Source organism: Argiope bruennichi, chromosome 8, assembly GCF_947563725.1.
Source record: "Argiope bruennichi chromosome 8, qqArgBrue1.1, whole genome shotgun sequence".
Classification (NCBI taxonomy): Eukaryota; Metazoa; Arthropoda; class Arachnida; order Araneae; family Araneidae; genus Argiope; species Argiope bruennichi.
Window position 1 is genome coordinate 26,355,837 of NC_079158.1, and position 144,179 is coordinate 26,500,015.

At 28.5% G+C, this 144,179-nt stretch overlaps 2 protein-coding genes across 2 annotated transcripts; both read left to right on the forward strand.

Moving 5' to 3' along the window:
* The first annotated feature begins 32,187 nt into the window (after positions 1–32,187).
* Positions 32,188–41,667, forward strand: LOC129980600 (zinc metalloproteinase nas-13-like). The gene is made up of 5 exons (XM_056090981.1): positions 32,188–32,200; positions 33,143–33,246; positions 38,158–38,233; positions 39,856–39,976; positions 41,604–41,667. Exons 1-5 carry the CDS (start codon positions 32,188–32,190, stop codon positions 41,665–41,667), a joined length of 378 nt encoding a protein of 125 aa, XP_055946956.1.
* Positions 41,668–42,314: 647 nt separating this feature from the next.
* On the forward strand, positions 42,315–108,243 carry LOC129981378 (uncharacterized). Its single transcript, XM_056092205.1, has 13 exons — positions 42,315–42,481; positions 45,161–45,382; positions 49,340–50,125; positions 54,178–54,695; positions 56,528–56,644; positions 67,321–67,354; positions 67,964–70,023; positions 87,032–87,107; positions 89,128–89,251; positions 91,447–91,622; positions 93,952–94,179; positions 98,875–99,057; positions 107,961–108,243. Exons 1-13 carry the CDS (start codon positions 42,337–42,339, stop codon positions 107,969–107,971), a joined length of 4,680 nt encoding a protein of 1,559 aa, XP_055948180.1. The 5' UTR covers positions 42,315–42,336; the 3' UTR covers positions 107,972–108,243.
* Positions 108,244–144,179: the final 35,936 nt, after the last annotated feature.

Sequence of the window (144,179 nt, forward strand, 5' to 3'; positions counted from 1 at the left end):
CTACATTACTTAAGTCACCCTTTGGCCTTTAATATTCTCGAACTGCACGAACATCTTACATATCAAGGATTCTCTATTCTCTTTTGCTGGGTTCCCTCACATGTCGGAATAGCTGGCAATGAACTAGCTGACAATTTAGCAAAATCTGCCACTTCTATTTTAAACTGCCCTGTCCCTTTCAATGATATAAAAAAATATGTAAAAATCAAGCTCCACTCAAAATGGCAAAGTGTATGGGACCTCAAGAATACAAATAAACTCCATTCAATTAAACACATTATTGATCACTGGCCCAATCTACCTAACAGAAAGAATGATACAACTCTCACTCGTTTAAGAATAGGTCACACTCTACTCACGCACAAGCATTTGTTGCTGGGAGAACCCGCCCCTCAGTGTACAGAATGCCAATGCCAATTGTCAGTTCAATATATTCTAATTGATTGCCCACAATTCATTTCACAACGCACCCGTTGCTTTCAGTCTTCCTCTATCATTTTGAAAGACATTCTTCATAAAATTAATCATCCAAATCTTTTCACTTTCTTAAAAATGATCGGTTTTTACCATTTGATCTAATTACAAATGGTTCAATTATAAGTTTTTTTTATACATAAACATTGACAAATCATGAAAAATACTAAGTAGTTTATGATTATATATTATTATTATGATTATCTTATGATTATATTTCAGTTTATAAACAATGTTTTAATCAATACCATACGTTTGGCGCAGCATAATCAAAAATGGTTTTTGTGCCATAAAACTCCCCTAAATCAAATCAAATCATAGGATGAATCCTTATTTTTGAGCTCAGCCAAATTTTGATGCATTCGGGTGAAGCTTGGAGAATGTTTGTATTTTCTTAAATTATTTTTTCCATTATCTGAAATTCACAATCTTATGAAAATAAGTAGCTAAAAATAATGCAATTAGTTGCCCCACCGAAATCTGTTCCACATAGGCCTGTAATATTTATTTTTTTCCCATGGTTATTTTTAATGTTTTGTACAGCACTGATGATCTACTGAAAAACTATATACGTTAGTTTAAGAAAAATAATAATTTTATTATTATTAACTATGTTAAAACTATGACATAATTTAAGGGATAAATGTAAAGCAATTTCTTTTAATTAATCATTTTTTAAATTCCATTTTCCCCATTAATTTATTAAATTTAGTCTATTTATAATTATTTACGAAAAGTTTTATGTAGATTTTAATTGTTTCTTTTATTTTATTCAAATTTAATTCAACTATCCTATAAATTGGACAGTGGTTCAATATAGATTAAACAGTATACGTCTCCCCGTTGATCGTCTATAGTTCAATATGAATTCACTTTGATTGAAGGTGTTATTCTCCACTTCCTCATAAAATTACGGATCACTGGTAAGACCGCGAAAGCTATAGATGCTCTAATTTTTATTTTCAATGTTTTATGCTTCGTAGTAAAGAAAGATGAATATGCACATTGGACGTCTTTTTTATGACAGAATGGAGATAAAATTTGATACAGAATTGCAGTTTAGAAATAAAATTGTAGTCACAAGACCTCACACAAAATTACATTTATTTAAGACGTTCCGTCTATTAATTACTGCGTTTGCCTGTGGCATAACATCCACAAGGAAAAATTAGCTTTAAGCTTAAGTCTAGCCTCCACCCGATCCGACATGGGTATGTCACGCAATATCAAACAAACAAAAATATATTTAGAAATCATTAAAAATAACTACAAAAATTTTTTATAGCACACATTCAGGAATATTTAGACCTTTAAAAAGGTAAAAATATGATATGTTCATAGACAAAACAATTCACTAAAAGAAACGCTGTTTTAAAAAAAATATGCTAATAAGTCATTGTACCGACTGTTCCACATTTGTTTATCAACTCTGTATAATCTGATATGAAAAAAAAAAAAATCAGTTTGCTTTATAATATTTTTTTGTAAACTATATTGGCTGCCTTTTTTTGGGCATAATGAGTTTTGAATCGCTGTTTAAAATCAGACGTAAACATAGAATTATATCGCATACCACAGCTCTTGCTATATACACATGCGCAATTTAAGGTTTTCGCACATGCGCGGATAAGCGTAAAGCACATATACTGCTGTTTTATGCATGCGCGAATCGTAGTAGAAAAATAATTAAAATCGCAATTATAAAATTCCTTTTTTGATTTTGATACAACTTTAATATACTAAAACCTTTCTCAATAAATGCCCTACAAAATGGTACAAATATTTCCAATATCAGTTAAGTAATTCTTGAGTTTTTCTCTTTCAAATATAGACGCTTTCAGGAGATTTCATTTTATACTATGCATAGATTTGCAATAACAGTTGATTTATTTTTTAATTTGAGTTTTTGTCAATGTGATGGCAACGTATTGATTAAAGTTAATTTTTCCCCCATAAAGGTGCAACGTGTTTGTGCAGCTTACATTTTATTTTTATTTTGTGCGAAATAAATTGTTAAAAAATATAATTTAATTATTTTTTAAAAATTAATAAAAAATAGAAATTTTATCTGTTGGTTAGAATGTTAGTATCATTAAAAAGATTATTTCTTAAATTTTAATTTGATGTAAAAATCAATTTTGGGCTGTAATTTTTTCGAAAGTTATAGCGGGAAAACGCCAAAAAAATTCTAATTAAAAGTTTGAAAAAATCGCTCCAAGGTGCACATTCCCGATTTCCAAGGTATACACTAGCCAAATTTGGTAATACACACACACACACACACACACACACACACACACACACACACACACACACACACACACACACACACACACACACACACACACACACACACACACACACACACACACACACACACACACACACACACACACACACACACACACACACACACACACACACACACACACACCACAGAGCTTTATTATTAGTACAGATAAATACGAATCGATCGTGTTGATTATTAACACGATATAACGAGAAAGCAACTCTCTCCCTCTCTTTTTTTTACTATTAACAAATTGAGATTTATTTAATATATGGTCCCCTGAGTGTTGGCTCTTTTTGTGCGGAAGTTTTGAGCCCATAAAATTAAGTATATCTCCAGAAATATTGCGGATTTAAGAACGAAATTTGATACACATACATAAAAAGGCCTGTTTGGCCGAGTAATTGAAAAAATCTCGAAATCATAGTTAAGTAACTCTGTTAATCAGTTTGCCCACTGGGACACATTTTTCCTTTTGAATCATTTGCATTGACTCCAGATTTGTGAAAATATAATAGTAAATAACAAAGTTACAGAGGTGTTCCATTTTTTTTTTGTTGAGAACTTTACTAGGCTTTAATAAAAAATGCCACATTTATCAATTTTTTAAAAATAATTTTTTGTTCGAAATTTTTTATTCATTATATATTTCTGAAATTGCTTAACATAAAAATCAATTTAAAAAACGTTGCGTAAAAGACCATTTTATGGAGAACCAACAGAAAGTCTTTAGTACTGCAATATCATAAAAATAAAATAATAAATTAAAAGATTGTCATCCATTATGAATTTCATGTTTTATCTATTTCCTCCTATATGCTGAAATTAAAATAACTAATAATATCTGCACATTGCAAATAAACTAATTCAAAATCTTTAAGAATAATATCATTGTAGAAACTATAGGATAAAAGATTTATTAATTCGAAAGATAAGCATGGCTTAATGGTTTGAAACCAAAATTTTTATGGAATTTTTATTAAGGGCGAAAAGCGGATAACAATATCTGTTTAACTGTTGTCGAACTACATGTTATACTTTTGCTTATAATGTATAAAATATCATTACTAACGGATGGATTGCTGGATGTTTTGATACTTTAAATCTGCTCTCAGTTTGATTCGGGCTCTTAAATCTTTTTAATTATCACGTGTTTTAAATTTCATGAATGGGTATTCTTAGAAATTTAATGGAAATAATTCTTTAAGTGTGTTAAAATGTGGCATTGTGTAGTTTATTCTTATCAGCTGAAAATAACTGGAAACAACTTTATTTTTGATATGCTTTTAAATATTATATCGGGTATTTAACTGATAACTTAAAAAAAAATCCTTTCTGTTTATGAATAAGAATGATAAAATACTTTTTATAAACAGTGAGAAAGAGGAGAATAAGTATTTCTCTTGCATTACACTTCAATGTTTACGAATTTCTTAAAATCTTATAAGAAATGTCAAGAAAATAATTAAAAATTTAAACATGGATAACTTTGAAAGGTTTTTGTTTTAAAACGTGTTTAATAGGAATGGATAATGACATATTTATTTCATTTGTAGCATAGTGGCTGTACTTATGTAATGAAAAATTAAGCTATTAAGGACTAAAAAAAATTGACGCAATTGCATTCAAATTGCACACATGAGCCTCTTAGATTAAAGATGAGAAGGAAATGACTATTAATTTTTTCTTGTACTAAGTATAAATTATTTTTTAATTATTTTATGTAAAAGATGATGTGAAGAGGAGAAAATGAAAATCTTGAAATATCGTCAAAAGTTGTGAAAAAGTTATGATAAGTCGTTACTTCTTTGGACTCAATGACTATGAAATGTTAGGAATTGTGGTTTGAGGATTTTCAGTTTCAACATAAGTATCAGAACAAAACAAAGGTAAAAAAAAAGTATTGCATGATGTAATAGAAGCAAGGTGTATAAAAAATTTAGCTAGCTTGATTTAAGAGTTCAAAAATTGCTTGAATTTTTGCTTTCTCTTATACTAAGAGAAAGAATTGTAATCGTGTAAAAAAAAAAAAAATCGAACTAAAGATTTTGATAAATTTTCCCATTTCATAATCTTAGAAAACCTGTTTTTGGAATTGCGTCTGGGTATTTGTATGTGAACTCTATAACTCATAAACAATGTAAGTGAGACAGATGAAATTTGGTACGTGGTCTTTCCACCAAATTTATAGATTTACTTTCTCAAATTTTAAATGAAATTCTCTCAAAAAAAGTTTGGCTGGCTGGCTGTCCGAGTAAATATGAATATAATGCCAACAAAGTTCAAAAATCCAGATGGATAAAATTTGGTGTACAGTTTTACAAGTAATTAAATGATGGATTCGAATGATGTTTCTAAAATCGTTCAATGCATAGAACGTCTATTGGTTTGTAATATTCATACATGTAAATGCGATAGCTCATAAATACAACAAGTTGGAGATATAAAATTTACTACATAGTTTTAGCGTCTAAAGCGAAAAGACACATTCATATTTTGAATAAAAAATCATAAAAGATTCATATTTTGAATCAAAACTATCAAAGTGTTGATTTTCTGTTGGTTTGGGAAATGTATGTAAACTTGATAATTTGCAAACGTAATGAGAGAGAGAGAGAGAGAGAGAGAGAGAGAGAGAGAGAGAGAGAGAGAGAGAGAGAGAGAGAGAGGAGTTCTCTAACTTTATTCTGCTGCCAATCATTGTACATAAGAATTAAAAATACCATTTTAAAGCTAGTAACATACACCGAAAGATGATATGCCTAAAATGTTCACTGGAAACTTTTTACTTATTTAAAATTGTATACATTTTGAAATTTCTTATGGAAACACCCTTTTTATGTCATGAACAAATTTTCCATGCTGATATTATACAGAGCACAAACTTCGATTAATATGCCATAATTACATCTGATGATGTCTGACATTTTTTGTTAAAGGGTCGTTTATATGTATAGATGTGTAAGATTTAGTTATTATCTGAATATAAGTAATAGTATTTTTTTTGTAGCACTTCAAAAGTAATCGTGAAATTATAATCTACACGTTAGAATTGATTCTTATTGATGGATGTCAAAATATTTATAATGAGAATTTCTGTAAAAAGTCTCTTTCACGAAAAAAAAATCAAGAGCATTGAAAGTTTTGCTTAATGTCTCATCATTATTATGAAAATATCAAAATAGAAAGTTTTGTTGTACGAGTGAAAGAAATGAAAGTGATTTTTTTTATTGTTTAAAAAATATTAATTTTAGTGTTAATATTTTGCCGATACTAGGAGAGAGAAAAAATTAACTCTTTTTTTTATTCTTCTTTTTATTTCTGCATTTCCTTATTAGTATATACTATTCTTATCATTGTTGCTTACTACGCATGAATAAACATGAAATGGTAAAGCACTTTATTTTTTGAGCGCATAAAAAAGTAGTACATTTTATTCATTGATAAATGTAAACTGGATTTGTACCATGCTTTACCAGCAGTTTAGTTATATTAATGTCCCGTTTTAAAGTAACACTAGTGCTATTTGGGGATGAACCTCGTAATCTTGAACCGAGGTCAGATGATGAAGATGACACTTGAGTTAGTACCCCCTCCAAATTTCCACACCACAACAGCGGGAGGACGTTTGCCTAGATGGATTTAACGTGCACCAGACCCATTTACACAATGTTCTTCGGTGGAATTTGGTGTCGCCTAAAGCTCTTTGGTGCCGAAGACGAGACTTTACCACCAGGCTACTTGCTTTATCAGCAATTTAGAGTTCTAAGCAAGTGCTTTTTGATTACGAAAGAATTCATCATATGAAGACAAGTATGCAGGATATATGCTTGTTATAGACGTGAAACACAAATCGCAGGTTATCATTCTGAATGTTCGTCGATTTATTATACATATCTTTAACTGTCGCCATTGTTGCATTTTTTAAGCAATTTTTTATTACATATTTTGCTGCTTCTGATATGAATAGAAATTTTAAAACATATATAACTTTAAGAATATTTATTATACAGTACATTCTCGAGTATCCGGCTTAATGTGGAGAAAGGCCAGATGTATTACAAAAAAGTCAGATACACCGGAGTTCTATAAGCTCATTTCTTTGCCCACCAATACCAAAAGACAAGGGTTTTATACCAAAATGCACTATCATATTACGTATTTCCCCACTTCTTATTGAGTATTAATTCCTAGATTTATCTCCAGCCACGTAGAACGTGAATTTACGAATAATGTACGTACTGTGCTATTATAATCAGGAACAGCGAAAACAACTAAGGTCCGTTACACACTAACGAAACGATGAACAATGAACATAACGCTGTTATTTTCCAGTCACAACTTGTATTTTGCGCACGACGTGTAAGAGGATCATAGCAGACGCCGGCTTCCAATGCCTTGGTAGTATTAACAATGCAACGCCTTGCCTTCTTCACTTAAATGCGATAAAAGAAAACAAGGCAGGATAGTACGGAAGCCAGATAGTCGCGAACCGCATACTCGTACTGTATTTATATAATTATGAGAGTAATTATTTTATAAGGATGTCTTTAAGAAGTATTATCTACTTTAATAATCGCAAATTAATATTAGAATCTTTAGTTTTTGCATTCGTTTTCAAAATTTTAAAATTCTTTTCAAAATGATGGAAGGCTAACATAAAAGGCTTTTCCACCCCTTCCGAAGGTATTCAGATGAATATGAATGACTGGATATTGATGGGAACTATGTTTGAGTTCTGAAGACTATCACAGGCCACAGTATAAAGCTTCCAATAAGAAGCATGTCCCACCAACTTTAGGGAGTACCCAACTGGCAATGATCTGACAATGATACTGGCAAAAATCCCCATGTCGCAATCTACTCAAATCCATTTTTGAGGTGTCTGCCTGTGAGATGATTAAAAGAATATAAGAATTGATAGAATTCTTTGACAAATCACGTTTGTTCATACAGCTGAATTCAAATTTAAAAAAATACTGCAAATATTTTATACAAAATTATTTATAATTTCTTGCCTTCTTTGTATGTATCAAAACTTTCAAAATAGCATTTACTTAAAAATAAATTTCATTCAAAATTTTGTGCAATTTTTTGTTATAAAATATTTTTGCTTATCAAGAGAAATTTTTACAAAACATTTTTTTCCAAGGAGTTTCTTCATTTCGAGTAATTTAACTAAATTAAAATGTATTGTTTTAAAATTTTAGTTGATCTTCTTCTGTCTTTCATTTAAATACTAAGAAATAATTGCGTAATTTTATAATTATAAAAACAGTGGTAAACTAAAATGTCAATCGATACTAATATCAACCGCGAATCATCAAATTCTTTTGAAATTCTTCATTTGCGCATGTGTAGGGAATTGAAGAAAGATAAAATTTAGTTAAAAAATCGTCATTAAAGGCGTTATTTAATAATGTTTTTATACCTGAAATTTTTTATTCCATTTTTAGGAATAAAGAAATGAGCGTCTATTTGAATTTCCATCCAATTTGAAGATAGGTAAAAGTTGATTTTTTTAATATCTAATTTTACTGCACTTATGAAATAAAATCCTTTGCTGAAAGTAAACTGACAAATTATAAATCATGCAAATAAATGAAAACATGAACCTTACGCAAAGGGAAAGCATGGCAAACAAAAATGACATTTTATTTTATCTGTAATGATTATATAATTAATTTTGGATTTAAACAGAAATATTTATTTACACAAAGGCTTTATAATATGATTCTTTATGTAATGTTTCTAATTTGAGGACTGCTAATTTAAAGCACGTGACTTTATTCTGTAATATTTTTTGTAACAAATTCTTTACATTATTATTATTAATAATAATAATAAAAAAGAAATCGATCACAATTGTAAAATAAAAAAAAAATCATCGTCTTATCTGTAGTTTTTTTGGAAATTTCGCAACTTGGATCAATCATTTGATAATAAATTCATGAGCGGATTTAATTGCCTTTCTGTTTGACTTTTCTAAATTAGACAAGTAGCTTCGAATTAACTAACATGTATTTGCAAGTCAAATGACAGAATAAATATTCAAATCAGTTCATGCTTGGTGAATAGAAGAAACATTAATTAAATTAGAAAATAACGAAGGAAAATTTTCCAATAATTGCAGAAAAACAAACAAACTAAGTTTTGATTAAAAAAATAAAACAAATATTTGCCAAAGCTGAGAATTGTTGAAGAAAATTTAGTTTTTCTTTTTAGTGTAACTTATAAACAAAACTCTATTATTATTATTATTATTTATCGAAATGCGATTTTCCTTTCCAACGAGAGAGAATGGTTTTCCAAAACTTTCTTGAATACTCTCTAATAAGGTAAGACATATTCTCTAATAAAAATACTGTACGCTTTGCATGGCAATGGCGCACAATAGTTAAGAAACGTTAATTTTTTGGTGAGAATTTAATGTTTTTATGGAATCTATCGCGTAATCTTTGGTGAGTTTTTTGGCATTCGGTTAATAGTATCCAAAAATCAGATTTGTATTTTAGTTTTTTTTTCCCCAACCAACTGAAACCAAAATTGGACACAAAATACAATTGTAGGCATAAATTCACGTACCAAATTTGATATATTTGAGTCATTGCATTTTGAATTATCGCATTTATATGCTTTTGAAACGCACGGACAGACAGACTGTCAACCGTTCTCGGATTTGGCACACAGTTTGATGTAAATTGTTAAATCTATACACCAAATTTTATCTATCAAATTTTTTTCGCTTTGTGGTTATCGATTTCCCTTACGTTCGAATTGCGGGACAGGTAGATTTCTTCTGAAAGAATTTTGTTCAAAATTGGATAGAAATCTATAAATTCTGTGTAATGAATTCATTATTGCATCTATCTCAAAGCAATTATGAGTTATCTTTGCCACAGGCTGACAGGCATAATTCCAATAATGTGTTTTTCGAACTCAGAGAAATCTATCGATTGGAGGATGTGTCAGAGAATTCTTGAACTCAAGGTTCTTAACCTCAGGACTGAATAGATGATATGAATAATAACACAGCATTGAGATTACTTAGTAGCTGCGCTAAGTTAAGTGAAAGCTTTTCGTAGAAAAGTAAACTAATTATAACTTATGTTTAGGAAATATTTTAAAGTGTTTTTTCGGAAAAATCGGTCCAGAGTCAAGTGGGTGTGTTAAAGCTATGATGAAAGTTTAGACATGAAGGAGATGGCGAGTTAGTTCTCTTGGCATTTGTAAGTTTCAATTTCTTTGATGGCGACTTTTAGCTGTTTCCTCGAAGCCACTATTTCTTTTTATCTGTTTTCTTGAAGAATCTTGTTGATAATTTTTTCTAGAATTTTTTGCAATGTTGCAATGCAAAGATCTTTACGGAGGCCATTATTACTTATTAGATGAGGGAAATCTGAAAAAATGGGATTACTCAAAATCTCGAATTCAAAAGTTTTTTAAAAATTACAATACTTTCTGCATACTTTGTATAAAGAAAGCAAAAAATGATAATTGAAATCTTTAAAAAATCTTTGCTTAAAATAATTTTTATTTATTATTAACGTTGGTCTCTAGAGGACGATTGTAAATATCCCTTAAAATAGTGATTAAGCGTAACGTTATGCCGCTTTTGAGATTAAAAAAAAATATTCTAATGATACGCTAAAATTCAAATAATTCAAAGTTATTCCAGATGAAGTTATTTGAAAGAGAGAAGTACATTGTAATAGTTATTTAAAGAATTTTTCCAAATATCGTTAAATATTTTTGAAAATATTTTATAGGTTATATCTGATTTTAATATTAATTACATGTAAAATTACACGTATTACATTAATTACATGTATCTGATTTTAATATTAATTACATGTAAAAGTAAAAAAAAAAAAAAATGTTTTAAACATCATTTAAAATATATATATATCTGTTAGTGTAGGTATCTAACTTAAGCGAGAAAAACTTTCCTACATTGGTATTTCAACATTCCATTCCTCTTCTATGAATGATACATTTTATTACATACAAAATGACTAGAGATTAAAACACTTAGGATTAAAGAAGCAATGCAACTTCTAATAATTTTGTGATAGGGTGATTCAAACTAGTTAAACAATATCAAATCAATCAATAAAAGCCTCTATTGCCTAATACCTCAGATTTCACTGATGAAATAATCTGGATTTTCTATTGGTAATAAAATTTAAGATAAAAACTGATATATTTTGTAACGAGTACGTAAAAAAAGGTTAATATTCTTTTTTTGTAGAAAAAGAATTACGAAAACTTATTGTAGATTAAAAAAGATGTCATTTTTGCATAAGAACGATTACAAAATAATAATAATTTAATTACAATTTGATAATTTTTGTAAAAAATAAAGTATTTTTCTAAACTTGCAAACAATAATACTTTCTGAAGCTTGAGAGAAGTAGCACTTTTAAGAACTTAAGAAATCGTCGTTAATTACATTAATTGCTCCTTTATGTTAAACAAAATATATGAAAACTAAGCATTGAACTATAAAAAATAACAAAAGTGTGATATATAATAGTGTTCATTAAAAAATACGATAAAAGCTCTATTAAATTTAGATCCCTTAATGTGTAAAGAGAAAGATATTTGCTCAATTGTACAAAATTGGTTATGATTCAAAAGATATCTTATCCTATTTGAAGATTATTAACAATTATGGATTATGGTTACATCAACTATCATACCACAACTAAAACATATTTTTATGTAACTTGTAAAAATTTCGGATTGTATCAATTCATAAAAAATAGGTTTTCCTAAATGTTTCATATTAGATAATACTATATAAAACTAAATCTTCATGGAAATATCAAACTACTAAGTAAACAAATTGTAATCAATTTTGTCAAAAACTCGTTATTTTTTTTTACGTGTACAATACATTTATTTTGTTTTCGTACGAAGAAATCTGAAACCTCTCTAGCTGATATCCACTGCATGATTTATGAGAGCGATTTGCTTTCACTATGGAATGCATAATAAATGAAATATGACGTTACGAATAGGAGAATGTTGGTTGTTACCATACTGAAAGAATAATGATGAGCGGAAAAACAGAATACTTAGGTAAGCTCTACGAAATTATCGGAAAAAAATGGAAATATATTTTGAAATAAAAATATATTATTTAACTTCAGAAGAAAGTTTTAAAAAAATGAAAAAGCCTCGGTTTGAGCTGAAAATGAAATTTTCTTCGAATAATACCAAATTTTCGAAATATTTTTTTTCATAAAATTTCAACAATTCTATTGCTATTTAATCTATTCAAGTTGGAGTTGCTTAAATTATTCATATCTTCCCTAAGCATTTATAAATAAATAAAAAATGAATAGAGTCACGGTTAAATCTACCACGTGCCATGGAAGAAATTTGATCACGTTTCTCTTTCAGACGATTATTTCAACTTGGAGCTTTTCAGCTTATTTACTTTAACTTCCACTACCGAAAAGCTTTTAACAGATTTTGAACTTCGAAAGGACAAAAGTTGTTCTACGCCGTAGGAAAAATAGAAAATGTTTTTATGCGGTTGAAAATATTTATGAATAGTTGATTTTGAGTTAAAAAAATATACCCATTTTGGATATTCGCATGCAAACAGTCTCAATTCAGAAACTGGAAAATGGAATCGAATGAAAAAAAAAATTATGGATAAAAAAAATGACTTTTATTATTTTTGAAGTATAAAAACAACGCTTTTCTCTTTTGTCGGCCTCTGAAAGAAAGAAAATAATGGAGTATTTTCTTCTGTTTTTATCATTTGTTTCCTTTAAACCTTTTTTCCCCTCACGAAATAAAAGAAGTATTGGCAACAAAAATATCTCAGTTACTTTGTTGATTTAAACTTTCCGGAAATTGACTTTTCGTTTACTACCTTTTTTTCTATAAGAGAATTTTATCTGTTTTTTTCCTTGTAGAAATTATTTAACTATCACTAAGCTTGTCAAATAAGTGAAGGCTAATAAAAAATTATTCCATTTTGGAATTATTTTATATAGTTCTTCCTTTCATTTGACTACTACTTCAATCATTTTAAAGCATTTTTATATGTTTATACATCTTTTTATTTAATTCATATGAATTAGAAACTTGAAATAATGAGTTCGGCAACAAAGACCATTATTTCTTATTTCTAAATATGCTATGTGTTCAAAATTATTTCGAGACATAATTTTTTCGAATTTCTCCAGAGGCCAGATGAACTGCAACTAAATTTTGACCATGTGAAGAATGAATTCAACACTTTTTAATGAAAATTCGAATACTAGGATGTTTAAGAAATTGTTAGAGGCAAGATTTTGCCTCATCCTATTTCAAAAGAAAATTTTATTAGTCCGGAACTTTCATCAATGGTTTTGTTAGTTGGGCGCAATATTTATATGAAATTTTGTAACAATAGTACGAAAAATCAAAAAATAAATAAATAATAATAAATTTTAAAAAAATCCAAAATTTTTCCTCATGTTTCTGCTTATAACACACATAATTTTCAATCAATTAATATAAAACTTACATAATACATGTTGATACATTCAAATAGCAATACATTAAAATTCCAAAGAAATATTTTGAATGTAAGAGGATAAATGAACATTTGCAGCAAATAATTTTTAATTGCAAATGTGCTAAATGTTACTTTTTTTTTGTCTTTCAGATATATAAAGCAACACAAAAGCACCAATTGGATAACATTAGGATTATGAAAGCTATTGTATTTCAACAAACTAAATTTTAATTATTCTTTAAGAGAAGCAAAACTATGTGGCATTTTCTGCATTTTGATATATATAAATTTTTTTCGAATTGAAAATTCAAATAATTATATTGTAAAAAGTATAAACGTTCAAAATAAGTTAAACATTCCTGTAGATTATTTAAAAATTAAGTACATGAGTTAAACTGTAGCAAATTAGGCATCAAATGTAATAGTAAAAATTATTACATTATTAACATAAATATTAGAATAAATAATATTGTGTAATTTAATGTACATTGCAGAATTAAAGATACCTGGATAGCGTTGATTATCCTGTAAATTCGTCAATGAATTTGAAGGACGACATTATTGCTGAAAAAGCAGCAATTCTCTGAAGAAGATTATTCACTAATTTTGGGGATATTACTATAGGAAATGTTCTCGATTCTTATTAAAGAAAATTGGAAAGCCTGTAACTGATATAGGCCCTTGTGATCTAAATCAAATTCTACCTTCCAATTAATCCCACAAGTATCGAAGAATTTGATTGGCTTTTTCAGAGTTCAGATTTCAATCCCAATTACACTTATAGAGTGAATTAGAATGTCAAATATAGAATGGATTATTGAATATACCAAATTTAGTTCGTATTAATTTTTGGATATACTTCTAGCTGAGAAAATTCTCAATATTTTTAAAAAATTTTAATCGGATTTTTAATTAAAATCAGTGGAAAATTTTACCCTTTTCCTCAAGAATTTATAAGTACATTATTGCTCAAAAACCATTTTGCACTCTTTTAAAATTTGTAAAATTAGCATTTTTAGTAATGCCAATTTTATTTCCTATAATTTTCATAAATATTTCAAAATTAGTTTTGATAACTACATTGTTACAATGTTTTTCTTTTATACAATTGCGTGCAACACAGTTTCAGGATTATGATTAATTAATATCAACATTCTCCTAACTTTTGTATGACCAAAAAATAAATATATAATTTTTTAATTAGTTACTAATTAATAATTTCACATGCTTTCAAAATATTGAATTTCCTTTTTAACAAGATGATGCTTTTAGGCTGGCATACATTATATAAATTGCGTGAAGTAAAAACAGTTGTGCACAGAATTGTAACGGCTATTGCAATCAAGTCAGATAAAAATAAAATAGAGAAAAACAAAAAAAAACAAAACTTAAATATTATCATGCTACGATGTTGCTCATCATAGGTTTTTTTTCTTAAATTTTCTCCAATTTATATGCGAAGTGGATTTCAAAATAATATTGCAATGATCTTTTTTATTAATATTACGAGAACAAGAAATGTTTCTAACGAAATTTGGAACTGAGATCCTATTTTATGTTAAGAGACAACGTAATTCAATTGCAGAAGATAATGAAATATTTGAATATGATTCCAAATTTGTCTTAAAAATGATAACACTTGAAAGACTAATAATAATAAGACAATTTGAGACTAATGCATTAGCATGACAACATAGAATTAAAAAAAATTCATGCATAAAACAGATTCAATTTATTTTTTATTTTTCAACGAAGTTTCATTCTTCTACTAGAACTATCCTTTAGAGCCATAAAATGATGCAAAGAAGAAATTCTGATATATTTGGTTTTTCACTGAAAAACTTTATACAATTCATATTCTAAAAAAAGAAAGAAAGGAAAGTAAAGAAATGCATGTATTCTTTAGCTCATGTGCAATAAAATTCTAAACTAGTGAATAGATTTTCTTCAAATTTTATTTACAAATGCCATGAAACATAAGAAATGTTTTAATGAAAATTACTTTGCATTTAAGCAAAGAATTTTCTTTTTTGTTCATTAAAAACTTTGTTTCCATTTATGAAAAAGTTTATTTCATTTATATGTTGCCTTTCCTATTGAACGTGAATATTGAAGTTATTTAAACGCATTGTGATTATATGCTTATAAGTTACTGCTCACATCGCTTAATTACATATTGAATAATTTTTTAAAAATTACTAATCACTAATGAAAAAATTATTTTTTGACAGTTTATGAAAAATAGTTTAATACAGGTTTATTAATTTATTTTGTATATAAGCTGCAAGATTAAAAAAAAAAAAATTCTTCGGTGTATATAATATATAATTGTAATAATTTTAACTTAAAAAAAGATGCAGATGATGCAAGTATTTTGAATAATGCATAAAATTATTCTTATTTATGTAAAAAAAACATATTTTGATATGCAAAATATTTTTACAAAATGTATTTAAATGAGCGCCAGTCGATGTTTCGTCGAGTGCTATGAATAAATGAATTTTTACTTTCTCGAATATAAGATTAACCAAGTACTCGCAAATAACTGATGCAATCTTATAACTGTAGCCTTTCGTATGTGACAAACATTTCTAATTTTCCTGATAAGTTTCTTATGTTTCTGATTAAACTTTAACCAGAAAGAAATAACTTCGATTTGCTGAAAGATTGACTGCAGAAGACAAGAAACTGCGGTTGTCGGTACGAATGCTCTTGTAGGACCTCTTGTCATTAGAGGGGAAGTAACTCGAACCCACAGCATTACCATGTCCACTAAAGAAGCGAAAGTTATGACTCTGAACTTCTGGAATCTAATCCGTGAACTGATAGATAAACTTGTACAGAAGTATAAGGGAGATTATAATGATAAATCATGGCAATTTTTAAATGACTAATTTTTTATTGATAAAAGACTTAGAAATATTTTCATTCCTAGCAAAAGCTAGCATACTAGCTTGTGTAAAATAGAGTACCGTTTTAAAAATGTCTATTAAACTATTCCGAAATAATAAAAAAAAACTTTTTCGAATTTTTATATTTTTTTGAACAGTGAAAACTGTTTGCTTCCTTAAATAAATATAATAACTAAACTATTTTTTTTTTTGCAATAGTATATTGACTAATGGTTCTTTTGACGAATCTCATTCTTTAAAGTGTAACTTAATGATTACTTATACTGCAGTATTCTTTCCCCCCAAATTTGATAATGCATAAAAATTGTTATGCAAATATTGATTGTTTAATGGCTCTTAAAATTTTTCGTAGTGATCAGCAAAGAAATTCAGATTTCGTTTGTTTTTAAACCGGTAAAAAATACTTCAAAGCATAGATAGACAAACAAGAGAGATTCTTTTGATAGACTAATGGTGATGGCTTAAATTATTTTTTCGAAGTTTTTGCCATGGCTAACAAAGAAAAGAATAACAGCTAAGTTTATGTTGAAGATTTTTACTTTGTATTCATTAAAAAAAGTTTATTTCTGTAATTTTATCTTTGGATATAACTAATTGATGTCATCTCAAAAAGGAAGTATTTTAGGCACATTATGTAAGAGTTATTTTTTTTAAAAATGAAGTATTATTTATAAACGAAGTAATGACAAATGAAGGTTGTTTTCAGCCACTAATTGTTATAAATGTAAATATTAAATATTCTTTTATAAATGGCTAGATTAGTAAATATAGATTTTTGAGTTGTTTGTGAATCTTTTTCTGGAATGCAAGATATATTTGTTGTTATATGTTTACAACATCTAAATAGATGTTCTATATGTTTTTTAAAACTTTTATTTCATTCGATTCAACATCGATAAATAAAATTAGAAATGTTGGAAATAAGTTCAAAATAAATTTTAATTAGAATTAAATTTTTATTTTTTATGTTTTACTTGTTCATGCAAATTAAATTCAAAATAAAACAATAAAAATCTAAAACTATTTACTAAACTAAAAAGGAATAGTTGCTATATCAGTTCTTAATGCACCATACTTTTATTCATTGTTTTCCTTTAAGAATAATGCAATTCTTCTTTAAAATAGAAAAATAATAATGCTGAATTTCAATTTGATTACCTTTTGTAATAATGACTACAAGGCTTTTAAATCAAACTTTAAATATTTATTCTTAAATATGCAATTTTAATAATAATACTCTTCCTCCCCATACTTGAAAGTCACGAAAGTTAATTTATTGTTTCAAATATTTTTTCTGAAACCAACACAGAACAAATTTTTAAGCTAACATCAATAGTATATCAGTTACGATTTCATGGATATTGTAATAAAATCTATTTCATCAATATATTCTAATCAAAATGTTTTATATAATCACCATATGTTTGATTTCAAATCATTAGAATATTGGATCTACATTCCAATATCTCTCTTCTCCGAACGATCGGAATTGATATCACTACACAATCTATTCGGATTCGTTCATGTATCCGGATAAAATCGGGAAACTCCTCTCCTTACTGGAGAAAGATGAATCGCTTGAATCAAGATTGATCGAAGGAGTGATAAATTAATGCTCCTACCAATAACTCTTCGATAAAACCGGGGGATTTGATTTCATACGGGGTGGTCGAGCTACCATTTATTTCAGGAAGCAAGGTAAGACGAGATCCTAAACCACTTGCTGCGAGAAAAAGCAAAGACAAAACAAGAGGCGTTTTATTTTCTTCTTTCAAGACAGAATTTGGAATTTTTTGTCAATTTTTCAGCTTTATAGAAGGGGAATTCGTCTAGCTTCAGAATTAAGTCTTGATCTCGATACATATGTGAAGGTTTACAACTGTCTTGACTGAATCACAGTAGATTAGCCATAGAGACCGTATGGTGCTTATGCTAATTTTAATGTATGTCTGCGATTTGTATCGATTCTGTTACAAAATTTACAATACGCATGGCACCACCTTAACTTGAAAGGAGGATATTTCCTTGATAAAATATCATCATTGGTGAGAAAGCCATTGAAGTAAGAGACTGATTACCAGCTCATATGCACATTCAAGATTATTTGTTATATCTTGAATGCTGAATATTTAGTACAAATAAAGTTTTTAGATATCTTAAATGTCTCTTAGAATTAGTTTTGTGTTAAATTTATTGCTAATGTAATACTTTAAATATGAATATAATTTATATTATTAATTTACAGTGCAGTTCTTACTTTCTCATATGCGAAGTATACAAACTGAAAGTATTGTAAATTTTGATAAATTTCTTCGCTCCAGATCTCCCTGAATCCGAAAAACTTATTTTCAGAATTATGTCAGTCTGTCTGTCTGTCTATTGTGAATAATAACTCAAAAACGCTTAGAATTAGAAGAATGAAATTTGATATATGGTCTTTACATCAAACTTTATACATTTCTTTTAATTTCATAATAAAATCCATTCAGATGAAATCTGTCTCTCAGTCTGTTCGATTATAAGTTAACACAGATTTAATATCCAATGTATAGATATGTAGCAAATTTGCAACTAAATCCATTAAGAGGTTGAAGATTTGTCTGTTTGACTCTTTCACAGGCATATAAATATGATAGCTAAAAAGCACAATGATTTGAAATTTGGAATACATGATTTGAAATGAATGAAATTTGGTATGTGATTTTGTGACTCCAGTTGTAATTCTGTGTCGAACTTTGATTTCAATCGACAAAATAAAAGAACCCCGAAAGGCACATTCGGTATTCCAGAGTTGGTGTCATTGCAACACTCCAGTAATTATTGGTCAAATATCACAAGCTAATTGGCTCTTTCGTAACTATTGTTTACCAATGGTATGAAGTTAATAAAATGTATTCACTAGAAAGCATACGGGAAAGTTTCAGGGAGACCTTCCTGCTTTTATTTGTTAGATTTTTGAATTAGACACATTATTCGAAATTTGGGCAGCAAAATCTTTACTTACAAAAATTATCAAAAATTTTCAGTTTGGTTTTCTTGAGATATTTGTACAGTACCATTTAATTATACATAATTTTGTTAAATTGCTTTGGAATTTGGCTAATTCTAAATGAAAGGAAGCCCCGTAAAAATTCGATTTTCCCTAATATTCGAATAAATAGAAATTGGTGCAGGTAAAGAAAATAACAATTTTTATGCAGAAAAACGCAGTAAAGTTTTATTTTTAAGTTATTTATAATAATAAGATATAATTAATGAATAAAAATTAAGTTATTTTAATTATAAAGTAGTAATATAATACAATAATTTAGAAATATAGCATTTCTCAATAATTTTAAAAAAGAAGAGGTGTGCATCATTTTAAATACAGTTATTGTACACCATAATTTCAGAATTAATAACATAATTCATTTCAAAATGTTCAAACTTCTTTAAAAATTTTACTTTTTTGATTGAACATATTATATAAAAGTAAAATCCTAGATTGAAAATAGAGCTTTAAAAATTATACATTTGTGATTCTGTAAATAAATGTATTTCACAAAAAAAAAAAAAAAAGCCATTTTTAATTTTAATTTGGAATTAACAAAAATAATTGCGAGTCATAAATAAGCTTTAAATGTTATGTTAAAGAGAAATTTTAAGAGATCTGAAAAAAAAATTTAATTAACAACGAATTCAAATTAAAAATGTTAGATTCAATTAACTTCCTCTTTATTTTCAATTTATATTTACATTTTAAGGTAATGCAAGCCTGAAATTGTAATTCAAATTAAAATCAGCATTAAACGTTAAATAGGTATTCAGTGGACCCATATTTGCCTATATAATAACACAGTTAACTTATATTTACCAAATTAAAGCAATGAGATGAAATGATTCTTATAAAATCACAGCTGATACTGAGGCGAAGCCTGGACATTATCGTGTAATTCGATGTTAGCGGAAAGCTATAGATATCAATGAGTGTGTTGTAACTATTTATCTCTCGAATTGAAAATGTTGCAATTGTATCCCATTCCGTTTTCGAACGATTTAAAATGTAGCTCTCTTCGCTATCGAATATCAGTGCTCTTCCAGAGCACCCTTGGTAGATAATATCACGTGTCCCCCATCCACTAATCACCTGAATCGACGGGAACTGAATTCAAAACTTGGCACATATCCACGAATTAGAATATTTCATAGTTAGCTATACATAAATAGCCAGCGACGCTTCTATTTCAGTGATGGTATTCCACGCATCGAGCGTTTTATGATTTAGGAAAGGTGGAATATATTAGGAAGGATGTGTTAACCTGCAGCCGTTCTCGGAATGGCGTTCCGTATTTAAAGCAGTTTTGACAATGAGTCATCGTCATGCATTCCAGCTTTAAAAGCTTTCTGAGAACGTTCATTAAATTGGATGTTTTGGAAAGAAAATAACTCGGAGATTCCAAGCGAAAATATCTTGGCTTCAACTAGAAATAGAAATATTGCAGTTTTATCCATTGACTGATGTCACCAGCCTTCCCAAACTGTCAGAGACAAGATTTCTTATTTTTTTGTGTGTATGTCGAATTTAAAAAAAAATGTATTGAATATAAAATAAAAAATCCTGATAAACTTTATTCAAATTAAAAGAAGTTATCTTCTGATATAGGATATCTGAAAAAATGTATATATGCTCTATATTGATACCCAATCCATTCTAGCGACTATTCGGTTCGCTAGAGTTATTGGTCACTGAAATTATTAATTAAATATTTTATTTAACCCTTTCTAGGGCAGTGGAGAGTATGCTTCCCACCAAATTTATCAATCTTTGTATGAAATTATGTAGGTTGGCATAAGTTCTGACAATTTTTTTTACAAAGACAGAAACTTAGATGCTTCATTTCTTTATCTTACACAAATGATGTGTCTTGATTTGTTACTTAATTATTAATTTGCCAAATTAATTAATGAATCAAATTAAATTTGCCAAATTAATTAATGAATCAAATTAAATTTATCTAATAAATTAAATGAATCCCTTTAATTATTCTAATTTCAAGCCTAAAAATAGTTTAACATAATATGACTAGAAAAAAATGGCCCTTTAAAGGGTTAACTTGGTCTTAATGGCTTCTTCAGCAAACTATTTTTAAGCTTCAAATTTTGATAGATATATAACTAGTACTACATTAGAAGACTTTTACGATTCTGTTCATTTTACGTTATATCTTCCTTATTTTCTGCCAACTCTACTAAAATTAGCAAGAAATGGATACACCTTGCTATTTCTAGTCTTTTAATAATATAATCTAAATTCTAAATTAAAACCATTTAAAATTTGGCATATATTTCATGTTAATAATATTTTAAATGTAAGCATAATTTTTTTTTCGGATTCTTCCCAGAAAATTACGTAAATAAATCGTCTGCTTTCTTGAAATTTTCTGTACCAATATTCATGTATGTTAAGAACAAGACAGTAATTCGCATTGTAAAACAAAAAGAAAAAAAATACATAAAAAATTTAATAGTATTAGTATTCGAAATTTTAATTTTTAATTAATAAAATAAAATATTTTATCAATATATTTTTTTACATTAAAACGAGGATTTTCATTGCCAATAGCTTAACCTATCATCATTATTACGATGACTTAGCAATTGATAATCATCATTTGATAAAGGAATTTCTAGATAACTCACCTTACAAACGTTATTACCACGACCTGCGGACCTATATAAAGATTGTTAAGGAGAATAAACTACTTTCAAGTACTCAGAATCTCAGCCCTGTCGATGATTTTTATAGAAATATCTAATACTTGTAATTCAAGATTTGCTCCTCATAGACATCTGTTTTTAAAAGGGAATGTTTCTAAATGTCAATCGACATGCTTTTCATTTTAAATATTTTTATCAATCCTTTTTATCGGTAGCATTTGAACAAAGTAGCTAACAATTCGGACATTTCCGACTACCAGTTCTAGAATTTGAGTTATAAAATTTTAATATATATCATTCATTCTTATGTAATAATCATTCAAAATCAGTATTCTTTTTTTTTGAGATGCGTGAAGTGCGTGGGTCTCATAATTTGGGAAAAGAAAAAAAGTAAGCACTTTTTCTTCTCTGATTATATTTATTATTTTGTGATTAAAAAAAAAGAGGGGGGGGGTTCCTTTTATTTGGCTTTGCAATGATTAGAGGCAGAAGGCGGGAAGGAAATTATTGCAATGTATTAGTTATCCGTCTTTGTTTTTTAAAGGATCATTAGTTTTAAGAAATGCCTATTTTTCGGGGTGAGTAGATGAGTATCATTTTATTAAGCAACCAGATGACTTTGGTCGATCTTAGTTTTTAATATTTTGTACCAACTTGCAAAATTATCTCTGATTTGCCACGGCCTATTACAATTATTACTTACAAGTAAAAGTTTAAGTGCAAACTAATAAAAAACAAGCCACCTTCATTGATCAGCTATTGGCCCACCGTATTAATATTGGTAATTTAATAATGCCAGTCAACTTTGATAAAATATATCTTTTCATTCCAAAATAAAATAAAATTTTAAGTTATACTTGCACAATAAATATAGAGCATTCCGATTTGCAAGCTATGGAGAAATTAATTGGTGAAATTAGTTCAGTTGTTAAGACTTGGGGTTATATCAAGTTTTTGTTGTTGCGATATTTATCAAAACGCAGGGAGGGGAGGATTAGAAGATCGTTGACGATGTATCTAAATATCATGAGCTTTCGAGTGAAATAAAAATTGCTGAAATCAGAATAGTGAATAGGTTTGGTAGACATTGGTTTCTTTTTTCTTTCGATAAAGAATGTTCGTTGAAACAGTATTTTTGAGATTTCATTTGAAAAGGAGGTATGGTGAAGGACAGGTAATCATTGGTAACGTATCTAAACATCATGGGCTATCAAATGAAAGAGAAATTGACAAAATACTTATAATGTTTCAGATGGGGGAACTCTGTCTGGTTTCATTTCATTAGAGAATGTAAATCGAAATAATGATTTTGTGAGTTTTGTTGAAGGAGAGCAGGAGGTACCCACAACTGTTGATGATATATCTAAGGTCCGATAGTTAGGCGCTCTGTCGTGGAATTTGGGAGCAAAATCAGTTTGGAAATCTTGTAAATATGTACTCAAATTTATAATAAAGATTTTCTTTCTTAGTACGGTTTATATCCTAAAAAGTTTTCATTTTTGTTTTCCTAATGCTCGGAAAATTTGACGCGTTTTGTTCTTAATCTTGTAGTATAAAGATAATTTAATATGTTCTTTTGAACTCTTCCTACTGCTCCATTTGGTCTAAAATTTATGATTTTGATGACAAGATTACTAATCGGAAATTAATTTGTCATGCTTATTTTATATTTGGAATATGATATTCATATACAAATGGACATTCTCTCCATTTGGTAAAAAAAATTAGCGATACATCCTTAATTCTATAACTATGATATACCAAAATTCCTTCATCTAGCTTATTGTGATTATGAATTATCGCATTCCAATATGAAAGAATATTTAGAATAGTAGACAGTCAATACTTCGACATACTTTATCTAAAATTTCATACAGATCTGGAACTCTAGAAAGAAAATCAAAACCCAAATTCATCTATTTAATTCGTTGCGCTTTTCAGTTATATGCACAGTCACTGATATATAGGCAAACTTTCTTATAAATAATTTTTTTCAAAATTTGCGGGAAATGCATAATTTTTGTGTAAAGTATTTATACTAAATTTCATCCATTTAGTATGTAATGTTTCTGAATTATCATATTATCAAAGAGTTTTATTTTTCTAGGAAAGTCAACAAAAAGCTCAGATTCATAAAAATTTCTAAGTCAGTTCTTTTGATGATTGCAATTCTCTTTTAGTAGTGAGAAAGTAAAAATTCCCTTTACTTTTATTAAACAAAAGTCATGAAATTCATTGTATTCATGCTGCATTTCAGTGGAATTAAATGAGCAGTATTTGATGTGCTTTTTTTCAATTTACTTTAATTAGAAATATCTTTAAATGAGTACAACGACAAAACGATTTTTCTGGAATCATTATTCTTGTTCTCAATTAAAAAAAAACTTTCAAAATATGTTTATTTCCCCTGTTATAATATGAGAACGACATACAAACAGTTATTTTGTATTAGAAGTCTAATAGCTGGGTTTTAATTTCGACAAGCCGTGATGTTTCATGAAGTGATAAGAGGCCTTTCCGTTTTAATTGCGATTGCAGAATATGGCTAATGAATAGTTTTAATATGCATTCAATTAAAATCATGAATTATTAGGAAGAACAAGTCGATAAAAATTATGGAATAAGCTGACAAATAATGTTGTAAAATAGTTTGGGCTGCAACGGTGAACCTTAATGAACGAGCCGCTTTTGCTTGAGATTTGATGATCTTAACAAGGAAAATTCCATTTCTCTGCGATCCAAACTAATAGAGTAATGAAGCTTTGAATTTCCTTAGATTTATGCAATCAACGTCTGCCTCGAGAAAGCTTTACTCATTGATTGGTAAAATTTTAATTATTGAGTGTATATTTGTATAAACCGTTACTAACATTCAATGGAATTTGTGATATTTCTACTTAATATAGTTGCAATAATATTTTGAATTATAAAAATCAAACAAAAAGAGAGCGTGCAATTTTTTAAAAAAAAATTCGCATACAACCTTCATGAATTATTATTAGAAAATGTAAAATTTGCAAAATCTAAAAACATTGTTAGAGGGTTGAACTCTCTTGACAAATAGCAGTGAAAAATATAAGTTGTTTACTTTTGCACAATTAGTAATGCCAGTCAGGAAAGTCTGAAATGTTAAGAAATGTTAATCAATGTAGGTTGGTATAGTTTTGACGATAAATTACGAGTTTTACTCTTAAAGAAAGTATGCAAAGTTGAGAAGAGAACTGTATCAATTTGCTATAGTAAAAAAAAAAGTCTGAGTGCTTGGAAATTCCAAAAGAAATCCGAAACAGCTAAAATAGTTGCCCTGTCATTTTTCATTTCACTTAATCAAAAAATACAGTGTTCTATAATATCTGAGATTTCGATGAATAGGCAGGTTTCAGACATTTGAGTCCGATAAATAAATTTTTGGAATTTATATTTGAATACTTTCTGTTATTTTCGATGCTTGCCAACAATCGTGTATGCGAACATGGTAATTCAGCTATTGAAAAATAGGATATATGTTTGATATGGGTTTTTACATCAAAACTGTAAATTTGTAACACATTTCTGAAGAAATCTTTTAGAGATACGTCTTCCCATTTGCCTGTGAATTCTGCAACTCGAAACAAGCTATCTGCATGAAATTTAATACAGGGTTTTGTCTTTAAAAATACAATTTTGCAACAAATTTTGAATGATATCCAACAGCTATCTATTGGTCAGCTGATTCTCGTGTACTTGAAAAGAACTGCAAAATGCAGCAAGATAAATAAATTAAACTGGCTAATTGGATATAGAAAATTGCAGATCTGTTGCTAATTTTAAGTTCAAGAAATCTACAGAAAAAAGCTTAAAAATATACATGTATAATTTTATTTATCATACGCAAAAGCTCAGCACAAAATTCACCATTTCGTAGAAAGATAAGATTATTTTGTTCTATCTATGAATACATTACTATACAAATTTTGATTTAAGAAGATTATGATAATTGGTCCCTACACGAAGCTTAAATGATGAGAATCGCAAAAGCAAACTTTGTGTTTCGAACAAAATATGTTATATTATAGCGATCATCACCCAGGATGCATGGATTGTATTTCAGGATTCGCCTATTAATGCTATTTTCGCCCCTTTCATTCTACAGACATACTTGAAAGAAATTAACTATCTGCGTTTTTAATGTGTCTTCTGCTATATCCAATTTATTATTATCTACTTTTCTTTCTCGTATTCAAGATGACCTTGAAGCAATGTGACATTCAAGGAATAAGTTCCGAAGAAATTCAGTTTGACGATGGGGCATGTTTAAAATTACACCTAGAAAATGTTAGAGAACTTTAAAAAGTAATCATATTTAATTTAGGGATGAATATTTACGTGAAATACCAAGCTAGTTACCTAAAGCGATATGATTTTTCAGTTTGAATCGGCGGTTCGAAAAATACCCCCAACTTAAGAAGTGTTTCAGAATAATTTTATTTTATATGTTGGATTAGATCGGGTTATTTTCCAATAAATTAAATGACCTGATGTTCTTCTACAGATATATTTCTTTTCTTCCAAAATAAAAATAAAAGCCGATAGTTGGTGGGCGCTTTTTAACGCATCGACAGCTGGATTTAAAGTTTTCTTTTCTGGAAACTGTAGTTTTCTACTGGAGATGAGCATTTCTGTCTACCCTGAGGCGGAAGGAAAGAAAACGATTTCAGCTAGCAGTGTCTCAAATCGGGACTTGAGATCCTTCCTCCCTGTGTTTTTCGACTTTTCGGAGTCGCTGGGCACTTTTATTTTATCGACAGCACTTAAAATGAGACTGAGGGGATAAAAAGTGGTGAGAAGATGCTGAAATCGATCTTGGCCCAGAAAGAAGAAGGAAATATATTTGCTTTGCTGAAAGACTTTTCTTTAAACATCGGACCACCCAAATAGAAAGTGACGTTTGTAAGTACAAAAATGCTTTTACAGAAAAGAAAAGTTTGAACTTCGCGGCTTCTTTCTTATATTGGCGATTTATAGAAGTTTGACTAACAGATTTCATATACTTTCTTTAAAGAAAAGTTGATGTTTGAGAAAGTACTCTTGGTTTAACTTTTGGCTTGAAGTGCCGTGTGCATGCCCTTTTAAATTTCTCTAGCAGAAACACAAATCGTTAGCTAGAAGAAAAAAAAATATGTATGGAAATAAATTTTGCTTCTGTGTGATAGCATGGACCCTATCTTGTATAAAATATTTGTAGTGGAATCACCAAATGGAATAAAAAATGAAAAACAAATAAAATATTTTTTTTTATAATGGAAAGAAATAAAACAAACTCAAAACTCTGAATCATAAGCTCTTAATGATGCAATGTTTAGAAGTATCTACGTTGCAAAGTTCTTGTGCATTAACATTTACCATTTGATCACATTCACTTAAATTTATAAACTTTTTCTTTAAATTTCCTAATAAATGTAATTATCAATATGTATTTGATAACCAGCGGTAATGCTCTCCCCAAAACTTTCTCGCATAATCTCTAATAAACTTGCCATGCCAGAGAACACCTTACATGGCTTTGGTGTACAATAATTACGAAATACTAACTTGCGGCATGAATTTAGCATTTCTACTGTGTCTATCGTGTCAACATTGAAGAGTTTGGCGATTAATCCCCGGCATGCGTTAATCGCATCAGTGTGGTGTGTGTGAGAAGAACAAATCTAAAATTGTGTTTTATATTTGTCCTTCTCAACCGATTGATACAAAAATTTGATACATAATTGCACTTGTAGCCTCAAATTCCCATACCAATACCAAAAATACCAAATTTGATAAATTTAAATCATCGTGTTTTTGAATTATTCTTTTTTTCAATCTTCCTTTATGAAGCAAAATCTTTAGACTTAATATCCTAAAACACACAGTACTTTCTTATAATTTCGATTTAGTTTAATTAAAATTCAATACTGTGAAATTCTAGATAGCGCGATCTATTATGTTTCAACAGAATTAAATTTACTTATTATTCTAACAAAAACAACAAAAAAGAGCATGTTACCATGTTTTACTTTCAACGTTCTAGATTTTTTCTTATCAATGCATAAAAATATATAATTTTAAAGTCTCCAGCTCTTTATTTTTCAAATAAGTCATTTAAGATGAACAATGAAACTTTTAGAAGACAACTTTTAATCATTAACAAAATGAAAGAATATTTGAAATCAATATAGAAACTAATGAACAAAAATCATTTTAGAAATTTGAACAAAATAAGAGAAAAAAATTATTATTACTATTATTGAAGCATCGTTTTTTGCAGATATAACGCATATTTAATCTTATGTAAATTTAGATAAATTGATTTTTTAGATACTGGCAACAATTAACAACATAAAAAATTATAAGCGTCATCTGTCAATGAAGAAATGTAGTTTGAATTCCCTTTTTTTCCGAACCAATGAAATGCAATTTTATAAATGGATTACAAAATATTGAAAAAAAAAATACTTGTGAATTAATTTTTGCATATTTGAAAACTTTAAAATTTTGGAAAATTGATTTAAAACGGAAAAATATTTACATATAAATGCACAATTCACTCTCTCTCTATATATACATAGTAATCAATTGAGATACTGAAATATTTCGATTAATGTATAATCAAAACATTTTAAAAGGATATGCTTCAAAGCAAGCAATTTAACTGGAAAATATGACAAAGTAATTATATCTATGAACATGAAACTCAAAAATACTTTGAGCTAGACGAATGAAGTCTGGACTTAAGAGCAAATTTGTAGATAGTTATTAAAGAAATTCAGAAGAAATCTGTCTAGTTGTCAGAGCACAAGTCAACTCGATTATTAAAAAAAAGTAAAATGCTATGTACATAAAAGTTCGTACACAGGTGTAGCTTCTTAAATTTAGATTCTTTTCAAATGCGTTAAACAGTTATCTTCTGTCTGTCTGTACTTTCGCAAGCATGTAAACGCAATAACTTATAAACGCAATGACTTTAACTGATGAAATCTGGTAAAATCTTGTGAATACAACTGTAGTTTTATGTCAAATTATGGTGCCAATCGGCTAGCTAAAAAGCTTAGATAATACATATTCTCGAAATAAGTTCAGGAAAAGTGCTAGAATCACACCATAGATCTATATTTTATAATGATCATTTACCAATGTATTGAATAGGGATTTGAAACAGAGGAAGGGAGAGACCTTCAACAGAGAGTTTGTGAGAAAGTTTCCGGGAGACCATTCTAGTTGGTTTAGTTAGGTAGTTCTGGCAAGCGGGTGGAGTCTTTTTATAGTACATTTTAAAATACACCAAGAAAAGAATAGCAAGTTATATATACATTTAAAAAAATAACTCTTTTTATAATTTCTTAATATTTAAATAATTTTTGCACATTTCATTCCAAAAAATTTATAATCAGAAAAACAATTTCTGAGCATTTTTTCTACAAAGTAAAAAGGATGCAACAGAATTATTGCAAAAATATTAACAAAAGCATAAAAATTAAAAAAATATATATATTAAAGCATATTAAAAGAGTTCAGTTCTAACACTTTTAATATGACCTTCGCCTTTATTTCCTTACTATCGATACATAACAATAAATTCTATTTTTAATTGCAGAATTCAATAGGCATTTGTTACACAAAAAAGTTTAACATTTTCCACTGAAAACATTTCACATTACGTTATATCATCAATGGCAACAAGTTTCTCCATTCTCGTGACCTGAATCTGCGTGAAATTTCAGAGGAAAAATTTTGTAATGCCGTAAGATAGATTTTAATTTCGGTTGTTACAATTTAGTCGCTGTCAAAAAGATCGTTGGTGCGGTGAGTTTGAAAATGATACTGGGTTCAATAATAGTTAGTTTACTATGTTTTGGTAGAGTTCAGGTGAGTATGTTTTTCATATTTATGATTATTAACCTCATTTTAATTATGATTATTTAGCTTATTAATTTCTTATATATAACCAATAAGACGATAAGCGATTTTTAAAGAATCAATTTTTCTATAAATAAAGATAAATTTTAATTTGCACGTTATTTTATACAAATTAACCTAATTAGTTTCCCTTTGGTTTTGATACAATCTGATACCAAAATGACAAGTTTTGATGATAGACAAGATAATGTCGCAATTAAATTTCCGAAGTTTAAACAAAAATTACTCAAAAATTAAGTAAAAATTGTTGCTTTTTAGTTTTATGGTTTAAAAATATATTCTCATAAAAACGATTTTTATACCATAATTTGTTTCTTATAAATTATAATATTAAAAATTTAAATTATAATGCATAAAAAATTAATTAGTTTTAATATTAAAAAATTATCATTTTAATAATATTAATGTAAATCTAATATCGCAACAATTTTTCATCCCTTTTAATTGTTATTTAAAATTTAATTTGATATAAAATCTGTAACAATGTTTTTTTGTTATGCCAAAATATTTCCATTATAACATAAAAAAATTTATTTGTATTTTTTCAATGTACATGCACGCACGCACACACACGAACATACATACACACATAGCGAGGTCATAGGTTTGGCATTTAATTCAGTTGTATTAACTTCCCGTTTTAAAACAGCACTAGGGCTATTTAGGACACCTCGTAATTTTGAACCACTGTCAGATGACGAGGGCGACACCTGAGCTGGTACAGCCCTCTCCAACCTTTCCCACCACACCAGAGGGAGGACGTTTGGCCCCGGCGGATTTAACGTGCACCAGATTTGCTTACACGGCGGTTCTTCGGTGGAATCGAATATGTTCAGAAAGGAGACAGTCAAGTTATTATATATGATCAATTTCTGAAACTTTACCTTTCAAATTATTGAATTTAAAAGAAATCAAAGTGAGCAAAGATATATCATACCAACAACGATCCTAAAAGTGACAGTAATCAGAAAAAACAAGTTAAGCAACTAAAAATATAGACATCTCACGAAATTAGTGCAATTAAAAAACCTTCCACATTAAGAAAAAGAAGGAAACAATCCTGATAAAGACACAACCACTCTAAATTAATGTTTTTGCTTAAACTACATGCTTTAAGCCATGTACGACACAACAATACTCAATCTCTACGGTGTTAACACTTACGTCTGGAAGTATTTTTATATTTTCTTTATGTTTTTAATACTACTTGTGGCACTGAAGGCACTGTTATTGTAATTGCTGTGTTATTTTTTTATAAACACCTTTTGACCACTATATCTTAAAAAGACTTTAAAGTTAAAAATGATAACACGAAAACAGTTCTATCTTAATAAGAAATAAATTACATAAAAATTAATTAAAAAAGGATATAATCGATGAGCTTTGTAGCCAATGATACACTTCTTTTCAATTTCTGTTTCTTTTGAAAAAGCTGCATAAAGTGAGTTACTTCTTCTAACAAAAGGGGATACAGATTTATCGCAATAGAGGCAATTGGTATATATCTTATATAAGGATATTTTTCAAATTGGATATTAGTTTTAAACTTGTTAATTATATTTCACTTAACACTTCATTTTTTTAAGTTACTTGATCTATATTCATGCCTGTTGCCACGATATTAAATAAATATTTTTTTATTGTCACGTTATTATTGCAGCTATATAATTAAGAATAAATTTTAAAAATAAGATAGATAAAGGAGTCAAGCCTGAAACATTCTGATGCTGATTCGCATTTAAATTAACATTGATCTATCGAATGAAATTAAGGAATATGAAGTATTAATGAATAAATCGATATAAAAATGAATTTTTACAAATAGAAGTCTTATTTTCAATTTGTACACAGTAGTTCGTATAGTTTTTAGAAACTGAGTGATGGCTAAATTTATTTTTTCTAGATGTATCATTTTAAAATTATATACGTATATTCTTTTTTAGGTAAGGGAAATCTTCGGTTTTCAGGACAACGAAGGTAATTATAATCCTTTTTTTTCTAATAAATTATTAAAGATTGTTTTTCTTTAAGTGATTAATAGTTAATATTTGATGGAAAACTTTAAATATTATTTAACTATTTATTGGAAATTGTTTGTTTCCAATATTTATTTAGATAATTTTTCGCTCTTTTTTTCCATTAACGAGTTACTGTGCAATAATCGCGGGTAGAAATCTGTTAATACATTTGCTTCTGAAGAATTTTTGAAATTATTTTTAAGAAGTATTTTCAAATTATGCATATTCATTGAAATGTCAATGAAATACTTTTTATGTTTTTTAAAAGCTTGAAATATTTGTGAAATAAATACTGTAAAATAAATACGAATGGAGTATTTTATGAAAAGTTAATCTTTGATAATGCAACATAAAGGTAATTATAATTGAAATGTGCCGTTGAAACTTTTTCCCTACCTAATATTTGATACCTTTTATACGCTTTTAAATTTTATCGGGAAAAGTGGCTTCGAACCAGGTAAATTTAAAGGTTTCCTTTCTCTCAAATAAATAATCTTTCACATCTGTTTATTATTGACTTCCTTTATCAGCTTAAAAATGAAGAATGATATCTGCATGATGCATATATTGTTTAAAAATATTAAAGCTTTTATTTAATCAAATACCACTTCAAAATGAAAGCTGGATAAATCAGTTTGTTACAGTTCAGAAAAAAATGCATTATTCATCTAAAATCAATTAAAATGAGGCAAAATATTACCTCCAATAGAAAGATCCATGAAAATGTAAAGTAAAACTAAATACACAAGTAGAAATATAACTTCCATAATTGTTTAAAAAATAATTTAGATTACGACATTTTATTTAATTAAACTTTATTTATCATCAATTATTGTTTCTAATTTTCTATGTATCGGCTAGCGAAAGAGTACTCTTCAGGAATAAAATCAAAACACTGCTACTAACATCAATAAATCTTTACATTTGACGGTAACTTTTAACTTTCACAAATCGTGTTGGGAATCGAATGAGCTTTGCTACTGCACTTCCTCAATAATGAATAATAGGTCTTATTCGGAATCATAGTACTTTTAAAGTTTTTATCTCCCTACGAACTGAGATATAGCGCTTTTTTTGTTTCCCTTGAAAACTGAAAACTTTAAAAAGAATTGCTTCAATTATCGATGGATTCTTGTTCTGTTGTATTCACAAATGAGACGACATTACTTATTTCTCAATACATATTTTGTGTTTGTTTTTGGACGCCATCAATGAAGTGATTGACATATACATTCATTTATTTTTTGTCAAACCTGAATGCAATTTTAATGAATTTCATTTTCAATTGCAAATTTAGATTACTATCTAGATGAAGATTCCCATGAAGAAGCAGCTCTTTATGCGAACGATATCAATACCGAAAAGGATCATTTGAGCATTCAAGTATTCACAAATGCAAAAGTTAGTAATGTTTTGGGCATTTTATCATTTTTTCCTTATTTTTCTTGTAAAGATTGGCAGTATTAGCTTAAAAAATATGATAGAGCATATTTAATTATATTGGAGAATTTTATTATATCATATATACTTTGAGCTGTAGATGAAACATTGATATTAAAACAATAGATAAAAAAATGTTAGTTTATGTAAGTTTTATGTTCTTTTCTTTAAAAACTCTATCTTATGACTAAGTAACAGATTCAAGCACATGGATTTGAGTTTTTAATTCCGAAATTTTTTTATCAATTTGGAGCAAGAATGGATGGTTTAAAAAATTTAATGCTACATTGTATCTCTGTTGTTATTAGAGATATATAAAAACATGATACAATATTTATCAACTAATACATGATGTCGCACAAGGTATACAGCCTCTAACATTTACAGATTCGGATAGAATACGTCAAGACGAGTATTTTCATATGTAACATGTGGATTCCCTGAATATAGCATCATAGTCTAATTAAGGTGTGATTCTTGTGTTATGAAAACTTTAAAAAATGAGAGCAAAAGTAAGTGAAAGTCAATACTTATTGAGAACTCTCAATACAACAGATTTTCGACATGTCGGACGTTCGATCAAATGAAATGGCAAAGTTTGGAATCGAAGTTCTCAATTGCTTTCTGCAAAAAATCTGTTCCAATTTCCTTGACCTCGGTTTCAATTGCTGCTCTCAAGTCATCTAATGTTGAGAGCTGTATGAGATACACTGTGTCTTCCAGATATTCCCATGTAAGATATTACACGGTTTAAGATCCGGGGGGGGGGAAGGTGCCCATTCTCTACCATTATTTGTTTTGTAATGGAATCTAACTCAATCAGTCTATCGTGAAAATGTTCAGCTAAGAGATCGAAGCTTCAAGAGTGCGGTGGGAGTCTAGCACCATCTTGCATAAAACAATAATCGCTTATATTGTCTATGCCATGCAAGAAGGGGATGACACTGCCATTCAAAAAGTCAAAATAAGCTTCACCGGTGACATTTTCGGTAAAAAAAAATGGCTAAATGATGCAATCGGCAGATAACGCACTTCAAATTGTGAGCTTGCCGGCGTCCTGGCATAGGGATAGAGCATCTTTCCCGTGGTATGGGCGTCCCGGGTTCGAGTCCCGGTTCGAGCCTGGTTGTTGTTCCTCATCTGTGTTCTATCTGTGAGCTGTGTGAATGTGCCTCCCTGTAAAAAGGGGTTGTGCAAGCGAATGTGACACATGAGTAGCGAAGTCGTACTCTTGGCCATTAGTAACAACAATAACAACAAATTGTGAGCCTAAATGGGTGCATTGGCCGAACTATTGTATGATGAGGACTTTCAGTGAGCCAGAATCTCCAGTTCTGTTTGTTAACATATCCTTGGAGGTAGAAATACGCCTCGTCACTGAACCAGGTCCGATTAAAATCAATTTCGCTACATTCAATTTTCTTAATCATGGTGTTTGTAAAATCAAACCTCCTTAAACCATCCAAATCGGTCAAAGGTTGATTGATTTGAATTTTGTGAGGGAGCAGAGCCGCATCCCTTCTTATTATCCAATGCACCGGACTTGTCAAGTTTTTGTGCCACCTGTCGTACCGAAGTTTATGAATTTATTTCTCACACTTCTTTCGCTTTCTGAACACTATCCTCCGTTCTTGCACGCATCTTTTTTTACCCTTCACATTTTCACTAGCACATTGTTCAACACAGTGCCAGTTTTTTTTAAATATTTCGTGCGTTCCTTTGATCGTCGTGCCATTTAAGTTATGATTGTCTTAGCCACACTTTGATATGTTTGTTGTTGTTTATAATGGCACTTGCCATGGGCAAGCTCGCTGACGAAGTCAGCGATTTTAAGCCAAGGGAGCGTCTCTAGTTTTAGTAGCGCCAATTAGGGCCAAGAGTACGTCTTTGCTACTCACGCATCACATTCGCTTGCACAACCCCTTTTTACAGGGGGGTACATTCACACATCTCACAGATAGAACAGATGAAGAACAACCATGCCCGAACCGGGACTCGAACCCAGGACGCCCATGTCACGGGGAAGACGCGCTACCCCTATGCCAGGACGCCGGCTGATATGTTTGTAGTTCATGATAAGTCAGCACTATGAAAACAAGTTCAATCGAATAGTTTCTCATTTCTGAACCACACCGAATAGGCACATTACGTAGTAATTTTTTAGTGAATAATGCGCGATGCATTCTCATCAAACCTGTTTTCTAATCTTACATGCCACTGAATATTCACTTACAGACTCATTGATTGCTCATTGGTAGTCGGCATATTCAGAGACTCCTCTCATTGGTTGCTACGAATTTGCACAGTTACCTTGGGAAGTTTCCATGCTGTGCATTCGTCGTATGCATCGTAATTTGGAATACTAACTGTCGGTTTCGAAATTTACGTTCTTCGTGTAATTAGACTATATATCAAAATGCTCATCTTAGCATGTTCTATGCGAATCTGCAAACATTAGACGCTGCATACCTTGTGGGACACTCTGTACAAATCTTATAATAATGAATAAGAATATCAGTAGATAGGAGTTTTTTGTGAAAGCATAACAAGTTTACGACAAAAAAGAAGAAAAAAATTAAAGTGAAAGAAGAATTAAAGCAATATGTTTTAAATTGTACCAATAATGTCAACAATTTCCTCACTACAGCCACCATGTTATAATATAAATTATTTCTGTTGCCAACATTCTTTTTTCTTCACATAATACAAAGATGAAAGCAATGATAAGGTTACAATGGATAGGAATTTTCATAGACTTCTCATATAACATTATCAATTAACGTTAAAAACCATCGTTTAAAATTCGTCTTAAAACAAAATTAAAATATCATCGTAATTATGATATAATTTCTAGGTCTCTCCCATTTTTTTTCGATTTTACAAAATTAACCTATATAAATTATGTAACTTATTTCCCCACAAGACATTTTAATCCTAACTCAGGAGAAATTAATAAATCCAACTCAAATGAAATATGCTGTAGCTAATATTGCTTATTTGCTTGATTTTATCGTTTTGTGTTTGCTTTTCGTTGATTATATAACATCGAAAATCCAATTAAGCACTAATTAGAAAGAAGCTTTCGAAAACAAACACCGAATTCGGCCTTGGAAGATGGAAACTTGCACCCGAAGCGATTTTTCTGAACTTTTAATTAAAATTTTAATTAATTAAAAATTTAGCCAAATGTTACTATTTTCGACGATAAATTCTGAGCATATTATTGCAAGAGAATGATTTTTTTTATATCGTTTCAATAATTAATAAATTGTTTTTCTTATGATACCAATTAAGTAGTCATAGAAACTTCTCCCAAATTTTAAAAAAATACTTTCCTCCTAATTTCCAAAACTAGATTATATTGTTATTTCGAAATTAGAAACGTTTTCTTTATTTCCTCTGATATTTAAGCGCGTGATTTTATTCCAATTTCTAGCATATAAGACGAATAAAAAAGTAAAGTTACAGTAGAGCGACATCATAAAAGATGCATGAACAAAACACTTGCACTTTTAATAGCGCTTGATGTCATGGGATCGCCTCCATTAGAAATGTTCATGCACTCAGTAAATAAAGTTTAAGTAAGACAGTTAAAATAACACGGTTTTAATGTCTGTCAACTTGGCCGAATCATGGATATGAGGTTATATCTAAACAATTTATCTGAAAATATATGTAACCAATATTTCCGACGGAATAGCTAATCGGCTATATGCGACTAATTTTTAATTAAAAAAAATACCTGGATAAAACAGGGGGGGGGGGTCCAAGGGTAATTATTTGTCTGTGAATTAAATTAAAAAAGCATGTATTAAATTAAAAAGCTATCACAGATTTAATTGTATACAAACTCACAGTAGAAGAGTTTATTTTTCAGAAATAATGTGTGTCGCTTGGAATATAGAGTTGTTTGAATATTTACTTTAAATACTCATAAGGTTTATAATTTTGTACAATGCCTTTTTGTTATTTTAAATATTCAAAAAATATAATCTATTTGCTATTATTGTATGAATCATGCCTTATAACATTTAATATTGATACTCATGTATCTGATTGCTGAAAGATTGTAAGCTTTTATTTAGTTATATTAGCATTGTATATTTTATTTGGCTTATTCTTTTCTTTAACTTATTGATAAACAGTTGATTGAAGTGCCGTCCCTCAATTTGCATTTTTTGAGGCCTTATTCTGTTGTAAAAATTACTTATTAAAGTGCTATCCCTTCATTTGCATTTTTTGAGGCCTTATTCTGTTGTAAAAATTACTTGTTTATATATACAGAACAAATTTTCTCCATCATTTTAGAAATATCTAGTGGATAAATATATATGAAAAAAAAATGTTACAATGAACAACAGTAAAGGCAGTAGGAGTTTTTAGAACAAAGGAAGACATGTTTCACTATCAAGTATTCTGGCTTTAAAAGTGCTGAAGAGCCAATGATTCATTAAAGAAATTTTTCTTTTGCTTACAATCACTTTCAAGTTGATTGATAGAATTTCGATATTTGGTTGATTAATAAAAAGGCAAGTAGACATGGATTCGTGAAAATAAACACGAATTTTGTAATGAAAGATTTGGTAAATAATTCTGTCACAATTCTTTTGTTAAATTAATGAATTAATTTTTTTAGTGAAAAAAATTAATAAAAAACTGAGAGTTTAAAAACATGTTAACACTTTTCTTATGATTTCTTAAACATTCTATTAAAAATTTAAATTAAAGTTTTTATCTTTCTAAGAATTCGATTCGCTTAATTGAGAGAGGAAATAAATATCTTTGAGGATTCATCTTAATGTTATTTCTCTTATGCATTTCTTACAGAGTGAGATCTTTTAATACTTTTTAAATAAAATTTCCCCCCCTCAGGGTAGAAATGGTCTTAAAAATCCAGAAAGTCTGTGGGAAGATGGAAAAATACCTTACCAACTTTCTAATAAATATGGTAAGAATTTTTTAATTAATATTTCTATTAACTGTTGAGTGTCGTTAGTATACTATTAACCGTTTAATCGGCAAATGGTGAAAAGACATTGAAAATTTTTTTTTTGGGTACACATATTAAATAAGTAGAATGTGTAAAATATATTTAAGCTTTCTTATTTATTAAACTTATCTTAATTAATCAATTAATTTGATTAATTTTCGATTTATAAAAATTTGAAAGTGTTTACTCTACATAATCTCACAGTCAAATATTTTTACGTATACAATATTTATCTTTAAGAACTTTATGTATGAGAAAGAAAAAAATCTTGTTAGAACAATAAGCATCCACGGCCGTCTGTAATTCTGTGTAGAGATTGAATAATCTGTTTCTTTAGTGGGTATTTAAATCCTAAATTCTAATCTCAGAAACAACTAATTATTTAAAAAAATGTTACATATTGAATCTACAATAGAAGTACTGTTGTTAAATAAAACTTTCATTTACAGTTCTATGTTTTTCATTTTTAAAGCATGTTCAAGTTGTTTCATTTTTAAAGCATGTTCATGCTTCATTTTTAAAGCATCACTGCGAATAATTTTCTTACTATGCTATTTTCCGTGTTTCACACCTAAATAAATTATTATTTTTAGCATGGCAATAAAAGTATGCTTTAAAAGTCTTTAAATTTTTTTATTGATTTATATTAATTTATTATTGTTAATATAAAGGAATTTTGAAATGAAAATTTAATTTCTAAATTTCTCTTAAATTATAGAATCTGTCAAATAGCATTTCTTACATGGAATCCAATCTTAAAAAAAATAACCTATTTAATGATAATTATGATTGAAAAATATTTTATTACTCCATCGTCATTAAGAATACATAAATGCACAAAATTTATGAATTTCTACTCATAAAGAAGAAAGAGATATACCAATTACAAAATTCCTCTTTTATAAAGATCAGACAAGTATAGTTAATGAAATCTTGTAAAAATAGGATGGAATTTTTTTAATTAACGGCCAAAATTGATTGGAAAAAGATGGCTTAAAGCCCCTGTTTGACTGATAATTATCAGGGCAGTGGTGGCCTGGTGGTAAGGTCACGCTTACCGGAAGGTTACAGGTACGAGGCTTGATTCCACCGAAGAACCATCGTGTAACCGATTCTGGTGCACGTTAAATCCGTCGAGGCCAAACGACCTTCTGCTGGTGTGGTGTGGAAGTTTGAAGAGGGGGCGCCAACACAGATGCTGTTATCATCATCTGACCGCTATTCACAACTACGAGGTTCGTTCCAAAATAATCCTAGTGTTGCTTTAAAACATGACTTTAATAATACTGAAAACTAACCTGATAACTATCATGAGTTAATAGTATTACTAGTCATAAAAATCATGATATTTGTAAATGAACATTTTATAGAATGTGTATGAGTTTCTAAAGGCATCCAGGAATTTTCTTCTCCTTGGAACATTTAATTCCTTGTTAAGATGTATAAAACGTATATTTTATATTCTTTTCTGACTCCTCAATAACTTATATCTGACAGTAAATCACCAACGAATTCATAAAACCGAGATTATCTTTTCACTCTGCCTATTTCCATAAGCTCCGTGTTCTTTTATTGAACAGATGCAGAGGAGAAGGCAATTATTCTGGAAGCGATGGAAGAATTTAAGAATAAAACATGCATCCACTTCGAGCCCGTAGAAAAAGAAGATCCGCCTTTTATTCGCATCGAACCAGGTTCAGGGTAAGTTCACTTATTCAGATTAATCCCTTCAATCAATCACCTTGCTAAGCCCCTCCAACAGTATGCACGGATTTATTTGTTTATAATAAATTTTCTTCCGCTTGATACTTAGATGAAATTTTAAAGTACCTTTATAACTCTTACTGAGAATGAGGCATCACTACATTGTTCCTGATTACAGCAAAATGCATGCTTTTGATTGTGCAAAAGACAACGGTAAATTCATCACGTGCTTTACTTTCTTAAAAGAAGCTATTAAAAATAAGCTATCAAGACTTCCATCAATAGTTTCTACAAATTAATTCGTTTTTTAAAAAAGAACCTCAGAAGCAATGACATTTTGAAACATTTAAGGTCTTTTATACAATTATATTAATTACGGCATTCAGCAATGTATCATTAAATTATATCTTTGATCCTCTGTAGTTATTGGCTGCAATGAAAAGTAAAAAATGGAAAACGGAAAGTTACTAAATAGATGAGTTGAATACTTTCATACACATATATGAGTTGAATACTTTCTATAGCACTGATTAGATTATACCATGTTTCATGCATCATGCATATCTCATACATAGAAGCATCCTCGCTATAGAACTAAGATACGATATACGGAAAGCGCATCTTCAATCAATTCCTGCTATGTTATTATGCTAACCAAAATGCTGAGACGAGAGGCATGCTGATCATTATAAGAATGCTGAGATCTAGAGGTTTTTCAGTCCTCAAATACGAGTTATCTAAATAAAGAGTTTATTCATAAGAGTGAAATTAATATTTTTCAAATTCATTACATTATGTAGTTTAAGGAAAGCATTTTATCATACAGAATCCTACAGTAAAAATAATATTTAAAATGTAGCTGAAAAGCTGTCTGGTTTAAAATTGAGTCAAAGTGCATGTTTTGGAAACAAAATAATAGAAATACAAGATGTTAAACGTCAATTAAATGAACAATTAAAGATATTTTACATGAACTTCATTGTAAACAACAACAAGAAGAAAACATTTGTTCAAAATGCCAAATAGGGATTAGTTTTCTTATTGCATATTTGATAATTATTTACTGAGATTATTTTTTCTTGCTACACACATAACAAGAGTTATATAATTTCATTAATATTTGTAACATTCTATGTATTTAAATTAAGTTAATTCATTGTTGAACTTTGTCCTCATCCTTCCTACAATAATCTTTTCACACACTATGGAGTCTGCTACAAGATTATTTTATTCATTATGCCACTCATATATCTGTATTTGAGGGCAACAACCAACTTCAAGTAACTATTGAAAAATGAATATATGAACTCATGCCCATTAATACAAAGAGGTTGGGAACTCCACTTACAAACTTTTTGAAATGACCATACTTACCAACACAATTGGTTTCAGCATGTTTAGATGCATGGCACGAGAAAAGCAATGGTAGACTCAGGATATCATTCCTAGTGTAAAATTAAAATAAATAGTACACCAGAAAAAATATATATTGAACATTTTTAATGAAATTTAAATTTGCAATATCACAACTGCACGAAAAACATCATGCGAAACGTTCGGCATATTTTTTGAACATGATATTTTCAGTTATTCCAAAGGTTTATTGTTAATATTGTGCTTCTAGCCCGGATATTCCTCATATTGCGGCATTTAGTGTTGTTATTCATATGGCTATTACGTTGATGTGAATTTGTATTTAATTAAACTCGTATTGTATAATTTTTCTGTTGAACCCTTTTCTTTGACTTACTACCCTGGAAAAGAGCTCTCTGTAGTGATTACCTCTTTAACTCATGACCCACAATTCTATTACAAAAGTTATTTGTCTTAACAAGTCTTTTGGCATGTCTTTTGAACATGATATTTTCAGATATTCCACAGTTTTATTGCTAGTACCGTATTTCTAGCCATGATATTCGCCATATTGCGACATTTAAATGCTGTCATTCATGCTGTTATTAAATTGAATTGATGTGAATTTGTATTTCTCTTAAACTTTTATTGTATACTTTATCTGTTGCACCCTTTTCAAAATAGCTCTTTGTAGTGATTACCACTTGAGTTCACGACTCCTATTTCTATTACAAAAGTTGTTTGTCTTAATATGAACGATCATCCTTAAAAATATATCAATGAAGCTCTGGAGCATCTCTATAAGGTAATCAAAATTTCCAGATGAAAGCCATTCATTCTGAATGAGGTTATCCATTAAGATTAACTATGAGAATATATCTCATTAATTATAGAAAAAAAATTGAATTACTGGGTATTATGGAATGCATGATTAATTGAAAGAAATGCAATATTTTGATGTCAGTTTTATTCCCAGATGCAGTGCCACTGTTGGCAGGAGCGATATGGGAAAAGTATCCTTGGGCGATGGCTGCAAAGACAAAGGAATCGTTATTCATGAGTTAATGCACACTTTGGGCTTCCTTCACGAGCATAGCAGGCCTGACAGAGACGACTACGTTGAGATAATTTGGGAAAACATCAAAGAAAGTGAGTTAATTGTTGAACACGATAATGAATAATTCCAGGCTGGATACTATCAATTCACTGCTTGCTAAGTTCCCTAACTCACATTTTTGAAAATTGTTCAAAATGTTCCGTATAGGTTTGGTTTAATTTAGTTATATAAACGTACTGCTTTAAAGCAACACTAAGGTTATTTTGGGACGAGCCTCGTAATTTTGAACCGCGTTCAGATGACGAGAACGACACCTGAGCTGACAACCTGTCTCCAAATTCTCGCATCACACCAGCACACTTGGACATTTGGCCGAGATGGCTTAAACACAGACCAGACCGTTCTTCGTTGGAACCAGGTCTCGAATCTGGAGTCTTCCAGTACCGAAGACGAGACTTTACCACTAGGTTACCATGGCCCCGCAGAGATCGGTGGGCCAAAATTACTAAATTTGGTACGCAGTTGTTTTTTTCTGTAATTAATGTCCTATAATAAAGTGGTTTTCAAAATTTCAAATAGATTTTTAAATAAAAATTGATTGAAGTTTTAAAGCTTTCCTCAAAAACTTGGGAGCGCAAAATAGCAAAGAAAAAAAACCGGTTTTTAACCCATTTCATAATATTTAACTTTTCAGTGATATCAATTTTATTACCGTGGAAATTTTTTCTTCTAATATTCATAAATCACGAGACATGGGATTTTTAATTCATCAGCATTGGAATTCATTTCAATGACTATTACAACTAAAACATCTTTATTAATAAATTATCTAACGTGTTTAAGGTCTTTTTATAGCACACAGGTTTAACTTGAACGAACTATACAGTTCGCTTATGTCAAATATGCATTACAAGCGAGGCATTAAAAATATTAAGGAAAAATAAATTTCTACCTCAAATGAGTTACAAACGAACTTGATACCGTAATTTAGCTAAAAATCATGGAATGTATTTTTTAAACAATAATACGGTTTGTTTAACGGCTTATTAATATTAATAAAAATCTGATCCAAACAGTTTTGTATCATTTTATTAATTGTAATTATCATAAATTATTATTCATTATCATAAATAATTATTCATTACCATAAATAATTATTCATTATCATAAATAATTGTTTCATTTTGTTTGGCCATAAACATTTGAGGAATATATTTTAATGAATATATTTAAGTGTAGAAATAGTAAGTGTTTAAATTTTTAATCCATCAAGCTGAAATTGTATAATTCAGACTTCTACTACTAAGAAAAATCTACTTACTAAGAATTGTATCCATATAATTCTAATATAATCTTATTTTTGAATAAAAATTAAGATTATTTTTTTATGCTAAAGGATAGATATTGATATTTTATATTTGCTAAAAGATAGAAAAATATTTTTGAAATTTTATATTTGTGAAAAAGTGTTTCTTAAGAATCAACCATTAAATGCCAAGTATGGATCCAAATAATATAAGAATGAGATTTAATATATTTTGAGAATGAGATTTAAGCTCTAATGTTTGTTGTTGTCATTAAATATGTTACTAAGCCAATTTATGCGTGTACAGGGAAACACCAGTGCTGATAAGGAAAAAAAAAATAATTAAAGCTCCTTGTACTTTTGACTGCATGCTCTTTTTGTTGCGCATGTACATAAAATACCACATTTTATTTTGAAATTTTGAATGAAAAGTTGTCTATATTTATCGCTATCCCCAATTTTTAAGTTTATATTTATAGCTGTTCGATTTTAATTCATCGTATCCGATTGGCATTAAGCTATTTTTTATTGTAAACAAAATATAATATCATTAAATAACTTAAGGCAATCTGTCTAAAACAAAATATAATATCATTAAATAACTTAAGGCAATCTGTCTAAAACAAAATATAATATCATTAAATAACTTAAGGCAATCTGTCTAAAACAAAATATGATTTTTAAAGAATTTTTCTTGTGATTTATTCAAAAAATGAAAGTTAGGTTATGTGTAATAGTTGCAGAATGATGGCAGTGGTAGAAAGTCCTGATTTCGGTCAACGTAACCCTTCACATAATATCTTACTATTAAACTTTATTTAATCAGAAGGGTATTATACGAATGCATACAACACAGAAATAAAAATTAGGGTTTAGAACAATATCATATTTAATAGAATTAACTGTTCGTTTTAGGATCCCAATGCTAGCACTTTTCAACGATTGTACTTCGCTAAGGAGTGGTACGCAGACAAATGAGTGGAAATTAAGTCTTCTGATTCCGCGACTAATCTCAGTTCAATCTATTGATAAATGCACATATTTCCTTCTTCCATTTGTCTTCTTTTTCAAAGAAATAAATGCTTCCAGACGCATGTATAAAACCGAATTTCCGAATTCAAGAATAAGTAATAGGTTAAAAGAAATGCAAGCACGATGTATAACAAAAATTGAGAGAACATATTGGTAGAATAGTGCATTTAATAATAGTTCTTCTCTGCCATTGGCCAATATATGACATCAGCAAAAGGGCGGTATGAATATGAATGCAGAAACAGTTAACCATCATAGATAGTGATGATAAAAAAGTTAAAAAAAATCATTTAATATAAATTATCAAAAAAATCAAGCATTTAAGATTTAAATAACGGTAATATCTGCTTTATATTAACACAGCCTCGATTTATACATTTTTATACTTTTGGTGCATCAAGTATATTCATTCTGTATTTTATTTTTATTTTAGAACACAAACAAAATTTTGAAAAGAATTCGCAAGATGAAGTACAAAACGGAAGTATAGGCTACGATTATAATTCCATCATGCATTATGGAGAAAACAATTTCGCCAAGAATAGGAGCATTCCTACCATAAAACCACTCAAAGAAAATGTGACCATTGGTCAAAGGGATGGATTCAGTGCAAATGATATTGAAAAAATTCTTGAACGCTATGAGTGTGGAAAAGGTAAATGGTTTATTGTTAAATTACACAAATACAGAACTGTTAAATTGCAGAAGTATTGCAAAATTACACAAATAATTCTCTTTTCAAAATTATTTAAGAACTTTATTGTGTATCTGGCTCAATACAAAATTATTGTAGTGACAAACTGATAATTTTAGAGAACATGAAAGTATCTGCATATTGTTAAACTCGTGCCATTGATACACAATAATTACGTGGCAAACACAAGAGTGCAATCTTTGAAGATTTATTTTGGAGACTAATCGCTGGGAGGCGATTAATATACAAGTACCATAAAAACCGAATGTTATTTTGGACGATTTTCCCCATCTGGTTAAAACCAGAATTTGACAGAGCTATTTTCCCCATTTGGTTAAAACCAGAATTTGACACAGAGCTATTTTTCTCATCTGGTAAAAACCAGAATTTGATACAGAGCTCTAATAATAATTGTAAGATTATATACTTATAATATTATTAATAATTATAATATTATCATATATTTAGGTCATTGCCTTTATGAATTATCGGGTATACATATTGATAAAAGCACAGAAAGACAGACCCTTGGACGGAAAAGATTTCAAATTGCTTTAATGTTGTTGTTTCTTATGGCACTTGCCATGGACAAGCCCGCTGTTATGAAGACAGCGATTTTAAGCCGGTGAGGGAGCGTCTCTTGTTTTTATAGTAGTGCCATCTAGGGCCAAGAGAACGACTTAGCTACACACAAGTCACAACCCTTTTTACGGGGCGGATTTCATTCACGCATTTCATTCACTCATTCACAGATCATAATTTTGACCTGAATCAGAGAACGATCACCCCTGATCCAGTACCCCCAGTGGTATTACTCTCAACATGGAGGACTTTGTGACCACGACAGATTTATACTCGCGTCAGCTACCAAGCACGCGGGGAATCTTCGACCGGCGGGGTTCAACTCGCAACCTAAGGGACGCGAATCTAACGCTCTACCAACCAGGCTATCTCGGCTTTAATGTTAAATCTGGGTACCGAATTGTACCTATATAGCCCTCTTCATTTTGTATTTATCACGATCACTTGTATTCAGACAGTCAGACAGATAGACTTCCTCTGAATGGATTTGTTCAATGTAATCCACAAATTTGGTGTAGATACCATTGGCCAAATTTTCATATGCCTTGCTCAAAGCACTTTTGTATTATCGCCATCACAGACAAACAAATGATCGAAAATAATTCCAAATTGTGCTTTTTGAACTCAGGAAGCTCTAAAGATTCGACAAAATATCGAATTCATATATTTTGACTGGTACGATATTTCTTTTTTTTTGTATAGTTTATATACGAGAAAGCATCAATCATAAAATTTTACCACGGCAATGTTTATTGGTTGGCACAGTATCTGAAAATTGCAATTTTATGATATAAAATTAGCTCAAAATACTCTAATGAGCAGACCGTTGGACGCAGAGTTGCCTAATTTGGAAGATTAATTGCTTTTGGAATGTAAATGCTCACAAGTGAAATTATTTAAAAACTTTAAACTGAAAATCTATCGAAATTTTTACTTTTTTTCGTAAATAATTTCAAAGTTCTTAGAACAAAAAAGTATTTTAACTCTATTTGAAAAATTGAAAAAAAAAAAACTATTCAATGAAACCAATTTTATTTTTTAAAAAATATAAAAGCTTCATTCTCAATTTTAATAATTTTTCTTAAATATTTTTGAAATATATTTTACAACAATATTTTTCATCGTTTCTGTTATTACACTTACATACGTGAGTGCTGTGTCAGTATCAATTTTTATATTCACTAAATAAACATTTTAAAAATAAATGTTTATGAAATATTATTTAAATAATTTTCAAAAATCTGAAAAAAAATATCACTGAATAGAGGAAATTTTAAAAATAAATAATTATAGCTTAAAACATCCTACTTTGACACTTCGGAATAGTGATTCGGTTGCAATTTTTTATTAATTTCTAAATCTACTTCACATTAATATATTAGTTTTCCATCAATTAGAGACTTATTATGAAATGATTATTAATTTTATTTACTCGTTGAGTACTTTCTTTATTCTAATCAGACTTCTAGAATTTCTTTCTTCAGATTTTCAGATTTTTTGCAGTCTGAATCTGGAGATATTTCAAAATTAGGTTTACAGTTCAATATTAGATCGGACTGAATTATTACCAATTTATTTCATGTGCGTATTTTAGAAAATAAAACATTTTTTTCGATTTGAGTATTTCCATAATATTTCGAGATTTGGATTTATCTTCATCGCATAATAATAACAGATGAATATGAATTTCGAAACAATGCTTTCTTTTTTTGATTTATTGGTAAAAAAAAGAGGATACAGATTTAGTGTAGATTTATTTACGATTTTAAAGTAAAGATAAACCCCTCAAATTTTATCTATTTAGTTAGTCACAGACTCACTGCACATTGATGGATTTTATACAAAATTTGACATCTGATATTTTGAAGAAAAGGCCACAAGTCAAACGTGATTCATCTAGTTAGTCTCATTTTCCTGTTATTATTTTCACTCATCAGCATTCTCTAAAACAAAGAGATCTCTTTAAAGCGAATTTTTTGATAAAGAACAGTTTTTTTTTTGGCATTTCTGTATACCCACACTCCGCGCACAACAAAATATGCGAAAACATAAATTAACAATAGAAAAATCATTTTTTATAATACTTGTAATAGTTGAGTAAAGTTTCGAACCAGCGAGAATGGTCACCCTAAAACTTTCTCGCATACACTCAAATAAACTTCTCAAGATAGGGAACGCCTGGCATGGCATTGGCGTACAATAGTTACGAAATTTTAACCTTTGGCTAGAATTTAGCTTTTTTTACTGAATCTATCGTATTATTCTTGGCGAGGTATTTGGCGGTTAATCCCTGGAATGCGGTTAATAATGTCCAAAATCGAATTTGAGTTTTAGACACGTTTTTCAAAACCGTTTGAAACAAAAATGTGACACCTAATTACACTTGTAGTCACAAAATCCATAACAAAGATATATTTAAATCATTGCAACTTTGAGTTATCTAGTTTACAGGTTTCTGAAGGGCCGTGGTGGCCTGGTGGTAAGGTCACGGCTTCGGAACCGGAGGGTTTCAAGTTCGAGACGCGATTCCACCGAAGAACCGTCGTGTAAGGGGGTCTGTTGCACGTTAAATCCGTCCTGACCAAACGTCCTCCCGCTGGTGTGGCGTGGTGTGGAGAGGGGGGGTGCCAGCTCAGGTGTCGTCCTCGTCATCTGACCGCGGTTCAAAATTACGAGGTCCGTCCCAAAATAGCCCAAGTGTTGCTTCAAACGGGACGTTAATATAACTAAACCAAACCAAACAGGTTTCTGAAAGTACAGACTGCTTGATACTTGTCTTCACTACATGTATTAAATCTGTGTACCGAATTTTATTCATTTAACTCTCTTCGTTTTATAATTATGTTGTTAACTTCTAGCCGGACAGCCTCTGCATAGGTTTTATTCAAAATTTGATAGATATCTGAAAATTTGTTGTGAAGACTGTATACCAATTTTCAACCGTCTAATTTAAAGCGTTTTTGAGTTCTCTTTATCACAGACAGACGGACATTGTTTAAAAATATGTGGTTTGAACTGAGGAAGGTCTAAAACGTAGAGATTCGTCAAAAACTTGAGATCATATTTTTTGACAATTACTATATTTTCTCTACACTACATATACGAGAAAGTAAAAAATAAGCCGTTACAAACTTTCAAGATAATCCAGAATCATTAGCATAAATTGAATGATATATCTTGTTTATTGAGTCTTGTCAAAGTTTATTAAGAATGCGGTTTACTGCCTCGACTGAAGTGCAAAAAAGTTTAATAAAAGTTAATTGAGTTATATTCAGGTTAATGACTATGTAACCTTATATTAAAAAGTGCATGAATATTTATCTTTTTTCTTTCCAGTAATAACTACGAATAATGGGAAATCGACCACGACAACTCCTACAGATCGTCCAACTACTTCTGCTAAAACTACTCGAACCATTCCTACCCTGTCGACTACGACGCCTGATAGTGGGAAATCGACCACAACTCCTACAGATCGTCCAACTACAGCTAAAACTACTAGAACCACTCCTGCCCAGTCGACTACGACGCCTGATAGTGGGAAATCGACCACGACAACTCCTATAGATCGTCCAACTACTTCTGCTAAAACTACTCGAAACACTCCTACCCAGTCGACTACGACGCTTGATAGTGGGAAATCATCATCTGTAAAGATGAAATTGACGACTGATGGACAGAATTCATCACTTGTAACGGAAGAAAAGACGACTGATACTCGGATTTCATCATCTGCAAAGGAAAAAGAAACGACTGATGGTTTGAATTTATCACCTGCAATGGAGGAAGAGACGATTGATGGTCGGAATTCATCACCTGCAAGTGCAACAACACTTCAAACTACGAGAAAGATTATTGCTATGACAACAGAGACTCAAAAGACAACACAAACAGAAAATAAATTGAAAGCTCTGCTGGAAAAATTAGCAAATGCTATTGCTAAAATGGCGGTAGCAAACGCAAAGACTCCACGAAGCAGGACGACAATCGACACACTCGCTTTAGTGAAAGGAAAGACAACACTTGGTCTCACTACAATGACAAAGCTGGCGGCAGCAAGTTTGAAGACGATGCCAAAACTCACCACAATACTCTCCAAAAGCACTTCGCAGAGCGATCCAGGTATTACCATTTCACATAGAATTTTTTAATATAACTGCCATACGAAAGCCTAATAGAGATGAGAAAATTTCTATTTATTATTGCTTTTAAACTCAAATTAGATATGCTTAAATTATATTTTGGTTTTTAAATTGGATTTACGGTAAATGCAATTATGCCATTATTCAATATTTCATTTTTATACAACATGTAGGTTAAGAAAAGTCAAAGAATACTTAAATTATTTTCTTCACATTAAAAAAAAGGTCATATCCTTTCAGAAAATGATTTAAATTGTTCATAAGATTGATTTGTTAATAATTTGTTTTATACGATTCATTTAACTATAAAATAAAACTCTCCTTTCAGAGAATGATTTAAATTGTTTATAAGATTGATTTGTTAATAATTTGTTTGATAAGATTGATTTAACTATAAGATAAAATTACAAAAAAAGAAAAGAAAAAAGAAGTATTGAATGATCTAACACTGTACTGCAAAACGATTGAAAAAAAATCTGAAAATGTTCTTAACGTCCCTACTCTTTCAACTAGCTTGTACGGTTACATATGCTTCTCAATTTGCCAGCCATGTTAAATAATCTCACAAGTTTAATAATTATAATTAACTAGCTAAAACTGCAATATTAATTGTTTAATTACACTATAATGACAATATAAAAAGATAACTAATCATTACAATTATCAACGGGTTACTGAATCATATTTAAACGAAGGAAACCAAGGGCGATTTGAAAATTGAATTTAGTAAAAACGAATTCCCTCAATTTCATAAATATTGGATGTTATATTCGAAAATGAATAATTATGATGCCAAGAAAATTATTATATTCATAATTTAAAGATTAACACATTAACTTATAATTAAGTTCCCAAAATATTAAAACTAAACTGTGCAAAATTTCAGAATTCTAAAACATTAAACAGTGACTGAAAAATCCATACATATATAAAACACTAACTTACGACAGAAATTGCTCTTTTTCTTTATCGTCGAATTGCTACAGTCAAATATAAACAAACCATTATTTTATTGCATGTTTTTATAGTTATATTGCTCAACACTTCGCGTAGCAGATTAATGGAGCTGCAAAATTATATTAGAAATGTTCTGGAGACGATTCCCTGTGTCACAAAAAAGTACATTCAATCTGGAATCAATACAAGAGTAAAAAAAATAAAAAAAAAATCAAGAAATAGATTTTTGACAGAAAGCTTAATCTGTCGCCAGATAGGTAATTGGTGACTTGCCTATGGAAACTGATGTTCATATCTTCCAAATCAATTACAAAAAGTTTTTGTATTATCTTACGAATAATTTTTATTATCTATAAATTAGCTTTTTTATGATATCAATTTCAATTCTGTTAAATTTTTCTATTAATTTTAATGGTATTTTAAATTTAATTTGATACACTACATGTTGCAATGCTTCAATAGAATTCAAACTCATTTAATGAAATATTCAATCGCATGCTTTTATCGATCACTGACCCCATTTACAGTTCCGCTTTTATTTCATAATATATACACTTTTTAATTTGCATTAAACAGCTTCAATTTAATTCATGTTTTTTAATAATGTCAAATAAAAAGGTGAAATTTTAAAAAAGGCCTTTTTTTAAATGCATCCCATAAATAATATAAAAGTCTAAAGTCAATAAACTGTGTGAAAAAACTGGTCGCCAAAGACGGCTAATTGATTATAATATTTCATTTTGAAAAAAAAATAAACATATAAACATATCAAAAATAAAAATTGGTTCTGCTAATTGTGAAATATAAACATTAATAATTATTTTGATATATTCATTGATTACAAATTAATATATATATATATATATATATATATATATATATATATATATATATATATATATATATATATATATATATATATATATATGAAAACTTTCTTGGAAGAAATGATATTTTTTCTTGAGATAAATTCCATCTAAATTATTTAATACGCATTACTTTAAATAAATGTATAAAACTTTTTCAATAATAATGAAATTTTAAGATTACAAAAGATACCTGCAAGATGAGCAAAAATGGATGTAAAAATATCCTTACAGAATCAAAGAATACTGTTACACTATTAAGTGCTTTTCCGAGATTTTAAATTTGGAGATTTAAATTATGAAACCTTGAATATTAGCATTATTACTTTTATAAAACTAACCAATTTTCTTATCAACTACTCTTAATGATATTATTGCAAACATTGTTTTGTTTATCAGGGATTATTCTAAGAATGTTGAATTTTTTATTAAAAAAAGTTTTTGATATAAAAAAGTCAGACATTCAAAAGCTTAAGCAAGAAATTTTGCAGATGCTTACAATGGAACAAATTTCTTTTATGTATTAAATATTTTAATTTTAAATTATGTTTATTTGTATTAAAACTTCCTACATTTTTTTAACAATGTACAGCAATTTTACATCCATTGCAAATCGGTGTATGCATCATTGAAAAGTAAATCAGTATTTATAAATCATAATAATATAATTTTATTCCAAATAAAGAAGAAAATGGGATCAACCATTACTCCTTCTTTGATGTTTTGTGAATACGATAATAGTAATTACGACAACTATTTTAGCTCATAATATTAATATGAAAAAAATGGCTGGCAAAAAATTTATCTTAGTGGTTACAAATTAGACATGCTTAAACTTGAATTCAATATCTAAATTAATTAGAAAAGACGTTATGATTGTGCCTCTTAATTCGCATTTATTAGATTTCCAGCAATTCAATTTAACATTTTACAGCTCTTTTACATTAAATTTTCTGAACATGTATAATATATGAGGCAATACTATTTCTTTAAAAAAGCATGATTTTAATTTAATTGTAAGAAATTTGAAGCAGTATTTCAATGATGCATTTTATGCCATTACATCTCCTTTTTGATGTAATGGCATAAAATGAATTTCCACTCTTTTAAAGAAGAAATACTTTAATTTGATTTTTAAATACAAAATAAGACAGCATTGAGTAAATATTTATGCATTGAATGAATATGCATGCATAATAAATGTTTCATTGCAAAAGACATGAAATATTTATTATGCATGTTTACCTAATGTCTACTCTAATAAAATTTGATTGGATTTCAAGAATTTTTTAAGTTTCACTCAAGAAAAAAAAATATTTAAAACCGCTAGAAAACGGTTGTATCGACTATTGTATTAAACACAGGTTCTAACTGACTAATATATGATCGATTTTGTTTTTTGATTTAGGAACAACGAGACTAAAGTTGCTGGAAATAATTTGCTCTTCAGGTTAAGATGTCAATAAATGCCGTTAAGGCATTCTACCGCCATAAGCAATGTAATTTCCTATAAATTAATAAATGAAAATAGATGATTCAATAGATGAAGAAATGATTAACTGACATATAACAAGGATATTTAATAGCAGTTTCTATTACTCACAATAAATTTAATTTTGAGAAAATTTAAAGATAAAATAAATAAAAGCAAAACTGTCAAACAGAATGCATAAAAAATTAAAGCTGTCACGCATAACTACAGATAGGCAATATCTAAATGCCTTTTAGAACGTATTGTTTTTCAAACAGAGAGTTTAAAGTTTCTAAAAATATATGTATAAATTGCCTTTTTTTAAAAACAAAGATGGCTTTTGTAAAAGTATGGATATAATAAAAAAAGTATTTTAAAGACAATATTTTGAAGTTAAATAAATATTCATTAGTAAATTATCAATTTCAAAAGTTTGTTAGCACAGAAGTAAGTTAAAATTTTACTGCGAAACTTTTCTCGGTCTACTTAGCGAATATAGCTGCAAATGACAAATTTCATTTGTATTGCAACTGATTTGTAGATCAGCATTAACTACAACACTTAGTTAAATAAAATCTCTGACATATTTTATTGATTTAATTAGTGCTTTTTTCAATTTTATTACAAAACATCGAACAGGTTGCTATATAGTCAAATTCGAAATACATGCTATGATTTGCCTTTGTCTGGAATAAGACAATATAAAAACACACACACAATATTTTTCTGTTTTTTTAGGATCTTATGGACGTTACAAAAGGAATGCGCCGCAGCCGAACCGTCCCTTTATTGAAGATGACGAAGAAGTTGAACCTCCCCACGTAGAGTCAAGGGTAGAAGTTCCAATGGAACCTACACACGTAGAGTCAAGGGTAGAAGTTGCAATGGAACCTCCACCCGTAGAGTCAAGAGTAGAAGTTACAGTCAAAACTCCTACAGTTGAAGAAGGCTTAGAAATCGAGAATAAATTTGTGGATAATAATAAGGATGTAGTCGAATCTCCTAAAGTTGGAGAAATTTTAGAAAATGACAGTAAATTTGAGAATAATAATAAGCCTGTAGTCGAGCCTCCTGTAGTTGAAGGAAGCTTAAAATTTGTCAATAAATTTGTGGACAATGACAAGGGTATAGTCGATTCTCCTGTAGTTGAAGAAAAGTTAAAAATTGATAATAAATTTGCAATCGAACCTCCTAAAGTCGAAGGAAGCTTAAGAGTTGTTAATAAATCTGTCGAAACCAGTGGTACAGTTCTCGAAGTAAGTAAATTTTACCAATTAATAAAATTCCAAATACATAAGATTAGGGCATTTCAAAATATTTTTCTTATAGTTATATTTTTCTTCTAGTAACTTCACAAAATTTTTATTTTTAAAATGTTCTTTTAATTATATTTTCCCAACATGTGCATGCATAAATCTAGTAAGTAAAGTAATGAAAAGTATTTTTGTAAAATATGCTTAAAATATTTTTAAAAATCAGTTGAAATTAAAGAAAACAATCGTACTGAGATACAATTGATATAATACATTTTTTCTTAAGAAAGTGCAAAATAAATTAAGTGCAATTATATTCCGTGAATTTATTGAGGATAAATATTAAATATTTGAATAAATTTTAGTTAAAAATCTCATTAAAATTTTCAAAAATCTTTTTTTAATGAGCACCATTTATTCAAGATTCTAAAGGTGAAATATAAATTATGAAAGGCAAGAGATTACTGTGTATTAAAAATTGGTTAAGATAAAAAGGAATTAAAAAATAGCCTATATTTTATCTTTATATAACAGTCTTTTCATATAAAATACTTTTATTCATTTATATTTTACAAATCAGTGCTCCTTTGTCCTTTATGGTAATACATTATTAATTAAAATATGGGATACGTTCAGGGATACTTCACGTGCAGTTTTTTTTATACTTTGTTCCGAAGATAAAAACATTTCTACTTTAATTTACGAGTTGCCTAAATTTTTATTTCACTATCTGACATGGCAACTTCATATTAATTAGCATAACTAGTGCTAAACAGTTTTTGAACAAACTATTTTTTTCCATTTCATTGCAGTTTTTAATTTTCACTCTTTGCATTTCATATTTTGAAAAACAGTGGGGTAATTTTAACAGTGGGCATAGAATATAAGCGTCTAAAAATGTTTATACGATCTCCGTGTTATTTTGTTGATTAATTTTCATCTAAAGATTTTAAAAAGATATAAAGTACAAGGGTGTTCAAATGAAAATGTATGAATGAAGACTTTATTCACACCAAAGTAAACGCTGTAGGCCTGAGCACAACGATCCCATTGATTAACGAGCTGAAGGATTTCTTGTTCCTAGAATTCCTGTGGCCGTGAAGAGACCCAGTACTTCACAGCGTTCTTGAGTTCACCGTCCAAGCTCAGCTATTTGTTGAATTCCACGAGCACAGAAGAACCATTAACTCCTATGTGTATTGTGAGACACTCTGAAGACTACACAGGTCCATCAAGAACAAAAGACTGGGCTACTCATGGAGGGTGTGGTTCAGCTTCATGATAACGCACTTCCACATGTCTTTAGGATCACACAAGCGGAACTAGCAAAATTCCAGTGCGAGCAGCTCGACCATCCGTCCTACAACCCGGACATGTCGCCCTGCGATTTTTATGTGTTTGGTCTCCTGAAAAAACATATGAAAGGGAAGCGCATCAACTCGGACGGAAAATTCAAGGAAGCTGTGAAGGATTGGGTTTCGTCACGGTCACAGGAATTCCGGGAACAAGGAATCCTTCGGCTCGTTAATCAATGGGATCGTTATGCTCAGGCCTATGGTGTATACTTTGAATAAAGTTTTCATTTATACCCACAGTGTCATTTCGTACCTTTTCATTTGAACACCCATTGTATTTTTGTTATCTTTACACTACTATTAATTTACATCCATATTTAGAACAAAGTCAGCTTTATGTTATGTGTATTACATAATCTTCATTAGTTATTGCAGGAGTATTATTAGTAATTAAATTTTTGTTAGTTTGAAAAAAAAAAGAAATCCTTGGAAACCCTAACTAGTCTTCATAAATAAAAAAACTTTTCCATATCTTTCCAGGATTACAACAGAAGACTTCTGATATGGAAGAATGAATACCAACTTTGGTTGAATTTATTTCGTAGGGTGATGGAACAGCAGAAAGCAATAACAGAACCCATTAAGGAATCAATACAGGTAATGTCACTGACAAGTTTAATTTTTAGAAAGAAATATAAATGTAGCATGATAAAAATTACTTATAATATATTTATTATCATTTTTCATCATAAAAAAGTATTTTTGTTAAGTAGATTCCTTTGGAAAACTACCTATAGCGTTATTTTTTTATGAAACCATTCCTCATATACATACATATTTTGATCTCTCTCTCTCTCTTTATATATATATATAAATAACGATAAACCAAATTTTACTAGTTTTCAACTGGCAATACCTTCAACAGCTAAAGCTTTGAAATTTGATACACCGTTAACATCCAGCAAACCAATCGACAGATATGTCCTTCGTATTGCTTTTTCTATTTGTTATCTCTTGATTTTCTTTTAATTTCTTCATATGGCGTCTCTCATTTGTATCCATATTTGATTTATTTTGAACTATTATGCACTTTTTACTCATTTACAGCTATTGCTCCATTTTTCATCACATTTTCATTTCTATCCATATTCATCCATTATAGCATATGAAGTGAAGACAGTATCTCTGTACTTAATTGTTGTATACTATTTACTGACAATGCACTGGCGGCCAACACCGACTTTATTTTTTCATGAGTAATTAGTGCCTTGATTCTTTTGTTTTATATCATCTTTCTATCTTTATTACATATATAATAAGGACACACACACACACACACACACACACACACACACACACACACACACACACACACACACACACACACACACACACACACACACACACACACACACACACACACACACACACACACACACACACACACACACACACACACACACACACACACACACACACACACACACACACACACACACAAGCTGACTGAAATGTATGGCGGAATTCTGTATTCGATATATCTCGCTCATTTTCGAAAAATCATTGATCACTGCGTCAACAATATCAAACACATGTCTTGAACAGATTATAAAATCAAGATACCCTACCAGTCATTGGAAAAATCAAATCAAAAATTTGTAAAAGTTACAAATGGTCGTTTTCCAGTTCAAGATCTGAATTGCTCAATTGTTACGAATACTGGAAACTACTCTCTAAGCTTTACTTTTTCTCTGCTTAATTTTATCTTATGCAAAAGAGAGCAATTGGCCACAAACTTTTAATAGTAGGAATTTGTTTTAACCACTTTTACGGAATCTTTTGAACAATCAACAAATACTGAAACAGGACAATTTTTTTGGAAAAAAAAAGAGTTCAAATACATATAAAAAAAGATGCCTACAAATCAATTATTCGAAAAATAATATCGTATTATTATGATGATATTAATTTAACTTTTATAATTATATTCTTCACATAATTTATTAGCCTATGAAATCAATTTTAGAAATATAACGTGCATCGTCTTTTAAACAAATAGTTAAACTTAAAATTAATATAAACAGCCGTTAGTTTAAGTTTGCTTATAAATAAAAGAAGCTTACCAAAATAATTATTTTGTCTGTTAATTAAACTTTAGTAGATATTGAATAATTGAGTCAATGATATCAAAATATTATTTTTATTATTAATATAATGGAATCTTTAAATAGTTTTTTTCTGAAATTCTCTATGAGAATAAAAATATAAATAACTTTTTTTTGATTGATTATAAAGTTTTGAAAATAGTAAAAAAGTGAACACATAACCAACGTAAATAAATAAGCGGAGAAAATTTCAAAATTACGGCGTATTAGAAAAAGAGTAAAAATATCAATAGAAACAGTGCATCTTTAAATATGAAGATCACGCTAGAAAAAAATCTATAAAAAGTGCAAATATTGATAAGTATTTATTATATCACAAAGAAAGAATTCCAAATCTCTTTGGAGAAAACAATGAAGTGATTGTTTTTAAATTAAAAAGATACTGTGATTTAAATATGTATTTTTAATTTAAAAATTAATCGAGAAAAATAATTCCTACATATTCTTTGTTTTAACGACTTAATCGAAAGAAACATTTATTTCTATTTCCATCCAATAAAAAGCAAATTCCTTGGAAACTAATTATCTATGCAAATTATTTTAATATTCCAAACGATTTTGTTTCTTTTTAATTTAATTTGATTTTTTTTCCTTTTCCAACATGAGCTATAGAAAAATTAATACGATGATTAATATTAACAGAACGTTTTGAGATGAGTATAAAGATAAAAGCAAGAATTTTTTTGTCATTGCTGAACAATTTTAGCTTTCTTAATTTGATTAATTTCCATTTAAAAATTTATATTGAGAATTTATTTAAAAGATTAATTTCTTACAATTGTCAACGTTCTCACAGTCTTACTATTATGTCCGAAATATATGGTATATATCTTTTCACTTATATTAGTAAACATTAACATTCAGCATACATTAAAGATGGATGTTAAATACAAATGGCTTTGTCTTACTAATACAAAAAAAATACAACTTTTCACATCATATTTTATTATTAAAATGTATTATGATGTGTATTTCAGAATAGAAGAAACATTAAGCAACAACTCACGTGGACAAATTATTAAGCCAAAAATCAATCTTATTCAAAATAAAAAAAGAACATAATCTCAGTAATAAACTTACACGGAAATTATGCGAGAAACTATGTTTTAGATTTATATTTATTATAATTTAAACTGTTATGCTTGTCTCTTTAACAATAATTTCTTGTTTGACGTTTCATCTGAAATTGTTTGCGCTATTGACCTTAATGACCTTCAATTCTCAATGGTCGTGAAAGAGCTTAATGAAATCCATTCATATGACACCACGATCATATAGCAAATATTGTAACACATCGAATGATATTTGTTACATTCTGTAAACTTTTGTTTGTCTCTTGTAAGCTCTGCATTACATTCCAAAATAAAATTTGAAGATCTCAACTGATACGTATGACGAGCAGTTGAGTCAATTCTAGAGGGGTAAAGAAGCTATTTATGCTGAAGTTAATTTTAGATAGTTTAACCAATAACAAACTAATAATTTTCTTTCTTCAATGGTCTAAAAATATATAGATTTTAAAACATTTTTTTATACTTTAAATGCTAACTGGAAAATTGCTTCTTAATTTCCATTATTTAAGTATGAAATGTTTTCTAGTATACCGGAAAATGGACACAATTTTTAAATAATTGATACTGAAACGATTTACAGCACATATCAAATTTTTTTTATTAAAATGTATTTAGAAAAAATGTAAAATCTTTTCAACCATAGAAAATTCTTTAATTGTTGACTGTAATTGACTAAATTAGTGTAGTGGATTGTTATGAGTGAGGATAGAACCTGGGACATTATGGTTTGCAGCCGAGTAACAAGACCACAAGACAAAAGCAGTTGCTCTTGCTTCGTAGCTGTTATCTGGCTTATAAGCTTTTCACCACATTAGAAAGAAGGCTAAGCAAGTCTATTAAAATTTTGTTGTTTTCGATTTCATTTGACAAAAATTATTTTTCAGTTGCTTCTCCAAAAATCAAACTTTCTGTAAGCCGGGGAATGTATTTATGCTTGCGTGTTATGTAGGAGGGGAAAGGGGAGAGACCAACACTATCTCTTCATATCAACCGCATGTCCACCAAATTTCAATCAAGATAGGTCCTCACATCAAGACAGTAAAGTGGAGGAGCTCTATTTACTTGAAAAGTCCATTAACCCATTATCTCTCATTAACCAATTATCAATAAATTGTCAATATGAAGTGAATGTATCACTTAGCGCAATCGCATTAAAAGTCCAGGTAAAGATTATCTATCATATATGGCATACTCACAAAACTATGGCATAATCATAATTCACAATAAGCCAAAAAATTTATTCTCATTTACATACTGATAAATTCACATGAAGTTCTATTGTCAAACTAGAATCAATAGTTGCCTACTATCTGCCATCATTAATTTTTTTTAAAAAAATACAGTTTTAAAGTAAAAATTAAAAAATAATTAAATAAAGTTAGAAAATTGAAGCATAAAATAAGCGATTAGATTATGCATTTGTATTAATTAATAATCTGTAAGTATCATTGAGAGTTTTCGAATAATTACTTAAACTTCCTACACTTTTTGGGGAAAATTATGCTATTTGAATTTGGGAAGAAAAGGCAAAATCTGAACTCTATCAAGCGGGAATCAAGCTTAATCGGTCTCTCTCTTTTTCCGACTACAATTTTAAAACATGTTATTTATTTTTTAGTTCCAAAAACTTTTTATCCACAAAAGAATGCTTTCGAAAGGTGTCTTACATTTTTTTCTCCAACTTTAATGTATTTTCCCCCCTTTTATTGCCAAAAAGACGTGTTTCTTTATGTTTGAAAATTTCAGGTCTGCACATTTCCTTCTCTTTTGTGATGGATTTTAACAATTTCAAAGTTCTTTTTTTGTATAAAGAAAATTCCAGCATCTTTTGTATTCTTTCGCTGAGAACACCAAGCAAATAAATTTTCTTTCAGGTTTCCCTCTACAAAAGTGTTACGGAAGGGAATTGGAGCTGCATGTTTGGATTTAACAGCAAATCTGATAATGTTGCTCCAAATACATGGCTAATATACAGACGCATGATAGAATTCAAAATTATTTACAAAAAAATTACTTCAAAATTTAAAAAGTCTTGTGTAAACACTTGTTGGAAATACAAGTGTTTACAACCTACTCATTTTGACAAAAATGGCATGGCATTTGTCAAAAGCAAATAACAGAAGAAAAAACATAAATCACATATCATTGTCATGTATGCAGTGCGTTCCCAACGGCAGCAACAACAGCAAAAAAAAAAGGCATCAACTGCTAATTTTTATTACTTCGGCTAAAATAGCACAATACAAAATACTGAAAAAATAATTAATAATGCAAAATTGTAACTTTTTTTTAGTTGTTACATTTGGCCTTCATTTAAAAAAAAACCAAAGTCCACCATCTTGATCGTTCAAAGTCTCTGATATATATGAGTTGAACAGCTCGCCTTTTTTTTGCCCTTACTTATTTTGATTTTCTTCGCGGAGCTAATTCTTTTGCATGAGAAGTAGACTTGGATATTTACAGTTTAGCTGCACACAATGACTTGGGAGCGAACAGCATTTGTGGATCGAATGAGACTATAAATTGCCAGAGTCGGTTGTTCAAATGAGCATCAGTTCAGGTCAAAAGAAACAAGACCCTTTCCTTTCACGCACCACACAATAAAACGAAATCATCAAAAACATTACATCGTTCATTCGCTCATTCGCAATTTGCTACATTCAACAATTGTAAAAGTCTATGCAAATTTTTTGGCTTGTAATTTTATATCATAAAACGGTATATAAAATTAAAAAAAAAATCAGCATTTCTTTTGTTGCCTTCTTAATGCTGGTACCCGCTGCGGACCGACCCCCTTTTACGCCACTACATCAGCTATGTTTTGATATTTATGATTTGTGTTTTTTTTTGTGGAATAAAACGCCACAATCTGGTATCAAACATGATGACTGTCCCTCATATTTTCACGAGACGAATTTCGGTAATAATATATTTAGGGTAACTTCACTTCTACAAATCTAGCAATCTCATCACGCACAGTTTTAAAACCACATCTTAAAAGCGTTTTTAAATTCCAGTTTTTTTTATAAGATATCTATTAAGTAAAATGTTATTTCAATATCTGGCTCCTTTAAAAAAAAAGACTTCATTTTTAGACGGTAATAATGAGATTTCTCGACAATATCAGAACATTCTTCCTTAATCATGTATGTTTTATATGATTACTTATATTTTTCTATTTGAGAATAGAATTCTTCTTCATTATGATTTTCATTATTTTGTTTATTTTCATATTTTATCTTTCGGTGATATTTATAATTTTTTTGATTTCATTTTATTCTTCAATCGTAAGCTGTAATTTATACAATAGAAAATTTTACATTTTCTAGAATGAACTGGCATAGCGTATGTATCATACACTGTTACAATAAAATTATAACTGTGGCAATAAATATAAATATATGTATATGTTCTTCAAAGTGTTTGTGTTTGTAAGTTTAATTTCTGCTAAATTAGATAGTTTATTTTAAATTTCACTGTGAAATTAATACAGTAATTAGCTATAATTAAGTGTCAAGTATTTTTTTATTATATATATTCTTTAAATAGTAATAAGAAATTTACGTATGAAAATACAATTCTATGAATTTAATAAATCGGTAATAGTTTTAGAAGAATAAAATATTAGTAGTTCTAAGATGAATTTTTTTTGTTTGTATTGATTAATTACACTGTGCTAAAATTCTCCAACAGATTTGAAATTTTTTCTGAAGAATAGTTTAATTAAAAATTAATGAATAAAAAAATAAATGCATGCATATGTGTGAAAATCTTTCCAGAGATTAACAAATCTAAAGATTTTATTTTCCTGAGAGATACGAATTAGAAAGTAAAAATAAATAAATAAATAAAGACGCATTTTTATAATTCTCTAAACATGCTATCTATAAAAGAAATTCTTATTATTGAAAGAATTCTTTTTAATTTTTTTTCTATGAAAATTTTACAACCATTTTGTAGAATATTTGAAATTACTTTTATAATTTATCACATTTAAAATATAATTTTTAATAAAAATATTACAATTCACCAAATACAGAATGAAAAGTTTAAAATGTAACTATAAATGCCTGTTGTATTATTGAATCATATAGCTTGTATATTTTAATAAAAATTTCTTATTGAATGATATTCTATTTGTTTGAACTAGTGATAGTCAAAATTCGTAATATGAACAGTATGAATATAGTTAATACTTTCCGGTCTACTAGAAATTTTAATCAACATTTTGGGGGCACATAAATCCCTAGGATATTTGCAAACAGAAATGCTAGATTAATGACTTTCGTGGAAGTGTATTAATAAACATCAAACTAGTTTAAATCTAAATACTACTCTACTATAAATTTTATTTACAATTTGACTGTATGTGCTATAAATTTTGACTTTTAAATATGAAACTTCGTTCCATGTATTTGTAGTTGTGAAAGGAAATTCTAATATGAATTGTGTATTAAATTATTTAATCATTGAAAGTTAAGTTTCTTTTCTGGTAAATTAATTTTTTAATATTTCTTTATCATATTTTATATCATATTTAAATAATATATTTTTATATTTATATATTATATTTTATATAATAATTTTTATATCATATTTATATTTATTTCTATCTATTATATATTTTTATAAATATATTTTACTCATAATATTTTTATTTTCCATTTATTATATATTTTAATAATTATATTTTTGTTATATATTTGTTTTAATTTATTTATATTTTAATGAAATTTTTTTACTATATTTTATTAATTATTTATTTTACTTTAAGTCTCTTTAAATATATTTAAGGTAATTCAAATCTCTTAAAAAGATATTTAAGGACATTTTTGCTCAAGAATTTTTGCATCACGCAGTTGACAGAAGGAAATCAAGACAAAAACCTTTATCATGACAAAAATAACTGTACAAATATTCCAATTTGTTAAAATATTTGTAAGTAATGAACCGAAAAATAATATCTATTTTTGTACGTTTCATGACATATATTCATGAAACATACAAAAATAGATATACAAAAATATGCATACTGATTATGTTCTTTTATACCTCATGGTTATATAAATGTCAAATGTTATTACAAAATTGTGTTTGAAACTAATTTTGAAAATTTATTAAAATTAAAGAAAAAAAAATTGCAAAAAAATAAAACAGCTAATAGAGAGATGAATTATTTTGAAATTTAAAGTTTGCTAAAATGGTCGTTGGAACGATATTATGATCAAAATCAGGAAGCATTTTAAAATTTCGACAAAATTTTAACTAATTAAAATTTTTAAAAAACTCTTTACTAATAAATATCTGCTATTCAGGAATTAATTGAGAATTATGTGTTACCTCTAGATCCAATGAGCTACGTTTTTGATCCACTGAGCAATTTTTAAAGAAAGTCAGTCAGTTTGAAATTCTCATCATTTTGAAATTACAGTGTGACCGCTCCAATCGTGGTTAAAATAGTCAATTTTCATTCCTTATAATTAAAAAAAATGCACTAAATGACATAAAGATTTATATTGTTCACGAGCTGATATTTTATGTAGCAAAAAACCACATTTAAAAAAACAATTTATTAGAATTCAATTTTTTGAAACACACATTTATCAAAGTTTTAAAATGTTGAATATTCTAAAATTGTGATTTAGTTTATCTTCAATACTTAATTAGCAACTTATTAATTAAAAAATATTTTAGATTTCTGGATTTATTTTTCTAAAGTTTAATACCAGGTGGCGCTCTATTCAAAGAATAATAATTTAATTAAATTAATCGATTAATTAATAGTTCAGAAAAATTACAATAGTGCATTTGATAATTTTCATTGAGAATATTTCAGAGTTGAAACTTTCAAAATTGTAGCATATGAGGAAGTGAGCAAAAAATCGAATACAGAATTCCAATTTTAAAACATCAAACAATTTAAATAAAAGTGTTAATGGAAGTACAATCTTAGTATTGAGAGCCAAGATGACGAAATTTGGCAAATACATTTGTTTTAATATGTACTTACTATTCTTTCTATCAATCCATTAAAAATTAAAGTATGATCTTATGAGATCATACTTTTGTAAGAAAATTATTTTAAATGTAAAATATCTATCTTTTATCTCTTCTAATAATAAAAAAGGAAATATGTGTGTATATGTTAGCGTTCTACGTACAGACCAACAAACTGAGTTACCAGATTTGACACATATAGGATTTGAAGGATGGGAAATGTGCCTTATTAATTAAAAATTGCGAGAAATGTAATTAATTAATTCTTTAATAATCAAAAATTAGATGAAGTTCAATTAATTACAAAATTTTTTACAATTATAAGTATTTGGATTAATTACAAAAATTTTGATGCATTTTTCTTTTAACATTTGAAAATTTTGTTGCATAAAAACAACTTTTACACCTTTTTAACATTTAAAATTTTTTCTTTTTAATGATATCAATTTAATTACCATATTAATTTTCCAAAATTTTGACAATTTATAATGAATATATTTTTTTTGTATAACCTTCAACCACAAATTTTACTGTTGCTCAGAAATTCAAACCATTTCCATTGTTTTGTCAAATATCTAACAGCAGGATTTTTTTCCATGATCAAAAACAAAGACAGAAAGATTCTATTCAGTGTCTGTGTGTCTTTTATGTCAGGAATAAATAAATGAAATTACGGCATCACGAAAGTGTGAAATTAGAATCAAGTAACTATATTTTGATAACACTGGAAGGCCATAGGAATTCAAGTCCTTAAGGAGGTATATTTTTTTATTAAATAGAACAAGTATAAGATTTTTAAGTTGACACTGTTCTAATATCTGACAATTTGGCGCTTAAAATTACTTTTTTAACTCTTTCAAACACAGAGGTTTATTTCCTGAACCACTTGTTATCAAAGCTTTAATTAAAATTTTAATTAATATTTTTATTAATTATTAACCATTTAATGAAGAAAATGTATTTTTAAAACTTAAAATTATGCTTTCTTCGTTAAGTAATTCAAAAACTGAACCAAAAAGCATTAAATGCTTTGATTTAAGTGGTACAGGGATTAACATTGCTCTTGAAAGAATTGAAGTAATAACGAACATTAAATTATACATAAAATATTTAACTGAATTAAAGACAGTCAATACTCCCGGCGAACGATCTGGAAGCCGGAGTCCTAGCATAGGGGTAGCATATCTTCCCCGTGATCTGGGCGGCCCGGGTTCGAATCCCGGTTCGGGCATGGCTGTTCTTCATCTGTGTTCTATCTGTGAGGTGTGTGAATGTGCCCCCCCCCCCTCCGTAAAAAGGGGTTGTGCAAGCGAATGTGTGAGTTTCATCTTCATATGAGTTAGAAGTCAGACTTATGCCCTCGGGTGCTCAGGGGTCTTTACCCTCAGAAGCTACTGCACCCCCTTTCCGTGGTGACGCGGTCATGACATCATCAACAACGATTTGGAAGCCAAAGACGGGTGGTAATGAATATAATTAACAAACAAATACAGACTGATATTCTTTTAAACGTTTTAATTGCAGGATTTTATTTTTAAAGCACTCGCTATTAAAGCAAATGTTTTGGATTATGAACAAAGCTGATAATGAAATAAATCTAATAGATTTAATTCATTTAACTTCCATAACAACGTGATACACGTTGGTGCATCTTGCTAATTTTAAAATTGAAGGAGAAAAACTGAAGTAAGGCCCTAGAACTAAATGTGATTACAAAACACTGACGGAAAAATTTAACAAATTAATAACGGAAAAATTTAACATTATTGATTTGCATTCAACGAAATGAACAGATTAAATTGATTTGAAGATTTTAGAACAATGAAATATGATTAACTATAATATTTATGAAATAAACATTATTTAGGATCACCACCTCATTTCTTTGAGGTGATTATTTTTGAGAAAAGCTTTTGATTACTGCTTAAGACGGAAAGATGATTGTTTTCATTTGTTGTTGAGATACTGTTAATTTTTTTATGTAAACAAATTGATTATACTCTTAAGTGTTTTGTAAATCCTTGTTATCTGCCATAAAGACTTATTCAAAACTTATTTTCAAAGATTAATTTGCTAAAACTTTTTTTAATACATTTAGGCAGATGAGCTACTCGTATCCCAAAGTTCTACGGGTAAGTAATTTTTATCTACTATATTACGTTTTAAATCCATAAAAGAAATGTAATGTTTACAGTTTTTAATGTCAAATATTATATTTTATTTAATTTTTTTACCGTTTTTTATTAAAAGGAAATGATGCCATTTTAGAAATTTTTATGCATAAAACTTTTATGACATACTTAGATTTTAGAAATAAGTTTAAAAGAAATTAAAGATTGAAAAATTAATGAATTTACACAAAGCAATACATTTAGAATTATTATGTATTTTAATATTTAATTTTTATTTATAACTTTAATTATTATTTATTATCTCACAAAAGAATGTTAATAATTATAAATTAAAATTAATTATTTACTTTCTTTTTAGTGGGAATTTTTATAAAAGTAATAGCGAAATAAAAGGCTTTTATGCAAAATCTGAAACAATGGCGTTGTATTGCATTAAAATAATTACTACATTTCCTATCCTCGTTGCAATTTTATTTTAATTGCTTATATTTTGTTAGTATGTTTTATTCTTTTAATTTATCTTCTTTTTTGATTTTTTAAAAATTTTGTTTAACTAATTTCACGTAGAAGAAGTTTACTTTATTGCTTCTTATTTTTCAATCCTTATAGAAATCACGACTGAAGAAAATGTTACTCCTACTATTTTAACAATCGGAAAGCAGATTGTTTTAAGAAATGATCCTAAAGACATAATTTTCTCCGGAGGTCTCTCTAAAATTAAAATATCCACGAAGGATTCCAGCAGACAAATAACGCCTGCATCTGGTGAATTTAAAACAACGGGAAATGTTGCCCCTTGTGCAGACACTTCAAAATGTGTGGGAACCATCGACACTTCATCAGAAAGTATGACTTCTGCAAATGGTGCACCATGTACTACCACTTCAAAATGTAGGACCTCAGGGACAGATACTTCTTTTAAAAGTGTGACTGCTGTAATTAAGGTTCCTTGTGCTTCGCCTTTTAATTGTTTGACTTCCAAGAGTGACACTTTTGCCGAAACTTTGACTACAATGCCTGAAAGACCTTGCACAAACAATTCTATGACTACTCATGATTGCATAAAATCTGCAACTAGTACAACTGATGCAATAAAACTGCAGAAAGGGGTTTCTGAATTTCATTTACCCAAAGCCTCAAATTCAGATAGCATTTCTCTAACAGAAGCATCTCGAATAACAATTTCAGATAATTTTAAATCGATAAGTAATGATCCCAGCGTAGTTGCTCCTGGAAGTACGAGAGCTATCAACAACATTCCCCTAGGTACAATAGCAACTGCGAATTCTGAGGCCATGGATCCAAAACTTACGACAGCAGGAAACAGGAATCCTGGAGCTAAATTACCTAGAAAAGCAACTTCAGTAAACATTGTTTCTACAAGCAGCTTTTCCGATATATCTACTTCTGAAAGTTTCACTACTTCAAGATTGTTCCCAGAAAGTGGAAATTCCGAAGTAAATATACCTGAAGGTACAGCCAAATGTCGCGTTTGTCTATTATGGAATTTATTATATAAAGACACTACCAGAGCTACTCTTGCAAGAGAAGCATCCAAAAGTGTGACATTTAATGTCATGGATTCTACACTTGCGATCACAAATTCTGTACACCCTGAAACAGTATCAATTGGAGGAAAGTCCTCAAAGAATATGATTCCAACTGGAAGTATCCTTTTACCATCTGTTTCTGAAACTGAAACCTCTACAAATAGCCCTTTTGAGGTGATATCGACGGAAAATGTGAATTCTAACTCCTTAGCTTCCGGAATTACGATCCGAAATACGATGAGTCCTGAGTGCGAATCACTTGGACAAACGACTTTAGGTAATTTGATTTGCTCTAGCAGTAATCCAGATCTTACAATTCCGATAAGCAAAAACATCAAAGGTAATTCTCCTACATCGATGTCAGCTGTCAGTTTGACCCCTGAAGCTATAGCGCTGGAAATGACAGTACCAAATATCATAAATTTTCAGTGTAAATCACTGGGACAAACAACTTTAGGTAATTTGATTTGCGCTAGCAGTAATCCAGACAATGTGAACTTAACACCAAATGTTCCATGCGAAGGAAAATGCAAGGAATCTAAACCAGGCACAACTGATGCAATATCATCGGAAATTGTATCTTTTAATCCCCTTGCAATGACAAGCTCTGAGAATGAGTTTTCTGAAAATAGTGATCCTAGTGACACAACTCCTGACTGCACGAATTCCGAAATAGATGCAACTAAAATGACAATATCAGGGCAAGGATTACCTGAAACAAGTACACATGAAATGATGTCTACAAGAATTAATATTCCGAATAAGAAGACATCGGAGAAAATGTCTCTTGAAGTAACTACATCTAAATGTAAGATTTCTGCGAAAAATATAGCTGAAAAAAAGCATTTTAAGGGTAGAAGGATTGATTTTGTAGATAATGAAAACCCTGAAAAGGATTCGTCCGATACGAGTAATATAGAAAATAGGGCCAGTCAGCCGAAGTTTCCAGAAGGAATATCTTTTAGGAAAGAAAATTCTGAAGATGACGTAGTTGACTCAAGTGTAGTTACAACTGCTGACCATCATACTACAAGTACTGACATATTATTTGATTTAGTGGTTGATCCGAGGGAACACTCCACGTCTTATCACAGAATCAGCATATATCGACCATTACAGGTAAATATTATTTATTTATTTAATTGATTTTTCTTACTGAGAATTAGGCTTAAGCTTATTTAATATATTTTGCAGTATGTTCAGCTTTTACAAAGCACTATGAAGCAGTTCAAAGTGTGCATAATTTCACAGGTTATCTTTAAAATTTCGTATTTATTCCAATAGTCTGTCAACGGATGTTTAAATAATTTGCATTGATAAATCAATATTGCTCTAATTCGTAGTTTGCTTTCATCGTAAAGGTTTTCTTACAATAGAAATCAGTACATTATTCGTTTTGAATCACATATATTAATTTTAATACTCATTTTACTGAATATTTTTAATACACATGAAATAAATATATGGTTAAATTTTTATAAGCAGTTCATAATAGTTGTTGCTATTCAACCTAGTTTTACAATTAATAATAAATTTTTACTTTATTGCTTGCTACATATGCAAACAGAAAGTGAAGACATCACATAAAAAATGCAGTAAATGTCAATAAACAATAAATAAATAAAAATTTCCTCGAGTTAACCCTTTAAAAAGCCATTTTTTTCTAGTCATATTATGTTAAAATATTTTTAGGCTTGAAATTAAAATAAGAAAAGGGATTCATTTAACTTATTAGATAAATTCAATTTGATTAATTAATTAATTTTGTTAATTAATAATAAAGTAACAAATCAAGACACATCATTTTGTGTAAGATAAAGAACTGAAGCATCTAAGTTTCTGTCTTTGTAAAAACAATTGTCAGAGCATATGCCAACCTACATAATTTCAATACAAAGATTGATAAATTTGGTGGGAAGCATACTTCCCACGGCCCTAGAAAGGGTTAAAATACAGTATATGCCAAGATATTCAGCCTGGAAATCAGTAGAGGTATCTTATATTCTATAAGTAATTGAAAAACGCACTAGCATATGCCCTCATTGCTACAATTATTGCATTATGTCATCATTGCTGCAGTAATTCTAGCATCATTGCTACAATTACTACGATATATGATATGAACAAGGTGATGTTATCAAGGTCGCCAAGAGAGAAAGAAGTACCACTTAACTAAAAAACAGTGCAGATGCCAAAACTGATTGAGAGTTTTTTCTATCTTGTGAAACATGGAATTCGGCTCTTATCGCATTTTTCGCTCCCAATCTATATTAAATATTGCAATCGCCAAAAATTCGATCGAAAGTGTTTTCTGAATATTTATATTTTAGACCATCCCGATTTCGACCAATTCTTTTGGAGCCTATTTCTGTCATTCTATTTTTCTGTGATCACGGTAAATACATTTAATATTTATAATAAGAAATGCAACAAAGCTAATTAAAAGTTGGAATGTTATCTATATATCTAAATTTGCAGATTTCTACCATATTTAGGATTAAACCCAACTTTTGAAAGTCTAAGTTAGATAAAGGAAATCTAGCATATGCTTTTTGATCATATTATAGATCTACAACAAGATTTTTTATCATATTATAGATCTATAATAAATTTAATAATAAAGTAACCAAATTTGTTAAAGGATGAATCATTTGTCATTCAGACAATTTGATGCTCACAAACAAGATGATTCAGAACAGTTAAAACTTAGATAATCAAACTTTGCTGAATTCTCTTACCAATAAAAGATGAGATCTGAACCAAATTTGGGGTCCAAAAGGAGCCAAAACTTTAAATTAAAGATGTTTAAAATGCATTCTCACTTTTTGTAACCGGGTTGTGAAGCATAAATTCCGCCATATTAAATATGCATAAGCATGGGGGGGGGATTCCCTTTGGTTTTAAGGGTGGGTGAAACTTATTTAGTAATTTAAAATCTATAGGATGGAAATTATAGTTATGAACTAATGGCGAAATCTCTTCAAATGTATAATTTGGGTGCGAAATTATCCTTCCAAATTATTATTTTATTGTAATGCAGTAATAATTTTGTTCAATAAATTAATGGGAATTTTAATAATAATACGCAGCCAAGTGATATAATTCCGAAAAAATAAAAAAAAATCATTATCTTTCCATAAGTATTATTTTTATTAGTAAATTATTAAAATATTTATGAAATTAACATTTTATATTTTAATGTTTTTAGAAATGCATAAAATTAAGGCTGGCAATTTTTTTCCCCCGATACGATTCCATGTGTCTCCTATTTTAAATTTAATAGGATCTGGCATTAAAATTTAAGAAAGATGAAATAATTATTTATATACTTTTAATTAACTTCGATTTCAAGTTTGCTATGACTGAATATTGTAATCAGTTTTTTTCCTTACATCCGAATATGCTTGCAATTTGAAATTTTGTGCTCTTGTGTATTCTTGATGGCAATAAATTATCTTAAGATTTTTACATTTAATTTTAATTTAAACGATCATTTTAATTTAATGAATGATCTGATAGGAAATTTGTGAAAAAAGTGATAAAAAAATTCTATAATATTTATTAATGATGAATTACAAATTAAAAAAAAAAGAAGCTGGAAATTATTAGTGCATGGAAATTTGCATTTTTTGAGCACTAATGAAAGTGTTCTGTATTTAATCTGTTCTTATTTATATAATTTTATGTTTGTCTTTATTTACCGTTTAAGACTTATTCCTAGAGTTAATTCATGAGTTCTAAGTCACCATTTTATTAATTACATGTTAACTGCAACAATAAGTTCTCAATAAAGTTTGTAGAATGTCATTTAGCTTTGTAATTTTGATATTAATATATCATTTTTTTTTGAAAATTAAGCCTATATTTCCTTTTTCGTGAAACTAAAAGCTACTAATTTCCGTTAAAATTTCAAGCGTAATTTTGACGATAAGATATGCTTCCAAATAAAAACTCCCGAATAATTACTTAAATAGCCCAATTAAAGAAAGTAAAATTAAAAGATAGGCAAAAAAAAATTAACTGATGCGACTTAAAAAAAAAATTGCGATAATTATAGCTTACAGTTTTAACTGCCATTACAGCTAATTATCATAATTTCGTAAAATTTTCTTAAAAAAAGGTTCTGATTAAGAAAAAACTTCATTAATTGATAAAGTTTAAAGGTACAATGTCAATTTTCATCTCAGATGTTGTTACATTTAGCTCCATAAAATAAAAATACGAAAATTGAGTATTGTAGCAATTTAAAATCTATGATGAAATAGTAGGAAAAAATTTCGACTCAGAAAATTGCACGAGTAAAAAATTTGAGGCATTTTGATTAAGGAGTATCATGTCATCGGATCAAATGTTGTATTCATGTTAAGAATGGATTGTCACAAGATTTTAAATTATGAAAAAAGGATTCTAAATTAAGGTTTGAAATCATAAAATATAATTTTTACAATCTGATCTCATAAAAGTCTCGTTTCATCAGATTTCATTACATTTATGGATGATATTTAATTGGAAATTTTATAAAATTGGACGCATACTTATTATGAATTCTGTATACACAATTTTATCTTTATATGCTTCAGTGAATTTACACACAAATAAATAAAATTCGAATCTTTCACTCGAACATTGAAACAAAAATAATGTTTGTTTTCTAAAAAAAAAAACAAAAAACATTTTATTTTATTTTATAGACAGCATTTTAAAACATTTTTTTCAACCACTGTTTCGAAATAAAATTTATAAATTCATAAAATTAAAACCAAATATCTCCTAACAATAAACGAGAATGTGTATGTACGTGACAGCTCAACGTATAGATCGAGCTTTATCAACGAGCTCAACAGGATAGATCATTTAACTTACAATTTTCTAATTTGGTAGAGATGTGCTTTAAACACCTCGGTGAGATTATTTTAAAATTTTAATTAAATTTTTACTTATTAAAATTAAACTAAATTTTGGCAGTTTTTTTGTATAATGCCCAAAAATATCATTGCAAAAAATTATGGACAAAATAACAAGTTATGTATAAGCGATTTAATTGAAGTTTTTCAAACCGATATAACCGACGAACCAACTAGTTCTTAATGGAGGCTGGTAAATCATATAAACTATTTTGAACATGCCCTGTAAAATTTTTAAAATGAAAAAAAAATGAGAGTGTTTTTACCTCTCCTGATTATCTATAAAGTATGATGAATTACGAGTTTAGCTAATTATATAAGGGAGAACCAAGTATATATACAAGTATATATCAAGTATATATAATCAAGTTAACTACTTCTCGTAGTGTAAGTGGGTCGGAATTTGATAATTTTGGCATCAAAATATAAGGCATCATAAAAGGGCATTTTGTATAAAATGTATTCATCGTTGTGCCCTTTTTCTGCCTACCGTTCGCTTACATACAAATGGACATACCGACAGACATTCTAACACATATCAAAATTCACTTATCATTATACATTTTTGAGTTATAGCATTTGCCATTAATGATTTAGAACTATATAAAAATAGTCATAATGACAGACATTCTACCATTTAATATATTTAGATCAATATTAGACGTAATTCTATAATTTTGATATAAAGATCATAGGCAAAAATCCCAGAAATTGTTTATGGTGTTTTTTGAGTTATCTCGTTTGACATAGGTACAAATAAGTATAACAGCAAATAATCAATCCGTGTATCCATTTTATCTAAAATTAGATACAGATGAACTAATCTAGAAATAAAATTACATGGCAATTTTCTTCTGTCCAACCCGTTGTGTTTTTGCTTTATTTTTGTGACATGAATTTGGATAAAAAAGATATATTCTGTTAAACCATACCATCCATATTTCATAGAAATCTAAAATTCTGAAAACTGCATACCAAATGTTATCTATTTATGCAGTAATATTTTTGATTCATCATAAAATAATCATTAGTTTTATAAGCATAATTTCAAAAAATACTTTTTTCTCATTCACTTTATCATTTAAACTAAAATTTAAAGTTTCACCAAAGTCTGTTAATCAACATTTTTCAATCAATACCATTGCTGTGTATATTAATTGCATCTAGAAGAAAATGAAGGAGAAGACGATACCTTTAAAATCATGTAAAATCATCCTAAGATTAAATTTGACTTGAATAAAACAAACGACGTCATAAACAGAACTAATGGGGAAACTCTGACACCTCTTAAGAGTTCAAACTTGCTGGTTAACTGCACTTTGAAGATTTAAGGATTTTAGGATGATAGGGTTACATAATTTTCTTCCCCGTACAATTAAAACAGATTCTATTAAGGAGGTCTTCAAGCGAACGCTTATTAAGAAGGATTTTTATTCTCACCTTTTCCTTCAAAACTATCACAGCCATCCTTTTCTAAATGAAGCGAAGTAAATTGGAGTGAAAACTCTTGTACATTTAAGCCTTATCTCATCATTTTAATCATATCACCTCAAGGCTCATTAAGTTAAGTCAGGTATTTAAAAAAATGTCAAGTTTTCAACTTGAAAACCTTCCCATTTCGTGCATGCTATTGACACTTTCTTCATAATTATTTAAGTTAATTTTGAACATTTTGGGCAGATCTTAAACATCTGTGACAAGTTTCAACAATATTCGATTTAAACAATATTAAATTTGAAAATAATGAAATAACAAAAATATATATTTTTAAGATGCAAAATTTAAAAGAGATTCTAATCTCTAATATAACATCATGTCATGGTAATGATTTATGCTTGATTAGTCTCCGTTTTATTTTTAAAATTTGCTTTTAACTGTATAAGTTTGATAATGTGTACTCAAAAGGCAGCAATAATGTATATATAAAAGATACATTTAATATAGTCTTAACGTGAATAAGTTTAAGTGCATTGGATAAAAATATTATTTTTGCAAAATATAATTGGAAATTAATATTATAAAGACACATTTTCGTGAAATAAATTTGGAAGCAATGCTAAGATTATTTTTGAATTTTAAAAGGTATAAAAAAGGTTTTTTTGCCATATATGTACTCTGAAGTTATTGAAATTGTGATTAATTTTTATTTCAAAACCTAAATAAAATTTTGAAAAAACTGTCTAAGTGCGAACTTAAAAAGGAAGGAGGAATTATTAGAAACCAGACAGGACATTTTTCATCGTGTTCGTAGACAGGAATTTTGTCGTACATGTTACATAAATCAATTTATATAAATATTATGACAGCCTATAAATACTTTCATGTTAAAATATTACAATAATTGAGGATAAAATTTTTAAATTTTCTTAGCTCCACGGGGAAAGATAAGATAAACGAAATTTTTTATATTCAAGTCTCTATATGGTAGTTATGTTTATAAATTTGATAAATTGCCTTTAAAATTTCTTAAAACATGTGATGAAGGAATGGTTTAAGGTATGCGAGAGCGTTCAAGATGAATTTTTTGAAAAATGTTCAAAAATAGTTATACTTTTGAATATTTGTTTTGAAAAGATTGAAAAACCCCTATGAAACTGAAATGCATCTGTATTTTAGTTCCAGATATGGAGTTATTAAAAAAAGTTATTAAAAATTGATAAAAAGGGCTTTCTTTGACTGAAAAAGCCAAAATCTTCTAATTTAGTGGTTTACCAAAAGGTTTGCTTAAAACTTTGCAGATTTCTTAAATAGAAATATATTATCTAGTCCCTGAACCAAAAAATATGCTCAATTTCTAACCATTCTTTAAATATTGGGGTTCAACTCATAAATAACACGAAATTGAAAAAAATTCCTATTGTGAAGCACGGAAACAATTATAAAATATTTCTAAATGAATACATTACTTAGTTTCTAGTTCAGGAACTGCAAAATATAAAAATGATTATATCAAATTTGAACAAAGAAATTTTGCATTAAATCTTAATTTATGAGCTTCGTTAGAAAATTCTCTCAAAGATTAGATTTTGAGAAAACAGCATAAAAATGTAAAATAGTATTAAAATATACATAAATGCAATTCTAAAAATTAGTGTAACTTCCCCCAAAAAGACATCGAAACAAAATTCGAAACATTTAAAAAAGAAACCTGTTCAAGATTAAAATAATTTCACACAATAACTTCACACAAAAATCTATTTTTCAACGTAGTCACCTAACTTAATATGATAGAATATGAATTTCGTTTTAATCAAATTAAACACACTCCCCTTCCCATACAACAGATAATTTCCACCATAAAAATTGTGAGTTGCTACAGATATCTATTTATATGAAACATAGTTTACCTATTTAAGCGTTCAATGGTTTGAAGTGAACGAGTTCTATTTTGAATAGAACATCATAATTTTGAATCTTTGCCAGATGACAAGGATGTATCTAGTGCTTCGTTGCATTTCCGTGCTTCGTGCTACATCAGAGGGAAATAATTTGACCCTGCCAGATACGGTTCCGCTTTTTCGATTTTGGTCAGCAAATCCGCTTCTTCGATTAATTTTTGTAAAATCGGGTTTGAGCCTTGAAGTCCCGAAGCCAAGTCTTTACCATAAAAAAACAATGACGTTTTACTTTATATGCAACTTAAGGAAGAAATCTCAGTTTTCAAATTATAATGATGCTTTTTATATTTTGTAGCCTTCTATTAAAAAGTTTATTTTCAATCTGGTTGACAACAATCTACAAATTGTGTGATGAAAAAAATTAGAGAATGCAATATTTCGTTCTTATGCTTTCTTCAATAGAAAATGCTCAAACAAAAAAGGTTTCAAAAGTTTAATTATATATTTATATGATTTAGAATAATTTAATTTAAAGGTTTTACTTAATAAACCTGGATCATATTCTTGAACAAAATCTATTTTTAAGCCGTTCTTTCATCTATAATATCGAATTTTTCTTCTGTAATTTTAATAAATTTTTTAAAAATTAATCTTAAGCGCAATTTTTAAATTGGAATTCTTTCAGTAAATCGAGTATTATTGAAATAGTTTTGCAATAAGATGCATCGGCTGATATAACCGAGCCAGACAAATCAAATAAAACATCATCATGTTGCGATATCTCGGTTTATGAGTTTAGTATTGGATTTTTTTCTATTTTATTATAGCATTTTTAATAATAACAGACACTTGCGCTATGATTTTTTGTTTGTGACAAATATGATTCAGATGCTTATATTATATTCAGCATACTTCTAATAATTGCAAGAATAAAATAATTCGAATCATTTCATTTAATGTTAATCATAAATACAAGCAAAAATGATATCGAAGTACACAAATAAATGTGGCATATGGCATGAATGTGTTTACGTGTGTCTATCAAATGACATCATACACCATTTTATTATAATGTGTTGTTATCTGGGATTTTCCGTACGGAAAAAATGCATTATTGTTTGAAATTTGGTTGCTATAATAAGAAAAAGAAAGTCAATTATCATACATAATAACTTTGTAAGCTTCAAGTTAATAACGTTGTATTATTAAAAGCATAGACGTGAACATGTGAAAGAAATTGCTCTAGTCTATGTAATTTTGTTTTCTTTGTTGCAAATTTCTAATGCACTGACGCACCTGCTTATCGTCTAATTTATAAACAAAACATAATCAAATAAATAATGTAAATAAAATATTAATTCAATGTTGTTTTTTTAAATTTCAAGTATAATTTAAACCAGATTGATTCTGCGAATGATACTCTATATAAGTGGAAGATTATTTTATATAAATTTCATGAATGTTTATCAAATAATAACCACCCCCTGAGAAACTGAATTTAATTTCTACTTTAAGAAGTGAAGAAAACTATATTTTCAAAAAACACATGAGACATTTCTAATGTAAGAACCATAACTATATGATTAAAAAATTGTTTCAAAGGAGCAAGGAATGTTACGAACAATAATTGTGAAAACAATGATTAGGAAGGAATTGCTATTATTATCATTAATAAATCATTAAAAATAAACCCACCTGATAAAGTTAAATAGTACCCTTTTGACTTAAGGAGGAATCTCTGATATAAGTGGGGAAAAAACAAGAAAAATTTGATTAACATACAACGTGTATTGAAAAAGTTCACAATGAATGTCTTAGAGGAATTTAAAGAGATTCTTAACACCCCTTCTTTCATGCAGAAGCTTCATAATCTTCAATATTCGTACCACGGTCAATATCAGTTCGGTAAATTGCACAAATAATAATAATAAATAATAAGATTCACAATGGATTCTACATATGATTATATTCAAGGGAATCTAATCTTATCGCCACTTTTCAGAAATGAATCTTGTGACCATACTCGAGTTGATCCAATAAGATAGAGGATAAAAATTATTTACAAATTTATAAGAAGTTCTTAGAATTAGCCAAGCGAAAAAAGTGTAGGTCTAATGATGTAGAGGCACAGCTAATATATTAGCCTGTATGTAGAAGAAAAAAAAATCTACAGGCTAATGGCCAATATGGAAAAAGTTGAAAGATTCTAAGCTTAGTTTAACTACATTAACGTCCCGTTTGGAAACTGGAGGGTATTTTGAGATGGAAGTTTTAAATTCGAATCCCGGTCAGCTGACTAGGATGACACTTGAGCTGGCACCCCCTTTCGAAACTTCCGCATTACACGGGAGACAATTGCTCCACGACACATACACAATGTATCTTTTGTGGAATTGGATCTCGAACTTGGAACCCACAGGCTCTGCAGCCTAGATCGTGGTCTGAAACCTCTTGGAGGGAGTACTACGAATGCAATTCACTTAAGTTATAAAAATGTGAATTTAATATAAAATATAACTATTGAAAATAATATTTTTTACATATATTGAAAAATACGTTTACAAAATATATATTGAAAAACACATTTATAAAACATATATTGAAAACACATTTATAAAACATATATTGAAAAATACGTTTACAAAACATATATTGAAAAAAATGTTTACAAAATGTATATATTGAAAAACACGTTTAACATTTACATTAGCTTAAAGAGTGCAAATATGTTTATGCAATTACCGCGAAAGTCAATACAAATTTTCCACACACTGTAAAGAACAGTTCCATTTGAATGACAATTAATTCCAAACTTTACGAGCTTCATTAAAATGTGTGAATTTATTTTAGCCTTTTTTAAAAAAAATAGCAAACCAAATCAAAAATTTGATAGAAATTCTTCACAAACATCTTTAGCAAACTTCGTATAGCAGTCTAACAGTACAGAAGTTCAAAGAAGAGACCCTTTGACTTGCATTCATTTCGAATCTTCTAATTGAAAAAAAAAATGGCTCCATTCCCTTCGCGTCACCTCTCTCTCCAGCTATTAAGAGTTTCGACGTCAAAGCAAGACCAACTAATGAATGGAAATGAGTTAGAATAATTCCTTTACTTGGCTATTAGATTAGATTCCATTAAGCGAAAGGATCTTTAGAATTCGGTCGTGCATTGATCAAACTTATAGCTTTTTTTCCTTACCATTTCAAGAATTTTTTTAATTTGCGTTTTAAGCTAGAGGGTTTTTTTAAAGTATCTATCTAAACTTCCTTAAAAAAAGTAGTTTCTGTGAATTAAATTCATGTAGTGCTACCCTGAGGTACTCTTGCAGGTTTCAAAATGTTCTAAATAAAACAATATTAAACTTAATCTCAATTCGTAAAGATGAAGGCAGACAAATCATTTGTTTAAAGAGGAATTTTGTTATTTTCAGTTAATAGCTTCTTTCGCTATACAAATACTCATTTCTTATATACAAATTTTATTCTTATATACTTACATACAAATATTATTATATACAAATATGTTCTATTATTCTTATATACTTATATCTTCTATTCGTATATACAAATAATTATTTCTAAACTCAATTCAAATATTCTTATATACAACAAATATTATTATATTAAAATATCTTCTATTATTCTAATATACTTATATCTTCTATTCGTATATACAAATAATTATTTCTAAACTCAATTCTGTCACTGTCATTTTTATTACTAAAAAATATGACTTTATATTCTTACCCAATAAAAGATACAACTAATCAAAGATGTAAGAGTAATATAAAGCAATGCGAGGTGTTTTAAGCTACCAAACAAGCATTTTAATATAACTGGGCATAATGCAAGAATGATTTCGATTTACATAAAAAAAAGTACCGTTAGTTTCTAACAGATAAAAAAATTTGGTGCTATAATAATAGTTTGTAATCAATGAAGACGTGATTGCCAAATGATAAACGGAAACTTCTTAATTATATCTTCTAAGGGCGCTGTTGGATAAAAGATAAAATGTTGGATCCGATTATAGATTATTTCGGCAAAAATTATTTAGAAAGAAATGATAAGAAAAACAATATTTAGAGTGAGTAGTAGATGGAAAAATAAAAATATTGCTCCTTTGAACCAAATGGTGTAAATCAGAAGTTGGTTCATACAGGGTTCATTAATAATATAGGCAAATTAAACTAATTAATTGTGCAAAAATAAATAATTGTGCGGAAGTCTTTTTTATGTCACATAAAAGAATTCATAGAAGAAATGCAGTGTGATTATGGTTGATAAGAATTCTCACAATATTTTCTTTTGTTATCACAAATGGATCACACCATAGTTAATTTTATATAGAAAGCCCTTAATTTTGAATTTAATTAAGATTTACATTGACAGCAATTTTTGAAATAATTTTTTTTTGAAATTGAAGCGTTATGTTATAATAAATAAGTGTGCTAAATTTCATAAAATTTCGCTCAATACATTGCTTAGTTAAAAAAAATATTTGGGTAAAGAAAATAAGCATTATAAATTATTAAAGTCCATTTTGACGTAAAATTTAAAAGAAAACAAGCAATGCTGATTTTTTTCTGGTACCAGTAAGATCAAATTTAAATGTAAAACATTCTTTTTCAAGTTTTTTTTCAATAAAATCTCTGAAACCATTTATGAATAAAGTTCGAGATAATATTTTCATTCAGTTTCATTTGAAATTTAATTTTGAATGTCTGTGTTTTAAGAAGATATACACTTTTTAAAGGTAATATTTAACTTACAATGAAAAATGTTAAAAAATTACAAGTTTTACAGAACGTAAAATTATTCGAATTAAAGAAGAGTGTCTCGTTATTTTTTGCTTTTTTTTACAATGTTTTCCTGTTGATTCGAATCCATAATGTTATTAGATAATTTTTTTAGAATCAGAGAGTATCTTTATACTATTTATTATTTCTCCAATTTCTATTTTCTTTCGAATTCATTTTATTTTATAATATATTTACTAAACATTTAAAAAAAAAACTGGCTAGATCTGGGTATTGCTTGCATAGTGTTCTTAAAAATTTGTTAATTTGTTGAGTATAAAATGATAAGTATAAAAATTAGTGATTTAATAAAATCAAACTAATACCAAATTAACATTTAAAAACTGAAAATTTTTAGTTTTTTTTAAAAAAATGAAGGCATGAATAATATGAGGCATTTAGACGGGAAAGTGGACTCCGGCTTGTCTTCAGCTTGGTGGGACGATGGGAATTTGAAGCCAAGTGTTGCCTAAATGATTACTCAAACAAGTAAATGCCATTCGTTACTGCATATCTTGTAGTGTTAGAGGACTCTTTTGGTTTGTATTCTTAGCACAGCAGATTAGTTTATAATAAAATGATTTATTTATAAAATGATAAATAAACATATATTAAAGTTTATAAAAGAATATAATTTATTATTTGAAGGGAGGATTTATAAAGGAGATTTATGAAAACAGATTTCTGTATCTATATTATTAGGTTTTTTTTGTATACTATATCGAGATTGTAATATTATATACATTCTATATTTAAGTCAGTGTTAATTTCTGCATCAAGAAAGAAAATCCTTGTTCGTTTATTTAATCTCTTTTGAATTTGTTGTCATTTGTTGTGTAAATGAGAATCATTTATTTGCTTTGAAACAGAAAGTAGAATGCTGGCAGAAGATGGATTCATGGATGGATGGATAATATTCATGGAATCATAAATATTCTTTTCTTTTTAAAGAAAATCTGTTTATAATGTTTTAATGTTATCTAACTGAAAATCAGTTTAGGATAAAACTTGTAAGTTTAGTGTAACCTTGTAACGTTTCATAAATAAATAATTAAAAACAGACAGAAGTATGGAAATAGGTGGGCGTAAAATAATTATTAAACAAAAGAAATAACTCGAAGCGCGCGCTCAGAGAGAATTCGCTGGATATCAACACACCCCAGAGAAAATCCATTGAACACTATTCGCTTGATTTTATTTCAAATACTACTTTCTACTGACTCCATCTCTCGTCCATGATGAGGTCATCGAATTTTCTAGAATAAACGTTAGAACTCGAGTCCTAATAGAACTATCTCTAAGATTCTCATTTAATTGGTACATTTCATTTTAGTTGCCAAAAGTTGTTTGTTTTTATTTCAGTTTTTAAGTTAATCTGTCAAGTTTGTCATCAAAGTCGATATCATGGACTCGACATCCATTCAGCAGTCGTAATTATTTCTGTAAAACTAACTTCCTTACTAGAAGACATATTGCGCAGGAACGCTATATTAAAGATTGATATCAATATTTCTACTGTAAACAATATTCATATGGAGATTAATTAAATAAAACTTTCTACTTTTAAACTATTTGAGGATTAAATTGGGGTGAAATTTGTAATTTCTAACTATCCTAAAATAACGCGAATAACATAGAAACGATATTAATTCATACCATACGAATGGGAGACCGTTTAACTTATAAAAATTTTCATATGTATTAGATCTCCTTGCGCTGCTGTACTTTTGTGGAATTGGGGTTTGGAACGAGTTTCTTCAATCATATTACTAGAAAGTCAATTAAAATAAGAATCAAAATTTTGTTTTATTTTATGATTATTATAAGAAAAAAAAAGAGAGAGATTTGATAAGTGATTGTTGAAAGTATTTTCAATCACGGTAAAGATCTTTTTGTCTTTCTATAATGCTGTAAAATACAAACAACCTATTACCTGCAAAATAACAACGGGTTGTAATTGTTTCTTATATACAATTGCTTATTGTTATCAAAAGAAAAAATGTCTAAGAATTAAACACTGTAAAAGAAAGATATTAAATAAATAAATACCAGGCATTCTGGCAAAATAAAAGGGGAAAGCATTTGTTGAAAGCGTTGAAAACAGAAACTTATAACAGAAGATTTTTCTGGAAACATTCTTAAAAAAAAGGAGTTTGTTGCTTTGATAAAAAAATATATTAAGGTTACGACAATAAAACAGAAAAATATAGTAACTGTCGTCATGGAAAAATCCAGTAATGTCTCTTTAATGTCTTTTACCGTAACTTTTCTTTCAAATAAGTCTAGCTTTGGAATGTCTAGAGGAAAAATAAGAGTGTGGTTTATTACGCTTTCAATCGTGTTGAGACATTAATTGAAAATAACTAAAAATACGCCACACCACTCGCCTCTAAATATAAGGTCGAGAGTTTTGATATTCTTAAATAAATACTTGCTGTTTGTAAAAAAATATTTTAGTGAGAAAATTTCTCATGATATTCAATCGGTTAGATCGCTTTTCCTACAGTTTTTTTTTTGTAAGAAACATAATAAAATATTAATTTTATGAATATATATAACTATTATAAATTCTAAAGTATAACTCACATCTCAACACTAAATTAAAATGTATGAAATTAAATGCCTCTAAGTTTGCTTATTTGAACCTTATATATAATTAGATCTCTTAAAGTACTCGAATAAATTTTAGCTCATATGCCTGTAAATACATAAAAAGATTAATTGTAGTATTAAAAATTTCTACAATGCTTTATTGGAAGTGAAACAGGCATTAAATGGTTTTCAGTTTATTTTCAACATAACTTCAGAACACATTATTGGGCAAAGATTCCTTTTACACCATCTTGAATTCTAAAAAATTATTTTTACAGTGATATTAATTCAATTCCGATGCAATATCTCCCCTCCTTTTAATCTAGTTAAATGAAATGAAATTTGTATCAATTCTCTTTTTTCTTTATTGAAATACTAATCGCTGTACTCGAAGGCGAACCTATATTTATTTGCCATGAAAGTAACTCCATAGAAAAGCCATATTACAAATTTGTACCAATTTTATTTAGTTGTGAAAATGCTATGGTTAAATAAGGATAGCATTCAATTCAGATGTGATTAATGAGCGCGGAGTTAACACAAGAAGTCTCGTTTTCAAAACATTTTATGTAATTAGAATTATTACAAGTTGTTGTATTTCTGATCAGTCAGAGATCAGTGACTTCTGATTAGTGACTGACACAAATGAGGACCGTTACACATATTTTAGAAAAAGTTGAAACCGCCTCATTACTGTTGCCCAAACTGCACAAATGATGTAAACGATTATGAGCACCTGAATGCCATGCTAGGGGATTTGGTTTGTCTGTTCGTAAACCAATTACACACGTTACAGCGAGTGTTTCTTTCAAACAGAAAATATATGTTCTGCTTTATGAGCATGTCAAGGCGCTGGTGGGATGGATGTTAATCTCGATAGATGTGATTCTTTCACTAACATTTCGGGAGTTAAACAATACAGATGTAATATTACAGTTTGGTTTGCAGGGCAGGGCTTTGGCAGATTAGAACTATTGCTCAAAATTAAAATCCATGCCGAATGCTATCTTTTATCAGCTTCAGGGACGGTATTAAAATGGACAGGCAGAAAATATGTTCTAAGCATTACGAACAGATGATGCAGTTTTTAATTTAAAAAGTATTTTTTTTTTATTTTTCCGTATCACAGTTATACGGAGTGAAAATTGTGCAGTCGTCAAAAATAATAAGAGTACTTTTCTTGAACATTTTTCGTATATTCCCTAATTTAGTTGTTATTCTTTTACTGTCTCCATATAAAAATTGGGCTTAAGTAAAGCCTATCTGATGGATTATGATCTGTAATTAATTTTACATAATCAAATGCATAACATTCTGCAATTAGACAAGCAGATAAACGGCTGCGAATCGTGAATTCTGTAATCTTAACAAGGGGTATAAATGGCTGAAAAATTTCATAAGATTTAACTCTGAAGCAGAGAATAAGAGGTAAAGTAACGTGGTGGAGAAATAGAAAATTTTAAGAATGTTTTTAGACATAAAAATATATTCATGGGAAGTATGAAATAAAAAAATGAAATTGCAATTTTTCAATTTGCTATCAGTGTACATATATATAAGCATAAAGTGATAGATTCGAACTCATGAACTCAAAAGTGTTGAATGTTCAATTTAATGAAACTTTTTTTTTGTTGCTATTTTTGATAACCGCTAATAAAATTCTCTGACGAGTACTAGAACTTTTCCCTTTATTAATAGTTTTATTTTGAAGTATCAATATTGGTATTAAATTCCCATATGGAAGAGACGCTATATTTCTCATATGTGAAATGAAAATGATCTCGCAATATATGTGACTCGGTGATGTAATTACTTTTTCTTTGTTAAAATCTTCATATCAAATGCTGTTGGTTCATGAATCTATGAATTTATTTTCTTTAATTTTGACAAAAATAAATAAATTAATTAATAACTTTTCTTTCTCAAATATTTTAAATGCTTACAAATATAAATATCAGTAGAAATGAAACAGTTGGTAGCAAAGTCTCAACTTTAAAATTAAGGATCAAATGTTGGAGACTCAATGCTAACGAAGATCCGTCTTGTGTGAGAGCTTGGTGAATATTTTTTTCGTAGAAATGAAACATTCTCTCTTGGTATGTTAGGACTCAGAAAAGTTGGCTAGCAATAAAGATGAGGCCGGCCGTTTTTATTTGACTACGGCTGAAAATTTTGACATGCATGCTCAAATAATCTTAATGTTATTCCAAAATGGAACAATAATCAAATAACTCACGCAAGATGATGAAAAATTCTTTCCCGTTTTTGGTTGTTTTCATTGATGCCGACTATATTCATCATTTTATCACTTTTATAACCTATATGTAACTAAGAATATAGAATTAATTGTTAAAAACGTTTCTAATGCTCTAGATTGAAAAACAAAGTGAAATATTTATATTAATTCAAAGACTTTTATTTCCAACAAATCTTCAATCTATATTTCAGTTTAATATTATTGTCCCACTAATGGTTGCATTCTTTTTAATTTCCAGGGAAGGTCTGTTTTGAGTAATCCTGACAGATATTGGCCAAATGGTATAGTTCCCTACGAAATTTCAGAAAAATACAGTACGTATAAGATTTTTTAAAAATTTTAAATAAGTAACCTTTATCGCTTCATCTCTTTGTCTTTTTTACTGTATAACTGTTAGCGTGATTTCCGACAGCAGGAAGGAAATTTACTCTAGAGGAAATGGACAGCTTGAAATTGGTTGCTCCATAATAACTACATAAATTAAACAATTTATATTATTAAATATTATTGATCTATCTATTCTCTGTAGGCGGGCATTCTACAAAGAATATGCCCATATTTTTTAATGATTTTGACATATTATAAAGTAAACTTTTAGATAAAACTGTTACCTTTTACATTTTCATTCCCTGCTATGGTTTTTAAATATTCTACTATTTAATTTCGTTGTTAATAAATATAACTGTAAAATTAACATAGGGTTTGATTCTAATCTTTCATAACTTTCTTTAATTTTTTTTATTAATTCAAATTCTATGTTTTTTTTATTCCTTTCAACAATCTAATCTCACAAAATTTCATTTAACTAGTAAAGCTACTAAAATTTGCGGAATTTTTAAAAATAGTTTTTGCAAAACTTTACGTTTTTCTTTTATAATAAATATTTACACTTATTTTACCTTTAGAAGTATTGATTATTCAGCTTTCAGATAATTTTTGAAGAAGAATATTTTCATCAGAAAAAAAAAATAATTTTTTGCAGAAAAAAAAATTTCATTGAACCAAACAATTTTTTAGAATTTTGCATTAAAAACCTTGAATAAAAATGGGAGTATTAATGAATAAAATCTTATGAATAAAAATTACAACCTTTCTTTGATTTAAACGGGATATAAATTTTCTCTGAAATATTTGGCTGGTGATATCGGACAGTTTCTTATTATTTCTTAGAACAAATGAAATGGTCAACCAATAGGGAATTTAGTTTTTTATCTATAAAGCATTTTAATGAAACTAAAAACAGATATTAAAAGGTTAATTTCATAGGTTAATTTTTAACTGAAACTATCGCTGTTTAAATTGCCACCGTCGAATATCTTTATTTGAACTTTTTTATAAAATTGAAATTAAAACTTATGATCAAATGTTTTTCTTCCTCTATAATGTCTGGCGATTCTTCTTTTAACCGATTAATGAAATTGTGAATATTTGGTACTATGTATAAACAACGGTCTATCAAAATGGAAGATATATTTTTTAATCGAATCTTTGCTGCGAGACATTAAAATTGTTTGAATTTTTTTCGTAAATTGATCTACTATTTGAAATTCGGAAACTACATAATTTTCACATATTTAAAGGACCTCTTTCCTTACTAAACCATTTGTTTTTAGAAATTTGGAAATTCAATGATTCCGGCTATAATATGAACAAGTTAATTTCGCTTTTGTGGATTCGAAACCGATTATTAAGCTAAAATACTTTCAGTTTTCATATAATTCAAGGTAAAATTAATTTAGAATAGAAATATTTTTCAATAAACTGTCACTTAAATCTGCCCAAATGATCTATATAATTAATTTCGAATCGTATACTGTTTGTGATATTTTCAACATATTTGCAAATTAATGTGACATATTATTTGCTATTATTTCACTTTTTTTGAGAAACTTTAATATCTCTGTTTCAAAAAATATTCCATACAATTCATTTTAATGAGAAGTAATTAATGTTTACTGAATACTCTTCCATTTATAAAATTGTTAACAACTCACAACTTTATCTCTATGAAACACAACTAATATTGTTACTAAAATACATTATTTCCTTTTGTTTTTACATGGCATTTATTCTTTTCTCTTTTTCATCATATAATATAATATTTTTGCTTGAGAAAAACAGGTAATTTTGGAAAACAGGTGTAACAGGTAAACAAAATTCATATTCAGTCTAAGTCATTAAATTTATTAATTTAATTTAGTCGAAATCATTAAATTTATTTAATTTAGTCGAAATCATTAAATTTATTTAATTTTGTCTAATTCATTTAAATCCAAAATAAGATAAGATCTCACATTACTGTCACACTGACTAAATACTTTTTTATTCCTAAAGATGAAATTCAGAAAGGATTGATTTTGGAAGGAATGGAAGAATTTAAGAAACACACTTGTGTTAGCTTCGTTGAGAGGAAAGATGAAACTGAAACTTCATTTGCTTTTATTGAACCTGAGGAAAGGTAAATGTTTTTAAATATAAATTATCATTTGATATAGAATCGCTTTTCTAAAATCAACCAATCAAACTATTAGCATTTCATCTTTCTATCTAACTATATATATATATTTAGCTGAACACAAATACTTTACTAAGTTTTACTAATACTTTAACAAGACTTTTATTGAAGAGTATACTACAAAGTTGTGAGAAGAAGACCATTCTCGCCGGTGTATATATAGAACTGTGTTAAATTTTTGATGAAATAAATCAGAAGGTTAACTGTCTATCAGTCTACATAATTTTGCATATGTTAACATGATAACTCATGAACATAACAGTTATAAAAATGAAATTTGTTATGAGAATTATTCTTTAAAATTTGCTGAATTCACATCATATTTTGGACCCAATTATCCAAGGGAAAGAAGTCAAAATGCAGTGTATGATACAGACTCAATTCGCTTCATATTATACTACTAGTTATTTCATTGGATTATTGGGTGTATTCGATTTCAGATTAATCGTTTAAACATGCATAACAATGAAGCGGCTGACATTGCTGCCAATTCAGCTACGCATACTTTAAAGCGTCCTTGCCCATATATTGATCTAATTAACTTGTATAGTGGCTATATAATTTCAATTTGGCAAGAATCTTGAAATCAAGAAATTCAAAAACAAACTGCATTTTATTAAGTAGACAATTGGGAATGTGGCCTGTTGCGTCGGTTCGATGGACTGATGTAAAATTAACTAGACTACGAATTGGTGACATCCGCCTAACTCAAAAACATCTTTTGTTTGGCGAGAGGGTACCAATGTGCTCGGATTGTAAAGTTAACCTTACAGTTTTACAATTTTAATTGAATGTCCCAAATTTAATTTTTATCGTATGCATTTATTTAATTCATCATCATTAGATTTGCGTGAACTGGTTGGAGAACAATCTCACAAAAATATTCTCGAATTTTTAAGAGCTATTGACTTTATCCCTTTGATATAAATATCATTGTTCTTTTTAAAACTTTTTGTTTTAGCCATAAACTTTTATCTTATTTAAAGTTTTGTACTTTTTCATAAATACTTCTTTTAACAAAATGTTTTCTTATGAATCTTTTAGCCTGGAGGAAACATGTTTTTATTTATCATTTAATCTTGTGATAATATATTCATACCATGTGTTTCGGCACAGCATAGCCAACTCTGGCTCTTGTGCCATAAAAATCCAACCAACCATCATATACATGATTCCATTAAAAAGCCATATTATTTTGATTATGTTACTTAAATTTTATCCATTATGTACACGAATATTTCTCATTAAGACAATACCATGACATCACAACACTATCAAAAATATTAATGTGCGATTCATATTTCTTTCGAGATACTGTAAACTATTTTTTTTATTCACCATGTAAAAACTACGCAGGTATTAAACAGAATCCATCTTCTTTAACTGTCAGTAATGATGGAAAATCACGTGATTGAATAAATGTTCGATGAAACAAAGAAACGAACTTAATTTCAGGGTAATAATATAATCCATTATTGGAAATTAAGAAAAAAAATATTTTTAAAAAACTTCTGAACTTAGAAAAAAAATTGTACTACTATTAAATTGGTACCATTAAAATGACAATTTCTTTGAATTTTTAAATGGTGTAAAATTTATTTTTGTACAATAATTTTTTTGGAAGTTATTATAGAAGAACATTAACATTCAGCTTAGCTTTTAATTAATTAAGATTCCAGTTCTGAGGTATACATTCCTACCCTCCAAGGCGTATTTACCAAATTTTGTAGCTGTAGGTCAAGTGATATGGTCTGTAGAGCACTAATATTCACGCGCACGCACGCACGCGCGCGCGCACACACACACACACACACACCTTTATTGTTAGTACAGGTTATAGGAAAAAAATCGAGATAATAATACTTCCTTTGGTTTATATAGATACTGCAAAGGTATTGATGAAAATGTGACTCGAAATAAAGGTGATTAGATGAAAAATGCTTAAAGACATATTTGTATTCGACGACTTTAATAAATATAATTTAATCAGAAATGTTACATCCAGGTGTTATATTTTAATATTTTTAAGGACTGCTCACAGTTTGACTAAGCAACTTGATTGCCTTTAAAAGTTCTTTTGGAATAAAATGATTTGAATTTTTTTTGCTAACTAATTTGATTTTGTTTGCATTCTTTAGGTGCCAATCAGAAATTGGAAGACAAGCTGGAGCGACCAAAGTGACTCTAAGTGAAGGTTGCTATCTTCCAGGAACCATAGTTCATGAACTTATGCATGTTTTAGGATTTTATCATGAACACTGTAGACCGGACAGAGATTCTTATGTTATGGTTTTATGGGACAATATAATCCCAGGTAAATACAATTTTACTTATTTTAAACTTTTTTTAGAGTAAATGATATTAAGTTTTTTTTATTATTGAAGATTGTCTCCCAGCGGTATAGTATTGATTCAAGAATGGATATTTAACCGATCGAATTTGTATTGGTAAATTTTTTTAATTCTGAAATTTTGTTATATTTCTATAATTGACTATTTGTTTACTTATGAATTTTCACCATGAACGTATTAACTATGTTTTATTGTTTAGATTAGAAGTGTAAATTAATTTTTTGAAACCTATGCAATTTATCTATTCTCGATAGTCAAACCTCAACTCTAAAGCAAATGTTCATTCCCCTATATTAGACAGAAAATAAATACCCAATACTTTCTTTAATTAAAATTACTTAAATTTTCTTCATATAGATCTAGTTTTATAAAATTATACTGTTAAGGATATTTTTAGTATATAAAAACAACCACATCATTTTTTAAATTATCGCTAATGCTTCTTTTTGATTTATTTTATATTTTGTTAATAATATAGAGCTTAGTTTTGAGGTACTAAATAAAATATTAAATAAATTAATGAAAAAATACTTATCAATATTCCAATAAATTGATTTAATATCTCTATTAAATATTAAAAATACAATAAATCGTTATCGTGGGTAGGCTAATGAATTTTCACATTTAGGCATTTCAGAAGGAATTGATTTTGAATTAATCAGAAAACAGTACAAGTACAAATTCCAGCTTTTTTTTATGAATAATTAAAATAATATAAATCTAAATATTGAGCGTAATAGAAGTATCATATCATTATTTCTTTAACTGCTTATAATTTTGAATGAGTATAGAAAAATAGTTCCTATCAACACTTAATGTCTATCCCAAGAATTAGAAATTTCAGATTAATATTTTTTTCCTTTTCATCAATTACATTAAAATATTTCAGAAGAAACTTTAATTAAATAATTAAGGTATAAATAAACAAAACTTTTAAGATAAAATCTTTTAAAACTTGTTAAAGATTTTTAATCAGTTAATCACTTTCATGATTGAAATTGGTAATAGTTGTTAAAAACCTGGAAAGAAACTCTAACTTAATACATCCTTTGTCCTTATGTAATAGTTCCTAGTTGATACAATTACTTAAAATTACCTTCTTTGTTAATATCATGTCAATTTTTTTTTTATTGCTAATACCAATACAATCTTCACGGTAAAAAACACAACATTATATGGTTTAGATCCTTCGTATTTTTTACAAAAAGTAAGTAATTTTATCATTGTTTTATTATTATAAATAGGGACAGTATGTTCAATTTTTTCAAAATTTGTCTTTGCCTATCATTTTTAAGCTTTTGGCAATACAATAGCCTAATTAGTCTATAAAAGGATTTATTTAGTATAAAGAGGTAATTATATTCTTTTAGAAAACTAATTTCATCATGATTGTTTATTTTGACTTTTCGTTTCACTAAAAGTATTTAGTTTTTTTCAGATTACAATATTCAGTGGTAATTAGTGCAGATTACAATAATCCCAATAACGAAAACTGCTAGATTATTCATTCTTCTTGTGCAAGAAATTTGCCTATATTTCCTCAAGAAGGATTTATTAATTTTTTTTCGAAAGAATCTTTGTCCCTAACCAAATAACAATGATGGTTAAAAACGACATCAAAACATACATTCCAAGAAAACCTTGATACAAAATGATTTCTAATAATAAATCTACAAATTCCCTAAAAGAAGATGCCTTCTGTTGGTTTTTAATTTAGAAATTTATTTGTTTGTTTTGCACTGAAAGGGAATAATAGTTTCATTTCATTTGTTTGTTTTGCACTGAAAGGGAATAATAGTTTCATTTCATTTGTTTTCATTGAAATGGAATAATAGAAGCATCTACGTGCAAATGTAATTGTAACATTTCATGCAATGTCCTTTTAGATTGTGACTACTGGCATTTTGTTTGTCCTCATACTCTATTTCTGCATCACTAATATCATCGAACATTGATATGCTTCGGATTATTAATTGTTTTTTGAAACATGAAAAAATGGCTTACAGAAAAATGCTTTAGATCAAACGATGGCGAAACAATGCTTACTTTGAAAAATTTAGCCCAATAATGAAAACTCGAGCATCATCAGATTATATGTATAAACTTCAAATGAGATTGTGATGAAAAGATATTGGTGTCCCTCGAACAAATTGTATTTTATTACTTTTTGTAAGGATATATAACAGGTTTCATTAAAACCAATAGTCAAATAGAATTTGCAGTATTGGTATTTCAATTTTAAAGCTATACAAAGAACTCGGCAGCATTTTGAAATTTATTGATCTTTTTCAGAGGCCATTACGAATTTCAAAAAATATCCCGAGAGCATAGTATCGAACTTAAGCGTTGGATACGACTATGACTCAGTGATGCATTACAGCGCCTATGAGTTCGCCAGGGATCCGGATAAGCCCACCCTGGTGCCCCTGAAGCCTGGTGTTAAGATAGGGGAAAAGGATGGATTCAGCAAGTTGGATATTCTGAAAATCAACAAGCTTTACAACTGTTCGACTATAATAGGTGAGTTGATATTAATCTTTCTATGCCGGAAGTTGAAATTCAAAAAAATATGTATAAAATTTCATGAATTTCAAATAAAAATATAATGAAAAAGAATTATATAGAGAAAAATAGATCGATTTCTCTATTTCGCATTCGAATTGCGTTTAAAAAAGAAATTAAGGCACTTATATTCTAATATTCTTCTAATGTGGCCTGGGTCTTGATTCACACAACCAAAATCCCGACAAAGCAAAATCAACATCTAATTCCATGAGGTAATTTCAATTAATCAAATATCATTTAAAACTAAATATTTCATATTACAAAGTAATAGCTTTAATCATTTAATAATTAAAATTTTGTCATGCTTGAAATCAATTTAGACAAATTTAAAGGCTAAACAAATACTGAAATGAGAATTTCAGAAATTCATTTGATTATAAAAAAAAAAGAAAACGAAACTCATATTTTTTACATTTCTAAAGGGTCCTTTTGCAGCGATATGAGCAAAGAAGCGAGGCACACCTCAAAGCACACAGGTACTGTATATACAGATTGTATGTACAGACCTGTATCATATACAGGTCTGTGGTTAGCAATTCTAACTTTTCCCCTTTATCTCAATATGCCTCCCAATTTTTTGGTTATTGTTTTCTGCAGCAAATATATTTTTAAGGATATTATTTTTTGCTAAATATGACTTAATTCTTATGATAGACTGAATGCAACTATTAATTTGGTGTTGTATTTAGTTAATAATGGTATTTTATTACCCATAATTGAGAGTTTGGATTTTGGTATCGATTTGTTGATTTTCGATATTTGTTGGGATTTTGATTGAAAATTTTTGTTTTCTTATAATATTACTGTTAGGATAATGATAAGTTAATGAATAGAAGGACGCTGACAGTCAGAAATAGTGAATTATAAATAATGTCTGTTCCAAAAATGGAACATCAGCCGGATTCAATTTAATAGTTTCATTACAGCTCCTTGCAGTCCAATGGAAGTCATAACAAATCTATTTCAAGCATTCGTTTTTGAGTCATTGTGCTCAAATGGACATAAATGATGATACAGACTTCCAATAAACAGAATTTATAAAAAGAGTGATAAAAATCTTGAGAATCAAATTAAAAAGTCACATGCTTAATTTCATACATATATATAATTTCATTTTTAATTTTTTATTCATAAATTGGCATAAATTCAAAAATATGTTTCCTGGTCTTAAATAAGTAATCAAAATCTACAATTTGAATTTATCGTTGATTGCAATATTTTCTTTTTATATACTTCGTATTAGGAAAAGTAAAACAGTTTATTTAGCCATAAAACCATAAATATTCTATTATTTTTTTAAAATTTACCATTTAAAAAATAGTAAATAATATGCATAATACCTATAATAAAAATACATACGAATTTTTACTGATTACAACATTTTCTCTTTTTTTATCTCATATTCGTAAAAAAACAACAGCTTATTTAATCAAGAAATGTTAAATATTCTACTATTTTTTTTTTAAAATTCATTTTTCAATCAAGCTCAATTAATATCCCAAATACTTTGCTTTAAATCGTATCACATTTTTAATTTCAATGTTATCTCTTTAACTATTTCTCGCTTTATTTTAAAGATTGCCCATTTTATTTCAAGTGAAAGCTATTACCACAATCTTTCAATTCATTTCACTCAAAACGCCTGCTAGCGATATATTATAAATTCATATATTCAAAATGTAATTTTCCTTCGATACGTTATTTAATCCCATCCTTTCCAATTAATGTTCGAGAGAATTCATTTCAAATTCTACTTTCGCCCATATTCATCTGCAAGCTCCATGTAACTATGTATAAACCGCTTCTAACCATTTCAATATGCACAATGAATTTAGCTTTTGAATTTATATGAGTTATCCACTGCTTGCAGCAATATTATCGTTAAATATAGTCTATTCATTCGATTTTCCACTTTCATTAGGTCCTAAATAATTTTGTTGCGGGAAAATATAGCCTTGTTTAAATGCTTCAGCTATTCTTATCGGACTTTCCTGGATCTTAATGCTACTTTTATGAATAAAATTAAGTCCAATTTTACGATTTTATCGGTCATTTAGAGTTTCGCAGTTGAATTTGCATTCCCTCGAGAAATACTTACTCTCTCTAGAAAGCCGTGAGATATCAAGTAAATGATGGCATAAAACTAAAGGATGTCTGAACATTTTCATGATGTAGTACTTCTGATTAAATGTTTTAAACTAAAACATATATGTACGCATAAAAACGGTTGAATATGAATCTAGTAACTAAAACAGGGAAAAGTATTATGAATGTGTGTTGCAAGATGTACTATAAAATATGTTTTAAAGAATTATTAAAATTTGCGGAAAAAAATAAATTGAAATAAGACTGATATGTATCAGTGGCATGTTAATGCGAAACATTATTGGATACAAAATGGAAACATTATGAAGAAATTAAAAAGATATATTACTAAAAGAGATAAAACAAGCAATATAAAAGAAATTCATCTTTACTTGTTAAGTGAAAGTGTGTAGTCGGGTGGTTACGGTTTGTCAAATTACAAAAATTTGGCGGCTGTTAGGAGTGTTGGCATTGGAAGGTTGGTAAAATATTTGGGTATGTATGAGAAAAATAATGATAACAATTAAGTAAAAATTATATTGGAAATAAAAGATATAATTTGGAAAAAATATAAATAAAAAAGAAGATAAAATACGAATTTTTTTTATATAAAAAATGACCACTAATTTTCAGTGGGGCATAATGGGGCTAAACGTAGCTTAATGGATGTGCAAGAAACTATCGATTCACATGTCTTAAGCTATGCATGATATTATATTCATTTCTTATTGGAAGGTGCATACTGGATCGTAGAAAAAATTAGTGAGGCGCGTCTCATAACAAAATAGATTGACGTATAGATATGTTATTTTTGATTGATATTATCTGAAACAATATTTCTTTATATTAATTGTTAAAAAAGACATTAAAACCTAATTACTCAAATTTTAAGCATATCTTTCAAAGAAAAAAACCCCATCAATTTAATTAAGAGTTTTATTAATAACTAGGCGCCTTCGGCGACCAGCCGGTTCGCCAATCTTAATGTTCGTTTAAATTTTAATAATTAAATAGGTTGAATCGGAGTTTAACCCCCTTCTTCGCCAAGTTGCGATAACGCGTCAAAGCTGGCAATCTTTATTATGCACTATAATTGAACATCTGCTCCTTTGCTTTTGAACATTTTGCAAGGCCGTTGTTGGCGATTTTTAAAAATTTTGCCAAGCAGGGGGTTAAACTCCGGTCGTACCATTAAATATTTTACGCAATTCCAACTTTAATAGATTCTTCGGCAAAATATTTTAAAACTTCAAATTTTGATAGTCATATAATTCACTCATAATATTATAAAGGCCTTCAGTCATAACGTTATATGTATCTCTCTAATTTTCTGTTACCCTCGTAGAATTTATGCTTTAAATTAAAGTGTAAATGATTAATCTGCAATTAATATAATAATATTTTTTACTGAAACAAAGCATTTTTTTAATAATATGATTACTGATAATAGAGTCACTGAGCGTTTAAACTTTATGGGCACTAAAGAATATCTTTCTTAATTTATGTAATATCTCAAGAATTTGTCAACAAAATTTTCTCAGATTCATCATGAACAGATCTATTAATTAACAATGTTTCATTTTAAATGCATCAAACTCTAAGAAAATAAAATGAATCGTTTAAAATAATCGGTCGAAAACAGGTTTAAAAAAACTACATAAAAACGATGTACTTAAAACTATAAGCATATACAAAAATATATATATAACTAACATAAATATAATTTAATTACAAAAGCATGCAACTAACCTAAAAATAATTTGAATCATTGAAAACAGTTTAAAAAAAACTACTTAAAAAACGATGTACTTAAAACTATAAGCATATACAAAAAATATATAACTAACATAAATACAATTTACTTACAAAAGCATGCAACTAACCTAAAAATAATTTAAATCATCCGTTGATAATGGTTGTCATGTTAACAATCAGAACACAATGCGCATGCGTGAATTTTCTTCGCCAGTTACGGTAACGCAAATGTGTGAATTTTTCTACACCAGTTGGGGTAACGCTATGCAGATTATGCATTTATGATTTCCTTTATTCTGTGTTATTTTAATTCAAAAGTACTTCAGAATGAATCTGAAACATGGATTAATTAACAATGTTTAATTTTAAATGCATAAAACATTATAGAAAATAAACAGAATCGTTTGAAATAATCGGCCGAAAAATGTTAACTCTAGCCTCATTACTGTTGGGAGAAAAAAAATTTCAAGCCTTACTCATTTGGCGGTGGGGAAAATGGAAGATTATTTTGGCGGAAAAGTTGGCGGTGGGGAAAATGGAAGATTTTTTTGGCGGGAAAATTAGTTTTTAATTAATAATTAAAATTCTAATTAAAATTTCAAAAAAAGGGACCCCAGGTGCACATTCCCGACCTCTAAGGTATACATGTACCAAATTTGATAGCTGTATGTCAAATGACCTGGCCTGTAAAGCGCCAACACACACACACACACATTGAGCGTTATTATAAGTATATAGATTAACTAAAGCATTAAATTTATCTTATTATTAATTTTGCAAACGATTAAATGTACTTCTTTTTCCCTACAGAAGCAAGGGATGAAGGCAAGGTGAAAGGAAGAAAGAATGACGAAACAGAAGGCGTGGCTGAATTGACTCAAACTTTGCTTCAAAAATTGCTAAAATATTTTGAGATGAATTTCCAAAGGCTTTTCCGAAGTATTCTGCGCACAATTCAAAGATTCAGACCAATCATTCTCAGCAACAAATTAAGTAAGTAATCCGGAGACATCTTTTTTCAAAAGAAAAGTTGATATTCAGTTAAAAATTTTGTAAATTAATCAGTTATTTTTTATTACTTATTTTATCTACCAATTCAAATTTCCTACAAAACTTTAAAAAAATTATTTAGTATGAAAATTTCAAAGTCAAACATAATATTGTATTTATTTCATTACTTAGAGAATAAAAATATTGGTCTCTAAATTAAAATGCCGGAGGAATTTATATCAGTGTAAACTAATAGGAACATTACCTACAAATTCTAGAAAATATAAAATCTATAAAAGAAAGCAAATAATTGATCGGAGGTAATAAAATCATTGTAAATAGATGAAGACTAATTCTTTTAAAGGTCCAGAATATTAAGATAAATCAAGGGATTTAAATTCTGCAAGGAAACAAAGAATGCTTCTTCGAGTGTATTTATTGCTCTATAGTTTTTAGAATGATCCCAAATAAAACTTCTTAATTAAATTTTTTAATACTAAGAATTACTCTAGGCGTATTTTAATATATACAAAACAATACTTCCATACTTCAGGCACACATTTGTCAGGAAAAAGTGGAATAAATACTCATTTTATAAAATTTTGCACCTACATATAGATATAAAAATTTCACGAAAATTAAACTCATAACTATATGAAAATATTTTTGATTTTTAGAGGTGGGTAGGTGTTAGTAAAAAAAGATACAAGAAATCAATTTTTTTCTCTTAATATGTAAATATGAAAAATAATAAAATACTTGCTGCCTTTGGCGACCATCTTGTTCGTGCGAATGACTTACTTAATAAACTATTAATATAGTACAGTTAAAACATAACCATCATATATAATTAAGTCATATGGAAAAGCCATTATCCATTTGACGATGGTTAAGCCTATTTTGGAGCTTACTAAACTTTCTGTTTGATATGTGTTTCTTTTACATACTATTTCCTTAAATTAAAAGAATGTCAGCTCTTTTCAATGCATTTCTATTAATATTTTGTAATTTCATTTATTAGCGAAACACTGAATACAGTGCAACTGTAAAATATCCAATGAAGCAGTTTGAAACGTTTATATAGTGATTTGTTTACATTTCGCTATTGCCATTCAGCAATAAGTAATAAAAGCGATTTCTGTACTACATGTCTTAGCTTATAGATTCCTTTTGTGTTCATCTATAAGAACAGGAAGTTTCATCTTCTCATCTGCAAAATTCGCAATTATTCTTGTTGATTGATGTAAAGTAGTTAAGTACAAATGAATGAAAATGAAATTTCTTTAATGAAAATTATAGAAATGCTAACTCATTTATTGTAGAAAAATTAATGCTTATTGTAGGAAAATAAATACTTTTTTCCTAAGCTCATCTTTTAAGCATTATGACTTGAGAGATCTTTTATACTTACTCATACTTTTAGTCTGTATAACTGGCCAATACTGTCAACTAGCAACTTTATTAAAGAGGGGGGGAAACGGATACTTGAGAAAGTGAAAATTCGAGACTTTTCAGTAAAGCCTCGCAATTCTGGACAAGAATATAAAATTGCTTGATCAAAAACTGTGTGCGAAGTAAAACATTACTTAAAGTAGGCAATATTTCATTAAGCAAAAGTATTAAAGGATTAATCAGTTTCTAATGATTAATTTGTTCTCTTTTAGAAGTTCTTTTTTTCATTTTTAACTTATTTTTTTCTTCCCTTTAATATTGTGAATTGATATATGCTTGTAAAAAATACAAATTATATATACATTTGAAAAACCGAATTTTCTTTTACTTTCTTGCAATGCATATTTTCTTCAATATCATTTTTTCATAAAGTTTCCAATTACTATAAATCCTTTTTTTCCAACAGAAATATTTATTCTCGTAAATTTCACATTCTGTTTGAATTCTAATACATGAAAAATTTCAGAGAAAAGGGTGAGAAAGGAGAACAATCTTTGTCCATTTTCTTATTGTGACTTGGGAATATTATCTGGATAGCATTCCAAAATAAAGCATTCGTGTGAAAGATAATAAATTAATGCGCTTCTGGATTTTTATGCTCTGAGGCGAGACGGAAAAAAATATGCTGTCTGCAGTGCTATCAAATAATGTGTCTGTATTTTCTTCTGATAATGGAAGTGGGTGAAATACTGTAAGCAGGAAATTTAGTACCTTTTCTACTTACATATAGCATATCAGATAAGATTAGCTAAAGAAAAGCTAAAAACTGTTTTAAAAAGTCAGTTTTCAAAAGGCAAAATAATAGATAAGAATGATTAAGTTTTACAAATATTTTTATTTCATAGTATAATTTAATATAAGAAATCCAAAATTTATTTTGACTTCATTAATGCTATACTATTCAGCGTTTAACTGCTTGTATTCATAACACAGAGGAGAAATTCGAGAATGTGTAGTTTAAAAAAGAATCGGTTTATTTATTGGTTGTAATTTGTCAAGCTTATATAGGTATAGAATTTCAGTGCAAGGAAAACCAGTTTAAACATTAAGCTTTTGGTATGTGGTCTTTATCTCAGATTTGTAGATTTCTGTCAAATTTTGAACGAAATCCATTAATAGAAATTTTGGCTGTCCTCCTGTTCGAGTGTAAATGAATACGATAACTACGAAACAGATTTGAACTGAAGTTAAACCAAATCCTTCAATAAGTTGACCGTCTGTCTCTCTGTACATTTGTATGAGAGTAAACTTGATTACTCATAAATGTAACGACAAATAAAATTTGGTATATGATTTTAGTATTAATATTACATTTTTATGCCAGATTTTGCTTCATTTGGTAGATAAATAAGTGTCCAAAAGGCATACTAATTTTTATTCTATGTCTTAAAAACCTTATATGCTGGATGCTAGAAATACAAATTTGAGCACTTATGGCATTCATTGTCTTGCTAATGGTCCTCAATTTTCATGTTGAAGGAGAATTCCACCTGAGAACTTTTGATAGCCAGACTATATTTATTTAACATATGGGGTTTGTTTAATTGTTCTTAATTTTGAAACCAAATTTCATGGACAATTACTAAATTTATCTTGAAAACTTTATTGTTGTTGCCGAATCTTCTTCTTTTAACAATTAGTTAATACTATTTTAGTCAGAATTCTCTTTAAAGATCCTAGGTCAAGAGACCACAACAAAAAAATAAAAATATGTAGTTAATTTAATGCATATGTTGATTTAAAATCATCAAACTGTCAGAGAAAATTAAGAAAGCGTTTTGGATTCCAAAATTACATTTTGAAAATAACAACACTTCTTCAGATTTTACAGTATTAAAAGTTTTTTCTATGTCTTATGAGATGCTAGTTTTTATAAATTATATTTATGGAAACTAGATATTCATATCTTCTTATTAAGATCAAATCTTTCAATTTTCTATATTTTAGAGCCAATGGCTTGGAATTCAGAAGACATTTCTCAAAGAGGCTTTATTTTTTACGTTAAATTATGGGAAAATTTTGTATTCTCATTTTATAAAATAAATCTGACAGAAAATAAGAATTTTATATATAAGCTGTTTTACTTTCTCACTATAGAGTATACTGGGATGGTAATTTTCAGAAAATACGAACTTGAGATTTTGATGAATTCCTATATTTGAAATATCTTTGAATCCGATAAATACCATTTTGGAATTATGCTTAACTGCTTGTGAACAAAATCGGTTTGAGCTAGTATATGGTTCTTAATCTAAAATTTTGAATCTCTATCAAATTTTGAAAGAATGGACAAGAAGTATGTTGTTTCGTTCAGAAAACGTTACAGGAAGTTTGCGATTAGAAGTAAACACAAAACTACAAAACGTGAGAAAATAGATAAATAAAATTTAGTACACATAATTTGAATTTAAAGTGTCAAGTTTTGAAACAAATCCGTCAAGAGATTGACCATCTATTGATTTGTATTTTTGCTTGCATGAAAACGCAATTAATCCAAAACACAAGGATTTAAATAAATTAAATTTAACATAAGATCTTGTTAATAAAATTGTTGCCCTGTATCAAGTTTTGATTTTGGTAGGTCAAAAAAGGCATTAAAAATAAATATTCGCTTTTTTTTACTATGATTACAAATTACAAACCTTTCATGTAAAGGAATCTGAAGATAAAAATCTAAGCACTAATGATGTTGACAGCCTTGGCTGAAATCCACAATGTTATGTTCGGTGATGACATCTGAAACTTTCGCAGAGTCGACCCCCATTGACTTAATCTTAGTTATTTGTCTTGTAATACTTGTCTCTTTACTTTATTGACAGTTGATGAGTGTTAGCAAATACAGATAAAGTCATGAACTGTCTTAATATGTAAAAGTTAATTTATGGTTTTACGTGGAAGTGAAATGGTTAATTCTCAGAAAGAAGGATAAATGCGGTGCATGGATGAATATATGATATAATATCTTTATGGATGAATAAATATTATTATATCTCATTTTCAGTATTTTTATGCTTATAAAATCAAAATAATTACTCGAACTTAAAACAAGTAATGTAATTTTTTTTAAAGTCAATTTCCGCTTTCGCAAGAATTGAAATCGCATTCTTCACCTTCACGTGAAAAATACTGAAATCCTTGCATTTTATTGAGCTACTGCCTGTTGTTGTCAATTTTCATTACAAACGGCCAAAACTCTATTTAAAGTATTAAAAATTAATTAAATTTAACAATCAATGAATTGATATTTGAAAAAACTGTATTAACATCGTGTCATCCACTATAAGTTTTAAAAAATGTATTTGAACTTGAATGGATGATTAAAAAGTATTTTATTAACGAAGATATATAAATATGGTTAGGGAGTGTGAACTTATAGTAGGAATTGAAAAAATACTCTTAAGATTTTACTTTTTAAATATAAAAAGAATTGCTTTTCTTTGCATTTTAATAGAAACTATCAACTCATTAAAAAAATCAGTAGAAAAATAACGAAACTTACTAAAAAAATAATCAATGCATAAAAAAATAACGAAATTTTTTTAAATGTTTAATGTAAGACAGTCTTAATAAATCTATAGAAATCTTGCAGTAATGCATGAAAAAAAAACTAAGAAAAAATTGTTTAGACAGTATCAGTAGGTAATAGTTTAGAACAGTAATTTAGACAGTAATACAGATTATTGAATTGCACAAAGTTAAATCTTCTTTGCGCGATTTTTCTCTTTTTTTTGTGAAATAAAAAAGAGTGATATAATTCATGTGCTCTAGATTAAAGGAAAAATGTTTAAAAAAGTCCTAATATAAATATATAATATAAAATAATTAAAAAAAGAATAAGATGGAAATATCTATCATCATGCAAATTTACATGTTAAGCACAGTGCAAAATCTTCAATGAACCTCTCTTCTAAATTTCGCCACTTATTATCGCTTTTTTCAGCAAAAAATCTCAGATTAATTATAAAAAAATATTCAAGCAATCGGATGTTTCTTACAACCACTACAAACAGCGGAATGACAAGCTCAAACCCTTGATAATGACAGTGACATATGATTTTTTTGGTAGCTACTTTCCTTATTACGCAATAGTCGTGAAAGAAAGGTGCCAGTAACAAACAAATTACTGTATACCTGTTTTGAGTACAATTTTTTATCCACTAAACGTTATGGTGGAAATTTCCTTCATCATGCAAAGAAGGATTAATCTATATAAATCGATTATAATCCATCTCATTTAAGATTTTATTATTTTCAATGACTAATGAACTGAAACTCTTATAGAAAAACAAAGTTTAATATTTTCCAGATTAGCGTTTATTAAACATACAGGCGATCAATCATTATCACTCCAAGTATTTCAAAACTATGCACTTTTGAACTGAAATAAGGATTTTATTTAATTATAGCCATTAGCATCTATTATGAACTAAAACAAAATTAATGATCATGTACAGTGCCCGAAAAAATTATAAGGACACGCGAAAAATCGCCAAATCTAGAAGCCTTGTTTACAGAATCGTATGCAAATTTTTTTAGCAAAAATAGAAGTAAAACTAAAATATTTTATGCGTAAAGTAATTAAAATTTTCAATTTTAAATCTGCTAAAATTTAAATTTTGATTTTTAAACCTAAATGAAAACGGAAAAAAGTATAAGGACATTGCTTTTTCTCCAGTAATTATTTAAAAATTTGTATATTTGAAAGCATAAAATGACAATTCCGAGTTAAACGATTCATTTGCAAAAATAATTTCCCACTCGGCGACTTTCAATGTGAATTTTTAAACGATGCCCAAAGGAACTTAACTTTCTGACTCTGAAAAAGGAAAAATTGTTGCTTTTCTAGAATGTGGATTAAGTGGATGTTAAATTTCAAAAAGAATCAAGAGATCTAAAACGGTGGTTTATAATTTTCTAAAAATCCTGGGATGTATGGTATGAAAAAGCGAACTGGGAGACCAGAAATTCTCACTCGTCAACAAAAAAGAATGATTGTAAGGAGAGCTTGCGAGAAAAGAGAAACCGCAAATGAAGTTAGACAAAATTTGAGTTTACCATGCTCAACAAGGACTGTTCAAAATGTTTTGAGTAAACATCCTCATGTTTCTTATGGGAAATTAGTGTCACGCCCCCCTCTTACAAATCATCATAAGAAGAGAAGAGTTTACTTTGCCAAAAAATACATTTCTCTTGGTCAAAAGTGGGCTGATGTAATTTTTTTGGACGAAAAAAGTTCAATCTTGATGGACCTGATGGTTTTCGTTATTTTTGGTATGATCTGCGAAAGACCAAGGAAGTGTGTTCCAGGCATCAATATGGTGGTGGCTCGGTTATGGTATGGGGCACTTTTGCGGCAAATGGAACCACTCCAATTGTATTAATCAACCGTAAAATGAATTCGGACATGTATGTTGATATGTTAGGAGAAAGTTTGTTACCTGAAGCGCCACTAATTAATTCAGGGGACTATATTTTTCAGTAGGATAATGCTTCGATACACGTTTCTACGAGTGCAAAACACTGGTTTGAAGCTAATTCTGTAAATTTACTTAATTGGCCGGCGAGAAGTCCCGATCTTAATCCAATCGAAAACTTATGGGGACTTCTAGCCCGAGAAATTTATAAAAACGGCACACAATATCAATGTACACAAGATCTTGTCGTCGCTATCAAAGACGCCTGGGAAAAAATATCTGTGGACATTTTAAAAGATCTTTCAGGATCTATGATCTCTCGGTATATTCAAGTGATTGAAAAAAAAGGTAGTTTTCTTGATTATTGAAACATTTTTTAAGTATTTTACAACATGTCCTTATAATTTTTTCCGTATTTCCTTTAATGTTAAATTTTGTAAAATCAATATTTTGAAGCTAAATTATGTTTTTTATGTGGTATAAGTGTTATCACAAAATTATGCAGCAGAAGTAAGAAATATAAAAAGTTCATTTAGGTGAAGTGGAAATAAAGCATATTTTCATGCAATTACATGTTGTCCTTATACTTTTTTCGCGCACTGTAATGCAAATCTTCTCTGCAACATATATTCATTAGCTAAAATTTATTATCTAAACTCTTTTAAATTGATTCGAATAAAAAAATATTTACGAAATTATAACATGAAGTCTCATGGTTAAACTTTACTTCAAGCAATTCATTTTAATAACTTAATGGGCAAAGTAACTTTGAGAAAATTTTTCAAAATATTGACTGTAATCTAAAATAATTGATTCATTATGAAGAAAATCAATCAATTATATTTAAGCAATTATGTAGTTTAGACAATTTCTTTAAAAAAAATAAGAGTTTTTAATTATGATAGTATACATCATACATTTCCCTCAGTCTGAACATAAAACCATATGATTAGTAACATGTAAAATGTTCAAATTTATATCCATATAATTTTTAAGAATGCTGTTTTAAGTGCTAGAGCAGTTCATTTCTCTTGAATTAAATGTTTAGTAAAATTGCAATTCTGAAAATCTGCTAATCGAAATATCTACAGGTTTGTTTGTTTGTGGCTTATTATTAGCGAAAGAACTATTCCTTGACCATACAGCACCAAACTGAAAATCGCCATACTGGTATAGCATTCCTGTAATGTAGTAGATTTCAGTAGTGATTTTAGTTCTGTAATCTCCGTAATCTAGATGTTATATATAATATATGAATTGTTTAATTGTTCTACCTTTAAATTTTAAGTAGGTGTTTATTTTCTCTTCTTATATATACTGTTACGAATCTGTGATGCGGCTTCCCAGCATAGTTGGTTCCATAGGAGGTCCCAGAACTTGGAAACAAACTTAACGACCATTTGGCGACTTTGGCGCCAAAATAGATTATACCCGAAACATCGAGAATTTTCCCAATCCGTCCAGTAGGAACGGAGATACGCCTCGAACGTTCCTGATTGGTTGGGAGGTTTCTAGCCCCGCCTCCTGAGACCTATAAAATGAGCTACAGCTGCCGGGGAGTGGGTGGACCAGTGGAGTCGAAGAGTAGTCGGAATCAACGATAAAGAACTGGCTTTCCAGAGCTAAGCGGAGCAGCGACGGAGTGAAGCTAGTGCTGAACTAAGCTGTGCGCTACTGTCTGCAGTAGAGAGTCTTGTATGCTGCACGTCTCGGCTGAAGATAATCGTCTTCTGTGCTGTATATAGTTGTCGTTCTTGTGCTGTTCTGTGTGTCTTCGTGTAAATAAACGTCGTTGTTTTATTTTCTACTGCCGCCTGCTGATTGAGCGTTCTCCGCACCATATAACTCCCACTATCCAAACGAACCCCGGAAATTTCGTAACAATACCTAACATTACATGAACTCTTATAAAGTTGAGTTTTTCATGATAATATATTGAATTGAATCTTTTTTTAAAATCTATCAAGTTTCTCAGAATTTTTCTTTTTTTTATGTCATTTGCTTAATAGTTATTAATTTTATTTTATGATTTTTTTTCAGAGGAAGAATGAACACATTAAGCCAAGAAAAGTTTTAAATAAAGGCTTCTAATGCTTCTTTCATGAATAAAAACTTAGAGCTACATGGAGAGAGAATTTATTCGTGTGGTTTTATCATAAATTATTCATCATCCATAAATTTCATTACAGACGAACAGAAGGATTTCATAGAGATTCATCGATAAAGAAATTTCCTCTATGTTCTGTATCTTTTTTTAATCTCTGCCACGATAAATTTGTCTTTCTATATTTTTGATGTTTTGTTTCAACAAAATATATCTCATATTTATGGTCATTTAACTGATTATTAATCTGTATAAATCTCTAATATTTGTAAATAAAGTTCCATTCATCTTTAAATTATATCTTCATTTGCATTGTTTGAATACATCAAATTAAAAATGCTTTCATAAATCGGATTTAAATAAATGGATTTGGTTCATTTATTTGTAGTAAAATGTAAGTAGATCCCAAAATTATAGTAATTTTTCACAACTGAATATTTTGCAGTTTGAAAGGATATTTCATTATTTGAACACATGAAATTTAAAATTGCGAATTGAAGTTGCCCTAACTTATGTTATTGTCTCTTTAACTAAAATTTGTATAGCTGGAAAGGATATTTTATTATTTGAATTTCTAGAAAATGAAAATTCTTCATTTATTGCAGTTTGATCCCAAACTTGGTATTATTTTATCTATAAAGAAACTTTAAAAGCTGAAAAGGATATTTCAAGTAATATACAAAATGTCTCTGGTAAATAGTATGCTTTTAGACGTCATATGATACCTTTTGATTATAATGCGTTGTTGAGCAAGAAGGACATATGATTTCCTTTTGCTAAATGAACATGATTGACTGGGTATTAGTTTAATTTTGGTAATATTTTACCATTCCTTTTTATTGCTGTTATACTAATTGAAATATGGTTAGCGATATTTGATTTTAAACTGCTAAATTCTTAATTCGTAGAAAGACGGTATTTAAGTGAATTCAAGTCACTATCTTTTTTTTATGTAAAGTTTTGTTTGGGACAGTTTATTGGTCAACCAGAACTTTAAAAAAAATTATACATCGATTTTTTTTTTAGTGATGGTAACTGTCCCTTTGAAATTTGTGATAATAAGCCATCTGACAATCTATTCGATATCTACTTTTTTATTCATTAGAAACTAATTTTTAAAAAGATAATTATAATTCAGATTATATTGAATGAATTAGACGAAAATAAGATCAACAACAACAACAACAACAAAAAAAAAATAGAAAGCAAGCCATTTGTGATTGAAAAAGGATCTGAAAAGGAAATAGTATATTAAAGATAAAATTAGTTAACCAGTCAGCATAAAAGTCAGTCTGCACCAGAATTGTAGTTAAGACAAACAAATAATAAACCTCTTCTTATCACAATCATTCTGTAAATTAAGCATTGGATCCATTGTCCTTTACGAGCCATGATTATTTGCTTGTAATGACTTGGTTTCGAGATAGGAGTGATCCTGGTTTGAAACCCGACATCGTGGAAAAAGCGCCTCAAAGATTGTAGAAACTTTTTATATTATAGAGAAGTTCGCAGTTGTTTCTACATTTTCAAGCCTATGCACAATCTTTCCAATGAGTATCAAGTACAAAATATTCATTCTGTGCCCTCGGTGGGAATCAAACCCGCAATCCCCGGTTTAGGAGACTGATACCTTATTCATTAGACCAAGATGTCGCATGCCCTTATGTCTGAAGAATCATAATTGTGCAAGTCCAAAATTCATAATCCGAAGAAAACAGCTTTCTATCGTTTATATTTTGTTATTATGCACCTTTTACATAAAAAATACGAGTTCTTTTAAGGTGGAAAATATGAACATTTGTAGTTTATTATATTTACAGATACATTAAGATTATAAGAAATATTTTATAAAAGGAACTTTTAGTTGTTACTTAAAGCCGATCTTCTTCGTAAGCGTAAAAATTTCTACATAATACGAGTATCGCATACATTCTGATTTCTTTTGTTTTATTTTCCCAAATTCGGCCAATTCTCCAAACCAATATAAGGAAATTTATTATCATGAAGCATCTTTGACATGGTTCGGGGGCCGCGGTGGCCTGGTGGTAAGGTCTCGGCTTCGGAACCGGAGGGTTTCTGGTTCGTGACCAAATACCACCGAAGAACCGTCGTGTAAGGGGGTCTGTTGCACGTTAAATCCGTCCTGACCAAACGTCCTCCCGCTGGTGTGGTGTGGTGTGGAGAGGGGGGTGCCAGCTCAGGTGTCATCTGACCGCGGTTCAAAATTACGAGGTCCGTCCCAAAATAGCCCTAGTGTTGCTTCAAACTTGGCGTTAATATAACCAAACCAAACTTTGACAGGGTTCAGATCTCAATCCCCAGATTAGGAGAACGTATCTTTATCCTCTTGATCATGAGGACACGAATGCTCATTGCTGAGAATCCTAATGGAGTATGAGAAGAGTTCTTAAAATCCACAGCAGGTCTTTGGATTTTAACTTCAAAGCAAATCGTTTCATGGGCTTTTCTTTGAAACATTTACACTATACAGCAATCCGGATAGATTCCCAATTCCTTTATTTATCCCATATACATTAAATCTTTTCAAACAGTATCAGGTGTAAAATACTTAATGCGTACCCTCGGCGAGATTCGAAAACGCAATCCCTGGTTTAGGAGACCAATGCCTTATCTATTTAGTCTTGAGGGCTCGGTAGCTTCCATTTAATGAATATAAAAGTGATTGTCAAAAGGAAGCAGTGTTTCATAATTTATATTCTGTATGCTACCATGTGTGTCTTACACTGAAAATATATGAGACAGCGAAGCTTACATTAACTTTATATTTATATTTCGGTATATTTTGTTCACTTGGTATATTTAGTTTAGAAGATAGATTCAGTAAATGGAACTTTTTATATTTTACTGAAAGTTTATCATCTTGATGGTAAACTTAGACATTTCTGAAGAACACAAGCTTCCCAGACATTCCGAATGGGTAAAAAAATTGCCGAGGTTAAACGCTTTCCCTCTGGTGTGGTGTGGAAAGGGTAGGGAGTGTGAATTCAGGTGTCATCCTCATCATTTGACTGCTATTTGAAATTATGCAGTTTATCGGAAAATTAGTCCAACATTTCTTCGTTGCTCCATAGGCTCCATAATATAAATATATAATTATATCATGATATACTATAATATACCTTTAGAGTTGCAGTACGTATCTCCACAAATCATATAGAAGCCTTTCTTCCTTTTTTCGTCATCTGCATGCTAATTCAAAATTCTCTTCTTTATGCTTTTTCCTTTGTTTTATCTTCTGGTTTTTTTTTCTTAAACCTTTCTTTTCTCTCTTGTCTTTTCTCGTAATGAGCCTCCGTTAGATTATTTTATAGCTGCATTCTTGGGGATAGATGTAATCTTTCCGAATGCATCAAATATGTATGCAAATAATCATCATAAATCTCGGTCTATGATATTTTGTATGTACAGTTCACTAAATATATAATTCCAATATCTACAAAATGTTAAATCTTTTGGGTTAATGGTGAAATTTAATTGTTGCAAGCGCTGCACGAGCGTACTAGTTAACATTACTAAGGAAACTTAGGTTTTGGTAATAAAATTATGAAATAACCTGTATTAAATGAACGATTGAATTTTCAGTGTAATTATGTATCCAAGGGAGGTTCTGTTACATATCAATTCGTCTGTTATTTGTAAATGAATGTGCACGTCAGTTTCGATTAGAAATAAACGTAAAGTTACAATCCATTTTCATCGTAAATTGAATTGAAACTTAGTTACATTGTATTCGTCTCCATGGGGACAAAGAGATGCTCCGCATTCACAGGAAAATAACAATATTTTATTACGAAGTGATTTACGGCTTCATTTCAATACAATTTATCTGGTAGCATAGAAGCTAGCCATTATTTATAAGTTAAATACGAGGTAGTAATTATTTGATTACTAGAGTATTAATTTTGTAATTAAACTGCAATTCGAATAAATAGATGTTATGAGTTGTATTCGTAGAAAATATTGTGAAACGAAGTATCAGAATCATTTTATCTTTTTCGTATGCGAAGTATACAGAAAGAAAGAGATGTGATCGTCAAAAAAATATGTCAGAGGGTTTGATGGATTATTCCCAGAAACTGAAGAACGTCTGTCTCTGACTTCCGTAATTCCTTATATAAAATCTTTTTACTTAAAATTGTATGAAATAAAATGTCAATATCATTTTTATTTTTATATATGTTACCACTAAAATGTAGATATCAGTTTACCTTATTTTTATTATCAATTTACCTAGCTAATCTGCAATTAACTAAGGTAATCCATTAAAGTGCGGATAATTTTCATTTCTCAAACTATCTAGGTAATCTGCGAATTACCTAGATAACCTGCACATTACCTACTGGTCAATCGTTAATGTGAAAATAAGATCTTTGCTGGAAAACCAACAACATTTCTGTACGCTTAAATCAAATGCTGTTTATTTGTTTTTTTATATCTAAAGAATCAAGTTAATATAATCGAACAATCAATACATTAGTTGATAAAATCAATCATCAATTACTTGAAAGATTTTAATACAAAGAATCAAACGGTTTAAAATATTATTGTAATTAAGGAAATCGGCACAATGTTATTTATTTTTCGACATCTAAAGAATCACGCAAATACAATCAAGCAAATAACAAATGAGTTAATAAAATCAATCAATCTAAAGCTGAGGTCCTTACATCAAAATTATTGAGTTTTGTAAAAATTGGGCGATATTCGTCCCAGGGAAGTCAAATCATCTGACTGCTCTTGTCCATAAGTACAGCAACAAAACCAAAAAAAAACCCACCAGTTTGGACGGAAAAAATTTGGCGTATGCTTTTATGCTTACTAATGGATGCATCAAAATCCATTAATATCCAACAGAATATATTTGCATATATGGTAAAGAAAAATCTCAAAAATTAACCATTTGCAAAGTGAAATGTTTATAGCTTCGCATCCAATTGTTAATCTACGTCAAAATTTATATTTAATCTACCTAAAACAAATAGTCAAAATACATATATTGTTTTCACTAATCGAGAATCTATGTGAAAAAGTCTCCGTTTATACAAGCTTGTGAGATAATTGGAAAAAAAAAAGAGCTTCGGTTGATTAAGTAAGATCCTATTTTGAAAGTACGAATCTACCAAGATTTGATATTTTCTGCTTATATGAAATACTAATTACCTGATTAAGCCTTAAAGGACTTACAATGAAGTCTAACCAAGCGAGAGGAAATGCAATTTCGAATTAAAATAGGAGGCAGTATGACAAATGCATTTTGACTTTCTCGAATACACGATATAGAGAAAGAAAATATTCTAAATTGTTAAAAAAATTCGGCACCGAGGTTATTGACGAATCATCATGTTGCAAACATGCCTGAGTCGAAAACACAGTTTGGATCTGCTGTCTGTCTATGACTAAGATATCTCAAAAGATATTTGAACTAGAAGAAGGAAATTGGGCACAGGATCTTTAAGCCGATCTTCCCGATTTGTGGGGAGTGTCAAGGAGTTCTTGAACTCAAGGTTCTTAACCTCCGGACATACCAGGTGAATACAATAATGGCCTGGAATGAGATTACTTAGTAAATAAAGAAGATTATTGTTAAATTTCGAATAAGTCTATTTGGGAGAAAATTATCTGCATGTCCGCATGATGGTAAATACTATTCCTAGAAAAAAGAATTGAACTAAAGAAATAAAATTTGGTATAACATTTTAGTGTCTAAATTCTAGGGTTTTTTTTCGAAATATTTGGAATCGAATCCTAAAATGGGATGAATATAGGTATATTGATTGGAGTTCTTAGATTTAAAAAAAAAAGAATGCGATATTTATACTAAAATGTAGTTCTAAGTGAAAGTTTAATTTCAATCAGTCAACAAAAAAGCATCAAAAATGCATATTCGTTTTTATTTATTATACAGCGAAGCACAAAATATAAATGAGATGAACTCTGGAAATAAGAATCTGAGCATTTGCGGCGTTCGTGACATTGCTTAATTTACACAATTTTTATATGGGGGGGGGGAAGGGACCAATTTCACTGGGTGTCTTTATGGTTGATTTGCATTTTCAGTTTTAATAACTATACATTATTTGAAATATATTGTTATCAAAATAATTATTTGTTGACATTTTACTTTTTATTCTATCTTAAATTTTAAACTGCTTTCGTGTTAAACAAAGTACAAAACACATGTTTTGCTTGATCAAGTTCTAATGGTTTTGATGCGCTGAATCCATAAACGACTTATCTCACTTTTACCAACCACATTAGCTATTATTAAAATAAAACTCTAAATATACGTGTATTGTAATACAAGCATGCAACACAAATTATCGCGATATTCTTTTACTTATGAAAAATGTGATTTCCCTATTAAAAATATAATAAGACAAGTTAATCTGGACATCAACTAAAATAAAATCTGTTTCTTGGAATTTTCTGATCTTACAACAAAGACAGTTTTAAAGCTAACTGTTAACTGGTAAGTAGCATTATTTGTATATTTATTATTAAACTGAAAATTAGAATTGCATTGCTTAAGTAAAATTGAATGAAAAAAAAATTAAAAAACACTTAAGATTTCTTAGACGTTTTCTTTTTGGTTGTAGTTTTCAAATTATGGAATAATCCTAATAACTGTTATATGTAGACTATTAACTATGCTTACGAAAAGAAAAGAGACTTTCTTATTAAGAAAACCATTTATAAAAAAGTGATATCCTCTTTATCGAAATGCTGTTTCTGATAGTACCCCACCTTTGTTTAATTAGATTTTGATCTTAGATATCAAATATATCATTACCTTTTTTGAGAGGGAATAATGTTCAAAATGGTGACAAATCAGTGAAAAATGAAAACACAATAATAATAATAATAATAAATTATTTGATTTTTTCCTAACATATTATAGCAGGTTTTTCAAATTCAACTGGTATTTGGTTGAAACCATATTATGATTTAATTTTATTAACGTAGCTCTTTTGAACTTATATGAAAACTAAATTTTAAATGTAACTCCTAAATTTGGACAATAATCAGATGACGGCGATGATACCTAAACCGGCATTTCTCTCTTTACACTTTTGCAAAGAAAGGAAGGGGAATTTCTAATCTTTATCTAATTTAATATGCGCCAAATCCAAATGCACAGCGGATGATCCGTGGAATCATATTAATCCACAACTTCTAGTTTGTAAAAAAATCAAAGTGGTATTGGTGATGTATCTGGAGCCTGATTTCAACCTCTTTTTTTCGGCCCAAATTGATCTGGCAATTGTGATAAGTTATACCTTTACTGATCTTCAAGGATCACGTTGACCTCATGGTAAAATTTGAATTTCAGCACCACAGAATTCTAAACCAGACGCTCTATCTTACCATTCATCCGTTTGGACTTAGTGCCCATGTATGGGTGTGCTTGTGTGTACCAAGTACACGCTTTTCCTGAAGTTCAAAGCCTAACCCATATATAATATTACGTTGGAGGCATGGGATATTATATAGGCCATCCCCCTAAAAATTATGTCTTTAGTAATTTTCAAGGATCACGATGGCCTGGTGGTAAGATCTGGATTTCAGCACCATAGAACTCTAGGTAAGAAAACCAACCCATTTAAGAAATGTTTGGACTTAGTGGTCTTGTGTGTGTGTATCAAGTGCTTTGTTGTTTCTGAAGCAGGAGATCGAACATGCATTCTCTAGTGTGACGTTGGAGTTTGATGAGAAATAACATTTAGTAAATAACTTATTATCTAACTATAGTTCTATATGCTATCTCCAAATAGCCGTTGTTTTTAAATTAATAAATTGGAAATAAATTCGGTTAAAGAAATGATATTAAATTTAAAGCAATACAACCAATTAAATTAATTTTATTGTATTCCCACTTAAACTCTTTACAATGAATTCACATACATATTTTAAAATTACCCCATATTTAAATAAGAAGCAACAGAAAATTCTAACTACATTTAAAGAGAAATAAATATACAGATAAGTGCGTCCAAATTTTTCTTATACATGTCGAACATTCAGTATTTCCTTTACATAAACCTGCTGAAATTTGATAAGAAACGGAAACAAAAATATTCGCAAACCATAATCGATAACAATAAAATAGAAAATTATACTCTTCAATTCAATAACGAGCCTAACGTTTTGTACATCTTTAAAACCACACTCCCTCGTGCACGAATCGATTTTGTACTTACCGAAGCAGAAACGTGAACGAGATAAGCGTGACTGAGTAACATTTGGGGAAATTCCCGGAAGGGATTTCAATATTTCGAGTTGTCCGTTTGTGAAGAAACGAGCGGAAGCAGTTAATGGACAAATCAGCAATTCTCTTTTATGATTCGACCGGGAAATCAGAATGAAAAAAAAAAAAGACATGGAAACCAACAGATGCGATGCATCATTTATGTGGTGTAGAGTAAATCACTACGTCAGTTAATCGCAAAGCAAAAAGTTTAGTGGTGAATGTCCCTAGAGCATATCGATAATACAGAAGAAGGAATAAAACTAATGGTTAAAGCTATATAAAGTATGATACGATGCATACAATCACGGATGAATCCCATTATTTACATCCAAGACAGTTCTGTTTGGTTAATCAAAGAACTCATGATGGTAATGCCAGAATATGATAAACTACTATGTTACAAATAACATGAATAATCCGTTACGGTTAACGTGAATATTTATTAATCATAACTTCTAAAAGTAACTAACTGATTTATCTTATTGAATGTAGCATGGAGATAAAATAATGAATGGAATTTTTTTAAAAATTTTTTTATAAATATATATGTGATTATATTTTAAACTCTTAATTTAATCCAAATTTATGGTGGTTTATTTTAATTTAGCCAAAGGTTTATTTTAATTTAGTAATAACCATAGTAATTTCATTCTCTTATTTCTTGATCCAGTTCCACTTTCGATTTAATTAATTCAACTGAAGCTGTGTAAAAATTTACTGCGCAATCACTTCTACGTATCAATTGAAAGTGATACTTCCGTTGCCCTTCTCAAGGTCAACACATGTATTGAATTGGCACGTGGCCGGAAATCCCATCTTATATAAGACTAGTGATCATTTGTTCGGTCCTTCTTTCTTACTTCTGCTTTTGTGCCGCACTGCTTCTGCTTGTAAATAAGTTGCTTTCCCGAGATGGATATTAAAGAGAGAATAAAACGAAATTAAAAATAAAACGTCTCGTCTATGTCTTCAAACCTGCCTTCTGCTTCAACCAAAATAATGTTACATATATGAAATATTTAATAGTTTGACAATTCATCATAAATTCTATGCAAATAAAAGAAAACACTAACAGTATAAAAGTGATTTCATGCCGCCTTCAAACCCGAAGCAAACCAAAAGCCAAATTAACCAACGACTACAGTGAATATCTGTTTAAAGATCAGTAGTATAATTTATAAGTTTTGAAATCATAAGCAATTTAATTTATAAAACCCATTCAAATGAAAGTGTGAATTTATATTTCGATGAAAGAGATTCAAAAATTGAAATGTGCGAGTCTTCAATAAAGCAGTAAGTAATGATTTCAGCTTATAAATAGTTTATCTTGCCTGTTAAGTGCAGAATCAAGAAAAAACAAGCTGCACTATTAATCGCTATTTTCTTCTATAGATAGATATACTGTTTGTGTGCATAGAATGCATATTAATAAGTAGAGTGTGTTAATTGATTATATAAATCTATGTAAGCTTATTTTGTTTGAGGCAGAATGCAGGTTGGAAGACATTGAAGAGAGATTTTACATTTTTAAATTCATTTTAATCCATCTTGAGAAAGCAATTTATTTACAAGCAGAGACGCGAACAAGGCACGTCCGCTACAGCGCGGCACAAAAGCAGAAGTAAGGAAGGGTCGAAACAAATGATTACTAGTCTTATATAACATGGGATTTCCAGCCACGTGTCGTTTGACAAGGGCAACAGAGGGATCATTTTACCTTGATACGTAGAACTGATTGTGCAGTAATTTTTACATAGCTTCATACATGAAATGGGATCAGGAAACAAGAGAACACTAGAATGACCCCCGACATGGGCCGAATTAGGCAAAAATTGGGGAAATTAATTTGGATTAAATTAGATATTCAAATATTATTTTATATATATTGATATTTTTAAATCTAATTTAAATCCTAATAAATTTCTTAATTTTTTATTTTAATTTAGCACATATTAACTTCATGCTAAAATGTTCTCCTGTTTCCTGATCCAAATCTTACTTTTTTTATTCAATTAAATTTAATTAATGCTACACGCGCTCTATAAAAATGCTAACTTTTGCAAGTTCTCACGCTCCAGGTGATATATGAAGAAATAAAAATCCTTAATATTTTACAACATTCTTTTAAATATATCTAAATTCCCTTACATAAATCAAGACGTGGCAAAGGAATCCCTATCAAAATATCATAGTATAAAATCACCTAGGAAAACACTTCGGACACCTCCGCGCTTTTGCACTTGCATCGCGATGTGAACGGACTTCAGTTTCATTATCGCTTCTTGTACATAATATGCCTCCAGGAATGGAATAAATTGAAATTAAAATTTAACAAGTTTCTTCTATTCGGCCAAACTACTGATTAAAAAATACGCAAACACACACACACACACACACACACACACACACACACACACACACACACACACACACACACACACACACACACACACACACACACACACACACACACACACACACACACACACACACACAATGTTCAGTTTCAAGAGTAGAGCAAAATTAAAGTATCTAAATCATTTATTAGATTTCCATAGTTGTATCGTTAGGGAAGTTTTCAAAAATACGAAAAATATCTAATTTGATTTTTAAACATTAAAGAAGTGTTACTGAGACAAAAGCAAGATAAGGAATATAAATCATATCAGTGAGAAATAGTAGCAAAATTCGAAGAAAAATAAGAATATAAATTCCATTGACAAGAAAAAAATAACAATGTTTTAAACTAAAAAATAATATAGCTTTGATTATTTAATTGTTTGCAAGTTGATATGGCAACATTGATTGTAAAATGATAAAAATATTAAACATTGGTTTTTCGTTAATATCAATGGGTTATAATTACATATTTGGATAAACAAATGATGGCAAGGCAACAGAAAATTTTTTAAATAAAAGAGCAAAATGAAAGATTAACTTAGTTTGATTAAATCATGAGGTTTAACGTTTTAATTAAGGTAATATACGATTTTTAATCTCGAAGTGGTAAGATTTTGGTTGGTAATAATTTTAGCGCACTAAGACTGCATTTGTCTACGATACAGCTAACAAAATACGAAGTTAGTAAAAAAAATCTTTCACTTCAAAGACAAGTTTCCAAATGAATTTAGTATATCCAAATTCAAGAACTGAACTGAACATTTTTTGTCTGCATTTTATCCTTGATATTATTTGAAAACAGACGATAAATATAGTGAAGAAATTAATAATTAATAGGTATTAGAAAAATTCTCTAATCATGGAGCAGTATCTTATAAATAATAATAAAATCAAATAGGTTACATTTTAACTAAAGAAAGAAGTTACAATTCTCTAAAAGTAACCAATAATTTAATTTAAGGCTAAATATCATACCTTATCCTTTTCACTGAGAGTATTTTCAATGAGACTATAATTAATTAGTTCTATAACGATAGATAAAAAGTTTGTAATTTCATGTGGAAATGTTGGGTTTCCTTAATACAAAATATATTATTTTATTTGTTAAAATTGTAGAAGAAATAAAAGAAAATAAATGAAAGTGAATCAGAGAGAGGGAGAGAGAGAGCAAACTATACATGAACTAATGTGAATTTTTAAACACCAGCGCATTTTTAGTTTTTGTAATATGTTACCATGTGAGCATATTGCTGGATATTTAATTTTTAAAAAACAACACCATAACATGAAACACCTGAACATGTCTGCTAACCCTATCAATAAAAACTCAAACAAATCAAACTAAAAAAAAATCAGTGCAAAGGTGTATTTTACCACTTTAATAGACCATTGCCAGAGGAACATTTTTATAAAACGAAGTTCCTTTTCCCAAAGATTCAAAATGCTATTCTTTACGGAATAGCCATTATCTCTATAGAGTGTGATTGAATCAAGTTCACCTTTCATTTGTTTTGCTTGTTATTTAATTAATGGACTTCAAGATTAGCAACTATTAAATTTATATAAACCTCATGAGTTTTTTTTAATAATTTTAATATGACTATAAAAAAGATTTTTTTTTCTTAAATTTTTATTTTTTTCTCTACGTATTTTTATCTGTCATATTAAACTAAAAATCATAGCGCATCGTTGTTTAATTACTGATATGCATTTTTATTTCTTTATGAACCACTTTTGATTCGTTGGGATTAATGCTCGCTAAAAGGTTCAATTAATAATTTTCTGTAACTTGATCTCTTAATAGTTTCTTCAGAAAAATAATTTAAGCTTCAATTTTGATAATCATATAACTCATACTATTAGAAAAACCTTACACCATTCGTTTCATTGTACTATGCAACTCAATTTTTTGCCAGCTGCCTTAAAATTTGAACTTTAAATTCAAGTAGCTTTTAGGAAATCAAGAAACATTGAAATTGTATTTGGAAAGTGAAGTATGCGCCTATTGATATCATTACATAAATCAAATTTAATATCTTAAAAATTCGATTTATGTTATAAGTATTTGCTTGAAAAACAATCTATGGCCTTCTAATTTTCAGCTTGCTTTCCACATATTCTTGATTACGCCACCAACTTTCAACTCGAAAAAGCACCATGTTTAGAAATCATGAAAGCACCAAGAATAAAGTTTTTTTTTAACCAACCTTAATAATGAAAAAAAAAAAAATGTTGCATCATTCAGCCTTTTTTCGTTTTGTGGTGATTCGTTATTTCTCTCGAAGAAATAAGATTAAATTGTTGATTACAAGCTCGAAGAAATATTTCATTTGTGAAAAAAAAAATCCATCAGTAGAGTTAAAGAAAAATTCTTATAGATTCTTTGTAGTTATCTCCGTATTTTGGACACCATAAAGAAATTTCTGAGATTAAAAAGGGGAGGGGGATAAAAAAATTTGGTGCAAACAATTTTATGTGGTTTTATTTTATGGTCCAATGAATTACTTTACAGGCTTGCAATTTAAACCATAAATGATAATGTATTAAAGATATAAGAAACTTAATTTTTGAAATATTAGTAGAATTTTTCAAAACACAAACATTAAATTCTCCAATAGTCGTTATCATTGTCAGCCTGAACGGGTTGCAATATATTTTGCTAATATAAAATATATTCATAATTAACAATTATCTTAATCAATAACAATTAATCTTAGTGAGAAGGATTAATTTTTATAAAGAAAGATAGATTGTATTTAAATTGTATAAATGATGATTCTATTTATTAGCTATTTTACTGTCTAACAAGGGGTTAACTTTTAAATATCGAGTGCTACCTTTAAGCAACAAATCCAATTTTTTGCTACGAATATGTTCAGAGAATAAGACTGAAGTTCCGATGCCTATTTTTACTAATAGCCATACTGAATATGTGAAGAAATCATTATATAATGTGTTCACAATAAATTGAGTATTATTGAAAAGAAGAATAAATAAATTAATACTTTTTTTATTTGTGACAGCATGCCCTTTTTGTTTGGTTTCTATGATTCAGAATATGAAATGAGTACTAGAATGCTACTTGAGAAGTAAGGTATTTAAATTTAAATTTATCGTTGTTCATATATTATATACATCAATATGTTTTATCATATTCTTGGCAGAGATGAAGAGTCTTTTGAAATTTTAACTTCGATTTACTTCATTCCGGGTTGCATAATTTATATACAAAGAATAAATGATGAGTCAGTCTACATCCCGAGGCAAGAGCAAAAGAGAGACATTTTTTTCCTTCAGTGATCTTACCATGAGATTTTGACAGGGATTTTTTTAACACGTGTAGTTTTAGGAAAGGGAATCTTAAGTATCTTTAAAAGAATGTTGTTAGCATTAGGGATTTTTATTCCTTCACTTGGAGCGTGAGAAAATACTGAAGTCGTCAATTTTCTAGAGCGCCGGTTTAAAATAATTAAATAAAAAGTGAGAATTGAATCAGGGAATAAGAGAGCATTTCAGAATGAAGTTAATATGGGCTAAAATAAGATAAAATTAGGAAATTAATTAGAGTTTAAATTCGATTTATTATATATATATATATATATATATATATATATATATATATATATATATATATATATATATATAATCAAAATAAAAAAATATTTTTAATTCAATTTTTAGAAAAACGCATTTATGGTTAAGCTATATTTTTTCAGTAATTTAATTAAAAAAATCAACTAAGTGAAACAAATTAAAATGATATTTTATACAGCGTTAGGATGAAATTGAGGTAGAATTCTAGGTAACAACAATCAATATAAATGCGAATCGTCCAGGATAATCCCAACAGTCTCTTGTGATAAAGTTAGCTATATGATGGAAACTGCCCTCATAGGATGAGCGAAATGATTTCACTCAAATAATAACTATAATATGATGATAGATAAGAAAGTGGGTTAATGAATTTACTTTATCATCATGTTATGCGGGCCTCCATTAAAAGCGATGAAACAACTGATTAGATTTGAACAGTGCTTTCTCTGAAGTTTCGTTACGTAGTTGTGAATTATGGCTAAATTCTTGATTAAGTGTTTTGGATTTTGTTGCTACTTATTTTTGTGTTTTATTTTCCTTTCTCTGAAGGCAAATACAGAAAACAGGAAGCAGTTTGATATATCTCTGGTGAGATTTTTAAAATTTACAAATTATCCTTTCTGCCCAAATTATTTTAAAATGAATATTAATATTATTTTAATTGCGTTGAAAATATTTAATGAAATATGATGTAGTACATTATTTTTATGATTATATAGTCAGAATTGAGATGAAAAATATTTTCAATTTTGAATTCTAATTTTACTAAGATGAATTTTTATTAGCGTTCAAAAGATTGCTAGAAAGAATGAAATACATGTTTTGGAAGAAAGTCATTTTCTGATAAAGCGTTTGAAAATCTTCAGTGTTTAGCTTTAAGGTCCATTTTTGGATTACAGAATATTTAAGTTAAAAAATTAATTAAATTAAGTTAGCTAAATCAAATTTCGAGTTTTCTTTAGTCCTTAACGAATATTTTTTATTGTAATGTTTATAATCATATTTTGTACATATGAGTGATGTGTTATATAATTCTAAAATTTATATTCAAAGAGATGATATCATTAAATAACTATTAGCTGGATAATCAAGTTTCACTTTTAATTATTTAATAGACTTAGTAAAATATATTGGGCGAGTGCAAAAGTTCTACCCATTTTTATTGCCCATAAAGAAGAGCAAATAAACAAAAGATAAACAGTACCTATTATTGTGCCCATTGCGCTCTATGACCTGTTGCCATCTTTCTGGTAGGAGATGAATCTCACGGCGGTAAAATTCCTTTGGTTTCGAGTAAAAAAAGTCTTCGATGGCAGTTTTCACAACATCAAGATAATCTGACTGAAGGAATTATTCAACGCACGAAATAGGTGATAGTCAGTTGGTTCCAAGTCAAGATAATAGGGAGAGTGGGGTAAAATCTTACAACCAAAGCCCAGTAACTTTTGGCGAGTGATGACCGCAGCATGTGGTCTGGCATTATCATGATGAAGGATAACACTGAGACGATTGATGAGATTTGGCCGCTTTGATACCAAATTTGAATGCAGCCTATCTAACTGTAGACAGTAGACTGTAACATTGATGGTTTGGTTGATTGGCAGGATCTCTCAGTGAATTATTCTCTACATATTCCACCACACATTTAATAACATCTTCTTGAGATGAAGCTCAGCTTTCGAAGTTGATGCAGGTGGATCAGAGGAGTGACACACACTCCTACGATGCTTTACGTTACAGTACGGTACATAACTCTCTTCTAATCTCGTGTCACAATTCGTATGAAAAATAGGCCGTTTTTGTACCGGAAAAGCAAGGAAACACAGGTGGTGATTTGGTCATTCAGTTGACTAGCTGTCAGGTTATGTGGAACCCAATGATCCAACTTTCTCGTAAAGCCCAACTTAACCAACCGTCTCTCGATCATTGTCCGGTGTACATTGGAGATATCCCCTAATTGAGCCTAATCTTGGCAGCTTTTATCTCCTTCCCTAAATTTACAAAACCTTTGACGACATGTGCTTTCGTCTGTTGCACCCTCCCCATAAACTTGAGAAACATTGCGACTTGCTTCGGTTGCCGTACTCTTTTTACACCTTCTTATTGTTTGTTATAAGTTTTCCATGTTACACCTTCCGAGACTTTTTTTTGAGATTATCAACTTTGTGAGACACGATGCATTTATATGTGAGGCATCCACACATTTGATTGGTCGAATATTTGCATCATTACAATGTCATGTGTGACATCAATTCCATTGCAAATTTGCATATCCAAAAACGTGTAGAACTTTTGCACTTACCCAATATATAAATAAGCAAAAGTTTTTGGCTTTTTAAAAAAATATAGCCATTCATTAATATTTCAGATTAAACCAGTTAATAAATTTAATTCAACAAATATTTAAATATATATTTTAATTATATACAGCATTACTTAATTTTAATTAATTTTTGTACATTTTGATACCTGTTGCTTTTAACTCATTATCAAGTGGTCCCCATAATATCCCTTTTATTTAATAATATTCTAAACATATTTTTTCAAAAGTATATTGTCATTGAGTATATATATATTGTACGAAATTCCGATCCTTTAGCATATTAGGAAGTAAGTAAAAAAAAATCGGTTTAAAATTTCTGTCTTTGCCAACATGAAAAAAGGCAAGTTAAATAAAAGTGCTTACTTTCAATAGATGAAGAAAAGAGTCTCATTTTATTTCTTAAAAGAATAAGAGAAGCGGATATTTTCTAGCAATTTTCTGCTTTGAAGGCATTTCAGTATATCAGCAGATGGCAGAAGTCATAGCCTTTTATTTATTGTAGTTGCAATTTGCTAACAACAGAAATTTTTAAACAATTTTGTAATAACACAATTGGAACGACAATTAACTTGTTTAACTATAACAATTAATCATTTTCATGCAAATAGTCATTTTTTTTGTTTGCATATAGTAGCCTTGAGGTTAAGAGGGGGATGAAAGCCTATGATGATTAATATTTTTAGGTTGTTATTCCTTATGAATTACTTATCAGTTTTATTCCTTGTATCTTTACATAGATTAAACGAGTGGGAATGATTTCCCCGAAACTTTCTTATGTATTCTGTGAAAAAGGTCTTATCCTCTTCCGCAAAAAAGTGTGGACCTTTTGCAAGTCCACGAGTGTAACTATCTATAGATATTTGCTGTGATTCTAGAGTTTATATTTAATCTATCGTGCAAATAAACATTTTGGATGCCTTTGTTTAGAATATTTGAAATCGAAATTTGGCACGGAACTACAGTTACAGTCACAGTCACAAGACCATACGCTGAATTTGATTGATTTATATCATTGTGTTCATGATTTATTTCATTTATATGCATGTGAAAGTATAGATCTACAGACAGTCAATTTTTTTTGACATATTTGGTACAAAATTTGATAAGAATATATGCATCAAATTTTATTTATCTAGCTATTTATGTTTTGTAATTATCGAGTAAATTTTTATTCGAACAACAAACACAGACTTCTGAATGGATTTCATTCAAAATTTAATAGAAATCTATATATTTTTTTAAATATTTCTTTCCATATACTATATTTTATTAATATTACTTTCCATTTCCATATTTCATTAATATTACTTTCCATTTCCATATTTCTTAAGTCCATGTACCAAATTTCATTCGTCTTACTCTTGTACTTTTTGAGTTATAGTGTTTAAAGACAGACTGACATAATACTAAAAATGTGTTTTTTTGAATTTGGGGAAGTCTGAGACGCGGAGATTTGTCAAAATTTCTAATTCAAATTTTTTGTTGATTATAATACTTTCTTTACAGTTCATATACGGGAAAATACAAATTGAACTAAGAGAACTTTGATAACTAAATTCTAAATTTTGTATTAGAAATTAGAGAGATATGAGTTCGGAAGCACGCTATTTCATTGAAAATTATATAAATCAAATAAATGATGTAGGTCCATGAATTCCTACTGCAAAAGGTTTGTTTGTGTGTAGGTTTTAAATCCAACTCTTAAAATTATATTTATATTCTTTCAATCATTTAGATTATAGAATTTGATTGATAATATAGTAAAATGAAAAAAGTACTATTCAATGAATACTAGTGAAATTGTTGGTTTCAATAACTTTTAGATAAGCCAATTGTAGAAACTCAGTTAATTATTTGTGGTCACTTGTGAGTAAAGTAGTTGATTGAAATAATACATGTATCTTGTATTTGTACGCATATATTGAATTTAATGTAGTTGCATATGTTTTTTGCAGGTACCAAATTTTAACAGTTCTGTCGTAGATGGTATGTATATATTTGTATTCCAGATTTATGTCTTATATTTTATTTATGTATTTAATTCTTATAAAGAAAGTACTAGATACTTACATTCTGCCTGGATTATGACAGGTTGCAACAATGCTTGATTGAATAATTACTAAAACAATGCGGCGATATTTCAATGAAGTAAATATATTCTGTCTTTTTTTTGCTTCAAAATGTTACAAGAGATACTGCCAAATAAAATTACATCGGGAATTAAGAAGCAATTTTTATATTTAATTTCGAAACTATCTTTTTACTCGAAATCTTAAGAGAAAGTCTTTTAGATGAGTCAACAGAATGTTAGGATGTCCAAAATAAATGTCTTGGTATAATATTCAGTATTTTACGGCAGAAAGTATGATTTTATTTTATATAAAAAATCCAGAGAGAAAATAAAATGAAATTCAAAACATAATCGGCTATTTGTTAGGAATTGCAATTGTATATTGATACATACAAAGGAATTCTATACATATGAATGATGCTTTTATGATGTTAACCACTTAATTTCGAAACTATGAGAGCTATGGATTTCACTCAGAAATTATTCAAATGGGCTAAGCCAATATATAAATTTTATAATTACTGTATTTGTAATCATTTGGAGATTACGCATTAAGAAGTCAAATCCGAAGCAACATTTTAAAATAAATTATTTTCTGGTAAATAAAAATTCTATTTTTTCTTCAATTAATAACTGCATTTGAATTATAGAAATATCTCAGTAAGGTACATAGGTATAAGGTATAGGTACATAAGGTATAAGGCTTAGTAAGTCAGACATCAGACGAAGGAATTTTGAGTAAGAGAAAACGCCGGTTAACGGAGATTCAAGTTAAATGCTCATTTTAATAGAGAAAAATGTTTATAAATTATAGAAACTTTTGAAGAAAATTATGCTGTTTATAATAAATATAACAACATATTAGAACAAATCCAAATGAAAATTCAATATGAGTAGCAACCTATTGCTTACGTCGCTCCGAAGTCATGTACTGTCATCAGCAGACAGTGACTTTATTTTCTAGACATAGAAACGCGATAAATGCTTTGCACTCTAATGACCTTGAGTGTATGAGATAGAAACACTCTGATATTATCAGAAAGCTTCAAAACAAAAGGATCACTATTGTAATTTTTTTCTGCCTTTTCGGCATTTGTATTTCCTCGTTCTTACAATTTTTCTATACTCATTCATAAACATTTTCTAAAATTTTAAATTCAAAATTTCTTATTCAGTTATCTTTTAAATAATATAAAATAGTTTTTGATTTATTTCGTTTTATTTGTAAAAATAATTCTACTCAATTGTATTACCCCGAAGTCGTTGCTTAACCAGTTAAATGCGTTCGATGTATATAGATATCAATCCAAATATTTCATTTTGGAGCGATGGATGAATGATTTTTTTTATAAAAATGAAATCTTATTAGCTTTATTATGACTTTTTTGTAAAAATTATTATGTAACTATGTATATTACCTTCGACGTGCATATGCATCATCGCTTGACTTTAAAAAAGACGTTTTGAGAGACCACAAAAATAAATTGCGCAGTTAACTGGTGAAAATACTGTTTGGATACTGAAGTAATCACAATAAAAGTTGTTAACTTTCAATCTCTAAGAAAAATGCCTTATTAATAAAAAAAATTCTTTTTTTTATAAAACCAAAGACAGTGTTAATGGAAAAACTTTCTTTACTCGATGTATAAGAAATTGAAATTATACGTTCGAACATGATTTTGAAACTATTAATTATTTCATTCTTTGTACTTTTCTAATCGTTGAAATTATAGTATATTTTAAACTATATTTGAAGCCCTCTTTTTCCATTTTACAAATAAATATTTATTGATCTTAATCATAACAACATCAATCACATATACTTATATATAAATGTGTTTTATATATATTTATATATATAAATGTATATGTATATATAACTTATTTTAAAAAATTCTTTCTAAAAAATTGTTTATTAAAATAATGAGTCGTAATTCTGCTGTTAATATTATATATATATATATATCTGATTGCAAAATGGAACTGAATAGCTTATATTTACTGATTCAGGCTGTATTTTTAATTTTTTTTTGATTTTATATAAACTCAAACTAAACATTGTATTGAAATATTGGAAGTTAATAAATGAAAATATTCAATAAAATGCTTTTAGGTTAAATTCATCACATAATATTGTCAAAAAAATTAATTTATAAGTAAATTTCTAACCAAAATTTGATACGGTTTGATGAACACATTGGGAAGAAATTACAGCTCTTAGTCATCATTAGATTCTAGAAATCAAATCTTTTAGTATTTTCAATGAAGCAAGATTGTTTATTCAAAAATGAATATATGAATCAGTTTTAGGAATTCATGAAAGAAATCTGAATATTAGACAATGATATTCAAAAGCTTTTTGAATTTCAATTCTCTATCTGTTACTATATATACTTCAATATCTTTCAATTAGAATATGTTTGTATAGAATATGTGCAAATAAGATATTTATTGTTTATTTATGGATTGCATTTTTAATTATTATTAGCATTAGTTTTATTTTTAGCATTGATGATTCCTTCTTTTCATTTCGGTTTTCATGTTAGTTGTGTAATGCTTTTAAGCCAAATAAATAAATAATTTCTAACATAATTGCTGAGTCCTTAAATACTGCACATTGGTTTTAAGCAATGTACCTAATGTTGTCTTTAAAACGTTATAAGAATAAGATTGAAGCTTCAATGATGTTGCCAATATGATCCATATAAATGCTATTAACATATTACAATTTTATTTAAGGAATTTACAACATGTACGGAAATTGTAGTTTCGGCACTGATAGAAAACAAATATAAAATGATACTTTCCATTCTCGATTGCGTGTTCCTTTTATCTTGTCTCTACGATTGGGAACACTATAATTTATTCTATAATGTTCAATAAAAGTTGCTGCATAAAATGTAAGGTATTTAAATATATCATTGTGTTAACTGTCTCAACTAAAAATTAGAATTGCTATTTGACAACAGACTATTTTTCGCCTTGGAATCGTAATTAAAAACAATTTTTTATAGTATTCGAAAAAAAAAGAATTATTTAAAAAAACAGGGCATTGAAGAGTTAAGTAATCAAAGATTTTTTGTAAAAAAATTAAGTATAGCGTCTAAAAGGGGTGCTTAATTGCAGCATTTCATCAAATGCATTTCAGACGTATGTTAAATATTTTGTTTTAATAAATTTGTTAATTTATATTTACTTAATAATTTATATGCTTTTTTCCTCTATCATTATAATGAGGTGTGAATATGGCGAAATATATTCGTCTAGATAGCGTTGGTTTAATTTTTAACAGTTGCATTTAAATGTGTATATCCAAAAAAATAAAATTTTTCTTCTTTTTCTGCCATTTATCGCCACTACTTAAAAAAAAGAAATAATTTAAAAAAATTATCGTCTTCTCATTTTAATCAATAAAAAACAAAAACAATTTTTTTATTGAAATTTACTGACATTTCAAACTTTTATTTCTTTTTTATTATTAACATGCTTTCTAGGAGGCTAATTATGCAAAAAAAAAGAAAGAAAAAAAATGCTAAACGTCTACAGTGTGTTTTAATTTCTATAAAAAAACATTCAATGATCTGTAGTGAGTGATTTTCATTACATAAATCAGCGCTATGAAAATCCTTGCATAAACTGATAATATAATCTGAAGTGTTGTATTCTTAAATTTTAACAGATGAATAATTAATAAGTTTTCAGTTGATTTTCTTTAGTTGATTATAAAGAGTTTTTCTTTTTTTCTTTCATTAACAAATGTGCAAGATTAACTCCTTTGAAGAAAATTTGAATAGTTTCCCTTTTTAAATCTGTATTTCCATCAGCATCAAGCTAGTAATATTAAAAAAGAAATTTTCTTTCAAAAAGTGCTATCTCAGATTTGAGGCTTGATTTTTAGTTTTTTTCCCCCAATTCAATTTATTCCTATTTTTTAACTAGCAGCTTAACTCAAATAACAAATGCATAAAAAGAACAGAATTTTTTTTTCAGGAAATGAATGTTTATTCTCGATAATAAATAAAAGTTTTTTTGTAATGAATGATTTTTTTTTACTTAAAAATATTAATTTAAATTTCATTGCCTTTTTGTTCACCTTACTTTTTTTCAAAATTGCCTTTTTAAACCCAATATTTCCACACGTCTTATTCAGTAACTGAAGAATAATTTTCGATAATGGACACATTCTGCATTTTTTCTTTAGATTAGCTCATTTATCGCAAGTTTTATTTGAACATTCTTAATTGAAACATACTACAATTAAAATAATCGTTTGGTTTGAACTTTCAAGTGAAATGAAAAAAAAAATCTTCTTTCTTCGGTATTTTAACGAAAAGCGAAGATAGAGAATATTAAATTCACATTTAGTTGTTACATAAAATTTCCTATCATTACTGATTTAAATAGAAAACAATTTTGTAACAACTATTCGACTATCTCTACGAAAACAACAAATGCATTTTTATATATTTTAATAACTTTCTCTTATCTATAATAAATATATTTTTGAAGTAGCATGAATAAAATACAAAATAAGATTGTGTTCTCAATAAAAATATAATACGAAAATACAATAGTGAAAATAAATTTTAGTTCATTTATTAAGAAGATATTTGAAGATAATACGGCAAACGTTTTTAATATGCTCATTTGGCCTTATCATTGTTAGTTTTATCTTTTACCAAATGAGGATTTTATTACTTTGAGCTAAGATAGTTAAACTATTTTTCCTGTGGATGAGGTATGTGTATTTCTTAGGTTTTCAGAGCTATAGACCTTATTTTAAACTCATAAAGTTTGCCTTTTTTATAGTTATGTAAAACAAATGTAATGTACTGATCAATCAGATAATAACTAAAATTTTTCTATATTATGAGACAAGTGATTTAAAAATATTTATGGTTATATATGAATTACAATAGATTTATAGAAAAACAGTGTTATTAATAATAGTGTCTGCGTTCTGTTTTCACCATTCAAAATTAATTTTAAAAAAAATTAATTCTTTAATCTTTCTATTATACATTTTGTAGTGAATGTTTCAAATCACTCGATAGTTTTAATTTTTTTATTGTATTTTTAATATTTTTATTTTTAAAAATTAATTTTTTTTGATTATATCAAACATAAATAAGTTCGGGTCATAAAAAGCAATAAAATTATATTTTTTCATTATTGCCTTTTATACTTATTGCAATAAAATACAGTAGAAATAGTTTTGTTGAAGGAAGCGGGAGAATATCTGAATTAATTTCATTGGCCCAAATTTTCTTATAAAAATATTCCAAAAATTCTAAATTTGAAAGTAAAAATCAAAAATGAAAAAAAAATCAGTTTACCAACTGAAAGAGAATAAATTGACTAACCATCAAAAGTTTTCAATTTTTTTTTCAATAGATTATCTTATTCCATTGTTCTTATTATGGCTTAAAAACTGTTTTCTAATAAAGTTCAGAATTCACCGGTGCTTTTATCTATTACCAAGGATTTAATTTGAATGGTTTTATAAGACAAGCCATTTAAATAAATGATATACGTTTTATACATATATGCATGGCAAATATTTTTCTTTGATTTAATGGAGTTAGACTCATACGACAGGTAATTACTTTTGATACCTCTACACAGGGGAAATGTCAGTGGATGAATCAAAAGAAATATATTAAAATCCTGAAAAATGTAAAGAAATATGAAAATGAACATCATAAATTTTCGTTTAATTTTTCTTCTTTCCTTAATTCAGCTTATTTCTGTCCTTTGTAGCAATTTTCACGAATTTTTTAATTAGTTTGAATTGAAAGTTGTTTGAGACTTTCTTTTTGAAATAAACAGGAAAAGTAATGTAATAATTCCTTTTGAGTTAATACTAAAATAACGGGCTAAAATTATTTAAAGAAAAGAAAAGAAGGGAAAAATAATTATACATATATTGGCATAAACAATGCATTATTTTTATTTTTAGACCGTAATATAAAAAAAAATTGAAAAATAATTTTATGATATTGAAGCATGGTTTAAATTTTGTATATGAGTTGATAAAAATAATATTATTCAAAACTTTCTTATTTTAAAATTGTTTCTTCAAGTCAGGAATTTATGAAGCAAACTTCTTTATTTATTGATTATTCAACCTTAGTTATTAAAAAATGTGAATATGTATTATTGAACCACGTGGAAGGGGGAATTACAACTTGTTTTGGAACTCGATTTATTTTTTTCTATGAAATATAAATTTAATTTATCGGAAAAAAATATAGAGACACATTAATTGTTTTTTTTAATAAAGTAGTCGATTTAGTAGTAAATACTCTGGGAAGTTCTATTTCAGTTCAATCAGAAGGAAGTAATTATTCGAGAAAAAAATAACTAATGTAATATTTTTAGATATTAATTGCCATCGTATATTCTCATATAAATTCAGAGACCGGAACAAATAACATGACTAATATATATATAATATATATAGAGTTTATTATTTATGAAAATTTGACAATCGGTCCTAACATAAAATATTTTATCAGAATTATTGCTCTAATTGATAAATTACAATTTTTTGAAAATTTATTATACAGTAAGGGTCATTACATGAAAATGTGTAACTTAAACTTTCTATGAATATGGTAGAATATAGAAGATATAGAATTTTGTATGTTTCAAACTTGTATAAGATATAAAAAAATCTGTATGCTTATATTACATGAAATATTATAGAATATTATGTATAAAATATGACAAAATCTATGCGCGTTTTTTATAGGATGTTTATAGCATGTTCAAAATATGTCAGAATTGGATAAGGCGTTTTTATTGTCCATATTATAGTATAAGGTTTCTTTATTGATTTCTACTAACGTATTTGTCCTATACAAAGGTCATTCTGATGCACCAAAGGTAAATACTAAGCGTAAGGTTAAGAACGAAAGAAAAATTTTAAACCTCTTCAGTATGAATAAAAAATAGTTATGCATAGGAAAACAATATATTCTGGTGTCCCATCTGGAATTACCAAATCTGAATATGCTAAGTTATTATTTGTATATTATTAATCAGCATATCTTATACATCACTATGGATTTTAGCTCTCACACCAGCGTTTTTTGTCTGATGATGATGAAAATATATTTACTTGCATCTGAAAGAAATTTAGATTAAAAAAAGGTTAAAGATTTAAGAGTTAAAAATCATTTTTACTTAAATATACCTTGCTTTATTATATGGTGAACAGGTAAACAGTTTTCTAAGTAATAAGTATAAAGAGATAGCTAGTATGAACAGTTTTTCTTTTATAATTTCCTAAAATATTTATTCTTAATCCTATCAATCCTTTAAATGAAATTTTTGACAATGAATAAAGGCATTTAATGTCAATCAACGTTTTCTAAGAGCATTTTCGATATTTTTCAGTTAGCTTTAATTTATTCTTAATATATCGTTTTTAACTCAGTAATTAAAATCTGTAATAAAAAATTCTATGATTTTTGATCATTGATTTTATTGATGGGTTGTGAAAAAGCAAATTAAGTGTTAAATTTTCTTAGTTAGATTCCAAATGTTCTCTTAATTATATAATGTTTTAAAAAATTACTAATTTCAAATATTTTTAGTTGAAAATAAATATTTTTAATTATTCTTCTGTCGGCATTTAACCTCTTCTATAACACAACCGTGGTTAAACAATAATGAAAATCATGAAGTTCCACGGTTAAACTAAATATACATGTCATTGTTTTACTTTTTTCTTTAAGAAAAAATTTAATGAAGAAATTTTAAAATTAATTCATCAGTAATTCTCTTTATTTTTCAGATTTTATGTTCAAATTTCGGGTTTACGAAAAATGGCATTTGAATACAATGCAGGCTTGCCTTTTTATTTTCAAATGTCAAGTTAGTTATATTCAAACGTTTTATATTCACAAGCCTCTTTCGTCCGATTCTGGAAGGGAAATAAGTACTGTATTCAGTAAAAGTATCTTCCTTCTTTCACAAACTATGCAATATGCTTTGTTACTCCGCATGCGCAGTGGTTTAAAACATTTTTTTGAAAAATTTTATCACATTATATAAAGAGGTATACAGTCTTTTGTTACGTTTCCTTTAGATACTGGAAATCATAAATTAATGTTGCCAAATTGTTGATGAATTTCAATAATGCATAATATTTATTCACCAAAAAAAAAATTAGAATTCTGCAGTTTTCTGTACTTACTAACAAATCATCAATATATGTATATTAAAATTATTTTGATTTTTGATTTTGATATTCTCAAAAATAATATGTATATGATTGCTTGTTGAAGCAGATGATTATCATTCTTTCTTAGATGAAAGTTCTAACGAAATTTTCATAAATTCTTATAAAGAAATTATATTATTTATTAAAAAAGTTGAAAAATATAAGGAAAATTTTAAGAAGAAAGGGAACATTTCTCTCTGCACTAATTACCTTCATTAACAGATAGTAAATTTTTCTAACATATTATTCTTTTTCTATTTATAGTTATTGAAAAGCAATAAGTACTTTTTAATTTTTCTTACTCTTTCAATTCTACTACTCTATTATTTTAGTGATGCTTTCATATTACTATCAATTTCTGTGTGTCTTCAGATTTTCTTTCAGAGAATATTTCACAGATTATTTGTTAAATATTTTAAATAAATTTGTAGCAATAAAATACAATGATTATTTATAAATTTCTTTTGAGAATAATGCATTATAAATGTATTTCTTCATTTTTATACCATTGGCTTAAGAAGATGACTTTGATCCAATAGAAAATTCTGGACAATTTGAAGGTGACATTTTGCTTCCACCTGTCGAGGTAAGCTTTGTTTTTACAATATTAAGTAAGTTAATAAATTTTAATTTTTTATATGTTAAAAAAATTTAATATTTTTTTACATATGTTAAAATATTATATTTTTCATATATCCGTGATAATATATCCAGACAAAGAATCCATAAATTTAATCAAACTCTAACTGAAATCAATATTAGATCCATTTCTTTGATTACAAATTAGTGAAGACTCTAGCCAAAAGCTTATGAAATCCAAATTACTTAATCCGAAACAGTATCTGTAATTAAACTTATACACAAAAATGTGTCTGAAAGTTTTTACCAAAGTAAAAATGTGGGAAATTCGTTTTTTTGTGTTGTATTCCCCTTATATTCCTTCGCGTCACGATAATATCTGTCATACTACACATATAGTATTTGCGACTTGATGCATGTTACGGAATGTGATATGCACATGCCTCAATATGTGAAATGTGGATCTGACAAAAGCACGATAAAAGACAGACCACATGGAGATTTTATAAGAGAATTTCAATATATGAACCTTGCTTCAAGGCTAACAATAAATTACCGACATCTGTCACTCTCTTCTTTATTGGTTGTGCCTCGTTACATTTTACTTGAATTACATCTATCGCCGAGTATCATTTTCATTTAGTGGTATTCGTTTGAACTATTTTTTTCGTGTCAATTAATTTTCCAACGTCTAATATGATCCTCAAGTATAAAAAAGATACGTCCACCAGGCAGATGCTTAACCAGAACATCTCAAACAGGATTTAACCCTTTAAAGGTCCATTTTTTTCTAGTCATATTATGTTAAAATATTTTTAGGCTTGAAATTAGAATAAAGAAAGAGATTTATTTAATTTATTAGATAAATTTTATAATAGATGGACTTAATTATAATTTTAATTAATTAATAATTAAGTAACAAATGAAGACACACTATTTTGTGTAAGATAAAGAACTGAAGCATCTAAGTTTCTGTCTTTCTAAAAACTTTTGTCAGAACTTATGCCAACCTACATAATTTCATACAAAGAATGAAAAATTTGGTGAGAAGCATACTTCCCACGGCCCTAGAAAGGGTTAATTCGATCTATTTTGCATTATTGTCCTTAATATTATTTCCAGGTATATATAAAAAAGCCTTTTTCAAGACGCATGCTTTCATGTATTATTTAAGAAAAGATAAGAATTTTGTATGGCAATATGAATGAATTAAGATAAAATATTTAATTTGATGTAAAAATAATTTAAGCCAGCAAAGTATCTAGTAATATATATATTATTTATTTTTATTTTTTGAATATTTCCTGGCTTTGATAGAAGCGGTTAAAATTTTCAAATGAAACTATTTTCTCAGATATTTACTATTCCTGATGTTGAGATTGTAGTTAGAGTATTACACCTGATATATTTTTAAGGTTTTTCTTTTTATTATGTTAATTTATGATTAGATTTTAGATAGTTTTTATCGATATGATAAAAAGTATATAATGATTTTTCCTCTTTTTGTGGTGGAACCATTTTTCACTATAGATATCTCTTAGAAAATTGATGTGCTTTACAAAAGTAAAATTGCATTAGAAACAATGAATAGTAAATAAATCATCAGAACGCAAAATTGAATTTCCTGTCTGAATAAAATTGTTTAAGGCTCAACATTGTATCTTTATATTATTATCAGAGATTTATTCCTATTGTTTTCACATTCATCTAGACATATTTCTATCTTTGTATCATCACTCTTCACAAATTTTATTTTGAAAATGAAAAATTTATTCAGATAAGTATTTTCCTTGAAGTATATGCATATAAAATCTCCCCTAGACGAAATGAAAACCCCTAGATGAAATGAAAACAAAATAGCATCTACAGAAGTAGAGATTTATAATAAAAATAATATTCTCCCTCTCCCGATATACACATTGCTTTTCTTTTAATAAAAATTCAAATGGAATGGAGGAGAAGCATATGTTATTTTAAAGTTTCAGGAAAGATAAAGATATAAACCTAGAAATAATACCTCCATTTTATTACTGACATATGAAGTAGCGGTCATGAAAATTATGTTAAATTTTGAATATACACATTAATTAGAAAATCTCCGAAAGCAAATTATTGGTATTCACGTGCCAACAACTTTATAACAGCGATATTATAATCTAGAAATGAGATGGAAAGCTATGTTATTTAACATTTAACAGTTAATTTTAAAACTTTATTCTTAACTGAAATCCGGAGTGGAGTATTCAGTATTGAATTAAGATTATTCAGCATAAAATATATTCAAGAGTCATCTGTCTTTTAGCTAATTCTATATTTTTTTGCCTATAAAATGTATATAAATAGATCTGAAGACATTTCCTTAATGAATACTATCAAAAGTTGATTTTGGTTGCCTTTTTATATGCACTGTTCTAACGTTACTCTACTTACTATTATAACTCTTATAAGATAAAGTGTTTTAAAAGGCGAAATGAAACTGTTTAAAAACAAAAGTGGATCCTCTTTTTTCCGCTAAGAGTGAACTTAAATGGTATTCTGAATTTGCATTTATATGGATGATATTCGAGATCTTTATGTGCTGAATAGGAATTCTTGAAAAGTTCTTGTATAGACTAAGTTTAGGATTCTTTTCAGATAAACTTGATAGAGTTTTACTTTAATAATACCATGGTGACACACATTACTGGCCTTAGGAGGGCCTAGATATGTGTAATTTTAATTGAGAATTAATGTTTAAGAAAGTAGTAAAGAAAGTAGTAAGTTTCAAAAAGTAAATAAATAAATAAATAAAATTCTACACTTGCTTATATGAATGTTTTATTATTTAAACAAATAAAATTATTGGATAAAGATCTTGTACATTAAGTTTTATTTCACTTCATTTATTACATATGTTATATCTTCAGTTATATATGCTTTATATTCAATCATATTGATTCTAATAGTTTTTCCTATCATTTTTAGAAAAGAAATGCAGTTAGGAATGAAGATCTTAAATGGCCTGGTGGCGTTGTTCCGTACAAAATGCCCTTTTTCTATGGTAAGATTAAGCTAAGTTCGCTTATATAATTTGTACATGTACACTGTAATATGAAATTCGATATCAGAAAGATCAGTGTATAAATTCACATCTTTGTTATTACCATATAAGCCGTTGAAGAACGGCAATGGTACATCATATGTTTTCTGCCCCAATTTCCCTCGCTGAAACCATATACCCTAGAGGAATCCAATGTAAATCAAGTGCTTTGAAAATCAGTCAGTTTTTGTGTGGGTTCAATTTTTGTTCCATTCAACGAATTGAACAAAATTCTTTTCAGATTCTTTGGCAATGTGGTAATAAATATTTTGTTTTCTGATTTTTATTTCATCGAATTTTTTATAGGCATAATCGCCTAAGATATTATGAATGAGAGGAAATAAAACTGGTTTATCTCAGTATCCCGAGATTGCCTTCGACAACACTACCTTATTAAGAGGTGCGATGCAGAAAAATGAGCACATTTACGGAATTCTTCAATTTTTTAACATTGATTTCTGCCCCATAAGATACTTTTTCCTTCTATTTTTTTGAACGTGCATCCGAGTGTTGTGTCTTTTTTGATCGTACCATTTTATTGCGACTAAAAATTACGTATTGATTGATTATATAGCTAGTTCAAGTGATAAAAATTTGCCAGAATGCCAAAAAAATATTTTATATAATATCATTAAATGTGACTGAGATTATCTACCGTAGTTAATCTCAATATGTCATTAAAAATTCAATAAGAGATATAAGAAGAAGTGTTTAAATATCATTATTTAGTAAAAAAAATGAAACATCAAATTTTAAGAAAATAAGTTTTCCCATTTATTCATCATAATTTAACGTTTAGAGCCTTCATAATAAATAAAAACTGCTCTAAAGTATTCTATCATAAGTTACTATCTTTTGCCGACAGTATTACGAGTTACCTGAAATTTGCATGCCTCCTAAGCCCGCGTATAAACTGAGTTCACCTTGTTGCTAAATGTAAACATCTCCTTCTTTAATCTGTCCTCTCATCCCTTTTTTGAAGAAATAAACTTTTTCAGACGTATGCACAAAAGCATAGAGAGTTTTGAAATCCAAGAACGAAGAATAGGTATGTTAAATGATTCATTTGCTATTCTTTAATTTTTATTAGTATTTTTTCAAGCCGGCTAACATGTTAAATATACATGCTCATATATTACGGTGCATCAATTTAAAGTTTGTACCGATAAGAATGTGTAGATACATCATGGCATAAGACAACGTGCATTTAAATTTAAATAATGCAGACAAGTAGAATGATTTTCAAAATATTTTAACCTAAGAGTAAATAAAATAAGTTAATGCACACAAAGAACAGAATAGGAACAATTTGGAATTTTCCTAATAATTTGCTGAAGGAACCGAGAATATTAGGTTATACATATGATATCTTAATGTAATTAAGCGCAATAAATATTATGATGAGGAGTGTTTATCGCAAACGGTGGAGCAAGATGAAATTTTATTTTTCAATCTAAAAACGCCTTTTTAATTGGTTAAAAATTATAAAACTCTTTATTGTAATAATTCTATTAAACGCTATTGTATATCATTATAAGCAAAGAATCTATATTCTATTATTTATTAAAAGAATATAAATTATTTTATAATTTTCCAAGTATATGTAACAATTTTTATCAAACCCAAAACTCTAGGTACATTTAATTCGACTGTTTGTTCTCTAACAATATATAAAAAAATACACGTGTGTAATATTTATTTATATTAACTTCAAAGATGTTTTCATATATTGCATCAATAATTTTAAAAAAGTAATAACATGTTTTCCAATCTAATTAATTGGTGTTGATATGAACATTTTTTTTCTTTCTCGTTTCATTTAGATGCACGGAACCATTATTCGAAATCAATTGCATCTAAATATATTTCTTGCTGGATAAAGAATTAAACCCTTTTCTAATGAAATTTATTAAATGAATTTAGAATAACCGGCAACAAATAAATTACTTAAAATGACCAATTTAAATAAAAATATGGTATCCAATTATTTTTAAAAATGAACACTGGTATTACAAGAACGAAACAAAGATCTGCAAATTCTCTGCTAAATGTATAAAATGTAGAAGGAAAAATTCCTATCAATTATTAGAATGATTGATGATACAAATATAATTCTTTTTCGAAATTATATCAGACAATTACTGCGCAGAAAACTAATTTCCCCATGGACACCTTCTTTCTTTTGAAATCCAATTACACAAAAGAATTCTTAAATTGGTTTTTGGGCTTTTTATTCTTCTTATTGCTGAAAGACACTTGGATAATCAATTTAGGTGAAGTGCATGAAGAATAAAATTTCATATAAATATCGAATTCAAAAGAGGATACAATTTGCTTTGTAATCTTGTTGACAAAATGAAAAGAGAAACTATGAGCTTGGATCCTAAATTCAAATGATTAGATGAAGAAAGAAATCATCATCAATTATTGTAAGTTTAAAAGTTATAACTTTCATATGTTATTAATTTGAATCAAATGTCATAAATAAAATCACTATCAATCAAATGATATAAAATATTATCAATAAAATATTAAAAATGTTATTTTTAAATGTAATAAACTCATACATTGAAAATATCAATTATTATGTATTTTATTTTAGGAACAGTAAACTGACGTTTTACATTTTATATCATACAAATTTACAACCAGAGAAATAAAATAAAAAAAAAAAATGTGTTACAGAATTTGCAACATTCGTAATTCAAAAGCTGATGTAGGGAGATCTTATTTCAAAACCAATTGAAATTTATGAATAAGATCTTTTTTTAATCCGAGGAAATTCTCTTGCATATTTCCTTAGAATTTTAATAGCCTTCTTTCATATTTAAGCAGTATTGCGAAATTTTAGCTTATCTTTAACGCATAACGAAGACAATCTAGTATGACTTATAAAGTTTTTGATATTAGTAAATGTAATATTTGGCAAATATCTAATATTTTGATTTAAAGACCACTAATTAAATTTTATTGAATTAACCACTAAATTAATTTAAATTCCAGTTATGGATGAAGTAAAGAGTTCTCACAATATAATGTGATTTTTTATTGCCCTAATCATTATCAGTGATTTAACAACAGTCTAGCCCCAGGCAGTGCATTATTTTTTCACATTCTTTTGAATATATATTTTTAAAAATTGACATAAATGTGCTAATGTTTTATGCCTATGGCGCTCCCTGAGACAAACGCTTAGGGTATATACTCTCCCCTTGCCCCCAGTGTCTACGCCACTCTTAGCGTTTTTCTTTATGGGAGTTCTCGTGTTTACAAGCAGAAGGACAGTTAAACATATATAATTTCTTTTGAAATATTTCACCTAAAATTTGATAAATTTTTGGTGAAAAGGCCACATAATAAATTTCATTTACGTCCCTCTTCTTCTAAGTTATCACAGACAGAAAAAATTCGTTATCTCTCAAATATTGAGATCAGAGTTTTGGCAAGAACAATGTTTTATATATATTTCAACCAAAAAATGAAGAAAGGAAGTGGTTCTCTAAACGCTTAGGTAAATAATTTCAAAAAAAAAAAAAAAATCTCAAAATTAAAAAAAAAAAAAAATTATTATTATTTTTTTTAGATTCATTATTTTGTAAAATGAGAATTTATAATGATCAATTTAGGAGCAGAGATACAAAAAAGTCACTGTTTTGCACTTAAATATATTTTGTAATTTACGAATAAGAACTACTTCAAAAATTTTATTATTAAAAAACGTATTTTATTAAAAATTCAGTTTTTAATCTATCTCATCACACTTTTGAAGTATTTTCTTTAAGACTTTATTTCCTCTGGAATATGCATATTTCGTGATTTTTTTTCGAAAGCTTTGAAGTTTATTTTTTGGTTTAGGATTGGTATGAAAAAGGTGAATTTTTGATATCTTTCATATTTAACTGTAAACATTCAAAGGAATGTAAAATATTATTATTATATCCACAGTTGTAGCATTTTCGTAAAAGAATTAACTCTAAGAATTATATTTTGCCAATTTATTTTTAATTAAATAAGATTTTCCATTTCTTATGTTTTATTTCATTTTATTATTTTATGCCTTATTTGTTATTCTCGGTACCCTAAACAAAAGCGGAAACTTTAACAGGAAATTGAGATAGAAGTGAGAGAGATGAAACAAAATTCACTTTAATTTTGCCACATCTCTTTCAACTCTTTAAGATTGGATGCAGTCTAATAAAATGTCGCAATTCAAAAAGGACTGGGTACCTCAAAATTCTTTTTTTCAATTTTGACAAAAAATTGTTTTGTTTTGCTGTGGTTGGATATAAATTGTACAGAAACTCTTTAAATAAAGGATTTAATGATTAAAAATTTTGCTTAAAAATTACCCGTTTTCTCAAAATGATTTTTATTTAAATTCAAATATTTGTTGTCAGATGTTTTTTAAAAAAATTTCATATTGAATTTAGTAGACACAGGGACACGATTTTGAATATATAAATTAATTTTGGTGAAAGTAATGTCAAAAATAGTATGTGATTCTTTGTGAAAGTATCCGATTTTTTTGCGGCACTATTTTAAACATTTTTCTAATCATTATATTTTTTAAAATTGATATCTTTAATTTTTATTTAGGTGATATTTGTGAATGTACAAAAAAAAAAATTTAAGTAGTTTAAAAAAAATTGCATTTGATTTTTTAAAAATATTTTGCTTTATGCATGATGCCGGGAAAAGCAAAAAATGTTACGATTAAACTAATTTACATCAATCCAGTTACTTTTACATAAACACTTATAAGTGAGTATATAACAAATATAAGTGAGTACACATATAATCAAATAAATATAAGTGAGAAAAATTTCATTTAATACATTTTATTGCTGCCAGGATAATAATAACTCTAGTTTAATGTTATAATCAGAAAAAAGATCCCATATATATATATATATATATATATATATATATATATATATATACGAGGGCAATTCAGAAACTAACCTCCGATTGGTCACAGTGCGGGTAGTGGGGGGAGTAGCGCGCCATCTGTGCATTCACACGCTCAGCAGGTCAGTCGGCATCAAGCCGTAGTCGAGTGAACATCGTACCTGCGCTAGTTTAGTTTTTGTGGCAGTTTGAAATGTGTGCTGCAATAGAAAATCCCGCCAAATGTGAAGTGCGTGCTGTTATAAGGTTTTTTACAGCCAAAGGATACTCTGCAGCAGCTATTCATCGTGAGCTTTGTGCCGTGTACGGACCAAAAGTTATGAGTGAAGGAGTTGTCCGTGAATGGGTACGTTTATTTAAAAGTGGACGAGAAAACGTTCATGATGAAGAGAGGAGTGGTAGACCATCCTTGGTGACTGACGAACTCGTTCAGACAGTTGATGCAAAAGTTCGTGAAAATCGACGTTTCACAATGGCGGAGTTGTCTACTGATTTTCCACAGATTTCTAAGACTCTTTTGTACGAGATAGTGACAGCAAGATTGGGTTACCGTAAGTTCTGTGCACGATGGGTGCCCAAAATTCTTACCGACCACCACAAAAGTCAAAGAATGGCCTCTGCATTAGACTTTCTGTCACGTTATGACGACGAAGGAGAACCATTGTTAAACAGAATCGTGACCGGTGACGAAACCTGGATTAA

What these genes read in the sequence shown, in the direction of transcription:
- LOC129980600 (XM_056090981.1), top strand. An exon ending in AAGTATTCACAAATGCAAAA is followed by an intron (nt 33,247 to 38,157) that starts GTTAGTAATGTT and finishes TCCCCCCCTCAG; the next exon opens with GGTAGAAATGGTCTTAAAAA. An exon ending in CGCATCGAACCAGGTTCAGG is followed by an intron (nt 39,977 to 41,603) that starts GTAAGTTCACTT and finishes TTGTGCTTCTAG; the next exon opens with CCCGGATATTCCTCATATTG.
- LOC129981378 (XM_056092205.1), top strand. Translation starts at nt 42,337, where the DNA reads ATGGGAAAAGTATCCTTGGGCGATGGCTGCAAAGACAAAGGAATCGTT. An exon ending in TTGGGAAAACATCAAAGAAA is followed by an intron (nt 42,482 to 45,160) that starts GTGAGTTAATTG and finishes TTTTTATTTTAG; the next exon opens with AACACAAACAAAATTTTGAA. An exon ending in CGTATCCCAAAGTTCTACGG is followed by an intron (nt 67,355 to 67,963) that starts GTAAGTAATTTT and finishes CAATCCTTATAG; the next exon opens with AAATCACGACTGAAGAAAAT.